Here is a 144,179-nt window from a genome sequence, read left to right as displayed (position 1 = left end):
TAGAGACTTCTTTTATGGGGCAGGAGGTTCAAACAAGAATGACCAGAAAGGAAAGTCGATCCCGCAATTCAACAAGCCGCTTCAGCTAGAGCAGGGACCAAAACCCCGAGAGAAAGTGAAGCACGAAGGATGGAGCTATGAGAGGAAGTTCACTCCATTAGATCAATCACTCGAGACTGTGCTCGAGTACCTGTTGACCAAGGAGATGGTCAAATTGCCCAGGCTGGTCGATCCTTCCGCTCCTATGGGAAAATTCAAAGACCAATTCTGCAAATTTCATCGAACAGTGGGGCACAACACTGAGAATTGATTCGTTCTGAAGAACATTGTTCAGGACCTTATTGATAAAAATCTTCTGGTAGAAGGTGCGGAAGATGAAAATATAGATATTCTAAAAGAGCCATTTCCTCGTCATTCTACAGTAGTCATCACCGAACAGTCATTTCAACCACAGGAGCATATCAGGCCGTGCTCTGAAAATGATATGCAAGCTCAGCATCAAGTCCTGGTATTGCAACAGGCTCAGTCCAAGGCCCAGAAGATGGACCTTATTTCAGCTTTCGGCAAAATGAAAGTAATTGACAAGCCCGCTGGGGTATCTCCCGAGGTAGCCAGAAGTATGCCATGGCTCCCTAAGTATTTCATTAAGTCCGCCCCAAAGAAAAGTGAGACATCCACTCTAAAGCCTATTACAGCATTATCCAATGTCTCAATTTTAGACTTAACCCAAGCTTCCGCTAAACATCAGCAAGTATTAAATAATCTGCTGCAGAAAATCAAGGTGAAACCAAGCATAACTCCGGAAGACATGGCCCACATAGTCAATCAGGCCATGACTAATGCTCCAGTTACTTTCTCCGATAAGGATCTCCCTAAGCCTCATGTGTTCCATAACAACGCCCTGTATGTTGTGGTTCGAACCAGAGGGATGACAGTTCCTCATGTGCTGATCGATGGAGGCAGCAGCCTCAATATATGTCCGGAAATGACCGCCAAAGCTTTGGGCATAAAAGAAGAAGAATACATCCCGGATCCGATCACCATTTATGGATTCGACAATCATGGCCAAACAGCGAAAGGAAAAATATTCCTGGAAATCTTTATTGACTACTCGGTCCATTCAATTCTCTTTCACGTGGTCAATGTGCCGCCCACTTATAATCTACTTCTCGGGAGACCATGGATCCACAACACAAACGCAATACCATCTACTCTGCATCAGTGCATCAAGTGGTCAAAAGGTGGTATGATCACGACAGTCTTGGGCGAGGATCCTGAGCAGAGGCTGGCACAGCCCATGGTTCCCAGACCCTCTTTCACTACTGATATCCCTAGCATTAGGGGTATTGAAGAGGTCAGCTTCGAAAAGGATTCAGGAATAATACAGATGGCAGAGCAACCTGAGCATATAGTGGCTGCGACCCGATGGGGAGGTCCACAGTTCTTCAAGATTGGAGGACGAATTGATTACGGCACACTTAAGGGTCATCCTCTATTCTCCCAATTTATGAAGGCTAAAAAGGGATTTGATTTACTAGTAAAACACGGCTACCAGCCTTTCCAAGGCTTAGGTAAAAATGAAGATGGTCGTCTTGAACCAGTGATTCCTCAGCACTGCCCTAAAAGGGCCGGATTGGGCTTTAATGGCCGAAAATCTCAGAAAGGCACTATTTTCGTCAAGGGAACGCATTAGAAGAATTCATCTTTCTTTTTCTATTCTTTTGTTGGGATGATATCCCATTTCATTCTCATCATTGTCATTTTGATTAATTCTATCTTTCAATAAAGTCGCAAGTTTCCTTTGTCTATCCTGGTGCCATTTGTCTCTTTACTTCTCAATATTAAATCTTCACAAAATTGAAATCATTTTGCTCTTTCATCTTTCCAATCATTTTCAATAAAAGCAATTTATTTCACGATGAGCAATTTCCCTAAATCAATTTATACTCCAATTTTCAGAATGTCTTCCCGATCTATCAAGAAACTCGTCTTTAATCAAAAAGCTTGTTCAAAATCAGCAGTAATTCATCAGGTCAGAATAAGAACAGAATGCAGTCACACTGCAAAACAGTCAGAAGAATCCGCAGAGTTCGATTCAGCTCTTCAAGAACTGCCAGAATTTGCATCAGTTCAGAAGCAAGATGAGCCATCATCCTTAGTTCAAGACCCGACTGAGGATATCAATATCGGATCAGTAGACGATCCTAAAATTCTCAAAATTGGCAGTGGTTTGAGTCCAGGAGAGAAAGAAAGGCTCACTAATTTCCTCAAGCAGCATGAAGAAGTATTCGCATGGACTTATGAGGATATGCCAGGTTTGGATCCAAAATTGGTAGAACATCGCCTCGTTTTAAAGCTTGATGCGAAACCAGTTAAGCAGAAATTAAGAAAAATGGATCCTCGAATCGAGCAATAGGTCAAGGAAGGACTTGAGGATTTGCTTAAAGCAGGATTCATTCGAGCAATTGATTACCCGGATTGGTTGGCGAATATCGTAGCAGTTCCTAAGAAGAACTGTAAAGTTTGAATCTGTATCGACTTTCACGATCTCAATAAAGCCACTCCGAAGGATGACTATCAGCTCCCAAACATTGATCTCCTAGTCGATAGCACAGCCGGGCATGCTATGTTCTCCTTTATGGACGGATACTCTGGATATAATCAAATCAAATTGGCCGCTCGTGACCAATCCAAAACATCCTTTACCACGCCATGGGGTACCTTCTGTTATACGGTTATGCCTTTTGGGCTTAAGAATGCTGGAGCCACTTATTAGCACGCTATGGCCGTTATATTCCATGATCAGATGCACAAGACTATGGATGCATATGTCGATGATATTCTGGTGAAATCCAAAGAAGAGGAAGATCACATCGAAGCTCTTAATCAAGTTTTCAAGCGACTCATTCTTTACAAGCTAAGACTCAATCCACAAAAATGTGTCTTTGGAGTCGAATCAGGCAAGTTGCTAGGCTTCTTGGTCAGCAAGAAGGGGATAGAAATGGATCCCGCTAAGGCCAAAGCTATCATTGGCATGCCGACCCCGACTAATCTCAAAGAATTGCGTAGCCTTCAAGGACGCATGCAATCAATTCGGCGATTCATTTCTAATTTGGCCATGAGATGTGAGCCGTTCAATCATTTGCTCAGAAAAGGAGTGAGGTTCGAATGGGGACCAGAGTGTCAGCAATTGTTCGAACGCATCAAGAAATATCTTCTCAATCCTCCTGTTTTAAAGCCGCCAGAATTAGGGAAACCCCTATTGCTATACATTTCAGTTAATCAAGTTGCTTGCGGTGGATTCTTGGCGCAATACGAAGAAGGCAGTTTGATAGAACACGCCATTTATTATGTGAGCAAGACCTTTATTGATTATGAGAAGAAATATTCTCAGATAGAGAAGACATGTTTAGCTCTGGTATGGATGTGTCAGAAATTGAGACACTATCTGTTGGCATCTGAAGTCAAAATTCTATCTAAATTAAATCCTCTCAAGTACATTCTTGAACAACCATTTCTTAGCGGACAAATCGCCAAATGGCAAGTCCTATTAATGCAATACGACCTGGAATATGTCTCTCATCATCATTTTTCCGCTCCTTATTATCCTCAAGGGAATGGTCAGGCAGAAGCCACCAACAAGATTCTGATTCGAATCCTGGAGCGAACTTTAGAAACGGGCCGTGACTGGCATGAAAAGATTCATGATGCATTATGGGCATACAAAACCACCATTCGAACTCCAACGAATGCTACTCCATCAGAACTTGTCTACGGAACTGAAGTAGTACTGCCTCTACATGTTCAGAAACCTGCTCTGAAATTTGCATCACTTCTAGAATTACCTCTTGATCAGTATCACCAACAACAACTGGTACAACTTGATTTGCTCGATGAAAGAAGGCTCAGAGCAGCAGAGCATGCTCAATCCTATCGCCAGAGGATAGCCCGACAATATGCAAAATCTGTCATTGAGAGAAAATTTCGGGTCAATGATCTAGTGCTCAGATCAACAGCTTATCTCAGGCATCGCCCGGGTGGCAAATGGTCGCCAAACTGGGAAGGTCCTTATGTTGTCAAAGAGGCACTACCTCGCAATTCATATCGGCTCATCAATGCTGATATTATAGAATTACCAAATCCCATCAATGCTCGACATTTGAAAAAATTCTATACTTGAACAATTTCCTATTCTTTGTAATTCTTTCAAATTTTCTTCAATAATGATCAAAATTCTTTTTCCCAGGTACACTGGGGCATTTTAAAATTTTGTTTTTATCTACAAATATCCTGTATGCAGGCAGGATAAACAAATCTCTCATTTCACGCACTTGTGCATTCATGTGCATCAATTTGCATTCATTTGCATTCAATTGCATTAATAACGATCTGGTCAATATTGAGATTTCAACTATCAATCCCATCACAATTCCTAACGATTCAAGATTGAAAGACAATCACCAGAACTGAACCAAAATCCAGTATCCAAACTTGTACATTTTTAAACCGGTATGCATACCGGTGTCCTTTCAAAATCGAGCACTCGTGTTAGAATTCCACTGAATGGTCATGTCAGTCGACCTCTTGAGTTCAATCTTCGTGTTGATCACTCATCCAACTCCCAAATTCCCAATTCCCAATTCCCAATTTCCGAATATCAAATTCCAAATTCCAAAATTCCCAATTCCTAATTTCCAATTTCCAAATTCCAAAACTCCCAATTTCTAATTTCCAATTTCCGAATATATAATTCCAAATTCCAAACTTCCAATTTTTAATTTCAAATATCAAAATTCCAATTTCAAAAATTCAAAATTCCAAATTCCAAATTTCGACCTTTTGGTCACTTAATACCAATTCCAAGAATTTCTCTTGCGAGAGACCCTTTGTATAGGGAGAGTTCGAGGGATCTCGCTCTTTTCGCATGCTATCCAATTCGTTCACTTAGCCTCTTTTCAGGGAGAGTTTGAAGGGACTCGTGTCTTTGTGAACCGTTTGCAAAACAAAATTCCAAATTTCACACAAGGAACCCTTTTTTATAGGGAGAGACTCGACGGAGACTTGCTTTCCTTGTGGCCCAATAATTTCAGACTAGGCCATTTTCATCATAAAGGACCCTCTTTTCAGTGAGAGTGTGATGAACTCGTTCCTTCATGACCAATTTACCAACCTCACCAATTCCGGCCCCCTTTCCATAAGAGAAGCCTAATATTAGGAAGTTTTGACGAAAGCTTAATTTCTCTTCGAAAGTTCATTTTGCAAACACCTCCTCTTCAGGGAAGAGAGGAGTAATTTCTAATTCCAATTTCTGAATCTTCTCCTTTGGGGAAAGGAGAAGAGAATTTCTGTCATGGATGTGTTGCGTTGCGCTTCAAATGCTCGCTTTCACAAAAGGATTTCAAGAAAATTTTGCCAATTTGTCGTCGAATATTTGTTGATTTCAAAAATCTTTATTGCACAAAATTATTACTTCAGAATACCTCCACTATTACTTCCGAAAGGGCAATGCTTTCACGGAAAAGGATTCAAAGTTCAAAATCTTATTATTGGCCAACCAAAAGGATGAAGAATAAATCCGCGATATGGCCAGCAAAGAAAATTCAATGTTGTTGCAAAGCCATGAGTGATTAATATTGATCGCAGTCAATGGCACACTCTTAAAGATCATTCTTAAAAAATGAAGCAGTCGAAATATCCTGGGTAATACAGAAAAATCCACTCAATCTCCATATCTCCTCAATCACCCAAGCTACAATTAAATATCTGCAAAAGGGATCTCTCAATTGTCGTCAAGATGAAGGCGAATTAAGCGAGTCGACCCCCGGGGCCAAAGAAGATTTGGATCATCTCCAAGATGACGGAGTTTGTGACGGATCCTTCCAGGGAAAGTTCAGATCACCGTCAAGATGAAGGCGAGTGTGATGAGCCTACCGATAAACCCTAAAAGATATTTAATTCCAGCTATCATCAAGAGATTTCCTACCAAAGAGCCAATAATCATCATGATAATCCCTGAGAGAAAAGAAGGATCGGAACATCTCTGAGATGAAGGAGTTTGTGACGTACCCTTCCAAAAAAAAAAGAGAGAGACAAGTCAGGACATCTCCAAAATGAAGGATGATGTAATTCCCGAAAAATCCAAGAGAGCTTCAATCTGCTAAAAAAAAAGAGTGCAGAAAGATCATCATGAGAAAAGAATCCCAGGATATCAGACTGCCAAATCTACCAAGAATCTTCTTTAATTTTGTGAAATTCTTTTATCAATATTCTTTCAACAATAGCTCTCGCAATATCAAGAATACTTTCTTTCCCGTCCATATCAAGGAAATTGATAGCTTCCTTGAAAGAAAGTCAATCGCAAGCAATTTGAATTCGAATCTTGATTCTACGGAGTTAAGCTCAGTCGGAGGTAATACTTCAGGTAGAAAAGAGGAAATAGTTTCACATCAATGTACATCATTTTCAATTATTTTGAATCAACAAACAATTTTCAACATTTTGACAATATTTTCTAGCTGTCCTGGCGTGAAGCGAGAGCTTGAGGTTCATCTTTGGCGCATCCTGACATCAGTTGTTATCCCTTTTAGGACTTGATTACGGGAGTTTTCAAGATTCCTTCCCTTCTTTGGTATAATCTGAGCGCACGAGCTCTCAGATTCGCACACTTCCCTGTGTCCCCACTGTCTCACCATAGACAGTCCAATTTCGGCTTGAGGTTAAGCCACCAATTTCAGCAAAAGGCAATTTCAAAAGTTAATTAGTCTCAGCAATGAGACGCCCAAAATCAATCCCTTTTCAAACTTTAGGGACCCCATTTTCCTTCCTTTTGCAAAACCCCTATCGGATTCAGTGTGCGGAAATCCAAAGGTTCCATCACAGTCTCTTCTTTTGAGGATTCTGTCCAATTTCATTGCCCAATCAGGTCAAAGGTATAAACCTGAGCCTCCTTTGATGAGGTATTCCAATTTCATTGCCCAATCAGGTTAAGGGTATAAACCTGAGCCACACATGATGAGGTATTCCATTTTTCAACCCAATCAGGTTAAGGGTACAAACCTGAGCCTCACATGATGAGGTATTTCATTTCCCAATCAAGTTAAAGGTTAAGCCTGAGCTTCGTTCCATACGAGGTATTTCCCGTCCCATCCAGGTTAAGGGCAAAAACTTGAATCTCACTTCTTTCAAAATAAAATTCTCCATTTCATATCTAATATCATCATTTGAATTAATTCTTTCATACCCAGTCAAATTTATCTAACTGGGGTATTTTTATAATCCAAATTTGGTGTGTTTTCTTTGCCACTAAGCTCGGCTTTCAACCGGCTTAGCAGCAAAGAGGGGCATCTGTAAACACCCCAAATTTTCACCCTCATCCAGTACTTACATTTCATGTGTCATTGCATGCATTCGGCATATCATTTCATCGCATTGCATGGCATTACATCTCATTTTCGAGATCTAGCACTCCAGTTTTTAAAACATTCAATCCAGATTTGAATTTTAAAGCTTTTATTTCAAAAATCCATTTCAAAACCTGGGTTTTTATTCAATACTCCATCATTTTCCAACCCCAGGACTTTATATTTCGAAATATTTTCTCAAGAAAACAATCTGGATTCATTTCAAATTCAAATTTTAATCGATTTCAATTCACAGATGAGACCCATTGAGGTGGTGTTGCTTCTGAATTCCTTTATTCATCAAAATTTTCAAATTATTGAAAGTTTCGGTCCGATCAGGACTCTGTCTCAGAGTCCTAATCCGATCAGGAGTCTGTTTTGAAGTCTGTGTTACTTCCATTTTCAGTCTTTTTCGATTATTTTCAAAATTTAGGTCATTTTACAGAGTCCAGTTAGTTCAGGACTCTATTTTAGAGGTCGGTCGAGTTAGGAGTCTACCCCTGGCTGTGTTTTTCTGACTTATTTCATCATTTCTTGATAAAATCTTTCAAAAATTTTTACATTTGAATTCTAAAATTTAAAATCTCAGAGTCCTAAGAGTTCAGGACTCTAACTCGGAGTTCCAGTTCGCTTGAGACCCTATTTTCAAAGATCCTGAATTTCAAATGTCAATTTTAACCCTTTTTCAAAGCCATTTTCAGTGTTTATTTCAAAATTCTTCAAAATTCGATGTGGGCCCACTCAGTTGGCACCATATCCAGAGGAGTTCTAACCTAGTTAGGACCTTATGCCATTTTAAAAATTATAACTTTGAAGTTTGTCTTTGAAAATCCTTTTGAAAACTCCTTCAATTTCAAGTTTTAAAATCGCTTTTTGAAAAAAAACTCAAGTAGGGCCCACTCGGGGTGGTGCCATATTCGAGTCAGTCAGGGCTAGACTAAGGTTAGTTGATGTCTTGGTTAATGTTAGAGGTTTAGAAGAGTCAAAACCATTTTGAAAAAACTCATTTTGAAAGTTAGTTTTTAAAACTAGTGTTTTTAAAGGTGTTTTAAAAAGGCCAAATGTAGAAAATGCCAAGTGGCATTACATTTGGGGATTTTTTAGGAAAGTCTAGGGGTTAATTAGGCATTAGTTTAGATAATTTAGGCTAGGGGTAGTTAGGTCTTTCCACCCAAAAATCGCCCCCGCTTAGAGAGTCCAAAAAAATTTTCAATTTCTTTTAATTTTTAACCTAACTTTTTATTATAAAAGGGAGCATAGGGGGGACGATTTTTACTATTCACTTACCTTCAATTCTTGGAGCTTCTCTCTCCTCTCCAGCCCTTCCTCCATTGCTGCAACTCCAAGGTATGAATTCCTTTGTTTTTTTTTCATATTTTATTTAATGATTTTAATGTTCTAAACCTAGATCTAGGCTTGGATACCCCTTCTTATGGAAAATCAATCATGATTTAACCTCAAGAACCATCAAGAATCAGCAAGAACGATCCAAGAAGGTGATCTAACCCTGTTTTGGGTGATTTACAGGGATTTTAATCCATTAGAATTGATTTTAATATGATTCTTTACATTATTAACCAATAAAATATATGATTTACCCTTTTAATGGGCTAAATCTATGTTTTAAAGGTGATATCAAATTCCAGCCATTGGTTCCCTGTTTTTATTTTATTTTCATGGTTTATTCATGTTTATCTTACGTTCTATAGCATAGAAATAATTTTTATTTACTGTTTTATGGTTTATTTTATTGATTTACATTAGTTAATGAATGGTTTTTCAAGTTTCTTAAATTTCTGTGTGTTTTAGGTTTAAAACAGTAAAGATAATGTTATTTCGGATTGAAGTACTCATTTTTTATTTCTGATTTTTTTATATGTGATGCATGCATTAGTTATTGAGTTACTTTAGAAAAATTAGAGATTTTGGATCTCGGAAACCCTGTCAAAAAAATCAGACATCAAACCGGGTTTTTAAAGCTTTAAAATCGTGGTTAAAATCAAGAAGGTAACTTGCTGTGATGATATTTCTCTCATCTTATATCCGATTTTAGATCTGTAAAGTGATATGGCTTCACATTGAGTAGATATGTCTGCTGTAAAATTTTTGGATTTTTTTATCATTGTTTAGTATTTTTCCTCTTTCAGAGAATCTGTTTCTAAATTTAAACTCGTTAGGGTTTACCAAAACCCTAATCAGACTTGTATTAGTCATAAATCCCAAACCACAGATCCGATTCATGATTTGTAAAAAGTGAGTATTATTATTTTTTTGTCTACTATTCATCACTAAAATTTAAGAGATTTTTGTTTAGGATTACTATTTATGTCTGTATTTGCAATCTGAAGTAGCTGTTTTAATCCCTGTTAAAAGTGATATATTTTAGCTCAGATTGCCGGAAGGGTTTCTCCCTAACCGGAGATGATTTTTCCGATCTGTAAATTGAAAAATCTCTGTTTTTTTTCTTAGTTAGTCTCTGTAAAACTTCATAAATTTTCATGGAGATTTGACCCTTGGTTCAGGTTTTGGACTGAGACTGGTTGGTGAATTAGGTCAAAAATAGCATATTTTTAGGGTTTAATGCAATTTTAGGGTAAATTTAATGTCAAAAAAATATTTTTATAATTCTAATTTGATATTAGGGTTATAACAAGTGCAGGTACCAAATTTGATGAATTTTGGAATCCGATTGATGGCTGAATTAAGCAAGTTGCAAAACAGGGTCCCTCAAAGATCCAAAAACACTGCAAAAATCACATAATTTGTGATATTCTTGGATTTTCGTGCATAAGCATATATTTTTAGGGTTTAATCATATTCATAATCATATTAGGATGTTTTAGGTTTAATTTGATGCTCATTTGATTCCATTTAGTGCATAAAACCTAAGTTTTTACCAAAATTTATTTTAGAAAACCCTGATTTCAAGGCCATAGTCTTGCTATCAGGGGTAATTTGGTCATTTGACCTAAATTTCGAAATCCCTAACCTTAGTTTTCATGTGTTTAAGTATGTCATATCATATTTTAGCCTAGTTTATTTGCATTCAAATTTCAAAACTTGCATTTTATCAAAATATCTTTCTAAAAACCCTAATTTCAAGGCCATAGTCTTGTTATTATGAGTATTTTTGTCATTTTGACCCCAATTTCGAAATTTCATATCTTATCTTCCTTTTTTATTCAATTTTATTTCATACTTTATCATTTTGATTTAATGGAATCATGGCGAAAAGGCTTATATCTAGCAAAATCCAGTAATTTCCTGATATTGCTGGATAAATCTAGAAAAGCCAACATATCATCACTAACAAAGTTTTCTAGTTTTGCAGGTACATTGAAGACTTTATTTTTCATGTATTTAAATTTCAATAGTGATGTAACTTGTAATTAAACTTTGGAATAAGAATTTACATTTCCTGCTTAGCTTAGGTTGCATTGCATATAGTTTATTTTATAATGTTAATGTGTGATGGATGATGATTCATGCATATTCAAACTCACTATGGTCTACACGAATGACACATACACTAGCTTTTATGAAGTTTATAAACTTGGTGGAATTTGTATTTATGGCCATAGTCAGAATATGAATGATACTTAGATTTATGATCTTCACATTAGCCACATTCAGCCTACACTCTTAGGCTAATTTCAAAAATGCACTGCATTTCTCTAAAATACAAAAAGTATTTCTCAATTCCTCAAATCCATATTCATTCATTTCATGCATTTGCCAATTCCAATCTCAATTCAAAGAAGTTCATTTCCTCAAAATCTCCCAAGTCTTATAGAAAAATCGATTTTCCCAAAAGCATTGAATTTCAAAGAATATTTCAAGTGTTTCTCAAGTTCATAAACTCAATTTTCCAAAGTTATGCAGTCAATTTCAAAGTTTGAAGTTAGAATTTTTCTAAGTCTTATTCAAAAGAATATGGATTTGCCAATGATGTTTCAAGTATTTCCCAAGTTCCAAATTCAAAGTTTCTAAGTTAGAATTTCAATTTCAAAGTTTGAATTCAAAAAAACCAAGTTTCTCAGAATTGATTTTCACCAAATGTCAAGGATTCCTCAAAATCGATTTTTATTTCTCTCAGAAGTACATTTCAAATCCCAATTCACGATTTTCCAAGATTAACATTTTCTAAATATTTCAATCATTCAAAGCAAACATCATGTTTTCAAAATGTGCATTTTCTTAAAATTCATGGCACATGCCTGATTCTATGTGCATTTAGAAATTAGACTATGATTTAGACAAGTTGAATAGAGTAGAGCATAAGATTGATCCTTGGTTCAATTACCCCTGGTAAAGGCGCCAGGAACGGTTGAACCTCGTACCGACAGGCGAGTCCCATTCTTCGGAATAATCCCGCATTTTAAAAACGGAGGCGAGTTATTTTCAAAATCTTTTTCAAAGGTCAGTTTGATTTGCAAAAGTAAAATTTTGCGATGATAACAGAGCGTTGATGTTGGATCAAATCTGAATGGTGTGGCTGACTGACTGTTGCTCGTATCAGAGTCGTGTTGATGTGGTAGGTGTTAAATCTGTAGTGCTTGTTGTCGTTGGAATCAGATTTGCTCGTATCAGAGTCGTGTTGATGTGGTAGGCGTTAAATCTGTAGTGCTTGCTGTTGTTGGAATCAGATTTAATCAGATCTGATTAATTTTTGTTGAAGTTCAGATGTGAAATCAATTTTTGTCATCTAAAATTAATTTATATAGTGGTGATCAGATTTATTATCTTGCTGGTGGCGTCTGTGATATATATATATATATATATATATATATATATATATATATATATATATATATATATATATATATATATTGCAAGACAAGGATTTTATTTCAGCTGGAATCTATTTCTTTACTATCAGTTTGCTCGTGATTACTTTCTGGTTATTATTATTATCCGGCTCATTAGCTAGCTACTGTCAGCAGTGAAATACCATGGCTGAAATAAAGTCCAGTGATGGTGAACAAAGGTTTGAAGTGTCTACAGAGTACAAAGCTTTTGCTAATCCCTTCTCTTATGGGTCGTCCGTAAAGCTGGACGACAATAATTATAAAAGGTGGTCGAGGACTTTTATGATGTCTGTGTCAGGACATCGTCGAAAACATATTTTGTTAAAAAAGGAACCAACAAAGAAAACTGGGAAATATGCCACATGGTAGGAAGATAATGACATTGTTATGTCTTGGATTATGAACAGTGTTCAGCCACATATTGCAGATGGCTTAATTTACTATTCTACTGCAAAGGAGATGTGGGATTCATTACGTGACACGTACTCTCAAGACAAAAATGTCAGTAGAATTTTGTAAGTTGAGCAAGAGATATTTCAGTTGCAGCAGGGTGATCAGAATCTTTCCCAATATTATGCATCAGTTAAATCAGCCTATAAAAGGCTCAACTCTGTTCGTCCTCCCTGCTGCACTAATCATAAAACCCATCAGGAGTAGACTATGGTGGCTCATTTTCTATCAGGATTATCTCCAGATTACTCAGTAGCCAAGGTGCAAATGCTTACTAGCTCAGAGATCCCTACTCTAGCTGATGCCTACAACCGGTTAAATCGTCTTGCTGTTACCTTTCCTCCGCCTCATGGAGACTCTCAGACTTCAGCTCTTGTTGTCACTGGTGGAGGAGGGCATGGTTTACCTAGTTCTTCCAGAGGCAAAGGTCGTGGAAGAGGCAGTGGAGGTCATAGCAGGCTTCAGTGTACATATTGTGGCAAGCAAGGGCACCTTAAGGATCGTTGTTGGGATAAGAACCCTAGAAGTCGCCCTCAGAGCTCATTATCGTTCCCCAAAGCAACAACTCCGGTTGTCTCTTCCATCACTGAACCTGTGCCTACTTCTTCAACCAATACGATTACTCTCAGTCGTGCAGAATATGATCAACTTCTTTCTCAGAGTTCTGCATTTGTGTCTGCCTCTATTGTAGTGACTGATGTGGCATGCTCTGCGGGTACTCAGTTGGATGATGGAGGTAAGATATGGATTATTGATTCTGGCGCCTCTCAACACTTTTGTGGAGATTCACATAGTTTCTCTACACTGGTTCATACATCTTTCCCTCGTCATGTTAAATTGGCAGATGGTAGATTATCCCCAATGGTGGGGAAAGGAGATGTGCATTTTACCCCTACATTACGAATTCAATATGTTCTCCATGCTCCACAGTTTCCTAAGAATTTATTATCCGTAAGCCAGCTTATAAAAGAACTAAATTGTCGAGTTATATTTGACCCGGGTTCTTGTGTATTTCAGGATTTGCTGCCTGGGAAGAAGATTGGTGGAGGCCATGAGGAGGGAGGTGTTTATATCTTACACAACCTGTTGGAGTAGCAACTTCGTGTGTGGAATCGAGTTCTAATTCCTACCAATGGCATCTCAGATTGGGTCATCCTTCTCTTTCCAAGCTTCAAAGAGTCATTCCACAGGTCTCTCCTACAGCGTCCTTTCAGTGTGAAGCATGTCAGTTGGGCAAGCATCATCGTAGTTCTTTTTCTTTAAGTCAGAGTTATACTAGTCAAAGTCCTTTTGATCTAATTCATGTTGATGTTTGGGGGCCTAGTCGGGTTCCTAATAGGTTTCAGTCCAAGTATTACCTTGTCATTGTTGATGACTACTCTAGAGTGTCTTGGGTCTTTTTAATAAAGGAGAGATCTGAAGTCTTGTGTATTCTTCAATCTTTTATTCTTGAAATAAATACTCAATTTGGTTCCATTGTTAAAATTGTTCGCATTGATAATGCTCTTGAATTCAAATCTAGCAAACTATTACAAATTTATCGGGATAATGGGATTTGCCCACAATTTTCATGTGCCCATACGTCCCAGCAAAATGGGGTAGCTGAAAGAAAACACCGACACCTTTTGAAAGTAACTCGAACCCTTATGATTCAAACAAACATGCCAGCTTCTTTTTGGGGAGATGCCCTTCTTACTTCTTGTTACCTTATTAACAGAATGCCTTCTACTGCTCTTAATGACCAAATTCCTATCAGACAACTTTATCCTGATTGTTCTTTGTTCAAAGTTTCTCCTAAGGTATTTAGTTGTGTTTGTTTTGTGCAAAAACTTGGACCTACTAGGGACAAACTAGCTGCACAGGCAACTAAGTGTGTCTTCCTTGGGTATCCAAAAAACCAAAAAGGGTACAAATGTCTTGACCCCATTGCTCGTAAAGAGTATATCAGTGCGGATGTCACATTCTTTGAGACCATTCCTTACTTCTCGCCGTGCGCGTCTCGTGTAAATCCTGATATGTCCACATCATTTCCCTTACCCATTCCTCCCATTCCTTTGGAGTCAGTTCCTTTATTGCCTTCATTATGTTCTGATCCCTCTTCAACTCGGTTCCATGATCCTCCACTGGTGTATACTCGTCGTCAAGCCTCCTCTCGTGGCCCTTCATCGTCTTCTTCTCCTGCAGTCAGTGATCCTGATTATGTTGATGATTCTATTGCTTATCCTGATGATCGTAGAGCAGATCTTGAGATTAAAAATGATTTGCCCATAGCCCTGAGGAAAGGCATGCGTCAGTGTACTCTGCACCCAATTTCAAAGTTTGTGTCCACAAACAAGATTGGAAAGAGCATGCAAAACTTTCTATCTGCTTTATCTGCCATCTCCAGTCCTATCAATCATCAACAGGCTTTATTAGATCCTCAATAGAAACAAGCAATGCAAGAAAAAATGGATGCCTTGATTTCTCAAGGGACTTGGGAGCTTGTCGATCCTCCTTCTGATGCAGACATTGTTGGTTGTAAGTGGGTGTACACTATTAAATATCATTTTGATGGCACTCTGGAGAGACACAAAGCTCGTCTAGTCGCCAAAGGCTACACCCAAACATATGGGGTGGACTTCTTTGAGACTTTCTCTCCCGTAGCCAGAATGGGCACTATACGCTTAGTTACTTCTGTGGTTGTTCATCATGGGTGGAGTATGACTCGGCTTGATGTGAAGAATGCTTTTCTGTATGAGAATCTATCTGAGACGGTCTACATGCAACAACCGCCTGGCTTCGAACGACAGGGAGAGTGTGGCAGAGTGTGCAAACTAAAAAAGGCAATATATGGCCTAAAGCAAAGCCCGCGTGCATGGTTTCACAAATTGTTTGAGGTGATGTCTAAATTTGGTTTTCAGAGGTCACCATCAAATCATTCTTTGTTCATAAAGAATAGCTCTAAGGGTTTTGTGACTATGGTTGTTTATGTTGATATAATTTTAACTGGAGATAATGAGCAGGAGATTTCAAGCACCAAGGCATATCTGCAGAAATACTTTATTACAAAGGATCTGGGTCCTCTCAAGTACTTGTTGGGAATCGAATTAGCAAGAAATAGAGAAGGTATGGTTCTTTCTCAGAGTAAATATGTGCTTGATCTTTTACAGGAGACAGGGATGCTCGGTGCAAAACCAGCCACTATTCCCATGAATACTAAACTGTTCTTGTATGACGAGCAATCTGAGGCAGTTGATAGTAAGTCCTATAGGACTCTCATTGGTAAACTTCTCTATGTTACTGTAACTAGGCCTGACATATCATTTGTTGTTGGCAAATTGAGTCAATTCATGGATAAACCAAGAAAAGTTCATTGGGAGGCAGCTATGATGGTTCTTAAATACCGGAAGACATCTCCAGGAAAAGGTCTATTGTTTACAAAAGAGGCAAATCTTGATGTGGTTGCGTATACTAATGCTGATTATGCAGGGTCGGTTGATGATAGGAAGTCTACTACACGGTTCTGTGTTTTTGTTGGTGGCAACTTAGTTTCATGGAGAAGCAAGAAACAAGTTGTAGTAGCAAGATCAAGTGTTGAGTCAGAATATAGGGTCATGGCACAAACTGCTGCTGAAATGATTTGGATAAAATCTATGCTTACCGGATTGAGCATAAAGGTTTCTCTGCCTATTAAGATAATGTGTTTCATGAGAGGACTAAGCATATTGAGATAGATTGTCATTATATTCGGGATATGGTTCAAGTGGGAAATATATCAACTTTTCATGTTTCTTCAGAAGATCAAGTAGCAGATGTTTTTACCAAACCCCTTCCTATCACAGAATTCTCAAAGTGTTGTAACAAGCTGAGCATGATTGATATCTATGCTTCAGCTTGAGGGGGAGTGTTGAGAGTTATTATCGTGAGGGGTTTATTGGGTGGTCTTGTTTATATTTTAACTTTCAATGGTCTCTAGTGTAATTTTCTTTATTGACCCTAATCACTACTTAAGGGTGATTAGGGCTAATCGTGAAGGTACTTTTCTATCTTTTCTCAAACCAAGTTTCAACATATACTTTAATTATATGTAATTTGATTTTTTTATAGTAGATTGGTGGATTTCTTTTGCCATTGGTTGTCTCCAGCTCCAGACCTTTGTTGTTCAAGTCTTAGGTCTCGCATGCATTACATTCAGTTGTGAACGTGATTGAAGTACTTTTGAAGCAGTAAAATATTATTTACTACTAATTACTAAATAATATTTGTCAGTTTGTATATATTTTAACTTTATATATATTTTTATAGATTCATACAAAGAAAAGAAACTGACTTTTGCACAAAAAGTTGAATGGTTTGTTTTTTGTGCAATATAATCATAAATTGAAACGAAGTTATGAGGAGAGAATGAAAAAAAGGAGATCTCGACCCCATTGTCTTAAGAGAAGTCAATGATAATCTTTGAAAATGACACATCACTTACATGAGATCTTATTGATAAGGCATCCAGAGCGTTAAGGCATAGGGTGGGGGTAAAAATACGTGTAACTAATGTCCTAAGAAAGAAAATGTTTGACAAAGGAAAGAAGGTGGTGAGGGTGGAAGAAGAAGAGAAATAAGCTAACTCTGCAAATAAAACTGAAGAAGAAGAGCAATATATCAATGAAGATGATGATAGACTTTCAAGTTCATCTAAGGATTAAATTTAAGTTGTTATTATAAACTTATTGGGTTTTTTTTACTATTTTATACTTAAATACAGTTAAAGTTAATTATGTTATGTGTGTAGATTTGTTAAATGTCTGTATGCTTATATTTTTATTTGGTGATTAATTGGTTATGTTTTAATTTTTTGCATTGGTTATCAGTTGCATGGTTTATTTATTCCATTGTTCTTTGTTTCATTTTTTAACATGGTTATCAGTTACATTATTTTACATTTTTGTAGTGATTAGATTTATTAATTCGTGTTCTAGTAAGTCGATGGAAGGTAGAGGTCTTGGAGGATGCCTCTCAAAGAAACCTGCATTGAAATATTGTACACTATTGACTTAGAGATGCCAAAGAAATAGTGAAGTGTAATTTTTGTGATTTTATAATGCATGAAGGATTGTATAGATTTAAATATCATGTTGTGGGACATATTAACTCCACTGTGAAATTATGTAAACATAGCATTCCTTCTGATATTTGTGTTGAGCTTCTTACTAGTCTTAAAAAAGATGATGAGAGAATGGCACAAGTACCTGCAACATTTGTGGGACAGAAATTGTATGAAGATGATCTGCCATCATCATCTCAAGCCACTAAAAGATGCAATAAATGAAGGAAATCGTTGAAATGAAGTTTGATACTGAAGAATGAAGATGACTTTTATATATAGACATATGTTTCAGAATTCTATGTTTAGTTAAATGTATTGTGTTGTTAAATGTTTTGTGTTGGACAATGTATTGAGCAGGTTATTTAATATAATTATCTTATAGTGTTTGACGACATATTTTGTTTTGTCTATTGCTTATTGTTGATTGATTTTATGTTGTATACATATTTGTTATTAATTTTAGTAGTTTGTTTACATATTTGTATATATTTTTTTTGTTTTTTTATTTGGGGTACTGCCTAGACTGCCTAGGCTTTTTAGGGGCTCACCGCCTAGGCTCCGCCTAGCGCCTATGATGAGAAGAACGTTAAAATTGGGTGATCTAATCAATGGATTGGTCCAACCAGACACTTGCCACTTTATACTAATCTGACTCAACTTGACTCTAAAATTGATTCCCACTGGTATGGATAATCTATGGAATCAATCAGGATTGGTTAGTTGGACCCAATCTGGCCTGATTTGAGCACACCAATCTGGAATAGACACACACCAGAAAAAAAACAAAAGAAAAAGGGTGAAGGAAAAAAGAACAGAGAAGAGTAGGCTTGATAACATGACTACCGACATGACATACAACCTAAGAAGACAACCATTTATGGCATCAGAATTTTTTAATATCAATAGGAGTCCTACCAATGATAAAATGATAATAGAATGTCGAAAGCCAGTACAATGATGGCCATGTGGAAACTGGAAAGTGATGGACGTCTTACTTTTTCTTCATTGCTTGCAGCTTGAAGCTCCAAACTATGCTTTTCCAGAAACTCACCAAAATTTGGGTCCTGGTGAAACAATGAAGCAAACATAACCTTATTAATATTTCAAGCATCCAGAAATAATGTCGTACTGAAAGAAGTATGAAGAGTTGTCTATATCACAAAAGATGCACTTGTTTTCTTTTTATGAGCAAACACAAAAGCAAAAATAAAAAACAAAAAGCACTTCTATTGCTTTAAATATGCTCTTCATACTTAAGAATACAACATTTCAAGGGTCATAACATGAAAATCTTTCTGAGCATTAGCCAGGGCAGTAAACTGGAAATATTCAGTTGAGATCTAGGTCTTAGTGAATCTGACCTATCCGGATCTAGCTTAATCAAATTTAGAGTTGGATGGAAAAGGCAATATTGAACCTGTACTCGGTTAGCTAATCAGATATATTTTATAAGGAATTGGGTTGGATTACCCTTGGATCCAGATTCAAATGAAAATCTAAAAACTGCATCCGAATCTAATTATTAATTAGATTCATTTGCTATACCGATTCAACTAATCAGATTTGTACTTTTCAGATACCTGACTCAAACGTGATCGATTGACATCCCTAGCATTAGTTCATTTTGGGTAAAACTAAGTGCATTACAATGATGAATGTGAGCCATCAATTTTTTTGTCTTCAAAATAGGAGAGAAATTTTTTAAAACAAACCCTACATGTTTATATTAGTTAGACATACCATCATGTTGAGCTTAATATCTATGGTCATTTCAAGGTCTTAATTAAGTACAAGGTCGTTCTTACCTTTTTCTTCAGCCGATCTAACTTACTTTTCTGCTTCACGAGTTCCACCTGAATTGTCTTGTTCTGCTCAGATAGAGCAGTATGATAGCTTTCATCTACAGCAACAGCAATTATATTGAAAAATATCCTCTTGCGATTTTACTAAAACAAAAATTTAGGATATTTCAAACACCAAATTTCACTGTTGTAATTATGTTCCAACCTGAATTATCATCACTTCCATCTTTAACAAGATAAGAACCATTCAAATCCTGAAACCAATATCAGAATTCAGAACTCTTTCATAAATAAATAAGGAATTAGAAAAAGATGAGGCCGGATTTTTAGAAGAGCATGACATTACCTCAGAAAGAAGACCATCACTTTCCGAATCTGAATCTATAACTGAATCATTGTCAACATCATTACCAAAAGTATCTGCAAAAATGTCATCGAGCGACTGATTTACAATACCTTCAGGACAACAATGATGAGCATAACTATATATGAACATAAACACTTGCATTTCAAGTTAAATCGTTAATTAATTGCCTCACCTTAAGACAACTATACAAAATGGAACAAATGTATGCGCACAGATAATTCCATAATACATTGAAAGATATTACGCCCATAATCTAGCTAGAATCTCAGTAAAAAAATTTCGCTACTTTCTGGAAACTGAAAAAAAGCATCACTACCTCCTGAATAATCATGTCATATAAACTTGCAATATATGACTCAGACTATTTGGAAAACTCAATTGCATTTAACAATTAACCAATGGAAACAATGAAGCTCCTGAATAACATACATGAATGAGGAAAGAACTTAGTAAATTGTGAAATGCTTGACAATTAATCAGTGGGCGAAAGTGAAATTGTGTGATGCTCTCCAAAGTCGAGCATCGGTATCTTTACGATCAAGAATAATACCCACTCCACTAGAATCAACACAAAATTTCAACTGATACACTAGAAATTATTCTAAAAAGAATATCGGCATCGATTATGTCATTTAATCAACACCTAGGAAGAAGAAAATGGTTTGAATTACTCATGCAAGCAGGAATTATGTTAACAATGACCTCCTAAGGCTCCTAAGAAGCGCACCCCCAGAATCATTTTATCATTGAACATAATAGACCTTGTGAAAAATTTTAAAAAGGGAAGATAAGGGCAAATTGGCAACACACATTAGTCTTGTACTAGATTCTCTATGCTGATCCTAGTATGCTCTAAAATGCATAATAGCAGCATAGCACTAAATATTTACTCTTACAAGAACATCTCTTCTGGAAACATTGAGCTATAATAGAGACTCGCAATTTTTTGTGTATGCATGTGTGCACATGTATGTGTGTGGGTTTTAACATGAATATATGTTGACATCAATCCGATTGCAACAGTCCCTAACAAGGCCCAAGCAATCATTTTTCTCAAGTAATAAAGAAAATAAGCACAAAAAACAGCATATAGGAATTAAGTGCATAGGATTAATTTAAGACCTCAAAAATAAAAAACAATGTCATCCTACTCTGTGCTGTCTAACTAGGGATTGGCTCTGGGAGGATTAGGGGAACACAAGTAGGGTAGGCAGTACCAGTTGACTAGGTAACCACGTATCACTTTTGACAACATAGTTTGCAACTAAACAAAAGTTAGCAACTATCAATGGTGATTACAAGTATGTAAGGATAAAACTCAAGTAATGCAACTGTTTTTCATAACAACATAAAATTTTATTTTGCAGTAAAAGAAAACTAAGGCAATGGAAGAAGGTATAAGCACAGTCACAAATATCATGATATTTTAAAAAAATATTATGATATCTTTTCATCAGTTCTAACATTTAAAATATCACGATATTTTTCAAAATGTTGTGATAATTTAAAATTAAAATATCATAATTTATGTTTCATAAATGATTTTAAAAAACTTTGACTGATAATCCTATTTTATCATTCACATCTCTCTCAATCTTTTTCTCCTAACTAATTAATGGCAATAAATACTGAATGTAACTTAATCCTAAGCAAGAAAGTATTTATTTCAGCCTCTGGACTCTCCCATCTTTCATTTCTTTTTCATTTTTAAAACAATGGATGAGACATATTTATTGCTTTTGGCATTTGAGTAATTTTTTTACATATTTTTAACTTCAGTTTATAAATTTTTAAAAAATTATTCATTTTGCCAAGATTTTTTCAATAAAAGTGTGGGAGAACACAGATTATCAATATATGCCATTTACCATTTAATGGCAGATTTTATTTTGAAAATATAAACAGAAGGTAATAAATTAATATACCCAAGTTACACAATAGCACAGAGAAAACACAAGAATACAACCGCTACACGACAAAAATGAACAAGAAGCCACAGACAACAGAAGCAAAAGAATAAATGTTATAAAAGTTTTAGTTTGTCTCCTTTCAAAGAGGAGCTTAAGACAATTTTCAAATGTACATAAAATGAGGCTAATTGGATGCTATTGACAACAAACAGAAAAAGCAGCCAACTAGAATCCATCATAAATAGACAGATATATTACATATAAAATGCAGTGGCTGCACCATAGTTGGCAAACCCAGAGAGCTGACTCGAGAATCGCCCGAGTCAACCCGGATCGGATCCCAACTGGGTCACCGATTCAGGACCACCTATCCGCATGCCACTTATGTGTCTTTTGTCATGCATTTCATGGTTTTAGTGCATAATGCTTATAAAAGGATAATTTTTACAAAGAATCATCTATTTTTAAATCATAATATCAACAATTATGTATAGTTGAATACTTATATAGCTTAGTCATTGATGTCATGTAATAAATTTAGTGATTATACAGTTTGGAGTTTGATTTTTTCCATATCTTAACACTAAAAAAATCATGTCCTAACTCGTCCAAATTACCGAGTCAACCTGCTGACTCACAAGTCAAGGGTCAGGCAATCCGGATCCAAGTCACGAGTTTGTCAACTATCGGCTGCACAAGAAAAGGCAAATTGCACAGGTGCCACTTTGATTCTTGGCAAACTTCAATCTTACATCATGTATTAAGCAGTAGAAGTGTACAATTTTATCCTAATATAAAGAAAAGTAACTGCAAAGGCGGAACCAAACAAGAAAAACACAGAAAAACAATCTTACAAGGGATGTAAATTTTGATGGGAATTAACATTCAATATTGGCATGTCTAACAATTTAAAGCAAGTTGATGTCAGAAAAATAATCTAAAGCAAGTGATAGCAAAGAAAATAAATAGTGGCATTTTCTTACTCTTCTACAGGTTGTGCATCTGAGGAGATTGGATGGTTCACATATACAACACCTTTATCTCCTGCAATAACAGAACCAACCATAGAGCTTAAATGTGGTGGCCTAATCAATGCTTGCAAATAAACAAAAAGTCTAGTTAAAAACTATACAAACTTGGAAACATTTTGTTACACAATCCACTCAGTGAACAGAAGCGCAAACACAAACCAAGCAGGGCAACTTAGATGTAGAGATAAGTTCCTAATAAACGATGTCTTATGAAGCAACTGCCTATGAACACTACAAAAAGAAGGCAATAGCGCAGGCAGTTAGATTAGCAAAAATATTGTTGGCCTCATGCAACATGACACTTGCGGAATTATCATTTATTTTCTGGAAAAAATATTTGTAGCTACTAAAATAATAATATAAATGTTTAAACATCTAATGAACTACTAAAGACGTTATATGTAAGCTCATTCAATGTATGGTATCAATCCTCAAGGCACTCTCTGCTTGGCTTCCCATTGAGGGCCTGAGCCAGTCATGAAGACTGAAAAGGAGGTAGAAAGATTACATCAGGGGGGGCATGAAAAAGACACATAAACCTTAATCAAGTTGCTGCTAATCTTCAACTTCAAGCAACCATAACCCGTGGGCTAAAAGGATATCAATGAGGTGTGATATCATCCAGAAAGGGATTTTGTCCAGAATACCTAAAGAGTAGAGACAATGGAGTCACTTTGAGGCAGACTATACTTGTTCATGTCATACACTGTTATCATTGCCCGCATTGATCAATCGGCCAAAAAACTTAACCATTCTTTAGATGGTTTAATATCCAAACGGCCTTTAGATTGCTCCCACTTGAAAATCGCAAACTTTAAAGCATTCAAATTTACAATGCAAAATTAAACACTGGTTTTATGCATAGTAACAAATATCAGCAATATTTTGAAAAGATCATGAGTGATTTGGACCAGAGTTGCTAGTCGAGGAAGCGATTCGAGAAGCAAAAGCGAGAAGCGAGGCATTTTCAAAATTTTAGGAAGCGGGAAAAGCAGGACGACTTAGAAGCGAATCAGGAATCGTCTTGGAAGAAAACTAGGAAGCAAACCGAAAGCGACCTAGGAAGTGAGGGGGAAGCAAAAAAAAAGAAAAATAAAAACACAAAAAAATGAAAAAATAAGGGAAAACGAGCTTCCCCTAAATTGGGAAGCGCGCTTCCCACTCCCTAAATTTTTTTGGCACTTCCCAGCACGTTTCAGAAGCGCCATGTTTCACGCTTACAAAACACGCTTCCCCATGCCCTATGGCACTTCTGATAACTTTGGTTTGGACATACAAGCATGAATTTTTCAATTTTGAAATTTCAATACATTGTGAACCATAAAATTTGAAACCCTTAAAAGATCTACCTATATAATTGATCGGACAATCTAAAACTTGCTTTTGACTGAACAAACCATATGGATCATATCCATAGGGCTTGGTCCACAAAAAAATCAATTAATCCAATAAAGGCATTTTTTAAAAAATTTATGTCTTTCTTTATGTTTTTATATATTTTTATAGTCTTAATTGGTTTTAACTTTTACCATAGTTACAAATATTGGCAATATTTTGTAAACATGGCAGTGTTTACAAAATCTGCTATATTATAAAAAGTCACAATATTTCCAATAATGGTCTTATCATGATATCAACATAATAAATCATTTTTAAATTTTTTATATATATTGCCCATATTTCTAACTTTTTACACATGCTAATATTTCCTAGAGTTTTTCCAAAAAAATAAAAAATTTAATTTATCATGACATTTTTCCTCACCAAGAGTTTCTTGGTACCAAGTTTTTTTATGTTGGCTTTATCCTATGTCACATGGGTGCGGGTGCGGGTGCGGCACTTTCAAAAAACTTGGGTGCGGGGGTGCGGCAAAAAATATATATATATATATATATATATATATATATATATATATATATATATATATATATATATATATATATATATATATATATATATAATTTGTGCAGGGAAGGGGTCGAGCCCCCTCCCTACGCCCTCTTTGTGCAGGGGAGGGGTCGAGCGGATGAGTTGTGGAGCTTGATTCAGAGTTTTTGCCCTTGCAGAAAGGGGGGGCGGGGGCTCCCCCCGGCCAATTTTTTTTTAATAAAAAAATTGGACACATTTTTTTATTTAATAAAAAATTTGGACACAAATGACCCTGGGTGCGGTCAACACACCCAGGGTCGGGTTGACCGCACCCGGTGCCGCACCCGCGTCGAGTCGCGTCGACGCGAGTGCGGCACCCTGCTAGCCGAATCCCTGTGACATAGGCTTTATCCTATTGGTCCAAGGATAAACACCTATGTTTTTACACGCTCCCAGCAAAGCTCAAGGATCTGAAGTTTCTTTGCTCCAAGATGGAAGAGGGAAATGTTCCACTATTTTATCTGAAATTGTTGGCAAATATTCAAACTGGTAACATTTGTTACTTTCAGTCTGCCGTCCAAAATTTAATGAAGCTTTTAACTGCCAGACCTGAGCTACTTGTAAGCAGCTTGACCCACCATATCCCAACTAGCTCAGAGCTTTGCAATAGAAAATTTCTTGTGTTAAACCTATTCAACCATATTAAAGATCCTAATCAAATTTTCTTTCATTAGAAAAGGTATTTACTGATTCAAAAACCTCATAAGATTTCTCTGGTTGATCATGGAATACATGCAGTGAGAAAAGTACTAGATATTGAATAATCAAATGGGTGACTTAGTTCTCTTATTTGGAAGGCAAAATTAAATTGACTGTGTGACTCACCAAAGCTAGTCATGGTTATCTTGTATATCAGTAGTTTTAACATCCATGATGAGAGATGAGAGAAAGTATCCTGAATAAAAACCAAAAGAGCAAATTCATTCAACCTTGAATAGCTTAAAGAAGACATGAAGGGGGGATTTTGGATTTATGAGCCTTACTAAAAGCCCTTCTTGTCCTGAAAGAATTCCTGAAAGCATTCTGTTTCCGCTTTTTCTTCAGCACAGATTGAAGATTCTTACGAGCAAGTTTCCGTGCTTTCTTCCCAAGTTTACCCATTTCCTGGCAAAACAAATGAGAACAATACATCATAACGTCAAGAAGACTCAAAACCAGAGCTAAATCAAATGAAGAACCAAATCTAATGCATTGTAATAACACATCCATGCACTTACAGAAATGAACAAATTAAAAAAGAAAAAAAAACTGAAGCAACTATTGATTCTTAGAAAAACTACTGATGCAATATTTTTATTGAGTGAATATCAAGAAGCAAATATTAACTTTCAGAAAAAATGATGTAATATATTTAACAAGTGAAGCAAGAAACAAAGCATACAGGTCAAAACTGCAAAGGGTCCCTAGTGCACCTGAGAACTCAAACACGAAATGCTTGAGATTCCATGACAAAACACTTGTAATGCATAAAGAAAATGAAGATTCATTCAATAAAAGACAAGATCTATCTCCTTGAATTCACAACCAGATAAGATATTCTTTTTCAATTTTTCTTGGTTGCAACTTTACCTACATAAGAAACAACCTTCCCATAACTACTCTATCAGTGTTCGACATGTGGAATTGAAAGCTAATTCCAAGGAATCAAGAAATTTTCAGGCAAAAATTTCATTATAAATGGAACACATAATCTACAAAATATGAGGTGCAGACATTCTTAGGCATTATTTAAGAGCAACACTATTCTCTTTTTTTGCATACATCCCTACAATGAATTCAAAAAAAAGTTCCAATTGGATCTATTTTGCTTTCAATTGCACAAACAAACTGGTGACCTTAAGGGCATGTTTGGATGCAAAATTCATAAATTCACTTTTCTGGATTTTCTGCTTTTCAATTTTTTAAATATTCTGGAAAAATAGTGTTTGGATGCATTTCATATATATATATATATATATATATATATATATATATATATAGATAGAGAGAGAGAGAGAGAGAGAGAGAGAGAGAGAGAGATGGGAACATGCTAAATGGGCACAATGCTAAATGGGCACAATGCTAAATGAAACATTGCTAAATGAAACATGCAATTGGATTTCCATTGTTTTTTTTCAAAATTCCAACCCCATAGATGTGTTCAGCATGATTGATTTACTAGAAATCCTAATTTGGATCAAGCATTTTGGATGGAAAAAAATGGTATTTGGAGGCTCGAAAAATTATGAAAAATTGTAGGCTATTGATTTTTGAAACCTTATAAAAACCTATTCATGCATCGGAGTCAAATGCTCTAAGAAGTGATTGCTATAAAAACAAGCATATAAATCACATCTGTACAGTCAAAATTTCGAAAAGCACCAAAAATCTAAGAGCATGTTTCATTTAGCACTGTGTCCATTTAGTAGGTTTCCATCTCTCTCTCTCTCTCTCTCTCTCTCTATATATATATATATATCATAGATTTTAAATTTTTCATAGTTAGGTTGTCCCATTTATTAAATCTGACTGATTTCGAATCTTAATGCATAATCAAGAGTCCAAATTTACCTTCAGCCTTATGATTTTATCAATGTTGTGAATAGTGTTGAGGCGTAAGACCCACTCATGAAGCGAGGCGTAAGATTCACAAAAAATATTAAAAATTTGACCAAATAAAAAAACAAAATAAAGCATCATTTATGTACTATTAATATATAATTAGATATTAAGTGGACAATCTAAACTAAATTATAAAACTAATTCAAAGAAATGACTACAATGCAATAATTTAACCGATCCAACAAAGAAGATGTGATTATTTAACCAAGGAACAAGACCAAAAATCACAATAACTAGCAAGAACCACTCTACATATTTGTATAAAGGACAACATAATGCTATACACCACACATAGTTATACTTAGCAAACACAATTATATAATACAAATAGCATGCAGCTAATAAATAAGCAACAAATCAATGAATTACTAAATCAATATATAATTAATTAATTAATTAACAAGAACAAAGTAATTTTCTGATTAACAGGCCCGATTGTTCAAGAAGAACAGAGGAAGGGAAGAAGAAAAACGAGGAGGAAAGAAGGGGGAGAAGAAGAAAAAGAATATAAGAAGAACAATAAGAAGGGGAAAAAAAATAGAAGAAGAAGAAGTTGGGCAGAGGAAGAAGGAGAAGAACGGAAGAAGAAAAGACAGAGACCTAAACAATCGGGCCTCCCTTGTTTTTTTAACCTGAGGAGAAGAAGATCTGCAGAAGGAAGGAGAAGAAGATCAGCATAGGAAGAATAAGAAGGAGGAGGAGGAGAAGAAAAGAAGAAGAAGAAGAAGAAGAAGAAGAGACGAAGGAGAGAGAGGGGTACGTACCGAATGGACCCTCCTTCTTCTTCTTCCTTTCGACAGAGGCGAGAGAGACCTCCGGCTTCCTCCTCCTTCCTTTCGGCAGAGAAAGAGAGAGAGGGCCTTCTTCCTCTTCTTCTTGAAAGAACACGAGAGGGTTCTTCTTCTTCCTTTCGGCAGAGGCGAGAGAGCCCTAAACAATCGGGCCTCTCTCTTCTTTCAAAAATCGAGAGCCTATTGCCTCACAGGCACTTGCGCTTCATTAACGCGCCTCAAGGCAAAAGCGCACCTTTTACGCTATCCATCAAAAACTTCAAATTAGTGTAGTTCTAGGCTGAACACGTTCCATTCGACTAGTGATCCTAAAACAATGACTAAGAGAATAAGCACTCTCCCAAATAACCATACCAACAATGATTCAGACATAGAATCACTATATAAGATGATCACAACAAAATTACTTTTCCCATAGAATAACCATATAAACATCGATCAATTGACACCATCTTCACCGAAACAATGATGTAAACCATGTTGTGAAAAGCGATGGGGCGTAGAGAAGGGTTCCACTAAAATATGAAGAGAGGAGTAAAGCACAAGCCTTAAAAACACATTTTTAAAAACTTTAAAAATATATATATATCTAAAAACACAAATAAATAAAAGAAATAACAATGAGAAATAAAAAAACTCAAATAAATACCGAAAGATATGAGAATAATATGTAAAAACAACATTAATGCAGCACCTTGATCTTTGTAAGTATCTAACAAATAAACTATCTATTTAAGGTTATGTCCACGAACGTGGATACAATATGGGCATGAGGCATGCATACATGGTTTTTATGAAAATTAGGACAGGACGTCTTCTCTTGAAAGCTTAATTTATAAAAACACAATACGCAACAAATTTTTATACATAAACATAATTACTACGAGATTCGATTAATCAAGGAATATAGAACTAAAGTTTAAAACCAAATAATTAAGTAAAACTCAAAGAAGAAGAGGAAGGAGAAGAAGAAGAATAAAGAGAAGAAGAAGATGGAGAACGGAAGAAGAAGAAGAGACAAAGAAGAGAGAGAGTACCTGGGTGGGGGGACAGCCTCCTCTTCCTTCTTCTTTCGGCAGAAAGACAGAGAGAGAAAGAGATTTTGGCGGGGATTCGTAGGGAAACGCGATGCTGGGGTTTAGGGTTCTTTTTATCACAGTTCACAGAGCGTTGTTCATAGGGTGCGAACCAGTGTTGTTAAAATCGGTTTCTCAAGAAAAAAACTCTTAATGAAATCGAATCGGATTGAATCCGTACTTTTCACCACTGGATGACACGTGTTATTAAAATATTTAAAATGTTAAAAATCTATTAAGAATACTAAAACAGAGTTTGAAATGATAGGTAAATCGGCCTCTTTGAATTGAATTGACTGAGAACGGATTCCTTATGAATCAGGCCGAATCTGACATTGGTGCAAACGGGTAGAACTGGGCTTAGATCTTTTAGGATCCGAATCTGAATCCAAATTTAAACAGTAGATTCAAATTCAAATTCAAATTCAAATACGATGAGGTAAAGTTGAATCCAAATCCAAAATACATGTGGTGATACTAGATCCCGAAACATAGAACAAAAAGAAGTTATTTATATGCAAGACATAATCTGGTCAGATTTTGTATTGGATCAATTTGAGATCCGAATGCAAAAGTAAACTGATTGAAAATATCAGAATCCCATTATGAATGTACATTTGAATCTTACTTAAAGGATCCATATATGGAGAAAACATGTCTGACTCATATCGTATATTTAACCCTATCCGATCTTCAACCCTAAATTATTCTGATCTTTATTCAAACATACACCACTAAGATCTGATGTTATGGTGGAGATATGATTCATGTCTATACTTAGGTAAGAACTACAACTGGTTTGCATCCATAGACATGGCCAAACCCATCATGTTGGATCCTGGTTTTGGATCAAGTGTTGCTATAGGGTTGTGATCATCACAAAATTTTTCCTCTCGTAATATTCTCTCTCTCCCTTCTCTTTTCCTTTCTAACCTCTATTTTCCTCCTTTTTGAAGGGAGAAAAATAAAAAAGAGAAAAGAAGAGAGAAGAGAAAAAGAAAGAAGTGAGAAGAGGAACTATTTTGCATGGTCTCACTTGACCTTGATTTTTGAAAAAGATTTTAAAAGATTACTCGCCTCCGTTTTTGAAAATGTGCGGGAAAATGGAGAGACGGGATTCGCTCGTCGGTACGAGGTTCGACCGTTCTGGCGCCTTTACCCGGGGTAATCGAACCAAGGATTGAATCTATGCCTTTTGCTTTGCCTAAATATAATCTAAGAATTTATTCTAACTCTAAATACACAAAGAATCATGCTTGTGCAATGCAAGAATGTATGCTCCTTTTGAAAGATGTTTTGAAAATTTCCCAAGTTTATGAGATGAACTTGAGAAGGGAGTGAAGAAATGTTTGAATCTAACTTTAGAACTTGAGATAGATCAGAAAAGTTCCAAGTTTTCGAAGTAAATCAGAGTTTGGAAGAACAAATCTTTAATTTTGAGAAAGAATGATTTGAAGCTTTGAAAATGAAGTTTCAAAGTCGGAAAATGGATTTTGAATTTGAACTTGAATTTAGGAAAGGAAATGAATACTTGAGATGGATTTGAATTTAGATTTTGAAGTTTGAAATTTAGAATAGATCTGAGGGATCCAGATGATATTAAAAATATAGATGAATTTAAGGAATGATCTGTAGATGGATTTGGATTTGAAATCTGGAGATGAATTGCATTTAAAAAGAAGTTGGACTTGGGAATGAAAATTGGATTTTGGATCTTGGAATGGATTCAGATCTTGAAGTCTGAGATCCAATGTAGAATCGGACTCTGGACCCTAAGATGGAATTTGGATCGGAAGTCTGAGATCCAAAAAGTGGAATTGGATCTGAGATCCAAAAGTAGAATTGGACTCTGGACCCTAAGATGGATTTTGGATCTGAAGTCTGATATCCAGGGTGAAATTGGATTTTGGATCCTAAGGAGGAATTGGATCTGAAGTCTGAGATCCTAAGGAGAAATTGGATTCTGGATCCTACGGAGGAATTGGATCTGAAGTCTGAGATCCAAGGTGGAATTGGATTCTGGATCCTAAGATGGATTTGAAGTTTAAATTCAGAAGATGAATCAAGAATCTCAAAGTTAAATTGAACTTTGATTTTGATTGGAGTATTTGAATATAAATGAATTTGGAATTTCAAAGTCAAATTGAACTTTGAAATCTGATTTTAATTTGAATATAAAATGAATTTGAAATCTCAAAGTTAAATTGAACTTTGAGATTTGAAAAATGAAATTGAATTTTAAAAATGATAAGAATTGAAGATAGATTGAGGAAGGTATTTACATCACTTGGAGTTTTTGAAAAAAAAGAATTTTGAAAATATGATGCAATTCTATCCTAAATGATGAATGAATTTAAATTTTTGAAATTGGATTTTGAAAAGCTATTCCATTCTTTAAATGAATTAAAACAAGATTGAAGATATAATACATTCTTGACTATGGTCATTGAATGTATTATATAATAATCTGTATTTAAATTCAGGTGAAGAATAAAACACATTTGGTGCTTTTATAAAATTTAAAATGAAATTAATTCTCAATATACCCTGACTATGGCCATTGGTATATATTTTGAATTAATTTTAAGTTAAATTCTGATAAAAGAAGAAAATATTTGAGTAAATATGATGAATTTTGAAAACGGATCCAATGTGGATCCAGTGTTATTTCGTAAAAGATAAAAATACTAAATTTTGTCCACACCCTGACTATGGCCATTGATATGGATCATCAACTTAGGATTAATTTACCTCTTACGAAATGGTGCACGTGCCATTGTGAGATTTTGAGAAATAAAGGAAAAATGCATGAAGAACAAATAATTCATGATGTTTACAATGTTCATTCATTCTATCTAAAACAAGAAATGTAAATGTTTCTCATCAGCATCTAGCTATCACAACTTTAAAATTGGGATAATGAAATCTTAATTTAAAGAGGGATTTCAACAAATTTTACATATCTCCTGCAAGGGTCAGGTAAGCACAGGATAAGAGATGTAACTAGAAGGAAGTTCACCAAGTATCATACTGATATGAGGCTTTTACATATATTATGTACTAATGAAGATCATATTTGATAAGAAAAATGCATATATATATATAGGGTTCTAGGCTAATAAAGAGATTTGAAATATACATGCAATACCCTAAGAAAAGAGAAAGAAAAAAAATGTAACAAACTGCTAAAACTATTCATAGCAACCTGCTGGAAATTACCGCCTTTACAGGTTTACAATGATCACTAACTTAGAGACATTCATACAGAGGGACATTGTTAGTGTTGTACTAAATACTGTGAAATCACATAGAAACTCCCAACCGATTGACAATATGTAGGTAACAAAAGGGGTTGGATTGCACAACTACAGCAAGATGAGATGGGATGAATCAAAGAAAATATATATGCAATGAAATGAAGACAGAAGTTGAAAAGAAATGTGAATCACTGTTGTAAATTGAGGATGGGATCAACAACTATATATGCAATGAAATATGGGTTGTTGGTAGTAACATCAGGGTGTAGTCGAGACACCCATGGCAGGTGGTATGGAGGGAAGGACGAAGTGGAAAGGGGAACAATGCATGGCTGGTGGCAGGATTGGAACTGCATAGTGCCTTTTGTAGAAAATTCTGCAAACTGCTGTGGAGGCCCTACATGTTGTGAGGTGCCAATATGATAAAGGGAATCACCATGGGGATTTGAATGGGGCTGAGTGTATATGTACAGTGAGATGATGAAGGTGTAGTATAGGGGATGCATCATTTGCTGTAGAGACTGTGATAGCTCACAGAAATGATGGGTGTGGTAGTTGAAGTAGGCATCACAGCAGGTGTGCCACAGTGGAAACACTTATGCAAGGTTCATGATGAATATGCAACGGGATACCAAGGTGTTGCTGGAGATTTAAAAATTCAATACAGTGGCAGGTGGCTGTGCTGGAGCATATTTGATAAATAGAACATACGCTAGAACAAAAATGTTGAAACTGCTATTATGTACTTGATGAAAAAGAAATTAAGAAAGCATTTAAAAAACAGAAAACAATCACCGTGAAGGGCAGCGATTAATGAGAGCAAGAGGCATTTTAGAATCACTACTTCATAATAAACAAAGACATGGTAAAAAATTCAAATGTAAGAAACAATTAATTGTAAAACAATAATTATGACACCCTACCTAACACCGCCATTGCTAATCATGCCCTAACTTTGTTAATGATATACTGATATATACTGACTGCTAGTGTATATTTGCTACTAATCATAACTTTCATCGATTGCCTTAACCCTAACCCACTGCTGCAGACATCATGCCATGTTGCCTTGATACTACCAAAACCAGCATTCTGTGTTAACACAAGATACACTGACAAAGGCTAACACCTACATTATAATACATACCCATAATCTAACACACTGCCAATATACCTATTCGACAATGTTTAATGTCCAGCTTTCAAATACACTGGATACATTACATCCTATTCATACTGAAGATACAATTTGATTGCTACTCGTATTTACAAAAAAAAGAACTGTCACACCATACCATCGATATATAAGTATTTTACACAAGCCGACTACCTCACACGACGCTAACACATCCTGCTGGAACAACTTCATTAATGCTAACACTTACTAACTATATATTGATTGTCATATTCTGCACTAGCATTTGATAACCAATGCTAACCCACTGTGATCATCGCAAAAATTTTCCTCTCGTACGATTTCTCTCTCTTCCTTCTCTTTTCCTTTCTAACCTCTTATTTTCCTCCTTTTTGAAGGGAGGAAGATAAAAGACAGAAAGAAAGAGAGAAGAGAAAAGAAGAGAAAAAGGAAGAGAGGAATTCTTTTGCGGGTCTCACTTGACCTTAATTTTGAAAAATTTTGAAATAACTCGCCTCCGTTTTTGAAATATTTGCGGGAAAACTGGGAGACGGGATCCGCTCGTCGGTACAAGGTTCGACATTTCCTGGCGCCTTTACCAGGGGTAATCGAACCAAGGGTCGAATTAATGCCTTTTGCTTTGCTAAGAAATTATCTAAGAATTTATCATAAGTCTAATGCACAAAGAATCATGCTTGTGCAAATGCGAAGATGTCTGCTCTTTTTGAAAATATTTTGAAGAATTTCCAAGTGAATCTTGATAAAGTGAAGAAATGATTCCTAACTTAGAACTTAAGATTAAAGTTCTAAGTTTTTAGAATAATCTAGAGCTTGGGAAAATAAATCTGGAATTTGGAAATTGATTTTGAAGTTTTGAGATAAAAAGAGAATGAAGAAAATTTTCAAAGTCATAAATGGACTTTGAATTTAGAAGTTTGAACTTGGATGAATATTTGGAATGAAATTGAATTCCAATTTTGAAGTTCTGAATTTAGGAAGAAATGTGGGAAATCTAAAGGAATTGAGAAATGGGATTTGCAAAAGTTGGAATTTCAAGATGAAATCCGAATCCAAGATCTAAATTCTGAATAGAGTTCAAAGTCGAATTTTGAGTTTAGGATCTGAAATGGGAACTTGACTTGAAATCTGAAATGACATGGAATTGGTTTTAAGAATTGGCACTAAAATGGAATTTGGATTTGGAATTTTTGAATGGAATTGGATTCAAGATTTGGAATCCAATAAGGTATTTAGATCTAAAATCTGAGATCCAGGATAGGGTTGGAAGATGGAGTTGGATCTGAAGTCTGAGATCCAAAGTAGAATTGGATTCTGGATCCTAAGAGTTGGAGTTTGGATCTGAATCTGAGATCCAAAGTAGAATGAGGATCTGGATCTTAAATGGAATTTGGGTCCGTAATTGGAGATCCAAAAGTGGAATAAGGATCTGGATCCTAAATGGAATTTGGATCTGTAATTGGAGATCCGAAGCGGAATAAGGATCTGAATCCTAAATGGAATTTGGATCTGTAATTGGAGATCCAAAGCGGAATGGAGTTTATACTTGGAAATCTGGATCCAAGTTGAGACTAGGATTTGACTTTGGATTTGGGTTTTAAGAAGTCCAAATAGGACTTTTAAAGATGGGTCTGGGTTTTGAAAACCCAGATTTAACTTAGGAAGGTTTGGATTTTGAGATTCAGAGTCAATCTCAACTTTGATTTAAAACTTGAAGAAAAACTTGATTTTGAACCAGAAGCTTCAAAGTTAATTTGAACTTTGAAATTGAATTTCGAATTTGGGTTTTGAATATAAAGTGATTTTGGAGTTTCAAAGTTAAATTGGACTTTGAAGTTGAAATTTTGAATCTTAAAACGAGATAGAATTGGATTTGAATAAGATCTGATAAAGAAAAAGAAACACTTGGGATTTTGAAAAAGAAGTTTTTGAAAATATGATGCAATTCTATCCTATATGATGAATGAATTTGAATAAGTTTGAAATTTGGAATTTGAAAAGCTATTTCATTCTTTAAATGAATTAAAAATAAGATTGAAAATATAATACATCCTTGACTATGGTCATTGAATGTATTATATGATAATCTATATTAAAATTCAAAAGAAGAATAAAATACATTTTTAGTGCTTTTATAGAATTTAAAATGAAATTAACCCTCAGTATACCCTGACTATGGCCATTGGTATATATTTTGAGTTAATCCTAAGTTAAATTCTGATAAAAGAAAGAAAATATGATGAATTTTGAAAATGGATCCAGTGTGGATCCAGTGTTATTTTGTAAGAGATAAAAATGCTAAGTTTTGTCCACACCCTGACTATGGCCATTGATGTGGATCATCAACTTAGTATCGATTACCTCTTACGAAATGGTGCACGTGCCATTCGTGTTTTACCATTGTGAGAATTTGAGAAATAAAGGAAGAAATGCATGAACAACAAGTAATTTAATGATATTTACAATGCTCACCCATTTTACCTAAAGCAGGGAAGGTAAATTCTTATTCCAATCTAACTATTACAATGGATAAAATAAAATGTACAACTTCAAATGACAACTTTGTCCACATATTTTCTGCAAAACAATCGGGTTAGTAATGGAAAGAGAAGAAAAATCACATATATCATGTGGAAATCAAATAGTGAAAAGAGGTTTATATACCTAAGACGTATATGACAAAAGGAATGAAAAAAATGATATATGTATGTATGCATATGTATATATATATGTATACGCACATACCTGTATGTATATGTATATATATATATATATATATATACGTATATAAGTATCACCGATGACACATATGTAATGTAGATAGATGAGAATGATGCTGGCATCTATAGACTAGAGAGAAGTGCTATTGGTATATTGCAGTGTCATTTTACATGCATTTTGAAAAAAAGAACACAGCAGGGTAAAAGCTGTTGTTGAGAGGCCGAATTCCTATCACCCCCTTTCCCACTAGTGGCCATTGTAATGGGACTCAGTGGATTGGCAGTCATTGGCCAGGACCTTTGCATGCGCCAGATAAAGCAAACTCAACGATCTATTTTACTGTTTAAAATATGCAGAAAATGGTGTGGGGGATGGTTGCTTTTGCAACAGACTTATATGAGTGCTAATGAGATGCAAATATATTAAAAGTAATGTATGTGCAACAAATATTGTGTAGATGGAGAAGGGCACAAGCACAGTATTGAATGAAAAAGTGTGTTGCATTGTGAACCGAAAAATGATGCCTAAGTGCAGAGATGAAATACTATAAGTAATGGGTATTATCAGCATGAAAAAAAAAATGGTGGAACAGACCTGATTATTTCTGGTGATGTGTAGGTGAAAACAGTGGTGAAATATGGGCAGGAAGATGTACATAGATATATTATCAAGACACGATGCCAAAATATATGCTGAAAATGAAGCTACTGTGGAAGTGCACTAAGAAAACATATGAATGATATGTCGTATATTGACTATGAATGACATGCTGTATAACCAATACTAGCAAAGACAGGGAGCTGGACATTGGGAACAGGGAAGCATACCACCATATGTTCAGATCTCCTGCAAATGACACTGTAGCGTCATAGAGATAAGTGACAGTGATGACATGATACATGGTGAAGATAAGATGTAATGCTAATTGTTGAAGTAGATATGAAGATGCCAGAAATGCAAATATGGAATATAATGGAATGTATGGAGATGTGCCGTGAACAAACGTGGTATAATAAAAAGAGTGTTGTAGAGGTGGGCTGTAGCTATTGTTGGATATGAAGAGTGAGCAGAAATGGAGTAAGTGAATATCGCTGGAAGAGGGTTGTACATTATAGTAGGAGTTGGAAAATCACAGTAACAGCTATGAGTGTGAGGTACTGTGATAAATGAGGGTGGAAGTAGCTAATGAGGCAGTGACAAGGCTGTGCACAAATGATTGGGTTGCAGGCTTGTGAAGGCAGGTGTTTGCAGCATATGCAGGTGGTGCTGCTATGTAAAACTGGAGTAGATGTATGTTATGCAGAGAGGAAACTTACCCAAAGAACCACTAGTCTATAATGAAACAGTATAACCAAACCCAAAGGAATCATGATACTCCCCAACATCTAGCTATTGCATTTATGTCCGAAAATTCCAGAAAGCAACATACTTATGCAACCCTGCAGAAAAAATTCCATCCGTGCCACATGTAGGATTTTAGAAAAATACAAGCAGAAGATCTATTCCTAAACTGAGCCAAATGAGGATTTTCTCTTTTTTTTTAGCAAGAATCTTAAACATAATTTGTCATAATGGAAAAGATGAAGTCTGCCCATACCATTACCTTCAAACCAGTTGTCCTTTCAGCGAGCTGATGGACTGTCGCATTATTTAGACCAAGATACAGTTATTAAATTTTCAATTCCTGCAACTCAAATTTTGTGCTCCTGAGTAATAAACAGAGAATGCACTTAATGGAAGGTCATGACACCTCCTTATTCTCAAGACTTTTTCGCAATTGGCCTCCCACCAGCAAAGATCTTAATAACCATTCACTGGAAGTATTTGACGATTATCATTACATCACTGATGATTACCAAGTAGCACCCAATCAAGTGATCCACAGGAAACTATTTCATACCTAACTACACATTTACCTTTGATTTGAATGATAATATGATTAACAACAATGTTTTAACTCTCAGCATATTCTTGGTTTGCCAGGCACCACTATTAGCATTTTCACCATGAAGACCCGCCATTGGGCACAAAGGTTCCATGGTCCCATACTGGAGGTATATTTTCCATATTTCTCTATGTACAGGGAATACAACAACTATACTGAAGGTGCTGGAGCTCAACTAAATTCCAGAAACGATGATGTCTCTATCTTTACAAGATTTTTCCTAATGCATATAAGGTAAGAAATATGACTGATCGTGAGATGAGATTAAGTTTTTGGACTTGAGACTCAAATTTATACCTCAGTGACAGGACATTACAAGGACAGACGCTAATGGGGGCTAGAGTAATACATGTGAGACATGATTAGCACACCTGAAACATGAACGATCTGGAAGTAACTGTAGTCAAGTAAAAGAAGAAGAAAAAAAAAATAATGATAAACAAAGCTAATGAATGGTATTGACTAATGAAATAATGGAAATACAACTGTAGATAAGAAATCTTAATGACTGAAATAACACACGGCAGTTTATGAAAATATGCTATAAACAGGAGAAATCCATATTGCTGTATCCTCAAAAAATGCAGACTGCGTAGATGCGTGTTTGACACGAGGATTGATGCAATAGAGGATCAGAATTCGATGGACTAAAAAAAAATGCACCGATTCCTGCCTTCCTAAGAGGATAGAATAGAGATCCCAAAAGAGCCTGTCATTTTCTCTGGATTATCATTTAGACATTACATGGCTTACCAGTGAACAGATGTTCAACATCTAGTTATGCCTTACCTGGATGTCTACTACAGACCAGAAGATTTCATAGAAAATAGATTCAGATAAAACCCAAGAGAAACATTGAGTCTTATGATATGAATTAGAGCAAAACATAATCCAGAAAAAAAAAGGTAACGATGTTAAAGAAATATTGGAATCGAAAGGTTCCATTTCATATTGCACAATTGGGGGAATGGATAATGCTAAACAGCAGTCCGATTTCTCCACAAGTGCGTTAATGAGGCTAAAAAAAAAAGAAAAAAACAATATCAGAGTTTCGAGAGATGGAAGAAATACTTACTGAAGTGCTGTAAAGATTTTGATGAATTAAATCTTTCTTTTCTTAGCGGAAATCCTCTGATAATGAAGAGAGGTTTTACTTGTAGAGATCCTTGCGTCGTGAGTTGGATGGGGGAAATGCAAGTCAAGGAATCTGAAAGATGCCTGAAGGAAAACGGATGATGGATAGTGACGCCTGAGAGTGGGGTTGAGCGTAGAAGATGGGTTAGCCGAGAACTGGATGAAGATGGATTATAATGGACTCTTGTAGAGAAAACTCGATCGATAATGGGTAAAGAGGAGGTGCTCTTGCAGAAAGATCGATCTCCAGAGAAAAAAAAAGTAATGCCTCTTGAAGACAGGGGCTCGCCTCTTCTTAAAGGGGGAATGGAGAATTCGAGAAGAGGAAATCCGTTAAGGATTGATGGTGGAGAAGAAAGCATGCGGTTTGGAGATGGAAGGTAGAAAGAGAAGGGGAAAACGCGCGGGAGGATTCCGTTGTAGATTTTCTCATTTTCCAATAAGAGGACTCCTTTTAAGAAATTTTTGTAAAAAAAATGGTTGAGGAAATGAGGCTTTTAGCAAGATTGTTTTACAAGGTTTGAAATCCTTTGTTTTTCTTGTAACTTTTCCCAATTTTTTTGGTTTTTCATGTTATTTTTCTATTTTTTTGTATTTTTAGAATAAAATCCTAAAGCTTTACAAGAAATCAAAGATTGAAACTAATTTTTTTGATGTTTTTGTAAAATATTTACAAAAGGAGTTTTTCTGAGAATTTTAGAAACTATTTTGAGAAAATTTCTTTAGAAATGCGTTTATGTCCAAATTTTTGAGAAATATTCGAGGTTTGCAACCTCGAATTGAGAAATATAGGGTCGAGGATCCAACAGAGTGCCGGATGAGCCGCCCGAGCCTTTCAAAGTCATTTGTTTTGGTATTTTTGTGCTTTTATTTTTGGAAATCGGACAACGGGGCTCATATTTGGATTTAAAGTATTGAGTTCAGACCCGGAGTTGAATTTGAATATGTCAATGTGGAATCTAATCCAGAAATCTGAAGAAATAACCTGATTTTCTCAGAAAATGGGGTTAGGGGCAAAAGGGTCATTTTAACAAGACTTTGAAAAATTTGGGGTGTTCACAGATGCCCCTCTTTGCTACTAAGCCGGCTGAGAGCCGAGCTTAGTGGCAAAGACGACACTCCAAATTTTAAAAATGCCCCAGTCAATAGGTCTGAACTGGGTGTGGAAGAATTATTTTGAAGATATGATTTTTCAGGCTTGAAACATTATCCTGAATGGTTTTGGGGAGACGAAATCCTCGAAGATGATATGATTGAATAGAAAATGAGGAAATCATGATGGGACTTTAGATGGAAATTCTGAAATGGTGGGAAATAAAAATTTTGATCAGGTCTCATGGGTGAGACAAGATACTCTTTTTGGAATGATTCAGGTTTAGCCCTTAACCTGGATGGGACGAAGATATGAATTTGAAATGAGGAAAGAAACACACAAGGACCTTGATGGGACATTTTGAAAAATGCCTCGTGAGACGAAGCTCGAGTGGAATCCTATCCTTGATGGATATACAAAGCATGGATTTCTTGATGGGAGGAATTATGATGGGATTGGAAGAGAACATCTCATTAGAACGAGGAATCTCGTTGGAACGAGTCTCAGGTTTAACCCAAACCTGCAAGGAAGATACCTCGCGAAGCGAGGTTCTGGGTTAACTTTTAACCTGGATAGGAAATCTACCATACGGGTTTCTCAAAAATGGAGAAAGCACGATGGGACCTTCAGAATTTGGACGAACAAATCCGAGAGGGGTTTTTGCGAAAGGAGGAAATATAGAGTCCCTAAAGCTTTGAAAAGGGGAAGAAATTGGGCGTCTCATTGCTGAGACTGAAATAGCTTTTGAAATTAACGATCTTTCGCAAATGATTCAGGTTTGACCCTTATCCTGAGTGGAGAAAATCTACCATACAGGTTTCTCAAAAAAATGGAGAAAGCACGATGGGACCTTCGGAATTTGGATGAACAAATCCGAGAGGGGTTTTTGCGAAAGAAGGAAATATAGAGTCCCTAAAGCTTTGAAAAGGGGAAGAAATTGGGTGTCTCATTGCTGAGACTGAAATAGCTTTTGAAATTAACGATCTTTCGCAAATGATTCAGGTTTGACCCTTATCCTGAGTGGGGAAAATCTACCATACAGGTTTCTCAAAAAAATGGAGAAAGCACGATGGGACCTTCGGAATTTGGATGAACAAATCCGAGAGGGGTTTTTGCGAAAGGAGGAAATATAGAGTCCCTAAAGCTTTGAAAAGGGGAAGAAATTGGGCGTCTCTTTGCTGAGACTGAAATAGCTTTTGAAATCAAAGAATCTTTCGCAAATGGTTCAGGTTTGACCCTTATCTTGAGTGGGGGAAATCTACCATACAGGTTTCTAAAAAAAATGGAGAAAGCACGATGGGACCTTCGGAATTTGGACGAACAAATCCGAGAGGGGTTTTTGCAAAAGGAGGAAATATAGAGTCCCTAAAGCTTTGAAAAGGGGAAGAAATTGGGCGTCTCTTTGCTGAGACTGAAATAGCTTTTGAAATCAAAGAATCTTTCGCAAATGGTTCAGGTTTGACCCTTATCCTGAGTGGGGGAAATCTACCATACAGGTTTCTCAAAAATGGAGAAAACCATAATGGGACCTTCGAAATTTGGATGAACAAATCCGAGAGGGGTTTTTGCGAAAGGAGGAAATATAGACTCCCTAAAGCTTTAAAAAGGGGAAGAAATTGGGCGTCTCATTGCTGAGACTGAAATAGCTTTTGAAATTAAATGATCTTTCGCAAATGGTTCATGTTTGACCCTTATCCTGAGTGGGGGAAATCTACCATACAGGTTTCTCAAAAATGGAGAAAACTATAATGGGACCTTCGGAATTTGGACGAACAAATCCGAGAGGGGTTTTTGCGAAAGGAGGAAATATAGAGTCCCTAAAGCTTTAAAAAGGGGAAGAAATTGGGCGTCTCATTGCTGAGACTGAAATAGCTTTTGAAATTAAATGATCTTTCGCAAATGGTTCAGGTTTGATCCCTTATCCTGAGTAGGAGAAAATCTACCATACAGGTTTCTCAAAAAAATGGAGAAAGCACGATGGGACCTTCGGAATTTGGATGAACAAATCCGAGAGGGGTTTTTGCGAAAGGAGGAAATATAAAGTCCCTAAAGCTTTGAAAAGGGGAAGAAATTGGGCGTCGCTTTGCTGAGACTGAAATAGCTTTTGAAATCAAAGAATCTTTCGCAAATGGTTCAGGTTTGACCCTTATCCTGAGTGGGGGAAATCTACCATACAGGTTTCTCAAAAATGGAGAAAACCATAATGGGACCTTCGGAATTTGGACGAACAAATCCGAAAGGGGTTTTTGCGAAAGGAGGAAATATAGAGTCCCTAAAGCTTTAAAAAGGGGAAGAAATTGGGCGTCTCATTGCTGAGACTGAAATAGCTTTTGAAATTAAATGATCTTTCGCAAATGGTTCAGGTTTGACCCTTATCTTGAGTGGGGGAAATCTACCATACAGGTTTCTCAAAAATGGAGAAAACCATAATGGGACCTTCGGAATTTGGATGAACAAATCCGAGAGGGGTTTTTGCGAAAGTAGGAAATCTAGAGTCCCTAAAGCTTTAAAAAGGGGAAGAAATTGGGCGTCTCATTGCTGAGACTGAAATAGCTTTTGAAATTAAATGATCTTTCGCAAATGGTTCAGGTTTGACCCTTATCCTGAGTGGGGGAAATCTACCATACAAGTTTCTCAAAAATGGAGAAAACCATAATGGGACCTTCGGAATTTGGACGAACAAATCCGAGAGGGTTTTTTGCGAAAGGAGGAAATATAGAGTCCCTAAAGCTTTGAAAAGGGGAAGAAATGGTGCATCTCATTGCTGAGACTGAAATAGCTTTTGAAATCAAAGAATCTTTCACAGAAAATTTCAGGTTTTGAGCCTTATCCTGAGTGGGTCGTCCATACGGAATTCTTCAATGAGACAAACCGTGATGGGACTGGAAGAGATACTTCCTTCAGAGGCAACTCTTTTGAGAAATCTAAACAACGCTAGGTTGCATCAAAATGAATATTGAATGTTTATTTTATTTTTGGAATAGCTAGAAAATTTTGCCAATAAGATAAAATCATAGTAGATTCAAACGCTTGGAAATGTGCACGTATGTACAAAAGATATTCTCTCTTTTACCTAGAGTATTTCCTCCAATGAGGTTAACTCCTCAGTTCTAAGAGTCAAATTCAAAATTTTAGCACTGATGATTTTCTTCAAGGAAGCTATCCATTTCCCTGATATGAGAATAAAAGAAATATTCTTAATTTCATAAAAGCAGGAAGTGAAGAGATATTGATAAAAGAATTTTGCATGAGAAAAGATGACTTCTGGCAACTTTGGCAGGTTGATATCTGGGTGTTTTCCCACGATGATCTTTTTGCACTCTTTTTGAGTCATTGGGCTTTCTCGGGTTTTTTTTTTTTTTTCTCATCATCCTTCATTTGGATGTCCTGACTTTTTTTCTCTTTTTCAAGGAAAGGTACGTCACAAACTCCTTCATCTTGGAGATGCTCCGATCCTTCTTTCTCTCAAGGATTATATATGATATTGGCTCAAAAGGTCTTTAGATGATAGCTGGAATCAAATATCTTTTAGGGTTTGTCGGTAGGCCCATCACACCTGCCTTCATCTTGACAGTGATCCGAACTTTTCCTGGAAGGATCCGTCATAAACTCCGTCATCTTGGAGATGTTTCAAATCTTCTTTGGCCCCGGGGGTCTACTCGCTTAATTCGCCTTCATCTTGACGACAATTGAGAGATCCCTTTTGCGGATATTTGATTGCAGCTTAGGAAATGAGCAGATATGGATCAAGTGGATTCTTCTTATGGCTCAAGATATTTCCACTGCCTGATTGCCAGAAAGTTATTTAAAACATGCGCCATAGCCAAGATCAATATCAATTCGCTTCTGGCTTTTCAACATCATTGAAGATTTCTTTTATTGATCATATCGAGGGCATTTCTTACATCCTTTTGGTTGATCAATCAGGAAAAGATTTGAATTTTACCTCTCTTCGCAGAAAGTTTTACCTTTTTGGAAAGAAATACTAGAGGTAGTCTGAGGAAATTCTCTTTGTACAATAGGAATATTTAGAATCAACAAATGCTTTTAGCAAATTGGCAAAGTTTTCATGAATTCTTTGTGAAATAATCACTCAATATAGATTTTGATGAGACCTTGAGTCGCAATCTCTTGATTTTGGAAATACATGACCAGCAAAAGCTGGAACCTTTGAAATACATGACCAGCAGAAGCCGGAACGTTTGAAATATATGACCAGCAGAAAGCTGGAATGTTTGAAATACATGACCAGCAAAATCTGGATCTTTTGGAAATACTTGACCAATGAAAGTTGGATCTTTTGGAAATACATGACCAGCGAGATGCTGGATCTTTTGAGAATACATCAGATTTGAGTCAGAACTTGAATTTTGTAAAAAGGAAAGAATTTGATCAGAACACTGAATTTAGAAGGTTACCGATGCGAGGACCGGTTTTTCTAAATGAGCTCAACATATGATTGAAAATTTTGAGAAATAGCCAGTACGAGGACTGGGTTGGGAAGATGAGCTAAGAAAGTGAAATTTTGATGAAAGACTCTGAATTCAATGGACCGTCACATCCTAACTGCGTGGTGGTCTGTTTTCAGGATTTATCTCCTTATCCTGAACTGGGAAGGAAGGAAAGAAATACCTCGTTAGCAGGAGGCATCAGGTTTTATCCCTTAACCTGAAGGGGAAAGGAAATGGATTTCCAATGTGAGGATTGGATTCAAAATGAAGTCCTGGTCAGAACTCAGAACTTCGACTAAAAATAATAGAAGAAAAACCCGAGCTGGAACTCGGATTTTCAAAAGAATAAAGGATTTCCAATGCGAGGATTGGATTCAAAAGGAAGTCCTGGTCGGAACTCAGAACTTTAAACGAAAAATAGAGGAAAAACCCGAGCTGAAACTCGGATTTCTAAAGAAATAATTGATTTCCAATGCGAGGATTAGATTCAGAAGGAAGTCCTGGTCGGAACTCAGAACTTCAAACGAAAAATAGAGGAAGAACCCGAGCTGGAACTCGGATTTCTAAAGAAATAATTGATTTCCAATGCGAGTATTGGATTCAGAAGGAAGTCCTGGTCGGAACTCAGAACTTCGAACGAAAGATAATAGAGGAAAAACCCGAGCTGGAACTCGGATTTCTAAAATGATGGATTTCCAATGCGAGGATTGGATTCAAAGGGAAGACCTGGTCGGAACTCAGAACTTCGACTAAAAATAATAGAAGAAAAACCCGAGCTGGAACTCGGATTTCCAAAAGAATGACGGATTTCCAATGCGAGGATTGGATTCAAAAGGAAGTCCTGGTCGGAACTCAAAACTTCGATTGAAAATAATAGAAGAAAAACCCGAGTTGGAACTCGGATTTCTAAAGGAATGAAGGATTTCCAATGCGAGGATTGGATTCAAAAGGAAGTCCTGGTCGGAACTCAGAACTTCGATTGAAAATAATAGAAGAAAAACCCGAGTTGGAACTCGGAGTTCTAAAGGAATGATGGATTTCCAATGTGAGGATTGGATTCAAAAGGAAGTCCTGGTCGGAACTCAGAACTTCGACTGAAAATAATAGAAGAAAAACCCAAGCTGGAACTCGGATTTCTAAAGGAATGAAGGATTTCCAATGCGAGGATTGGATTAAAAAGGAAGTCCTGGTCGGAACTCAGAACTTTGAATGAAAGAATAGAGGAAGAAGCCCAAGTGGAGACTCAGGTCTTTGACAGAAAGTTTTTAATCAAAAGATTGAGTTTTGAAAATTTGCCAGTGCGAGGACCGGACCTGGGATTGAGAATGATCCTTTAGAGGACTGAATTTATTTGCATGTGATATGATTGCCCCCTTATCTTGACTGGGGAGGAAATAAAATCTGAAAAGAATAAATGAGAAGAGATAGAAATTGATGGGAGATTTGACAAAAGAGAAGAATCAAGGAAATTTTTTGGAAAGAATCTTTGTAAAAGAATTCTCACAGGTAGCATTGTTGCTCCTATGAGGGGTTTCAGGATTATCCCTTATCCTTAATGGGAAAGGAATAAAATTTAGGCAAAAAGTTGGTGAAAAGCTTTAATAAAGAATTGGAAGAATTAAAACTTAATTAAGGAATAAAACTGATAAAATTGAATGAAGAAAAATACTTAGCAGAGATTAATGAAGCTTTAAAAGAAAAAGACATTCAGGACTATCCCTTATCCTGAAGAAAGAAGGACCTCGTAGGGTGAGGTTTCAGGTTTATCCCTTAACCTGAATGGGGAGGAGAAAGAAAGAAAAGAAGGAAAAGAAATACCTCATGGGAAAGAGGCATCAGGTTTTATCCCTTAACCTGAAAGGGAGTCTTTGAAAATAAGAATCATGGAGAATTAATAAAATGGATGAATAATAATAAAAATGAATAAAAATTGATAAAAATGATAAAGATGGATAAACAAAAGGTTGAGAAAAAGATTTTGATCCTGCCTGCATGTGGGATCTTTAAAATGAGAGAAGAAGATGAGAAAATCATTTTTTGGAAAGAAGGATTAACCACGAGAGCTAATCTTTGAAAGGGGATTATTCATGAGAGATCATCATGAGGGTTAATTTTTTGAAGCAATGATTTGTAAACTAATTTGTAGAAAATATGATCAATACGAGGGTTGATATTTGAATGTAATGATTCAAAATCAATTTTTTAGAAAATATGATCAACGCAAGGGTTGATCTTTGAATGCAATGATTTGAAATCAATTTTTAGAAAACATAATCAACACCAGGATTGATCTTTGAATGCAATGATTCGAAATCAATTTTTTTAGGAAATATGATCAACACAAGAGTTGACGTTTGAAATGTAATGAAATCAATTTTTGGAAAATGAGATCAACACAAGGGTTGATCTTTGAAATGCAATGATTCGAAATTGATTTGTAGAAAAATATGATCAACATGAGGGTTGATCTTTGAATGTAATGAAATCAAATTTTTGGAAAATGAGATCAACACAAGGGTTGATTTTTGAATAAAATGAAATCAAATTTTTGGAAAATGAGACCAACACAAGGGATTGATCTTTGAATGCAATGATTCGAAATCAATTTTTTTTAGGAAATATGATCAACACAAGAGTTGACGTTTGAAATGTAATGAAATCAATTTTTGGAAAATGAGATCAACACAAGGGTTGACGTTTGAAATATAATGAAATCAATTTTTGGAAAATGAGATCAACACAAGGGTTGATCTTTGAAATGCAATGATTCAAAATGAATTTGTAGAAAAATATGATCAACACAAGGGTTGATCTTTGAAAAAGGTTGTAATAAAATATTTGAACTGAAATTTTTATGGTTTTTGAGAGACCCTCATAGGTAATAAATATCATTTCTCTCATGAATGATGTCAGGATTTTCTCATTTTTTGAAAAAGAAATTTAATGCCCCAATATAGCAAAAAGGAAGAAAGTATTGAATATATAAAGAAAATCGACTTTTCATTAATAAGCAAAAGTTGATAACAGAACTGAATATTTACAAGTATTTTAACTAAAAAGAGTCACAAAGACTGGGCTGACTTGCCCCTACAAAAATGACTAACAGAAAGGGATGAAAGCGAAAAACTCTTGGCATTCTCAATTCTCTGATTGGTCTGAAAAGGGTCCGACTGAAACTACAGGCTGCTCTTCTCCTTCCTCTGGTACCAGAAGCTCTTTATCAATGTAGTTCTGCATAATGTTTTTGAGGACGAAGCAACGCTCTGTGTCATGCCCCCTCGCTCGATGAAACTTGCAAAAGCGATTCTTCCATTTCCCTTTGGTGACAGAGGGATCATCCTGCTTTGGGAGTTTGATCATTTCTTTCTCGAGCAGGTATTGGAGAACTTCCTCGATCGGCTGACCTAGAGGGGTAAACTGACGATCATAACCCCAATCTTCATGCTTTGCTTTCTTCGGCTTGTTTGGCTTCTGTTGAGCACTGACCCTTGCCTGGTAGCTGGACTGAGCTTGCATGTTTAGGAGATTCGGATGCTTTTCTTCTTCGTTTTTGACAAAGAGATTCTTATCAAGGCAGTCTTGAACTATATTCTTGAAGATGAAGCAATGCTCAGTGTCATGCCCTGTTACTTGATGGTATCTGCAGAACTGGTCTATATATTTTCCCATGACTGTGGAAGGGTTGGCGGATTTTGGGAGCCTGAGTAATCCGTTGGCCATCATGTATTCGAGGATTTTGTCGAGCGGTTCATCTAAAGGAGTGAAATCTCGATCCTTGCTCCAATCTTTACGCTTTGGTTCTTCTTGCTTCTTGCCTTTCTGTTGAGGACTGTATTGAAAAAGTCTATTATGGTTTTCACAATATTTCCCAATTAGGCCTTTATATTCTCCCAAGTAGCTGCCCTGGTTGACTTGATGGCTGCCTCTATTGACTTTAGAGTTTCCTGTACCGATGTGGCTGTGTGCAGTCCTGGGGAAGGTGACAGGTGCCTTTCCTTCTGAGGGAGCTTTTCCGCAACTAGCTTCAGCTTGTTCAGATAATATCTCCACCATCATCTTTTTGAATAATTGATATATCGCGGGATCGATCTCACTTTTGCTGTCCTGAACTCCCTTTCTGACAGATTTTTGAGAATCCATTCCTTACTCTCTCTGCTTGTAATTTGGGACGTTAGAGCAGTGTAATCTTTAAGCTTTGCCTGACTCAACTGATAGCGCTGATACTCTCTGTGGAGCATAAACGGGCCTTTTTAGAAAAGATCTAGGAAGAAATTAAAATGAGGAAATCATAATTTGAATATGAAAACATCCCATTACGAGGGATTGGGTTGTCACCAGAATTTGCGACAACCGCATTGTTTTTCTGAAAAAGGATAGACAAGTAAAATGCGAATAAAGATAAATTTAGAAAAGGACATATCCTGACAAAAAGATGTTTTATTGTAAATGAAGGTAAGAATAAAATATAGAAAGAAGAAAATTTTTGAAGAATTGCAGGCAGGATCAAAAAAAGAATTTAGAAGAAATTAAGAGAAGAAAAAGGAAAATACACCTAGGTTTTAAAATAAAGAGGAAATTTTAAATAATATATACCCAGGGTTTTGAAAGATATAGGGAATATAAAATATCATACAATCATAGATATACAAACAAGGATGCACAAACAGCAATCCCTAGAGGCTGACTCTAAATGCAATATTTCGAAATGACTTGTAGGACCTTAATCCTGACTCTAGGGTTCAGATCATCTGATTCCAATCAAGATACGCTGATATACTCAAGCTGACGCTCGAAGTACGTGGCATAGAAATATTCCTCCGGTTCTAAGGTAATGGCTTCCCAACATCCTTGAGCACCTACCGATATACCTCGGACTATGGCCCTTAGGTACGTGGTAGGGGGGCGCGAACCCAAATAAGTGGTCCAGTTGTGAGGCTCTTTCCCGAACTATGGTTCAGTGAGACAGCCCAGAAACATGAAGACCGGGACAATGTAGGTAAGGAGGTTTTTCAAAATATGTTCAACATGCAAGAAATCAGATGGCTCTAATGCAAGTCCTAAAGAGATAGATTAAAATGAAGAGAAGCATACACTTGCATACATTGTTTGCATTCAATCCCTAAAATTGAGGAGAGTTGTATTTCAGACCTAAGTCTAATGTGAACATGGAATAATCTCCTCAATATGGTCCTACCACACCATACTTAAATCCTATATGCAATGATGTCAGCTTTAGGACAGAATCTAGGCTTCTAAGGTTTGCATGAAAATGAAGCTGACATATGAAGAATAAAGACTTAGATAATATCAAGGCAAAAGAAAAGGCATAATTCGATCGGACGGAGACGGGTCCCATCACGGTCGCCAAAACTGTGATCATCGCAAAAACTTTCCTCTCGTACGATTTCTCTCTCTTCCTTCTCTTTTCCTTTCTAACCTCTTATTTTCCTCCTTTTTGAAGGGAGGAACATAAAAGACAGAAAGAAAGAGAAAAGAGAAAAGAAGAGAAAAAGGAAGAGAGGAATTCTTTTGCGGGTCTCACTTGACCTTAATTTTGAAAATTTTTGAAATAACTCGCCTCCGTTTTTGAAATATTTGCGGGAAAACTGGGAGACGGGATCCGCTCGTCGGTACGAGGTTCGACAGTTCCTGGCGCCTTTACCAGGGGTAATCGAACCAAGGGTCGAATTAATGCCTTTTGCTTTGCTAAGAAATTATCTAAGAATTTATCCTAAGTCTAATGCACAAAGAATCATGCTTGTGCAAATGCGAAGATGTATGCTCTTTTTGAAAATATTTTGAAGAATTTTCAAGTGAATCTTGATAAAGTGAAGAAATGATTCCTAACTTAGAACTTAAGATTAAAGTTCTAAGTTTTTAGAATAATCAAGAGCTTGGGAAAATAAATCTGGAATTTGGAAATTGATTTTGAAGTTTTGAGATAAAAAGAGAATGAAGAAAATTTTCAAACTCATAAATGGACTTTGAATTTAGAAGTTTGAACTTGGATGAATATTTGGAATGGAATTGAATTCCAATTTTGAAGTTCTGAATTTAGGAAGAAATGTGGGAAATCTAAAGGAATTGAGAAATGGGATTTGCAAAAGTTGGAATTTCAAGATGAAATCCGAATCCAAGATCTAAATTCTGAATAGAGTTCAAAGTCGAATTTTGAGTTTAGGATCTGAAATGGGAACTTGACTTGAAATCTGAAATGACATGGAATTGGTTTTAAGAATTGGAACTAAAATGGAATTTGGATTTGGAATTTTTGAATGGAATTGGATTCAAGATTTGGAATCCAATAAGGTATTTAGATCTAAAATCTGAGATCCAAGATAGGGTTGGAAGATGGAGTTGGATCTGAAGTCTGAGATCCAAAGTAGAATTGGATTCTGGATCCTAAGAGTTGGAGTTTGGATCTGAATCTGAGATCCAAAGTAGAATGAGGATCTGGATCTTAAATGAAATTTGGGTCTGTAATTGGAGATCCAAAAGTGGAATAAGGATCTGGATCCTAAATGGAATTTGGATCTGTAATTGGAGATCCGAAGCGGAATAAGGATCTGAATCCTAAATGGAATTTGGATCTGTGATTGGAGATCCAAAGCGGAATGGAGTTTATACTTGAAAATCTGGATCCAAGTTGAGACTAGGATTTGACTTTGGATTTGGGTTTTGAGAAGTCCAAATAGGACTTTTAAAGATGGGTCTGGGTTTTGAAAACCCAGATTTAACTTAGGAAGGTTTGGATTTTGAGATTCAGAGTCAATCTCAACTTTAATTTAAAACTTGAAGAAAAACTTGATTTTGAACCAGAAGATGAATCATAAGCTTCAAAGTTAATTTGAACTTTGAAATTGAATTTCGAATTTGGGTTTTGAATATAAAGTGATTTTGGAGTTTCAAAGTTAAATTGGACTTTGAAGTTGAAATTTTGAATCTTAAAACGAGATAGAATTGGATTTGAATAAGATCTGATAAAGAAAAAGAAACACTTGGGATTTTGAAAAAGAAGTTTTTGAAAATATAATGCAATTCTATCCTATATGATGAATGAATTTGAATAAGTTTGAAATTTGGAATTTGAAAAGCTATTTCATTCTTTAAATGAATTAAAAATAAGATTGAAAATATAATACATCCTTGACTATGGTCATTGAATGTATTATATGATAATCTATATTAAAATTCAAAAGAAGAATAAAATACATTTTTAGTGCTTTTATAGAATTTAAAATGAAATTAACCCTCAGTATACCCTGACTATGGCCATTGGTATATATTTTGAGTTAATCCTAAGTTAAATTCTGATAAAAGAAAGAAAATATGATGAATTTTGAAAATGGATCCATTGTGGATCCAGTGTTATTTTGTAAGAGATAAAAATGCTAAGTTTTGTCCAAACCCTGACTATGGCCATTGATGTGGATCATCAACTTAGTATCGATTACCTCTTATGAAATGGTGCACGTGCCATTCGTGTTTTACCATTGTGAGAATTTGAGAAATAAAGGAAGAAATGCATGAACAACAAGTAATTTAATGATATTTACAATGCTCACCCATTCTACCTAAAGCAGGGAAGGTAAATTCTTATTCCAATCTAACTATTACAATGGATAAAATAAAATGTACAACTTCAAACGACAACTTTGTCCACATATTTTCTGCAAAACAATCCGGTTAGTAATGGAAAGAGAAGAAAAATCACATATATCATGTGGAAATCAAATAGTGAAAAGAGGTTTATATACCTAAGACGTATATGACAAAAGGAATGAAAAAAATGATATATGTATGTATGCATATGTATATATATATGTATACGCACATACCTGTATGTATATATATATATATATGTATATATGTATCACCAATGACACATATGTAATGTAGATAGATGAGAATGATGCTGGCATCTATAGACTAGAGAGAAGTGCTATTGGTATATTGCAGTGTCATTTTACATGCATTTTGAAAAAAAGAACACAGCAGGGTAAAAGCTGTTGTTGAGAGGCCGAATTCCTATCACCCCCTTTCCCACCAGTGGCCATTGTAATGGGACTCAGTGGATTGGCAGTCATTGGCCAGGACCTTTGCATGCGCCAGATAAAGCAAACTCAACGATCTATTTTACTGTTTAAAATATGCAGAAAATGGTGTGGGGGATGGTTGCTTTTGCAACAGACTTATATGAGTGCTAATGAGATGCAAATATATTAAAAGTAATGTATGTGCAACAAATATTGTGTAGATGGAGAAGGGCACAAGCACAGTATTGAATGAAAAAGTGTGTTGCATTGTGAACCGAAAAATGATGCCTAAGTGCAGAGATGAAATACTATAAGTAATGGGTATTATCAGCATGAAAAAAAAATGGTGGAACAAACCTGATTATTTCTGGTGATGTGTAGGTGAAAACAGTGGTGAAATATGGGCAGGAAGATGTACATAGATATATTATCAAGACACGATGCCAAAATATATGCTGAAAATGAAGCTACTATGGAAGTGCACTAAGAAAACATATGAATGATATGTCGTATATTGACTATGAATGACATGCTGTATAACCAATACTAACAAAGACAGGGAGCTGGACATTGGGAACAGGGAAGCATACCACCATATGTTCAGATCTCCTGCAAATGACACTGTAGCGTCATAGAGATAAGTGACAGTGATGACATGATACATGGTGAAGATAAGATGTAATGCTAATTGTTGAAGTAGATATGAAGATGCCAGAAATGCAAATATGGAATATAATGGAATGTATGGAGATGTGCCGTGAACAAACGTGGTATAATAAAAAGAGTGTTGTAGAGGTGGGCTGTAGCTATTGTTGGATATGAAGAGTGAGCAGAAATGGAGTAAGTGAATATCGCTGGAAGAGGGTTGTACGTTATAGTAGGAGTTGGAAAATCACAGTAACAGCTATGAGTGTGAGGTACTGTGATAAATGAGGGTGGAAGTAGCTAATGAGGCAGTGACAAGGCTGTGCACAAATGATTGGGTTGCAGGCTTGTGAAGGCAGGTGTTTGCAGCATATGCAGGTGGTGCTGCTGTGTAAAACTGGAGTAGATGTATGTTATACAGAGAGGAAACTTACCCAAAGAACCAGTAGTCTATAATGAAACAGTATAACCAAACCCAAAGGAATCATGATACTCCCCAACATCTAGCTATTGCATTTATGTCCGAAAATTCAAGAAAGCAACATACTTATGCAACCCTGCAGAAAAAATTCCATCCGTGCCACATGTAGGATTTTAGAAAAATACAAGTGGAAGATCTATTCCTAAACTGAGCCAAATGAGGATTTTCTCTTTTTTTTTAGCAAGAATCTTAAACACAATTTGTCATAATGGAAAAGATGAAGTCTGCCCATACCATTACCTTCAAACCAGTTGTCCTTTCAGCGAGCTGATGGACTGTCGCATTTTTAGACCAAGATACAGTTATTAAATTTTCAATTCCTGCAACTCAAATTTTGTGCTCCTGAGTAATAAACAGAGAATGCACTTAATGGAAGGTCATGACACCTCCTTATTCTCAAGACTTTTTCGCAATTGGCCTCCCACCAGCAAAGATCCTAATAACCATTCACTGGAAGTATTTGACGATTATCATTACATCACTAATGATTACCAAGTAGCACCCAATCAAGTGATCCACAGGAAACTATTTCATACCTAACTACACATTTACCTTTGATTTGAATGATAATATGATTAACAACAGTGTTTTAACTCTCAGCATATTCTTGGTTTGCCAGGCACCACTATTAGCATTTTCACCATGAAGACCCGCCATTGGGCACAAAGGTTCCATGGTCCCATACGGGAGGTATATTTTCCAGATTTCTCTATGTACAGGGAATACAACAACTATACTGAAGGTGCTGGAGCTCAACTAAATTCCAAAAACGATGATGTCTCTATCTTTACAAGATTTTTCCTAATGCATATAAGGTAAGAAATATGACTGATCGTGAGATGAGATTGAGTTTTTGGACTTGAGACTCAAATTTATACCTCAGTGACAGGACATTACAAGGACAGACGCTAATGGGGGCTAGAGTAATACATGTGAGACATGATTAGCACACCTGAAACATGAACGATCTGGAAGTAACTGTAGTCAAGTAAAAGAAGAAGAAAAAAAAAAATGATAAACAAAGCTAATGAATGGTATTGACTAATGAAATAATGGAAATACAACTGTAGATAAGAAATCTTAATGACTGAAATAACACACGGCAGTTTATGAAAATATGCTATAAACAGGAGAAATCCATATTGTTGTATCCTCAAAAAATGCAGACTGCGTAGATGCGTGTTTGACACGAGGATTGATGCAATAGAGGATCAAAATTCGATGGACTAAAAAAAAATGCACCGATTCCTGCCTTCCTAAGAGGATAGAATAGAGATCCCAAAAGAGCCTGTCATTTTCTCTGGATTATCATTTAGACATTACATGGCTTACCAGTGAACAGATGTTCAACATCTAGTTATGCCTTACCTGGATGTCTACTACAGACCAGAAGATTTCATAGAAAATAGATTCAGATAAAACCCAAGAGAAACATTGAGTCTTATGATATGAATCAGAGCAAAACATAATCCAGAAAAAAAAAAGGTAACGATGTTCAAGAAGATGGAATATATAAAAAGGGAGGACCCGAGCCGGAACCTAGATTTTCAAGGTAAAAGATAAAAGAGAAAATTGAGTTTTGAAAACTTAAATTTCTAAAGAACCAATTGTTTTTCAATGCGAGGATTGGATTCAAAAGGAAGTCGAAGTCGGAACTCGGAACTTCAAATGAAATTAATAGACGAAAAACCCGAGCTGGAACTCGGTTTTCTAAAGAAATGATTGATTTTCAATGCGAGGATTGGATTCAAAAGGAAGTCCGAGTCGGAACTCGAAACTTCGGACAAAAAATAATAGAAGAAAAACCCGAGTTGAAACTCGGTTTTCTAAAGAAATGATTGATTTTCCAATGCGAGGATTGGATTCAAAAGGAAGTCCGAGTCGGAACTTGAAACTTCGGACGAAAAATAATAGAAAAAAACCCCCAGTTGAAACTTGGTTTTCTAAAGAAATGATTGATTTTCCAATGCGAGGATTGGATTCAAAAGGAAGCCCGAGTAGGAACTCGGAACTTCGAACGAAAAATAATAGAAGAAAAACCCGAGTTGAAACTCGGTTTTCTAAAGAAATGATTGATTTTCCAATGCGATGATTGGATTCAAAAGGAAGCCCGAGTCGGAACTCGGAACTTCAAACGAAAAATAATAGAAGAAAAACCCGAGTTGAAACACGGTTTTCTAAAGAAATGATTGATTTTCTAATGCGAGGATTGGATTCAAAAGGAAGCCCGAGTCGGAACTCGGAACTTCGAACGAAAGAATAAAAGAAGACTTGAGTCGAAACCCGAATCTTTAAAAGGAAAAGATAAAAGATAAAAGAAAACAATTGGTTCAATCAGAACCAAAGGGAAGCCCGAGTCGGAACTCGAAACTTCAAATGAAAAGATGAAAGGAAGACTCGAGTCAGAACCTGAAAAGATAAAAAGAAAATTAAAAGATGATTCAGGTTTGTCCCTTAACCTGAAAGGGAAAGAAGGAATAAAATTGACAAATTCAACAAAATTTGATAAAAGGTTGATAAAGAATTAAAAGAATTGATAACAAATGAAAAAGAATCAATAAAATTGGTAAAGAATCAGAAATAAAGACAAAGATTGACAAAGATATAAAAGAATGGTGAAGCTTGATAGAAAAATTAAAGATACTTGGAAGAAGATGAAGGACTTCAGGATTATCCCTGATCCTGAAGGAAGAAGGACCTCGCGGGATGAGGTTCAGGTTTACCCCTTAACCTGAGCGGAAAATTGAATAAAATTTATAAAAATGGGGAAGAATTTAAAGGAATTTATTTTGAACAAGAATTCTCACAGGTAGCATTGGTGCTCCTATGAGGGGTCTCAGGATTATCCCTTATCCTGAATGGGAAAAGAAGGAAAAAAAAAGGAATACCTCATGGGAAAGAGTGTAAACACCCCGTTGGCGCCGTATCTAGAGGAGTTCTGACACAGTCAAGACTCTGTACCATTTCAAAACTTTCAATCTCAAAGTCTACTTTTGAATATCTTTTGAAAAACCTCTCATTTTCAAGTTTTAAAATCGTTTTTGAAAATTCAAGTGGGGCCCACTCGGGGTGGCGCCACATTTGAAGAAGTCAAGGTTAGACTAGGGTTAGTTGATGTCTTGGTTAATGTTAGAGGTTTAGAAGAGTCAAAACCATTTTGAAAAACTCATTTTGAAAGTTAGTTTTTAAAACTAGTGTTTTTAAAGGTTTTTAAAGGTTTTTAAAAAACCAAATGTGAAAGATGCCAAGTGGCATCACATTTGGACTTTCTAGGGTTTAATTAGGGGTTAATTAGAGATTAATTAGAGTCCCACCTAGGCTATAATTCTCCAAAAAATCGTTGCCTTTAGTGGATTTATTAAAAAGAGTCCTAAAAAATGAAAAACCTCTTAATTAACCCTAATTAAGTGACTTTTTGAAAAACTATAAAAAGGGACCTAAAGGGGGGCCAAAAGAGGCTCTTTTTCTCTAAAATTTTCGTGGCCTCTCTCTCCTCTCCAGCACCTCTACCTTCCTCCATTGAAGCTGCAGCCCCAAGGTGAGTTTATTTAATATTTTATTATTATTTTTTTATTAGTTTTTATGATTTTTCAATAGATTTCACCATGGAAACTCTTGTATTCATGGATTTAACCATGGATTTCATCCAAGAACCCATGGATTTCATCCAAGAACCCAAAAATCGACCCAAGAAGATGATCTAACTCAGTTTGAGGGTGATTTCAAGGATTCTAATCCATTAGAATTGATGAGAGGTACGTTTTTCATGTTCTTAACCAACGAAACGTGAGATTTACCCGTTAAATGGGTTAAATCCATGATTTCAAAGGTGAAAGCAAATTTTAGCCATGGATTCCCTGTATTTTATTTATTTATTTATTTATTCATGTTTATTTTACGTTCTATAGCATAGAAATAATTTTTATTTACTGTTTTATGGTTTATTTTATTGTTTTTCATTAGTTAATGCATATTTTCTCAAGTTTCTTAGATTTCTGTGTGTTTTTTAGTTTAGAACAGAAAAGAGCATGCTGTTTCGGATTTAAATCCTTGTTTTTTATTTCTGATTTTTTTATATGTGATGCATGCATATGTGATTGAACTACTTTAAAAAAATCAGAGATTTTGGACTTCGGGAACCCTGTCAAAAAAATCAGAAATCAGGTCGGGTTTTTAAAACTTTAAAATCGGTGTTAAAATCAGGAGGGTAACTTGATATGATGATATTTTTCTCATCCAATATCCGATTTTAGATCTGTAAAGTGCTATGGATTCACATTGAGTAGATCTGTCTGCTGTGAAACTTGCGGATTTTTTGATCACTGTTTAGTATTTTTCTCTTTTTAGAGAATCTGTTTTTAAATTTAAAACTCGTTAGGGTTTACCAAAACCCTAATCAGACTTGTGTTAGTCATAAATCCCAAACCATAGATCCAATTTTAGATCTGTAAAAAATGAGTATTATTATTTTTCTGTGTACTGTTCACCACTAAAATTTCAGAGGTTTTTGTTTAGAATTGCTATTTATGTCTGTATTTTTAATCTGGAATAGCTGTTTTAATCACTGTTAAGAGTGATATATTTTAGCTCATATTGCCGGAAGGGTTTCTCCCTAACCGGAGATGATTTTTCCGATCTGTAAATTGGGAAATCTCTGTTTTTCTTTCTAGTTAGTCTCTGTAAAATTTCATGGATTTCCATGGAGATTTGACCCCTGGTTCAGGTCCTGTACTGAGACTAGTTGGTGAATTAGGTCAAAAATAGCATATTTTTAGGGTTTAATGCAATTTTCGGATTAATTTAATGTAAAAAAATTATTTTTATAATTCCAATTAGATATTAGGGTTATAACAAGTACAGGTACCAATTTTTATGGATTTTGAAATCCATTTGATGGCTGAATTGAGCAAATTGCAAAACCGGGTTCCTGAAAGATCCAAAAACACTGCTAAAATCACAGTTTTTATGATATTCCTGGATTTTCGTGCATAGGCATATATTTTTAGGGTTTAATCATGTTCATAATCATATTAGGATGCTTTAGGTTTAATTTTATGCTTATTTGATTTCATTTAGTGCATAAAACCTAAGTTTTTACCAAAATCTATTTCAGAAAACCCTGATTTCAAGGCCATAGTCTTGCTATCAGGGGCAATTTGGTCATTTGACCTAAATTTCGAAATCCCTAACCCTAATTTTCATATTTTTAAGCATGTCACATCATATTTAGCTTAGTTTATTACATTCAAATTTTAAAACTTGCATTTTATCAAAATATCTTTCTGAAAACCCTAATTTCAAGGCCATAGTCTTGTTATTAGGGGTATTTTGGTCATTTTGACCCCAATTTCGAAATTTTATATCTTATCTTCCTTATTTATTCAATTTTGTTTCATACTTTATCATTTTTATTTAAGGGAATCAAGGAAAAGGCTTATATCTAGCAAAATCCAGTAATTTCTAGATATTACTGGATAAATCTAGAAAAGCCAACATATTTTCATTAACCAAGTTTTCTAGTTTTGCAGGTACATTGAAGACTTTATTTTTCATGTATTTAAGTTTCAATAGTGATGTAATTTGTAATTAAACTTTGGAATAAGAATTTACATTTCCTGCTTAGCTTAGGTTGCATTGCATATAGTTTATTTTTATAATTTTAATGTGTGATGGATGATGATTCATGCATATTTTTACAAATTCACCATGGTCTACACGAATGGCACATACACTAGCTTCTATGAAGTTTATAAACTTGGTGGAATTTGTATTTATGGCCATAGTCAGAATACGAATGATACTCAGATTTATAATCTTCACATTAGCCACATTCAGCCTACACTCTTAGGCTAACTTCAAAAATGCACTGCATTTCTCAAAAATACAAAAAGTATTTCTCAATTCCTCAAATCCATATTCATTCATTTCATGCATTTGCCAATTCCAATTCAAATCTCAATTCAAAGAAGTTCATTTCCTCAAAATCTCCCAAGTCTTATAGCAAAATCGATTTTCCCAAAAGCATTGAATTTCAAAGAATATTTCAAGTGTTTCTCAAGTTCATAAACTCAATTTTCCAAAGTTATGCAGTCAATTTCAAAGTTTGAAGTTAGAATTTTTCTAAGTCTTATTCAAAAGAATATGGATTTGCCAATGATATTTGAAGTATTTCCCAAGTTCCAAATTCAAATTTTCTAAGTTAGAATTTCAATTTCCAAGTTTGAATTCAGAGAAACCAAGTCTCTCAGAATCGATTTTCACCAAATGTCAAGGATTCCTCAAAATTGATTTTATTTCTCTCAGAAGTATATTTAAAATCCCAATTCACGATTTTCCATGTGATACCTATTCTAAATATTTCAATCATTCAAAGCAAACATCATGTTTTCAAATGTGCATTTTCTGAAAATTCACAGCACATGCCTGATTCTATGTGCATTTAGAAATTAGAATATGGTTTAGACAAGTTGAATACAGTAGAGCATAAGATTGATCCTTGGTTCGATTACCCCTGTTAAAGGTGGCAGGAACGGTCGAACCTCGTACCGACAGGCGAGTCCCATTCTTCGGAATTATCCCGCATTTTAAAAACGGAGGCGAGTTATTTTCAAAATCTTTTTCAAAGGTCAGTTTGATTTGCAAAAAGTAAAAATTTTGCGATGATAACAGGTTTGGCGACCGAGATGGGACCTGTCTTTGCCTGATCAATCTAAGGCTCTACTTAGTTCTAATTGTCAAAATCGATTTCCATGGAATGTCAGCTTTGCTTTATGATATCATGTGAACCTAGGAGCCTAGATGTAAGACCCGCAATTTTTCAGAAAATATCTGAATAAAATTCATGAGGCATTCACCGGTAAAAATAGCATTTTTTCTCATAATGCAAAACGGAGCAATTCCTGCGAGCCAGTTATACTTAGGATATTCGTTGATTCGCGAATATATGCTCAAACACTCTGGAAGCCATAACTTCCTACCTGAACGAAATCAAAGGATTCCTGCGAGCCAATTGTCTTAGTTACGTCAATACGAAGATAATGGCGTACTCAGAATTTTTCGGAAAAAAATGCCGAAAACCCGAGATTTTTGTGGGACCCACGAAAATATTGGTGGGACCCACAGAAATATTCCTCAGAAAATATCTGGTGGGACCCACAAAAATATCCCATGGAATATCCAAGTGGGCCCCACACCAAGGAACCTCTTGGTATTAAAAAGAAGCCAAGGGCAAATTGGTAAAGGGGAAACTTGGGGCCCAAGTTTTATTTTCTATAAATAAAGGCCCTCCCCTTTTAGAAAAATCGTCCCCCCCCCTTTCTAGCCTCCTTTTTCTCTCTCCTACTTCCTAAAACCTCCCCTACCTAGCCCAGTAGGTCTGAGCCTACCTGACTTGGCCTGAGCCTACCTGATCTGGTCTTAGCCTGCCTGACCTGGTCCTAACCCACCTGACCTAGGTCTGAACCCACTTGACCTAGTCCAAACCTAGTTGACTTGACTTGAACCTAGTTGGGTTTAAAGTCAAAGTCAAAGTCCTTTTTGGTCCAGAATCCGGTTTGGATTTCTGAACCCAGACTTAGCCTACTTGAGCTGAGTTCGAACCTGCTGAACCCAGTTGACTTGGACCGAACCCTGTTTGGTTCAAACCACTTAGGTTGAGTAGCTTGACCTACTCTACCTCTTTCTCAACTAAGTCAGCTTCATCTGACTTAGTCTGACCTCTCGAAGGAAGGCTCGAAGCCAAAGGAGCACCCCGGAGCCGTTTCTTCCACGATTTGAAGTAAGTTCGCTTCGTTGATCCATCTCTCTCAAGTATTTGATTGTTTGTATATAGAATATACTTTCTGAAGTAGTATCTTGCTTTAGTTCTTGATTGAGCCCTTTTTGGATACTTCGGTGTTCACCCGCTCGTCTCGTAACTATCGTCGGATATATCTATGTTCAAACACGCAGTATATGCGTTTTTAAAATGGTATCTCGCCCTAGTTCTTGGTTGAGCCCTTCAGAACACTTCGGTGTTCACCCGCTCGCCTCGTAACTATCGTTGGATACGGATCTAGGTGTATATCTGTTGATTCTGCCGACGCGTCTTATATCGCACAGGCTATGTAATTTACCTTTGCCGTCGCGTCGTATGATGCCAAGGCTCCCTGCTTTCTGCACTTCCGATTAATGCACTTCCGATTATGCATTTACTTACGCCGTCGCGTCGAACGATGCCAAGGCTCCTGCTTTCTGCAATGTCTTTACTTACGCCGTCGTGTTGAATGACACCAAGGCTCCTGTTTTGTTATATATGTAGAATATTTCGTTCAGTTTCACACCCTGAACAATAGTATATGCATTTCCTTTACGCCACCGCTGTATAAAGCACAAGCTTCTGCTTATACTACATATATAGCGCATAAATGAGCGTTCAAATGGAGATCAACTCCAAATCGCCGATGCGATTCCCTGACCGCTCCTCGTTCAAGATTCTGCTTGACGAATGAAGCCCCTATTGGAAAGGCTTCGGTTTTTGGCAAAATGCTCTTTACGTAAAGACTAAATCAATTACGTATGGCCTGGCTATGGCCCAGGGTTCCTGCAACCTTGATGGATGCAAAGTACGCACAACGGTGCGCATCCATTTCCCGAGTTAAGCATAGCGATTTCCCGCCAAAGAGGGGAGATGCCGCTGAAATGGATAAAAGAAACGCACGCTTTCTCCGTAAAAGAGAGGAAGTGCTGCTGAAATTTCTGAAGAAGCTATTGATAGCTCAGAAGGAACGTAGCAGGATACTCTGACATATAGCAGAGTGCTACCCAGTTCATGGATTGCCTTCTACAAACGTAGAAGGGTTCGTCGCACCACTGCCGGTAGAGCAGGGGAGGTGCTGACGAAATGGTTGGCAGAAGAGCTGCCGGAACCAATGGAACGGCATAATGATGTCCGTTGATGGAACAATGCCAGATCGGCTCGTATCCCTGTGCCTGCAAGGGTACCTTGCTCGTAAGGGCCGTCGAGCCGGAGTAGAGGTTGCGCCTTGGCTAGGTTTGGACTCGCTGCATAAAAATATGCCGAGTAGCCGATCTATTTAGATCGAGTCATATGCATGCTCATTGAGAACGGTTACACAACCAGACTCGTAAGGGCTGATGAGCCAGAGTGTGTTGTTTCCACCCAAAGAGGGGTGATGCTCGTGGTGGCCGAAGTGCCAAAGAGCGGTGTTCTGCATGCATATGAATAAGACTTAAGGTCGCACATACCCCGCGGTTGAAAATCGTGTTAGGGGTACCCCCTCAGTAATGACTGTGTTGGGGCGAACTGAATGGGGTCGGGTACATACTCCCGTAGTGCTGAAAGCACGGGCTGCCTAAAATGGCATGCAGATTCTGTCCAAGTAATTGTAAGACTGGCAGACCCCTTAAGGAATTATGCTCACTGTGGAATGGCAGTGATGGTACAGCCTTGAGTGACACGTATTTTACTTTCGACCTGATAGAGTCCACGATGGCCTTAGTCACTCATGGGTTTTGGGGTCGTGGTTATCCTTAAGATCTAAGGATTGAACCCAACTACTGCAAGTAGAGGATGCATCCGAATATGGGCCTAGTAGGAACCTCCCAGTTGAAACACACTGCCCTACTATGGATAGGGTCAACAGGCCTCTGGGGTATCTAAAATACATAGAATAATCAACCCCCAGAACGTCGCGTTGATGCCCGGACAATAGCTCTACTTGCGTACCAAAGGCGGGAGCGGTTAATTATCAAACAATGCATTAGCTTAGGTACAGCGATGCTTTGAATGTATGAGTGGATGACGTGTTGAGTCAGTCCTGCATAACCTTTGTGAATGTGTCATGTTCGGTATACGACTGGACCGACTGGGCAAAGACCCGTGTTGTATCCACACGACTAAGCGAAGCTCGAGGAGTTGTCCTTAGGTGCGTGGGATACGGATGTGCCAAGTATGAAGACTTGAGCTAGACATCACTTTGAGACCCGGAAGAGGTCATGGCTAAGTCATGAAGACTTAAGCGGTTATTCAAATCACAGCCCTGAAAAGGCTTGCTCTAAGTCATGAGGACTCGAGCGGATGTTCAACTCATAGCCCTACGGAGGCTCTTGCGATATACGCTAAGTCTTGGAGGCTTGAGCGTCGTTATTGCGCATTGCGACCCTGAGTGGTCATTATCGTACTTGAGTTGAATGGTTACATGATTGCATGCTTACCAGACCATCAGTGGTTCTGACCCCGTTTAATGGGGATTTCAGGTGTTGGACCTGCGTGGCGATATGCGGAGCAAGGCGGCATCGAGTTCCAGGGTTTCTCTAGACAGAGTTGTACTGCTTCCTTTTTATAGAACCTATACTGCTTTCCAAGCAGTGATGTTGTAATAAACATGTGGTTTTCGATAAAATGGAACACTTCGGTGGTCAATGAGTTGCTTGGCCACATACCTGCAACGTGCTCAGAGTTTTCTAAAACCGACGACTCATTATCGTTTGATTCCGCTGCTAAAAGCTTTTGTAAGTTCCGCTGCAAAGAAAAAAAAAAAGAAATTCATGAAAATTTTAACTTAGCTTTATTTTGGAAATCCGGGGCGTTACAGAATTGGTATCAGAGCATGTGTCTGAGAAACCTGGTTCAAGATCCGTCATGGTCCCGATATCGCACTGTAAGTATATATTTTTATACTTTTGTTCTGATCTGGGTGCATCTTTATATAGATGGCAACTCATGACTCGCGTGGATATTGCTATCGCTGCAAGGTCATGCACGATGAGTGGATATGCCCGTATGAAGTCCAAGACTGCCAATACTGTGGCGAAGATGGGCATTCCGCCAACGAATGCCAAAGGAAATATACCGCCGATATGGGTCGGTGGGCATCAAAGGGTCTCAAGGATGAGACTTCGCGTGTCAGTGGACCGCATCACTCTAGTGTTGGGAGCAACCATACCCCAACATCTTCTGATGAATTACCAAGGCTGAGGGATTTTGATTTGAACTTCCCTGCGGAGGTCTATCACTCGCCAAGCTACCATCCGGCATCACATACGCCGAGCTTAAATGGCAGGAACAAAAGAGGAGATTCTTTCTATTCGCCAATCATTATTCCAGACTCCCAGAGTCTTGATCTTGCTGACTGGGAAAGTGGACTGGAGTCCCTCATATATCCCCAATATTCGCTTGCTAGTGCGGAAGTGCCGCCCAAGCCAAAGCTAGTAGTGCCTGCTCCAAGGTCATGTGGCAATAGATGGACCTTTTGGAGTTCGTCATCATCAAAGAAATCCAAGTCTTAAAGAGACTGGTGATGCTTTGGAGTCAGTAGACTCATGTATATAGTTTCTCAACGCCTAAAGTCTGCCAGTGCGGCATGACGTTTTGTTTAAGGCGATGCTTATGTAAATGTGATGTATATTAAGTAAATAAAGTTTTTACTTCCTCATATACATCGAGAAACTAAAAACAAGTGCTTGTGTGTGCATAGATAAATGGCTCCTACGACGAGGAGAACCATACCAAGCGAGGAGTCCCATACGCAAGGATTCCTGTTGGAGACACTCAACAACCTGGTTACAGCCATCCGTGAAACGAGGCCAGAACCAGTCACACCACGAAACGAGCACTTGGGAGGAGTGACTTATGAGAAGTTCCTCAAGCTTGACCCGCCAGTTTTCATTGGCAGAGCCGATCCGGAGCTCGCAGAGAGTTGGATCGAAGAGACAGAACGTGCCTTCTCGGTATTGAGAGTACCAGAAAAGAAAAAGACCAACTTTGGCACGTATCGGTTGAAAGACAATGCACGGAAGTGGTGGGATACCACTAAACTTATCCAGTTCTCACAAGTCGAAGTCATTCCTTGGACTGACTTTCGGAGGACTTTTATGGATAACTACTTCCCGTTGCATTCCAGAAACAAGAAAAAGATGGAGTTTCTGGAGTTGGAACAGGGCGGTATGAGTCTAATGGACTATACCACCAAATTTCAGAATCTAGAGCGCTACTGCTCTCGATTGTTCGAAACAGACCAAGAAAGGGCCGACAAATATGTAAATGGTCTACGCGAAGGGCTGAGATCAAGGGTGGTAACAAGCATGCCTTCGACTTTTCAGGCTGCGGTAGCAGCAGCTTCAAAAATCCAAGAGGACTGGGCACGATCTAAAGTGATCGTAGCAAAGAAGCCCATAGTGAATGGTGGGAATCGTAAAAGGACGTTCCCAAGTGGCCAGGGTTCACAACAACCCTTTCAAAAGAAGAAGTTCCAAGGAGGGAACAACACTCAGCAAGTCGTGAGGCCAAGACAGAACCCAACTTCGAATGGTCAGCAGTCCAACTTCAGCTGCCCAAGGTGTCGTATGAACCACCCTGGAAAGCCATGTCCTCGTGACATTGGTGGGTGCTTGTATTGTGGCAAGATGGGCCACTTTATAAGGGATTGCGCCAAGAAGGTTGCAGATGAACAGAGGAGTAATGCCGGATCTGCCGGACCCTCTCGACCTGCGCCACAACGTTCTCAGTTTCAACGACCTCCACCTAGGATCGAACAAAGGCCTGCTGCAGGTCGTGTATATGCTGTAACGACTGAACAAGTCGAAAATGGTGACCTGATTGAAGGCACCGTACCTGTTAATGGACATGCAGCTTACGTCTTGTTTGATTGTGGTGCTACTCATACGTTTATCTCCGACGATTTCACCGAACAACTCCACGCCTCGGTGCAACCGGTTGATAAAATGATCGAAGTATATAACCCGTTGGGATCACGCACCAAATGTATCCGGTGTGTGAAAAACTTGGATATTGAGATAGCAGGGCAACACTTGCCTACCGACGCCATCCTGATCGATATGATACAGTACGATGTCATTCTGGGAATGAATTGGTTGGCTCAGAATAATGCCAAGATTCTGTGCCGCGAGGGCAGAGTGATTCTATCTCGACCCGGATTGCCTAAGATGGAATACCGGTTATCCAAACCAGTTCCACAGAAACGACTCATATCAGCGCTTAAGGTACAAAAATACCTTAGGAAGGGTTGTGTGGCCTTCCTATTGAGTCTCTCAGTGGAAAAATCCACCGACAAATCCCTTGAGAGTTTGGAAGTGGTTCGGGAGTTTCCCGAAGTGTTTCCTGAGGAATTGCCAGGACTTCCACCACTTCGTGAGGTTGAATTTGGAATTCAATCCTTACCTGGAACAGCGCCGATATCCAAAGCCTCTTATCGTATGGCACCAGCTGAGCTCAGTGAGTTGAAGTGTCAGTTGGAAGAACTGATGGAACAAGGGTTCATCCGTCCGAGTGTATCACCGTGGGGAGCCCCGGTACTGTTTGTAAAGAAGAAGGATGGATCCCTTCGGTTATGCATCGATTATCGGATGCTTAACCAGGCAACTGTTAAAAATAAGTACCCGTTGCCTCGGATTGAGGACTTGTTCGATCAGCTCAGAACAACGAGAGTCTTCTCCAAGATCGACCTCAGGTCTGGGTATCATCAGCTCAGAGTTAAAGAAGAAGATATACCTAAGACTGCCTTCAGAACGAGATATGGCCATTATGAGTTCGTAGTAATGCCCTTCGGACTCACTAATGCGCCTGCTGCCTTTATGGATCTAATGAACCGGATATTCAGACCATATTTGGATAGCTTTGTCATTGTCTTCATCGATGACATTCTCGTATATTCAGAGAACAAGGAACAACACGTGGAGCACTTAAGAATTGTCTTGAAAACCCTTCAGGACAACCAACTCTATGCCAAGTTTTCAAAATGTGAATTCTGGCTAGATAAAGTGATGTTCCTTGGCCATGTGATCTCAAAAGATGGAATTGCAGTAGATCCTGCGAAGGTGGAAGCTGTGATGGATTGGTAGCAGCCAGAAAATATCACTGAGGTCCGTAGCTTCCTTGGACTTGCCGGATATTATCGGAAGTTCATACAAGACTTCTCCCGAATCGCCGTACCGATGACAAAATTGTTGAAAAAGGGAGTCAAGTTCGAATGGACTGGCCAGTGTAAGGAGTGCTTCGAGGTTCTCAAACAGAGGCTTACCACTGCCCCTGTCCTTACCTTACCTTCTGGTCAGGGAGGCTTCGTGGCATATACCGATGCCTCAGGAACAGGTCTGGGTTGTGTATTGATGCAGCATGGCAAAGTAATCGCCTATGCGTCACGACAGTTGAGAGTCCATGAGAAAAACTATCCAACCCACGATCTTGAGCTTGCCGCGGTGGTGTTCGCACTTAAAATCTGGCGACACTACCTATATGGAGAGAAATTCGAGGTCATGTCGGACCATAAAAGCCTAAAATACCTCTTTTCTCAAAAAGAACTCAATATGCGGCAACGGCGATGGCTGGAATTCCTCAAAGACTATGAATTCACGCTTTCCTATCACCCTGGAAAGGCGAATGTTGTAGCAGATGCCCTTAGTCGCAAGACTGTTTGCACTCTGGCCAGCCTCACCGGACAATGGAAGTTGATGGAGGATTTCGTCAGTTGGAAGCCATTCTTGGCTAATCCAGGAAAGATCCAACTGTCATGTTTGACGATCCATATCGAGATCCTCGATCGCATCGTAGCCGAACAGTTCAAGGATCCCCAGTACTTGGAATTTAAAGCTCGTGCTGAGAAGGACGATACTTTCTTCCATTTAAAAGAAGATGGAGGAATATGGATGGAAGAAAGGATTTGGGTTCCAAATAACCCTGAGCTAAGACAGGAAGTACTCCAGGAAGCTCATAGTAGCAATTACACTATCCACCCTGGAGGTACAAAAATGTTCCGGGACTTGCAGAGAAAGTACTGGTGGAAGGGAATGAAAAGAGACGTGGCTACGTTTGTCTCCAAATGTTTGATCTGTCAGCAAGTAAAAATTGAACATCAGCGCCCTGGTGGAAAGATGCAACGGATCGAGATTCCAGAATGGAAATGGGAAGGCATTACGATGGATTTCATCGTTGGATTGCCTCGATCCAAGAGACAGCATGACTCAATCTGGGTGATTGTGGACAGACTCACCAAGTCTGCTCACTTTCTGCCAATCAACACTCGATACTCAACAGAACGATTGGCGGAGATCTACATTCGGGAAATCGTTAGACTCCATGAAGTGCCGATTTCGATCATATCTGATCGTGACCCGAAGTTCACCTCTCACTTCTGGGAGCAGCTTCAGAGAGCCCTGGGGACGAAACTCAAGTTCAGTACAGCATTCCATCACCAAACAGATGGGCAATCAGAACGAACCATACAGACTCTGGAGGATATACTAAGAGCCTGTATGCTGGAATGGAAAGGTGATTGGGATTCCCACCTAGCGTTGGCTGAATTTGCTTATAATAATAGCTACCACGCTAGCATTGGGATGGCACCGTATGAAGCCTTGTACGGGCGACCCTGTCGATCACCAATCCATTGGGGTGAAGTGGGTGAGCGAACCTTGGACTCGCCCATTGTGTTGCAGCATTATACTGAGCAGGTCCACATGATCAGAAAGAAGCTACTGACTGCTCAGAGTCGACAGAAGAGCTACGCCGATCAGCGGCGTAGGGAACTCGCTTTTGCGGTTGGAGATAAGGTTTTTATCAAGGTCTCTCTAACCAAGAGTGTGTTTCGTTTTGGAAAGAAGGGGAAGCTCAGCCCCAGATTCGTTGGTCCTTTCGAAGTGTTGAGTCGAATCGGAGAGACTGCCTACCGGGTAGCATTGCCACCGCAATACGCGCAAATACATGATGTATTTCAAGTATCGATGCTTCGAAAGTACGTTCATGATCCTTCTCACGTCATTCAACATGAAGACATTGACATCCGAGAAGATATGACGGTAGAAGAAAGGCCAGTAGAAATCATGGACCGACGGGAGCAAGTGCTAAGGAACAAGGTCATTTCACTTGTTAAAGTGAGGTGGCAACATCATGGAATAGATGATTGCACTTGGGAGCCCGAATCAGATATGCGGGATAAGTATCCTGAGCTCTTCACTTTGTAACCTTAACTGGATTTCGCGGACGAAATTCCTTTAAGGGGGTAATGATGTAAGACCCGCAATTTTTCAGAAAATATCTGAATAAAATTCATGAGGCATTCACCGGTAAAAATAGCATTTTTTCTCATAATGCGAAACGGAGCAATTCCTGCGAGCCAGTTATACTTAGGATATTCGTTGATTCGCGAATATATGCTCAAACACTCTGGAAGCCATAACTTCCTACCTGAACGAAATCAAAGGATTCCTGCGAGCCAATTGTCTTAGTTACGTCAATACGAAGATAATGGCGTACTCAGAATTTTTCGGGAAAAAATGCCGAAAACCCGAGATTTTTGCGGGACCCACGAAAATATTGGTGGGACCCACAGAAATATTCCTCAGAAAATATCTGGTGGGACCCACAAAAATATCCCATGGAATATCCAAGTGGGCCCCACACCAAGGAACCTCTTGGTATTAAAAAGAAGCCAAGGGCAAATTGGTAAAGGGGAAACTTGGGGCCCAAGTTTTATTTTCTATAAATAAAGGCCCTCCCCTTTTAGAAAAATCGTCCCCCCCCTTTCTAGCCTCCTTTTTCTCTCTCCTACTTCCTAAAACCTCCCCTACCTAGCCCAGTAGGTCTGAGCCTACCTGACTTGGCCTGAGCCTGCCTGATCTGGTCTTAGCCTGCCTGACCTGGTCCTAACCCACCTGACCTAGGTCTGAACCCACTTGACCTAGTCCAAACCTAGTTGACTTGACTTGAACCTAGTTGGGTTTAAAGTCAAAGTCAAAGTCCTTTTTGGTCCAGAATCCGGTTTGGATTTCTGAACCCAGACTTAGCCTACTTGAGCTGAGTTCGAACCTGCTGAACCCAGTTGACTTGGACCGAACCCTGTTTGGTTCAAACCACTTAGGTTGAGTAGCTTGACCTACTCTACCTCTTTCTCAACTAAGTCAGCTTCATCTGACTTAGTCTGACCTCTCGAAGGAAGGCTCGAAGCCAAAGGAGCACCCCGGAGCCGTTTCTTCCACGATTTGAAGTAAGTTCGCTTCGTTGATCCATCTCTCTCAAGTATTTGATTGTTTGTATATAGAATATACTTTCTGAAGTAGTATCTTGCTTTAGTTCTTGATTGAGCCCTTTTTGGATACTTCGGTGTTCACCCGCTCGTCTCGTAACTATCGTCGGATATATCTATGTTCAAACACGCAGTATATGCGTTTTTAAAATGGTATCTCGCCCTAGTTCTTGGTTGAGCCCTTCAGAACACTTCGGTGTTCACCTGCTCGCCTCGTAACTATCGTTGGATACGGATCTAGGTGTATATCTGCTGATTCTGCCGACGCGTCTTATATCGCACAGGCTATGTAATTTACCTTTGTCGTCGCGTCGTATGATGCCAAGGCTCCCTGCTTTCTGCACTTCCGATTAATGCACTTCCGATTATGCATTTACTTACGCCGTCGCGTCTAACGATGCCAAGGCTCCTGCTTTCTGCAATGTCTTTACTTACGCCGTCGTGTTGAATGACACCAAGGCTCCTGTTTTGTTATATATGTAGAATATTTCGTTCAGTTTCACACCCTGAACAATAGTATATGCATTTCCTTTACGCCGCCGCTGTATAAAGCACAGGCTTCTGCTTATACTACATATATAGCGCATAAATGAGCGTTCAAATGGAGATCAACTCCAAATCGCCGATGCGATTCCCTGACCGCTCCTCGTTCAAGATTCTGCTTGACGAATGAAGCCCCTATTGGAAAGGCTTCGGTTTTTGGCAAAATGCTCTTTACGTAAAGACTAAATCAATTACGTATGGCCTGGCTATGGCCCAGGGTTCCTGCAACCTTGATGGATGCAAAGTACGCACAACGGTGCTCATCCATTTCCCGAGTTAAGCATAGCGATTTCCCGCCAAAGAGGGGAGATGCCGCTGAAATGGATAAAAGAAACGCACGCTTTCTCCGTAAAAGAGAGGAAGTGCTGCTGAAATTTCTGAAGAAGCTATTGATAGCTCAGAAGGAACGTAGCAGGATACTCTGACATATAGCAGAGTGCTACCCAGTTCATGGATTGCCTTCTACAAACGTAGAAGGGTTCGTCGCACCACTGTCGGTAGAGCAGGGGAGGTGCTGACGAAATGGTTGGCAGAAGAGCTGCCGGAACCAATGGAACGGCATAATGATGTCCGTTGATGGAACGATGCCAGATCGGCTCGTATCCCTGTGCCTGCAAGGGTACCTTGCTCGTAAGGGCCGTCGAGCCGGAGTAGAGGTTGCGCCTTGGCTAGGTTTGGACTCGCTGCATAAAAATATGCCGAGTAGCCGATCTATTTAGATCGAGTCATATGCATGCTCATTGAGAACGGTTACACAACCAGACTCGTAAGGGCTGATGAGCCAGAGTGTGTTGTTTCCACCCAAAGAGGGGTGATGCTCGTGGTGGCCGAAGTGCCAAAGAGCGGTGTTCTGCATGCATATGAATAAGACTTAAGGTCGCACATACCCCGCGGTTGAAAATCGTGTTAGGGGTACCCCCTCAGTAATGACTGTGTTGGGGCGAACTGAATGGGGTCGGGTACATACTCCCGTAGTGCTGAAAGCACGGGCTGCCTAAAATGGCATGCAGATTCTGTCCAAGTAATTGTAAGACTGGCAGACCCCTTCAGGAATTATGCTCACTGTGGAATGGCAGTGATGGTACAGCCTTGAGTGACACGTATTTTACTTTGGACCTGATAGAGTCCACGATGGCCTCAGTCACTCATGGGTTTTGGGGTCGTGGTTATCCTTAAGATCTAAGGATTGAACCCAACTACTGCAAGTAGAGGATGCATCCGAATATGGGCCTAGTAGGAACCTCCCAGTTGAAACACACTGCCCTACTATGGATAGGGTCAACAGGCCTCTGGGGTATCTAAAATACATAGAATAATCAACCCCCAGAACGTCGCGTTGATGCCCGGACAATAGCTCTACCTGCGTACCAAAGGCGGGAGCGGTTAATTATTAAACAATGCATTAGCTTAGGTACAGCGATGCTTTGAATGTATGAGTGGATGACGTGTTGAGTCAGTCCTGCATAACCTTTGTGAAGGTGTCATGTTCGGTATACGACTGGACCGACTGGGCAAAGACCCGTGTTGTATCCGCACGACTAAGCGAAGCTCGAGGAGTTGTCCTTAGGTGCGTGGGATACGGATGTGCCAAGTATGAAGACTTGAGCTAGACATTACTTTGAGACCCGGAAGAGGTCATGGCTAAGTCATGAAGACTTAAGCGGTTATTCAAATCACAGCCCTGAAAAGGCTTGCTCTAAGTCATGAGGACTCGAGCGGATGTTCAACTCATAGCCCTACGGAGGCTCTTGCGATATACGCTAAGTCTTGGAGGCTTGAGCATCGTTATTGCGCATTGCGACCCTGAGTGGTCATTATCGTACTTGAGTTGAATGGTTACATGATTGCATGCTTACAAGACCATCAGTGGTTCTGACCCCGTTTAATGGGGATTTCAGGTGTTGGACCTGCGTGGCGATATGCGGAGCAAGGCGGCATCGAGTTCCAGGGTTTCTCTAGACAGAGTTGTACTGCTTCCTTTTTATAGAACCTATACTGCTTTCCAAGCAGTGATGTTGTAATAAACATGTGGTTTTCGATAAAATGGAACACTTCGGTGGTCAATGAGTTGCTTGGCCACATACCTGCAACGTGCTCGGAGTTTTCTAAAACCGACGACTCATTATCGTCTGATTCCGCTGCTAAAAGCTTTTGTAAGTTCCGCTGCAAAGAAAAAAAAAAGAAATTCATGAAAATTTTAACTTAGCTTTGTTTTGAAAATCCGGGGCGTTACACTAGACTTGAACCCAGCTGACATGGAATGCATATAGACTAGGTATGGTTTGGTAGGACCATATTGAGGAGGAAATTATTCATGCTCACATAGACTTAGGTCTAATACAACCCTCCTCAATCTAGGTTTGATTGAAAACAATGTTTGATTCTTCAAATTTTTCAAAATTCTATCTCTTTAGGTTTTAGAGCCTTCTGATTTGATTGCATGTGCTCATATTTTTTAAAAACCACCCCACCTATATTGTCCCGGTCTTCACGTTGCTGGGCTCTTTTCCAGAACCATAGTTCGGGACAGAGCCTCACAACTGGGCCACTTATTTGGGTGAAACCCCCCCTGCCACGTACCAAGGGCCATAGTCCAACGTATATCGGCAGGTGCTCAAGGATGTTGGAAAACTTGAACCTAGAACCGGAGAATTTGATTTTATGCCACGTACATCGAGCCTTGGCTTGAGTATATAGGCATAACTGGATTGGATACAGTTGATCTGAACCTTAGAGTTAGGATTAAGGTCCTACATCTATTTCAAAATTTGTGCATCTAGAGTCAGCTTTTAGGGAATGTTGTATGTGCATACTTGATTGTACAGGATGTGATTGAATGTTAGCTTCTTTTGTTCCATTACATTTTTCACAAGTTTTCCAAAATACTGGACGATTTTCATAAATCTCTAAATTTTTCCATCTGTTTCCATATACTATCTAAAAATTCTTCTTTTATTCAAACCCTGGACGATTTTCATGAAATTTCTCTATTTTCTTCAAAACTCCAGGTGGTTTTTCATTCTTTCGTTCTTCTGGATCTCGAATTTCCTGCCTTATTTTCATCCTGCCTGCATTTTTCTCAAATTTCCTGTATTTTCCCAAATCTTATTCCAATTTCCATGTTTTCCAGTCCGATGGCATCCAGTCAGTTTGATTCAGTCTTTCCCGAGGGTCACATCTCCTACGAGGTGCGACAAAGTCTTCCCGAACATCGAGTCCTTAGCACCGGATCCTTCTTTCCCCGGTGGTACTATTTATGGTTCAAGAATTTCTCTCGTATGTTTCCGGACCACTTGGACGATTGTGGGCTAGAACTGGCGTCCGCGGTGGGAAAGCAGACAGTCAACGGCAATTTGATCCATGCACTAGCAGAACGGTGGAATCCGAGCACTTCTACCTTCTGGTTCCCGTGGGGCGAGATGACAATACTGATAGATGAATTTTCAGAAATTATGGGATTGCCCGAGCCAGCCGGTCAGCCTGGAGATCCATTGGAGAAACAATTTCTGATTAATGTTAAGGGTCTGGACCCTAAGGATGCCTTAGCTCGCATGACAGGACGCAAGTCTTGGTCATTGATAGAGGAGGATGGAAACGAATATGTGGACCTGCTCAAAATCTACAGACAATATGGGACATTTGTGGAAGTCAGTTCGTTGTCTAGGACAACTCGAGAGAGAATTCAGCACGCGATGGTTCTGTGCACGGTGGGGTTAGCTTTCTTTCCCGATGGATGGAATTACATGGATATCAGAATAGTTCAGCTTATGAGGAGATGGGGAAGTCGACAGACCAGCCGCCTCTCAATAGCCATGGCCGCACTCGCCTTTCTATACCGAGGGTTGACTCGTTTCGCATTCGGAGAATCAATTCTAGTCGAAGGATGCACCTATGCCTTGCAGTCTTGGTTCCTCCGGCATGTGCCAGTCCGAGCCAGTTCATTCAGATACAATGGAGAGAAGCTTCTTCCAATTGCGCGATACCGGTTCCTGATCGACAACCTTCAGGAGGAAGAAGTCGTATGGGATTACTTTGATCGTCAGGAATCACCTCCCAGATATACTTACGCTTACGGCAAGCGGTTCAGACTACTTGGCCCGTTCTTCTGCGCATACTATCATCCAGAGCGGTGCGTCAGGCAGTTCTCTCAGAGGCAGAAGCGCGTAGAGATTCGTCCACTATTCGGGGTTCTGCCAGAATTCGACCTCTCATCAGATCAGTGGTCCGGAGCATACCATTCTGCCAGACATGGCTGGGATTCCTTTGTCAGTCTTACTATTTTTCCTGGTCCTCGTGTATCTTCTGATTATCCGGAGTGGTGGAAAATTGTTTGTCCCCCTCCCCTCTGTCAAGTGTATTATTGATAAAATCATGTTTTTCCCCTCAATAAAATTCCTTTATTTTACATTTCACTTTGGTTTGACGACCTCGCCTAGGTAACAAGGCATATTTCCAGTTGTTTATTTTGCAAAGAATAGCAGCACAATTGTCGTAACTCCAGCAACGACTCAATCCCTAGTAATGGGATATTATTTCAATTGTCTACCAAAATTCTCAATAAATATTTTCCTCCAACCAAACTTCCTTCAGAAACCTAACCATCAATCCTACCTTGCAGAGAGCATCAACAATATTCAAAAGAACATTTGTGATACCCGATGGTTCATACAAGGTCTGGAAAGAAAACCCTATCAGTTGAAGGCGTCGCATATTCAGCCGCTTCGGAAGAGGAAATGGACTCCCTTCGATCAACTAAAAATCAGGGACAGCAGGTTGAGGATGGCGTCGATCCCCAAATGTATGTTATGTTCAAAGAAATGATGACCAAAATGCTGGCAGAACAAACTGAAACTAGTATAGAAGAGACTCGTGTTAAGCAGAAGGCAAAAGACCAGGCAGTCAAGAAAGTTCTGAAGCTATCCAAGAAACATATCCAACAGGAAGATACATCGGATGAATCAGGATCGGTAGGTAACACCGATAAAGAGTATGAAGTTCAGCAAGCATTTCAAAGATCCCCTCATAGACAAGGGACAACCTATAAATTGAAAAATCAAGCAATGGATGATCCAATCCAAATACAACTGAAGGAAATGGCAAAGAAAATTAAAGATTTGGAAGCTCGCGACAAGGGCAAGAAGGTCTTCACGAGCAAAGATTTCTACAAGAGCATCACTCCCGTCAGGAATAATCAAGATTCAAAAAAAAAAAAAAAACAAATTCTGTCAAGGCCCACCGCGAGGGGTGCAAGGATAACAAAGGCAATCACACAAGTCAGAAAGAGAAATCTTTAAAGCAGAGTGGAAAATTGAGTCAGCAGAAAGAAAAGATAAAGCGGGACGGTTGGGATTGCAATCGCCAGTTTACTCCTCTCGAGCAGCCTCTCGACGAAATCCTTGAATATATGTTGGCCAAGGAATTGGTAAAACTCCCAAGAGTCGCAAATCCTCCCACAGTCATGGGAAAATTCAGGGATCAATTCTGTAAATTTCATAGGGCAGTAGGACATGATACCGACCATTGTTTCGTCTTCAAGAACATTGTCCAAGATCATATCGATAAGAATTTCTTCGTTGAGAATAAGAAAGAATACCAATCGACTGTCTTATCCAAGTCTCAGCAGAAATCAAACACTCGACAAGAGGTGCAGTGTGATGATCCGAACCAGGATCGCAAGATAGCCCCATTGGATCAAATATTTGATACTTTTCTGAAATACATGCTTACAAAAGATACAGTCGGATCTCTGAAGTCTCATTTCACTCTCTCTGCCAATGATAGCAAAAGCAACAAGAAAGATTATGATCATCCTTCAGAGGGATCCAAGGGCCAAAAAGGAAAGTTCTCCAACAATGATAAGCCTCTCCAATCTAGTCCTTAGCATAAAGGGAAAGATCAAGAAAAGCCAAAGCACAAGGATTGGAATACGGATCGAAAGTTCACCCCTCTAGATCAGACACTAGAGAATGTTCTGAAATGCATGCTCGCAAAAGATATGATCCGTTTACCTAAAGTAGCTGATCCCGCAACAGCCATGGGAAGGTTTAAAGATCAGTTCTGCGAATTTCATCGGGCAGTGGGTCACGATACCGAGCATTGTTTTGTCCTTAAAAATATTGTTCAAGACGGCATTGACAAGAATCTCCTCGTTGGAGATGAAAAGGAGGACCATTCATCTTGATCATGTTTCTCCCCAATCATTCAAAAGTTGATAACACTAGTGCTTTCCCAATTTCTCATCTTGCTTTTATTATTTCAAAGGGATGATGTAATCCCGTCTGTCTTTCCCTTATTTGTTACCTTTCCTTCAATACATCAATAAAGTTTCAATTTTTCTCGCAAGCTCGGTGCCATTTTTTTTATTCTCCTCGGCAAAATGTTCTTTTATGAGGAATAACCTCTTCCGAGTCTCTTCTGAATCAATTAAAAGCCAGTTGCCGTGTCACCTTCGGAGAGCGCTCTTCGAACATCAATCATTTATCCTTTTGTTCAAATTCTTCTTTCCCAGTTACACTGGGGCATTTTTAAATTTTCATTTTATCTTCGAAACTTTCTGTATGCAGGCAGGATCAAACAAATCTCTCATTTTGCACGCATGTGCACCCATTTACATTCATTTGCATTTGCATGCATTCATTCGCATTCATCTGCATCAATTTGCATCTGCATCGATTACCCATTCAGGATAAGGGATAAATCCTGAGACCCCGACAGTTGTCCAAGTCATCGTGAGGGTGAAGACTGAAAATTTTCCATCAAAATCAATTAGTAATTCTTCAGAATCCAGTGTTGTGCTGGTAATTTTTCAAAATCCAGTGTTCGTGCTGGTAAATTTCCAAAACCCAGTGCTCGTACTGGTAACCATTTAAAATCCAGCGCTCATACTGGTAATCTTCCAAAACCCGGTATTCGTACTGGTAATTTTTCAAAACATAATGCTTGTATTGGCACATTTTCAAAATCCGGTATTTGCACTGGTACACTTTAAAATTCAGTGTCCACTAATTTAGTTTTCCTTTGGGATTCGAGTTCCAACTCGAATTTTCTTTCCTTATAATTGATCTAGTTTTCCGTCAGGAATTCGAGTTCCGACTCGAATTTCTTTTTCATTCTAACCGGTTTAGTTTTCCTTTGAGATTCGAGTTCCGACTCGAATTTCCTTTCCTTCCACACCGGTTTAAGTTTGCCTTTGGGATTCGAGTTCCGACTCGAATCTTCTTTCCTTCTGGTTAACCTAGTTTTCCTTCGGAATTCGAGTTCCGACTCGAATTTCCTTTCCTTCCACACCGGTTTAAGTTTTCCTGCGGGATTCGAGTTCCGACTCGAATCCTCTTTCCTTTTGGTTAACCTAGTTTTCCTCCGGAATTCGAGTTCCGACTCGAATTTCCTTTCCTTCCAACCGGTTTAGTTTTCCTTCGAGATTCGAGTTCCGACTCGAATCTTCTTTCCAAATTGATCCACCTTTCCTTCAGGATTCGAGTTCCGACTCGAATTTCTTCTCCTTCCAAATTGATCTACCTTTCCTTCAGGATTCGAGTTCTGACTCGAATTTCTTCTCCTTCCACGATGGATCTAGTTTTCCTTCAAAGATTCGGGTTCCGATCCGAGTTTTCCTTTCCTTCAGAATTGGTCTAGAAGAGTCGAGTTCCGATTCAAATCTTCTTCCAAATCCAATTCAGAATTGGTCTAGAAAATCAGAGTTCCGACTCGAATTTTCTTTCAAATCCAATTCGCCTAGCTTTCCTTTACAAGTTTGAACTTCTACTCAAACTATCCTGCGAGTTGGTATAGAAGATCCGAGTTTCGACTCGAATTGTCTTTCAAAATCCAATTCATCTAGTTTTCCTTGAAGAATTGAATTCCGATTCGAATCTTCCCTCAAAAACCCAGTTTAGCACCTGGTCCATTCAAAGCTCACAAGTTGGAATCATTCCTTCTTAAGCTATGATCCTTAGGTTGAATTCCTATGGAATAGATAGTTCGTAGGTCAAATCCCTACAGAACCCATGTCATTCTCAGTAAACCAATTCGCAATTTTGACTTTTTTAGCCAATCAATTCCCAAATTTCCAATTTCCAAATATCAATTTCCAAATTCCAAAATTCCCAATTTCTAGTTTCCAACTTCCGAATATCAAATTCCAAACTTCCAATTTCTAATTTCAAATAGCAAAATTCCAATTTCAAAAATTCAAAATTCAAAAATCCAAATTTCGACCTTTTGGTCACCCAATACCCAATTCCAAAAAAAATTTCTCTTGCGAGAGACCCTTTTTATAGGGAGAGTTCGAGGGAGCTCGCTCTTTTCGCATGTTATCCAATTCGTTCACTTAGCCCCTTTTCAGGGAGAGTTTGAAGGGACTCGTGTCTTTGTGAACCGTTTGCAGAACAAAATTCCAAATTTTACACAAGGAACCCTTTTTATAGGGAGAGACTCGACGGAGACTTGCTTTCCTTGTGGCCCCATAATTTCAGACTTGGCCATTTCATCATGAAGGACCCTCTTTTCAGGGAGAGTGTGATGAACTCGTTCCTTCGTGACCAATTTACCAACCTCACCAATTCCGGTCCCCTTTCCATAAGAGAAGCCTAATGTTAGGAAGTTTTGACGAAAGCTTAATTTCTCTTAGAAAGTTCGTTTTGCAAACACCTCCTCTTCAGGGAAGAGAGGAGTAATTCCTAATTCCAATTTCTGAATCTTCTCCTTTGGGGAAAGGAGAAGAGAATTGTTGTCATGGATGTGTTGCGTTGTGCTTCAAATGCTCGCTTTCACAAAAGGATTTCAAGAAAATTTTGTCAATTTGTCATTAAATATTTGTTGATTTCAAAAATCTTTATTGCATAAAATTATTACCTCAGAATACCTTCAGTATTACTTCCGAAAGGACAAAGCTCTCGCGAAAAAGGATTCAAAATTCAAAATCTTTCTATTGGCCAACCAAGAGGATGAAGAATAAATCCGCGATATGGCCAGCAAAGAATATTCAATGTCGTTGCAAAGCCATGAGTGATTGATATTGATCGCAGTCAATGGCACATTTTTAAAGACCATTTTTTAAAATAAAGCAGTCGAAATATCCTGGGTGATACAGAAAAATCCACTCAATCTCCATATCTCCTCCAAGCTGCAATTAAATATCTGCAAAAGGGATCTCTCAATTGTCGTCAAGATGAAGGCGAATTAAGCGAGTCGACCCCCGGGGCCAAAGAAGATTTGGATCATCTCCAAGATGACGGAGTTTGTGACGGATCCTTCCAGGGAAAGTTCAGATCACCGTCGAGATGAAGGCGAGTGTGATGAGCCTACCGACAAACCCTAAAAGATATTTGATTCCAGCTATCATCAAGAGATTCCCAACCAATGAGCCAATAACTATCAAGATAATCCCTGAGAGAAAAGAAGGATCGGAACATCTCTGAGATGAAGGAGTTTGTGACGTACCCTTCCAAAAAAAAAGAAAAGAGAGAAAAGTCAGGACATCTCCAAAATGAAGGATGATGTAATTCCCGAAAAATCCAAGAGAGCTCCAATCTGCTAAAAGGAGAGTGCAGAAAGATCATCATGAGAAAAGAATCTCAGGATATCAGACTTCCAAATCTATCAAGAATCTTCTTTAATTTTGTGAAATTCTTTTATCAATATTCTTTCACCAATAGCTCTCGCAATATCAAGAATATTTTCTTTTTCGTCCATATCAAGGAAATGGATAGCTTCCTTGAAAGAAAGTCAATCGCAAGCAATTTGAATTCGAATCTTGATTCTACGGAGTTAAGCTCAGTCAGAGGTAATACTTCAGGTAGAAAAGAGGGAATACTTTCAAAACAATGTGCATCATTTTCAATTATTTTGAATCAACAACAATTTTCAACATTTTGACAATATTTTCTAGCTATCCTGGCATGAAACGAGAGCTTGAGGTTCATCTTTGGTGCATCCTGACATCAGTTGTTATCCCTTTTTAGGACTTGATAACGGGAGTTTTCAAGATTCCTTCCCTTCTTTGGTATAATCTGAGCGCACGGGCTCTCAGATTCGCACACTTCCCTGTGTCCCCACTGTCCCACCATAGACAGTCCAATTTCGGCTTGAGGTTAAGCCACCAATTCCAGCAAAAGGCAATTTCAAAAGTTAATTAGTCTCAGCAATGAGGCACACAAAATCAATCCCTTTTCAAACTTTAGGGACCCCAATTTCCTTCCTTTTGCAAAACCCCTATCGGATTCATTGTGCGGAAATCCGAAGGTTCCATCACGGTCTCTTCTTTCGAGGATTCCGTCCATTTTTCTGCCCAATCAGGTTAAGGGTATAAACCTGAGCCTCCTTTGATGAGGTATTCCATTTTATGCCCAATTAGGTTAAGGGTATAAAACTGAGCCTCCTTTGATGAGGTATTCCATTTTATGCCCAATCAGGTTAAGGGTATAAACCTGAGCCTCCTTTGATGAGGTATTCCATTTTATGCCCGATCAGGTTAAGGGTATAAACCTGAACCTCCTTTGATGAGGTATTCCATTTTCAACCCGGTCAAGTTAAGGGTTAAACCTGAGCTTCGTTCCACACGAGGTATTTCCCGTCCCATCCAGGTTAAGGGCAAAACCTGAATCTCACTTCTTTTTGAAGTAAAATTTTCTTCTTATTTTCCATTTCATATCTATCATCATCACTTGGATTAATTCCTTCATAACCAGTCAGATTCATCTAACTGGGGCATTTTTATAATCCAAATTTGGTGTGTTTTCTTTGCCACTAAGCTCGGCTTTCAACCGGCTTAGTAGCAAAGAGGGGCATCTGTAAACACCCCGTTGGCGCCGTATCTAGAGGAGTTCTGACTCAATCAAGACTCTGTACCATTTCAAAACTTTCAATCTCAAAGTCTACTTTTGAATATCTTTTGAAAAACCTCTCATTTTCAAGTTTTAAAATCGTTTTTGAAAATTCAAGTGGGGCCCACTCGGGGTGGCGCCACATTTGAAGAAGTCAAGGTTAGACTAGGGTTAGTTGATGTCTTGGTTAATGTTAGAGGTTTAGAAGAGTCAAAACCATTTTGAAAAACTCATTTTGAAAGTTAGTTTTTAAAACTAGTGTTTTTAAAGGTTTTAAAAAAACCAAATGTGGAAGATGCCAAGTGGCATCACATTTGGACTTTCTAGGGTTTAATTAGGGATTAATTAGAGTCCCACCTAGGCTATAATTCTCCAAAAAATCGTGGCCTTTAGTGGATTTATTAAAAAGAGTCCTAAAAAATGAAAAACCTCTTAATTAACCCTAATTAAGTGACTTTTTGAAAAACTATAAAAAGGGACCTAAAGGGGGGCCAAAAGAGGCTCTTTTTCTCTAAAATTTTCGTGGCCTCTCTCTCCTCTCCAGCACCTCTACCTTCCTCCATTGAATCTGCAGCCCCAAGGTGAGTTTATTTAATATTTTATTATTATTTTTTTATTAGTTTTTATGATTTTTCAATAGATTTCACCATGGAAACTCTTGTATTCATGGATTTAACCATGGATTTCATCCAAGAACCCAAAAATCGACCCAAGAAGATGATCTAACTTAGTTTGAGGGTGATTTCAAGGATTCTAATCCATTAGAATTGATGAGAGGTACGTTTTTCATGTTCTTAACCAACGAAACGTGAGATTTACCCGTTAAATGGGTTAAATCCATGATTTCAAAGGTGAAAGCAAATTTTAGCCATGGATTCCCTGTATTTTATTTATTTATTTATTTATTCATGTTTATTTTACGTTCTATAGCATAGAAATAATTTTTATTTACTGTTTTATGGTTTATTTTATTGTTTTTCATTAGTTAATGCATATTTTCTCAAGTTTCTTAGATTTCTGTGTGTTTTTTAGTTTAGAACAGAAAAGAGCATGCTGTTTCGGATTAAATCCTTGTTGTTTATTTCTGATTTTTTTATATGTGATGCATGCATATGTGATTGAACTACTGTAAAAAAATCAGAGATTTTGGACTTCGGGAACCCTGTCAAAAAAATCAGAAATCAGGTCAGGTTTTTAAAACTTTAAAATCGGTGTTAAAATCAGGAGGGTGACTTGATATGATGATATTTTTCTCATCCAATATTCGATTTTAGATCTGTAAAGTGCTATGGATTAACATTGAGTAGATCTGTCTTATATGAAATTTTCGGATTTTTTGATCACTGTTTAGTATTTTTCCCCTTTTAGAGAATCTGTTTTTAAATTTAAAACTCGTTAGGGTTTACCAAAACCCTAACCCTAATCAGACTTGTGTTAGTCATAAATCCCAAACCATAGATCCGATTTTAGATCTGTAAAAAGTGAGTATTCTTATTTTTCTGTCTGCTGTTCACCACTAAAATTTCAGAGGTTTTTGTTTAGAATTGCTATTTATGTCTGTATTTGTAATCTGGAATAGCTGTTTTAATCCCTGTTAAGAGTGATATTTTAGCTCAGATTGCCGGAAGGGTTTCTCCCTAACCGGAGATGATTTTTCCGATCTGTAAATTGGAAAATCTCGGTTTTTCTTTCTAGTTAGTCTCTGTAAAATTTCATGGATTTCCATAGAGATTTGACCCCTGGTTCAGGTCCTGTACTGAGACTGGTTGGTGAATTAGGTCAAAAATAGCATATTTTTAGGGTTTAATGCAATTTTCGGATTAATTTAATGTAAAAAAATTATTTTTATAATTCCAATTAGATATTAGGGTTATAAAAAGTACAGGTACCAATTTTTATGGATTTTGAAATCCATTTGATGGCTGAATTGAGCAAATTGCAAAACCGGGTTCCTGAAAGATCCAAAAACACTGCTAAAATCACAGTTTTTATGATATTCCTGGATTTTCGTGCATAGGCATATATTTTTAGGGTTTAATCATGTTCACAATCATATTAGGATGCTTTAGGTTTAATTTTATGCTTATTTGATTTCATTTAGTGCATAAAACCTAAGTTTTTACCAAAATCTATTTCAGAAAACCCTGATTTCAAGGCCATAGTCTTGCTATCGGGGGCAATTTGGTCATTTGACCTAAATTTCGAAATCCCTAACCCTAATTTTCATATTTTTAAGCATGTCACATCATATTTAGCTTAGTTTATTATATTCAAATTTTAAAACTTGCATTTTATCAAAATATCTTTCTGAAAACCCTAATTTCAAGGCCATAGTCTTGTTATTAGGGGTATTTTGGTCATTTTGACCCCAATTTCGAAATTTTATATCTTATCTTCCTTATTTATTCAATTTTGTTTCATACTTTATCATTTTTATTTAAGGGAATCAAGGAAAAGGCTTATATCTAGCAAAATCCAGTAATTTCTAGATATTACTGGATAAATCTAGAAAAGCCAACATATTTTCATTAACCAAGTTTTCTAGTTTTGCAGGTACATTGAAGACTTTATTTTTCATGTATTTAAGTTTCAATAGTGATGTAATTTGTAATTAAACTTTGGAATAAGAATTTACATTTCCTGCTTAGCTTAGGTTGCATTGCATATAGTTTATTTTTATAATTTTAATGTGTGATGGATGATGATTCATGCATATTTTTACAAATTCACCATGGTCTACACGAATGGCACATACACTAGCTTCTATGAAGTTTATAAACTTGGTGGAATTTGTATTTATGGCCATAGTCAGAATACGAATGATACTCAGATTTATAATCTTCACATTAGCCACATTCAGCCTACACTCTTAGGCTAACTTCAAAAATGCACTGCATTTCTCAAAAATACAAAAAGTATTTCTCAATTCCTCAAATCCATATTCATTCATTTCATGCATTTGCCAATTCCAATTCAAATCTCCATTCAAAGAAGTTCATTTCCTCAAAATCTCCCAAGTCTTATAGCAAAATCGATTTTCCCAAAAGCATTGAATTTCAAAGAATATTTCAAGTGTTTCTCAAGTTCATAAACTCAATTTTCCAAAGTTATGCAGTCAATTTCAAAGTTTGAAGTTAGAATTTTTCTAAGTCTTATTCAAAAGAATATGGATTTGCCAATGATATTTGAAGTATTTCCCAAGTTCCAAATTCAAATTTTCTAAGTTAGAATTTCAATTTCCAAGTTTGAATTCAGAGAAACCAAGTCTCTCAGAATCGATTTTCACCAAATGTCAAGGATTCCTCAAAATCGATTTTATTTCTCTCAGAAGTATATTTAAAATCCCAATTCACGATTTTCCATGTGATACCTATTCTAAATATTTCAATCATTCAAAGCAAACATCATGTTTTCAAATGTGCATTTTCTGAAAATTCATAGCACATGCCTGATTCTATGTGCATTTAGAAATTAGAATATGGTTTAGACAAGTTGAATACAGTAGAGCATAAGATTGATCCTTGGTTCGATTACCCCTGTTAAAGGTGGCAGGAACGGTCGAACCTTGTACCGACAGGCGAGTCCCATTCTTCGGAATTATCCTGCATTTTAAAAACGGAGGCGAGTTATTTTCAAAATCTTTTTCAAAGGTCACTTTGATTTGCAAAAAGTAAAAATTTTGCGATGATAACAAAGAGGCATCAGGTTTATCCCTTAAACTGAAAGGGTAATTTTTGAAAATAAGAATTTGACGAGAAAATTTTAACAAAATCAATGAAGGATCAATAAAATTGACAAAATTAATAAAAAATTGATAAGACTGATAAAATCGCCAAACAAATAATAAAAAGAAAGAGTTGATTGAGAAAAAAAGAATTTTGTTTGATCCTGCTTGCATGTGGGATCTTTTAAGTAGGAGAAGAATACGAGGAAATCATCTTTGAAAAGATGATTAACTGCGAGAGCTAATCTTTGAAAGGGGATCGTTCATGAGAGATCATCATGAGGGTTTAATTTTTTTGAAGCAATGATTTGAAAATCAATTTTTAGAAAATATGACCAACGCGAGGGTTGATCTTTGAATGTAATGATTCGAAACCAATTTTTAGAAAATATGATCAACACGAGGGTTGATCTCTAAATGCAATGTTTCGAACCAATCTTTGAAGATAAAACCAACACAAGGGTTGACCTTTGAATGATTTGAAACCTATTTTGGAAGATAAGACCAACACAAGGGTTGATCTTTGGATATAAATGTTTCAGAATTAATCTTGGGAGATAAAACCAACACAAGGGTTGACATTTTAATGCGATGGTTCGAAAACTTATTTTTTTGAAAACACGATCAACTCGAGGGTTGATTTTTCAATGCAACGGTTTGAAAACCTATTTTTGTTAATATGATCAACACGAGGGTTGATTTTTCAATACAACGGTTCGAAAACCTATTTTTGTTAATATGATCAACACGAGGGTTGATTTTGACAAAGGTTGGACCAAAGAGTATTTGAACTCTTTGGTCATCATAATGAAGACTTTCAAAATTTCATGATTTTTGGAAAAAAACCCTCATAGGTAATATCATTTCTCTCATGAATGATGTCAGGATTTTGCCCCGCATTATGAAAAAGAACATGAATTTAATGACAAGAGAATATTTTGAAGTGTAAATGTAATTTTTAACAAAAGATGCCCCAATATGACAAAGGTATGAAGGAAATTGACATTTCATTTATAAGTAACTACTGAAAACAAGAACTTGACTATTTACAAGCATGTGACCAAAAATATCGCAAAAGACTAGGGCTGACTTGCCCCTACAAGACGACGGGAAAAAGCAAAAGGAAAAAAACAAGAAAAGTTTTGATATCATCAGTTCTTTGAGTGATCTGGGAAAGGCTTTGTTAGGACGGCGGGCTACTCTTCTTCTTCGTCCTCTATCAGAAGATTTTTATCAATGCAATCCTGGATGATGTTCTTTAGGACGAAGCAGTGCTCGGTGTCGTGCCCCACTGCCCGGTGGAACTTGCAGAACTTGTCCTTCCATTTTCCCAGGGAGACCAGAGGATCAACAACTCTCGAGAGTTTAATCATATCTTTGCTCAGCATATACTCCAAAACTTGTTCGAGGGACTGTTCCAGAGCAGTGAATTGGCGGTCATAACCCCAACCTTCACGTTTTATCTTTTCCTTCTGCTTGGCGGGAACTGGCTTGTCATTCTGCTTGAAGGGTTCCTTTTGCAGACCCATCTGCTTGGTCTTGTTATCTTTGCTGCCACTGCCCCCAGAGTTAGCTGAAAATGTATAATTCACCTTCTTTTTGAGGTCTTGGCCGCCCTTGACGAGAGTGATGCCCTCATAATTCCCATTGTCCATCCCCATCTCGAGCCACTCAGCTCGTTCGATAAGCTCTATGAATGATTTAGAGGGGTAAGTGGAAATGAGGCTTCTAAGAGGCTGAGAAAAATTATTCAGGATAACTTGAAGTGCGTGCTCCTTTGAAATGGGGGTTCTCATTTTGTTGCAGGTATCTCTCCACCTCCGAATGAAGTCTACAGCTTTTTCCTTATCTCCTTGTTTCAGGTTATACAGGTGATTGAGGGTCGGAAGTGCCTCAGTGTTGAACATGAATCTTTCCACAAACAGATTAACAACTTTGTCAAAATTTTGCAGCTCGACGGGGTTGATGTGCTCCGCATACCATTTCGCGGCTATGCCTTCTAAGTTGCGAGGAAAGCACAAGAAGAGGGCTTGATTGTCTTCACTGAATCTGGCACATTCGACGAAGAACATCGCGAGATGGGCTTTTGGATTGCCGGACCCATCGAACTTAATAAATTTTCGGGGGAGATCTTCCAAGCTGCTGTCCCCATCTAAACCAAGGTAGAAGTCCTGTCTGGTATATACCCTCTTTCCCTTATCTCGGATCTGTAGGTCTTTGACCATCTTTGTCAATATTTGAACTGAGTCTTCCGCTGTGACTCCATCTTTAGGCTTGTTGATTGATTCAGGTTCCTCTGCCACCTTCTTGACTTGTCGTAGGTGTTTTGGAACAAATACAAAATGTTCTTCCTCGGAATCCTCCTCTCCTGACTCCGTACCTTCAGAGGTGGTGTCTTGTTGAACCTTCTTCTTGCTGATCCTGACATGCTTCTTCACTGGCTTTCTTTTGACCTTGGTTTTAGAGGATGTTTTCTTTGAATTTGCCCCAGCTTGCTCGGACATCATTTTTGCCATCATCTTTTGAAAGATTTTATACATTGCTAGGTCGACATCATCCTCATCTGAATCATGTTTTCGGGACAACCTGGGAGAGTTCATCTCTTCCACTTCGCTTTTATCGTGCTGCTGAGCTGCCCTTCTCCTTGCTCTCATTTGAACCATGATTGGAATGTTGGTATTTTCTCTGGAGAATAAATGAAGGTTTCAGATCAAAGAAATTTTGAAAGGAAAAGAGATAATGAAAGAGAATTTTTAAAGAGATCTCTCGATAAAAAGGATTTTATATGGAGAAGATGGAATATACGAGGAAGAGTATTTTTGAAGATGACAAGACCTTGAAATATTTTTTAAAAATTGCGTGCAGGATCAAAAGAATTTAAATAAATCAGAAGAAGAATAATACGCCTGGACTTTTGAAAGATAGGGGAAAGAATTTAAAAGAATGTCCAGGGTTTAAGAAATTTATGAGAGAATAAAGAAATAAGAAATATACCATCCTGGATTTTGAGAAAATAAAAGAATTTTTATGAAATAAATATTCAGGGTTTTGAAAGATAAGAATTTTCAAGATAATATCTACAAAAGAATCAATTTATACAAGCAATGATGCACAGAATAGCACTCCCTAGAAGCTGACTCTAAATGCAAATTTTGAACAAGGCTCGTAGGACCTTAATCCTAACTCTAAGGATTTAGATCATCTGATTACAATCAAGATACGCCGATATACCCAAGCCGAAGCTCGAATCACGTGGCATAAGAATTATTTCTCCGGTTCTAAGGTAATGGCTTCCCAACATCCTTGAGCACCTACCGATATACCTCGGACTATGGCCCTTAGGTACGTGGTAGGGGGGCGCGAACCCAAATAAGTGGTCCAGTTGTGAGGCTCTCTCCCGAACTATGGTTCAGTGAGACAGCCAGCAACGTGAAGACCGGGACAATATAGGTAAGGAGGTTTTCAAAATATGTTCAACATGCAAGAAATCAGATGGCTCTAATGCAAGTCCTAAAGAGATAGATTAAAATGAAAAGAAGCATACACTTGCATACATTGTTTTTGCATTCAATCCTTAAAATCGAGGAGAGTTGTATTTAAGACCTAAGTCTAATGTGAGCATGAAATAATCTCCTCAATATAGTCCTACCAAACCATACCTAAATCCTATATGCAATGATGTCAGCTTAGGATAAAATCTAGGCTCCAAAGGTTTACATGGAAATATAGCTGACATATATAGAATAAAGACTTAGATAATGTCAAAGCAAAAGAAAATGCATTAAATTCGACCGGACGAAGATGGGTCCCATCACAGTCGCCAAAACTGTGATCATCGCAAAATTTTTCCTCTCGTAATATTCTCTCTCTCCCTTCTCTTTTCCTTTCTAACCTCTATTTTCCTCCTTTTTGAAGGGAGAAAAATAAAAGAGAGAAAAGAAGAGAGAAAAGAAAAAAAAAGAAGTGAGAAGATGAACTATTTTGCGCGGTCTCACTTGACCTTAATTTTTGAAAAAGATTTTAAAAGATTACTCGCCTCCGCTTTTGAAAATGTGCTGGAAAATGGAGAGACGGGATTCGCTCGTCGGTACGAGGTTCGACCGTTCCTGGCGCCTTTACCAGGGGTAATCGAACCAAGGATCGAATCTATGCCTTTTGCTTTGCCTAAATATAATCTAATAATTTATTCTAACTCTAAATGCACAAAGAATCATGCTTGTGCAATGCAAGAATGTATGCTCATTTTGAAAGATGTTTTGAAAATTTCCCAAGTTTATGAGATGAACTTGATAAGGGAGTGAAGAAATGTTTGAATCTAACTTTAGAACTTGAGATAGATCAGAGAAGTTCCAAGTTTTCGAAGTAAATTAGAGTTTGGAAGAATAAATCTTTAATTTTGAGAAAGAATGATTTGAAGCTTTGAAAATGAAGTTTCAAAGTCGGAAAATGGATTTTGAATTTGAACTTGAATTTAGGAAAGGAAATGAATACTTGAGATGGATTTGAATTTATATTTTTAAGTTTGAAATTTAGAATAGATCTGAGGGATCCAGATGATATTAAAAATAGAGATGAATTTAAGGAATGATCTGTAGATGGATTTGGATTTGAAATCTGGAGATGAATTGGATTTGAAAAGAAGTTGGACTTGGGAATGAAAATTGGATTTTGGATATTGGAATGGATTCAGATCTTGAAGTCTGAGATCCAATGTAGAATCGGACTCTTGACCCTAAGATGGAATTTGGATCAGAAGTCTGAGATCCAAAAAGTGGAATTGGATCTGAGATCCAAAAGTAGAATTAGACTCTGGACCCTAAGATGGATTTTGGATCTGAAGTCTGATATCCAAGGTGAAATTGGATTCTGGATCCTAAGGAGGAATTGGATCTGAAGTCTGAGATCCTAAGGAGGAATTGGATTCTGGATCCTACGGAGGAATTGGATCTGAAGTCTGAGATCCAAGGTGGAATTGGATTTTGGATCCTAAGATGGATTTGGAGTTTAAATTCAGAAGATGAATCAAGAATCTCAAAGTTAAATTGAACTTTGATTTTGATTGGAGTATTTGAATATAAATGAATTTGGAATTTCAAAGTCAAATTGAACTTCGAAATCTGATTTTAATTTGAATATAAAATGAATTTGAAATCTCAAAGTTAAATTGAACTTTGAGATTTGAAAAATGAAATTGAATTTTAAAAATGATAAGAATTGAAGATAGATTGAGGAAGGTATTTACATCACTTGGAGTTTTTGAAAAAAAAGAATTTTGAAAATATGATGCAATTCTATCCTAAATGATGAATGAATTTAAATTTTTGAAATTGGATTTTGAAAAGCTATTCCATTCTTTAAATGAATTAAAACAAGATTGAAGATATAATACATTCTTGACTATGGTCATTGAATGTACTATATAATAATCTATATTTAAATTCAGGTGAAGAATAAAACACATTTGGTGCTTTTATAGAATTTAAAATGAAATTAATTCTCAATATACCCTGACTATGGCCATTGGTATATATTTTGAATTAATTTTAAGTTAAATTCTGATAAAAGAAGAAAATATTTGAGTAAATATGATGAATTTTGAAAATGGATCCAATGTGGATCCAGTGTTATTTCGTAAAAGATAAAAATACTAAATTTTGTCCACACCCTGACTATGGCCATTGATATGGATCATCAACTTAGGATTAATTTACCTCTTACGAAATGGTGCGCGTGCCATTGTGAGATTTTGAGAAATAAAGGAAAAATGCATGAAGAACAAATAATTCATGATGTTTACAATGTTCATTCATTCTATCTAAAACAAGAAATGTAAATGTTTCTCATCAGCATCTAGCTATCACAACTTTAAAATTGGGATAATGAAATCTTAATTTAAAGAGGGATTTCAACAAATTTTACATATCTCCTGCAAGGGTCAGGTTAGCACAGGATAAGAGATGTAACTAGAAGGAAGTTCACCAAGTATCATACTGATATGAGGCTTTTACATATATTATGTACTAATGAAGATCATATTTGATAAGAAAAATGCATATATATATAGGGTTCTAGGCTAATAAAGAGATTTGAAATATACATGCAATACCCTAAGAAAAGAGAAAGAAAAAAAATGTAACAAACTACTAAAACTATTCATAGCAACCTGCTGGAAATTACCGCCTTTACAGGTTTACAATGATCACTAACTTAGAGACATTCATACAGAGGGACATTGTTAGTGTTGTACTAAATACTGTGAAATCACATAGAAACTGCCAACCGATTGACAATATGTAGGTAACAAAAGGGGTTGGATTGCACAACTACAGCAAGATGAGATGGGATGAATCAAAGAAAATATATATGCAATGAAATGAAGACAGAAGTTGAAAAGAAATGTGAATCACTGTTGTAAATTGAGGATGGGATCAACAACTATATATGCAATGAAATATGGGTTGTTGGTAGTAACATCAGGGTGTAGTCGAGACACCCATGGCAGGTGGTATTGAGGGAAGGACGAAGTGGAAAGGGGAACAATGCATGGCTGGTGGCAGGATTGGAACTGCATAGTGCCTTTTGTAGAAAATTCTGCAAACTGCTGTGGAGGCCCTACATGTTGTGAGGTGCCAATATGATAAGGGGAATCACCATGGGGATTTGAATGGGGCTGAGTGTATATGTATAGTGAGATGATGAAGGTGTAGTATAGGGGATGCATCATTTGCTGTAGAGACTGTGATAGCTCACAGAAATGATGGGTGTGGTAGTTGAAGTAGGCATCACAGCAGGTGTGCCACAGTGGAAACACTTATGCAAGGTTCATGATGAATATGCAACGGGATACCAAGGTGTTGCTGGAGATTTAAAAATTCAATACAGTGGCAGGTGGCTGTGCTGGAGCATATTTGATAAATAGAACATACGCTAGAACAAAAATGTTGAAACTGCTATTATGTACTTGATGAAAAAGAAATTAAGAAAGCGTTTAAAAAACAGAAAACAATCACCGTGAAGGGCAGCGATTAATGAGAGCAAGAGGCATTTTAGAATCACTACTTCATAATAAACAAAGACATGGTAAAAAATTCAAATGTAAGAAACAATTAATTGTAAAACAATAATTATGACACCCTACCTAACACCGCCATTGCTAATCATGCCCTAACTTTGTTAATGATATACTGATATATACTGACTGCTAGTGTATATTTGCTGCTAATCATAACTTTCATCGATTGCCTTAACCCTAACCCACTGCTACAGACATCATGCCATGTTGCCTTGATACTACCAAAACCAGCATTCTGTGTTAACACAAGATACACTGACAAAGGCTAACACCTACATTATAATACATACCCATAATCTAACACACTGCCAATATACCTATTCGACAATGTTTAATGTCCAGCTTTCAAATACACTGGATACATTACATCCTATTCATACTGAAGATACAATTTGATTGCTACTCGTATTTACAAAAAAAAGAACTGTCACACCATACCATTGATATATAAGTATTTTACACAAGCCGACTACCTCACACGACGCTAACACATCCTACTGGAACAACTTCATTAATGCTAACACTTACTAACTATATACTGATTGTCATATTCTGCACTAGCATTTGATAACCAATGCTAACCCACTTTATGTTCTTCTATAGTAACCAAATTCCACCTCCAGGCTTGGAGATGACATGATAGAACTCATATGTAACCATGTCCAATGATAACTGGTTGTGAAGCGACTAGTATGTATGCAGTGGTGATGGGGGATAGGTGGCTACAGCAGGGGATGATAGGGAAGTTAATGGCAGAGGATGATAACGTAATGTTGTACCGAACTAGCAGAAATGGGAATGACTAGTGTTGGTTAAAATGTGTATTTGCAGCAGAAACTGTAATGAAATATGTACAGGGACCAATATGCCTTGGGGGCATCACATAGATGGTTTAATCATTGTAAGTCCACCGAGTACTCTAATTACTAAGTAAATTTATCATCTAAACAATGGGATCAACTGATAACAAAAGAACTAATTAAATTTCATTATGAAATAACTAAGTACTTCAACTACGAAATAGCTAACAACCAGCTAATTACTTAACTATCTAGCTAACAACTTACTTAATTAATGGTTAACAGTTTACTTAATTAACAACTAACAATATCTAATTAACTAATCAGTAAAAGTTACATTGAAACTCAATAGAAATCATAATGCAAATCAGTTTAATAATCAGTAAAAAGAAAATCCTGTTAAACTCAGAAATAACAACAAGCCTAGTTAATGAAACTTAGTTAGCGATGCTCAACAACAGCTAAAGAACCTACCTGACGAGTTGGTCCCTACTTAATCTCAAATGACTGGTTGCAGGGGTTGTGAAATCAACTAAACTTTCAGATGCAAGCAGTGCTGGAGCCACTTGCTATGAATCAAGTGGGATTTGTTCTAGTCAATGATGAAGCTTGTTGGGCTCGACCATCTGAATTATGTCCAAGCTCTGCTTCACTGCGGTGTGAAGGGAGGGAAGGTGGTGTTTATGCATAGGCAGCGAGCCGTTGACAGTATGATATGTGATGGGCGCGGTAATCAAATTCACAAATCTTGATACATACAATTCATGAAAAGCATCAAATGTTGGGCAAGTGAATGGATACAGATGCAACGTGGGTGTGCTTATGTACAGATGATGAACAGTATAAATTGCAGGAAAGTATTCTAACAATCAAATACATGATGTGGGCTAAATGACAGGAGGATGATTATTGATAAAGTATATATCAACTTTTTGCAATTCATAAAACAAATAAATAAGACATTTTCTGAGTTTAAAGGAACGAAACCAGGACACTGTTACAGAAGAGCAGATGGCCAATGTTTGCTTGAGATGGAAAATACTCGCGAGAATGCAGGAATCCAATTCTCAAGGTCGAAATTGAATATGCTCCAGACTGACGCTGTACATTTTGGGATCACTCTTATTCAAGAGAACGAACTCATAGTGACCAAACCCAGTAGTTTGAAAAATTCAGATATCTTGCCCACATCTGATGGTTTAGATGATCCGTTCTAAATCTCCATCCATAGTTATTAACCAATGCTGAACCAACTTTGAGTCCATCTCAAATTGATATACCGACACTTAGGTAGAGAGTAACTTCAACAGCTTCAAGCACGGATCACCCAGCAGCCATAGTTTAGACATTCATCCAGCATAACCAAACCATGAATATCAATCGACAAGTGAAAAGCAGAGCACTCAATAGACAGAAGAATATCACTTCCTAAAACAATGCCTTCATCAATCTTGGTTTTCTCAGAAACCCATTTTGCGAACCATCTATTATAAAATAATGTAAAATATTCAAGCCATCAACAGAAAATGTAAGCCCCAGATCACAAACCAAGCTTAGAAAGGAACCAGAAGAGATCATAGGTATCACTCAGTCTCTTAAGAAGTAGTAGATTATGCTGAAAATATGTTGTATGTGACATTGCAAGTTAATTACCTATTCCCAAACATGTGGCGAGCTGGTAGGCAGAGGAAGTTGGAAGCTCATCAGCTACGCACGATACCTTCTGCAAAGTGCCTTCCCTAATGACAACTGACTGGCCTTGATAGCAGTGGATCAATGGATTTTAGTATAGGATTCTTGGTGAGTTACTAATATCATAACTGTCAACTAGCAGGATCATTATTATCATCACCATATTCTTCTCTTCGTTTCTTTCCAAGCAGTAACAACATCTTAACTTTGAATTAATATTGGAACAAACGAATAGCAACAGGAGATAACAAAAAAGAAATAAAACAGACCACCTAAAGAAGAGATGCAGGGGAACAATGAATGCTATCCAAACAAAAACTTATGATGATCGGATATCAACAAAGATGCCTATAACGTAACTTATGATGATCGGATGTATCCGATATATATACACGATGTGTCTAAAGATATCCAAACGAAAGGGAAATCTAGCAAAAACGATATCATGCTATATTGAACTACATAATAAGCACATAAGAGGTAAAAAAAAAAGGTGAACTAATGATGTTTAAAAAGAAAGAATGGACAGGATGCCAAATACACCCATAATGAAGACATCGGCTAAACTACTCAGCTAAAAAAAAAAAATGCAACCATGAATGGAAGTGATCACAACGAACCCATACACCCACGCCATGTTACAAAAATTAAAGAGGGGAATAATAAAAAAAAGGAAGCAATAAAATGAGAAAAACAGAAAAGAAAGAGAAAAAAAAAAAAGAACAGAAAATGCAAACAGAAAGTCGTGAGAATAAAGCAGGAAAATCAAGTTTGGAACAGATATTTCATCGAAAAACTGAGGAAACTTGATAAACACAGAAAGAATTTATTGGAATAAACATTCCATTGATTGTAGCAAATGGAGGATTCGACCCTGCTGTATGCAGGATCATCCTGTCATTAGTGCTCTTATAAGAAAATGGAAAAAAAGAAATGAAGAAGAACAACGGAAATCAAGACGAAGGAACACTGAAAATAAAGGGGAAACGATGTTTTTAAAAAAAAAGGTGGAAAAGAGAGAAAAATGGTTACTTACCTGTAATGGGTTATGAGATTGAACAATTGTTTTTTAGCCGTTGTTTCACAGAAATCAGGTAATCGAAGAAGAGGAGGTGATGTCTTTTGATCAATGCTTGCTAGACGATGGATTTTCAGTCGATCAAAGGGAAAAACACAAGGAAAAAGAGGAAACAGGGGAAAGAGGAGGAAGGAAAGGAGCGGGGAAAACTTCAAGGGAGAAGCGTCGAGGATTTAACATGGAGGGGTGAAGCGTGGATGGGTTGAGGAGAGACCCGCGTGATCTTTTTTAAAGGGGAAAAGGGGAAGATTCGAGAGGCTGGTCGGTTAGAGATCGACAGGAGAGGTAGGAGAAGGCGGGTGGTTCCGCGATGGGTGGTTCGGAGGGGTGCGATGGGGAAGAGGGTTTCAGTGGATGGCTAGTGAAGGGAAGCCGAGAGGGGAAAAGAGAAAGAAAAGGGTTTGGAAGAGGGTTTTTCCAGAGAGGTTTTGTGAAGGCTGAGAGAGAGCGACCCTATCAAAAGAAAAAAACCGAATTAGGGTTTTTATTTTCAAGCATGTCTTTCTACTTTATAAAATTTCCAAAACGAGGTTCTTTTTATAAGATTTTTTTCAAAAAAAAAGATAGACTTAAATAAAAGATGATTTTCAAAAGGTGGTTCTAAAAGCTTATTATTATATATATATTTTTTTGTATTTTCTTTGTGTTTTTTCTGATTTTTGTATTTTTGACAAAAAGACTTTAAAACTAGGGAAAATGAGAGATTAAAGACTATTTTTGGAATTTTTTTTTTTTAATATTTATAAAAGAGGGGTTTTCTGAGAATTTTAACGTTGTTCTTTTGAAAATTCTTCAGAAAATGGGTTAGAAATGAAAGATTGGGTCTGGTTTCCAACAAATCTGAGAAATGAATGGAAATTTTATCAAAAATTTGACCTGATTATTTAAAAGATGGACCCAGGGGCAAAGAAGGAATTTTTGGATTTTTGAAAAATTTGGGGTGTTCACAAGGGTCTTATTATAAAACATGATTATATAGCTTTATGAGTTTCATTTAACCAAAAATTGGTTATGTAGGGGGGATTACTGGAATTTATGGGGGCACTATCTCTAATTAGTGGTGAATTAAATTTAATCTTATGGAACACCTATAAATGAAGACCATGGTTATGGCAGCTCATATGATAGAGCATTTTGTGCTCAGTAAGAGGATTGTGGAGAGCCCCACGGTTAGAGATTGACTTAAATAGCTCAATTGAGAGAACATGTGTCACTACAAGAAAATATGTTATTAGCGACGGAAATTAGTGACGGAATTATTTCGTCGCTAGTTAGCGACGGTTTACCGAGCAAAACACATCCGTCGCTATAATCGCTGAAATTTACAAAAATAGTGATGAACTATATCCCGTCGCAAAATCCGTCGCTAATTAGCGGCGGATTTTGCGACGGAATACTTGGTCGTAACGGACGCAGCGTTTGGCGACGGTGTTTGCGACAGACAATTTACCGTCGCGACGTAGCGACGGACTTGGCGACGGAATATATTCCGTCGCCATTTACTTGTTTTTGATTTACGGCGGCTTAGCGACAGAATTTCTCCGTCGCTAAGTGTTGCATAACCCTATCCCAACCCTCTTTTCCTTTTCTTCTTTTGCTGCTGTCTCTCCCGCCAGCCGTTCGTCGTTCCTGGTTCGCCGTCCCCCGCCAGACGTCGTTTGTCGATCGTTGTTTGTCGATCGCTGCCGCTCGAAGACAGGTTCGCCAGCCGTCTTCGTCGTTCGTCGTTTCCGGCAGTGGGTTTAACCCCCTGCCTTTTCGGCAGGGGGTTTAACCCCCTGTCGTGCCGGAAACGCAGGGGTTTAACCCCCTGCCTTTCCGGCAGGGGGTTAACCCCATGCCGGAATAGGCAGAGGGTTAACCCCTTGCGTTTCCGGCAGGGGGTCGACCCCTCCTGCCTTTCCGACAGGTCGACCCCGGTAGGGGGTTAACCCCATGCCGGAACAGGCAAGGGGTTAACCCCTTGCGTTTCCGGCAGGGGGTCGACCCCCCATGCCGAAAAGGCAGGGGTTAAACCCCTGCATTTCCGGCATGGGGTGTAACGCCCCAAAATCGTGGACTTGAAACCTTTTATGAAAAAGGTTGAAAGCTTTGAAATCAATCATTTATCAGAGTTTAAAACAGAAGTTCAGCGGAAGATCAGGTTCAAAAAACAAGTCCCTAGACCTTGGGCGCATTACAACCAAAAGCAGATTTCCCCTTACAAACCGATTTGCAATTCAAATATATATTTTATTAAAATGAAAAGAAGAACCACATTTTTGGTAATACAGTTTTAGAAATCCAGAGTTCTAATAAAAAGAGATGCTTTCAAAGAAACCTTATACCACAGCTATCAAAAGAGTCCCCAAGAGCGCAACGTCAGGAAATGGCATTGCCTTGAATGCATCGTGTCATCATGCCATCGCAAGCTGTATCAACCTGTTCACCACCTGCCCAGAAAATGGGTCAGTCTCATAACAGACTAATAGGGGTGCAAGGGACAAGAAAGAACAAAAGCTACAATAAGCAAGATAATCGCTAGATCAAGCAGGAAAAGCACAACCTGTTCACCACCTTGCCCCTCGATTTGCCTTTGCATTAGCATGTGCATGGGTTTGTCCCTTGTTAGCCTGCACTCTCTGAGTGCAGCTTTGAGTGCATAGTGTATATCGTTTCACTTGTCTTACAAGCCACAACACACACTTATGCACATAGTTATGCTTTTCCTGCTTGATCTAGCGATTGCAGCACCCCGAACGGAAGCAGGGGTTGACCCCCTGCCGGAAAGGCAGGGGGTTAAACCCCTTGCCAGAAACAACGAACGGCGGGGACGGCTGGCGAACCTGTCTTTGGGCGGCGGCGATCGACAAACGACGATCAGCAAACGACGTTTGGCGGGGGACGGCGAACCAGGAACGACGAACGACTGGCGAGAGCGACAGCAGCAAAAGAAGAAAAGGAAAAGTGGGTTGGGATAGGGTTATGCGACACTTAGCGACGGAGTAATTCCTTCGCTAAGCCGCCGTAAATCAAAAACAAGTAAATGGCGACGGAATATATTCTGTCGCCAAGTCCGTCGCTACGTCGCGACGGTAAATTGTCTGTCGCAAACACCGTCGCCAAACGCTGCGTCCGTTACGACCAAATATTCCGTCGCAAAATCCACCACTAATTAGCGACGGATTTTGCGACGGGATATAGTTCATCACTATTTTCGTAAATTTCAGCGATTATAGCGACGGATGTGTTTCGCTCGGTAAACCGTCGCTAACTAGCGACGAAATAATTATGTCGCTAATTTCCGTCGCTAATAACCTCTTTTCTTGTAGTGACACATGTTCTCTCAATTGAGCTATTTAAGTCAATCTCTAACCGTGGGGCTCTCCACAATCCTCTTACTGAGCACAAAATGCTCTATCATATGAGCTGCCATAACCATGATCTTCATTTATAGGTGTTCCATAAGATTAAATTTAATTCACCACTAATTAGAGATAGTGCCCCCATAAATTCCAGTAATCCCTCCTACATAACCAATTTTTGGTTACATGAAACTCATAAAGCTATATAATCATGTTTTATAATAAGACCCTATAGCAACACTTGATCCAAAACCAGGATCCAACATGATGGGTTTGGCCATGTCTATGGATGCAAACCAGTTGTAGTTCTTACCTAAGTATAGACATGAATCAGATCTCCACTATAACATCAGATCTTAGTGGTGTATGTTTGAATAAAGATCAAAATAATTTAGGGTTGAAGATCGGATAGGGTCAAATATACGATATGAGTCAGACATGTTTTCTCCATATATGGATCCTTTAAGTAAGATTCAAATGTATATTCATAATGGGATTCTGATATTTTCAATCAGTTTACTTTTGCATTCGGATCTCAAATTGATCCAATGCAAAATCTGACCAGATTATGTCTTGCATATAAATAACTTCTTTTTGTTCTATGTTTCGGGATCTAGTATCACCACATGTATTTTGGATTTGGATTCAACTTTACCTCATCGTATCTGAATTTGAATTTGAATTTGAATCTACTGTTTAAATTTGGATTCAGATTCAGATCCTAAAAGATCTAAGCCCAGTTCTACCCGTTTGCACCAATGTCAGATTCGGCCTGATTCATATGGAATCCGTTCTCAGTCAATTCAATTCAAAGAGGCCGATTTACCTATCATTTCAAACTCTGTTTTAGTATTCTTAATAGATTTTTAACATTTTAAATATTTTAATTACACGTGTCATCCAGTGGTGAAAAGTACGGATTCAATCCGATTTGATTTCATTAAGAGTTTTTTTCTTGAGAAACCGATTTTAACAACACTGGTTCGCACCCTATGAACAACGATCTGTGAACTGTGATAAAAAGAACCCTAAACCCCAGCATCGCGTTTCCCTACGAATCCCAGCCAAAATCTCTTTCTCTGTCTCTGTCTTTCTGCCGAAAGAAGAAGGAAGAGGAGGGTGTCCCCCCACCCAGGTACTCTCTCTCTTCTTTGTCTCTTCTTCTTCTTCCGTTCTCCATCTTCTTCTTCTTCTTCTTCTTCTCTTCGTTCTTCTTCTTCTCATTCCTCTTCTTCTTTGAGTTTTACTTAATTATTTGGTTTTAAACTTTAGTTGTATATTCCTTGATTAATCGAATCTCGTAGTAATTATGTTTATGTATAAAAATTTGTTGCGTATTGTGTTTTTATAAATTAAGCTTTCAAGAGAAGACGTCTTGTCCTAATTTTCATAAAAACCATGTATGCATGCCTCATGCCCATATTGTATCCACGTTCGTGGACATAACCTTAAATAGATAGTTTATTTGTTAGATACTTACAAAGATCAAGGTGCTACATTAATGTTGTTTTTACATATTATTCTCATATCTTTCAGTATTTATTTGAGTTTTTTTATTTCTCATTGTTATTTCTTTTATTTATTTGTGTTTTTAGATATATTTTTTTTTTAAGTTTTTAAAAATGTGTTTTTAAGGCTTGTGCTTTACTCCTCTCTTCATATTTTAGTGGAACCCTTCTCTACGCCCCATCGCTTTTCACAACATGGTTTACATCATTGTTTCGGTGAAGATGGTGTCAATTGATCGATGTTTATATGGTTATTCTGTGGGAAAAGTAATTTTGTTGTGATCATCTTATATAGTGTTTTATGTCTGAATCATTGTTGGTATGGTTATTTGGGAGAGTGCTTATTCTCTTAGTCATTGTTTTAGGATCACTAGTCGAATGGAACGTGTTCAGCTTTCAGGTAGACTAATTTGAAGTTTTTGATGGATAGCGTAAAAGGTGCGCTTTTGCCTTGAGGCGCGTTAATGAAGCTCAAGTGCCTGTGAGGCAATAGGCTCTCGATTTTTGAAAGAAGAGAGAGGCCCGATTTTTTAGGGCTCTCTCGCCTCTGCCGAAAGGAAGAAGAAGAACCCTCTCGTGTTCTTTCAAGAAGAAGAGGAAGAAGGCCCTCTCTCTCTCTCTCTCTGCCGAAAGGAAGGAGGAGGAAGGAGGGTCCATTCGGTACGCACCCCTCTCTCTCCTTCGTCTCTTCTTCTTCTTCTTCTTCTTTTCTTCTCCTCCTCCTTCTTATTCTTCCTATGCTGATCTTCTTCTCCTTCCTTCTGCAGATATTCTTCTCCTCAGGTTAAAAAAACAAGGAAGGCCCGATTGCTTAGGTCTCTCTCTTTTCTTCTTCCGTTCTTCTCCTTCTTCCTCTGCCCAACTTCTTCTTCTTTTGTTTTTCTTCCCCTTCTTATTGTTCTTCTGATATTCTTTTTCTTCTTCCCTCCTACTTCCTTTTCTTCTTCTCCCCCTTCTTTCCTCCTCGTTTTTCTTCTTCCCTTCCTCTGTTCTTCTTGAACAATCGGGCCTGTTAATCAGAAAATTACTTTGTTCTTGTTAATTAATTAATTAATTATATATTGATTTAGTAATTCATTGATTTGTTGCTTTTTTATTAGCTGCATGCTATTTGTATTATATAATTGTGTTTGCTAAGTATAACTATGTGTGGTGTATATCATTATGTTGTCCTTTATACAAATATGTAGAGTGGTTCTTGCTAGTTATTGTGATTTTTGGTCTTGTTCCTTGGTTAAATAATCACATCTTCTTTGTTGGATCAGTTAAATTATTGCATTGTAGTCATTTCTTTGAATTAGTTTTATAATTTAGTTTAGATTGTCCACTTAATATCTAATTATATATTAATAGTACATAAATGATGCTTTATTTTGTTTTTTTATTTGGTCAAATTTTTAATATTTTTTGTGAATATTACACCAGTAGCTTTTTATCCCTTTTGTCACAAGCCTCCAAAGTGGTTGAGAAACTTCTAATTCAGAGTTAAACTTGAACCAACTCTATTGACACCACTAGAACTCGCCATTATATCTGAAAAGTGAAAAGTGAATAGAAAATATGTAAATAAAGTTAATAAACACTTCAAAAAAATAGTAACAAGAGCTCCACCCCTCTAACTGTGTGCCTGATAGAAAATAACAAAGGCAGGGGTTGAGGCAGGGGGAGAGCCCCCTATCAGAAAACAGATCTGAGGCGGGCTCCGCCCCCTGCCGAAAACCTGCGACTGAGGTAGGGGTTGGAGCCCCCTACCGGAAAACAAATATGAGGCAGGGGGCAGCCCCCTGCCGGAAAATAAACTGAGACAGGGGCCTCCACCCCCTGTTGGAAAACACGAACGAGGTAGGGGGCTCTGCCCCCTGCCAAAAAATAAACTGAGGCAGGGGGCGAAGTCCCGTAACGGAAAACAGATCCGACGCAGGGGGCAGCCCCCTGCCGAAAAATAGATCTGAGGCAGGGGCGGAGCCCCCTACCGGAAAACAGATCTGACGCAGGGGGCAGCCCCCTGTCGAGAAACAAATATGAGGCACGGGAGCTCCCTGCTGAAAAATAAACTCAAGCAGGGGCCTCCATCCCCTGCCGGAAAACACGAACGAGGCAGGGGGATCCGCCCCCTACCGGACGAAGGGGAAGAAGAACGAAAGAGGGAGGAGTGCATACCTGAGAGAACCGGTGGCTGGGGTCGCCGATGGCTGGCTGCGGCTACGATCGTCAGGGTCTGGGTCGTCGGTGAGACTGAAGGGGACGAAGAGCGAGGGACGGCTGGGGGAGAGGGAAAGATCAGTGGGGAGGGGTCTGTCGTAAGCCCCTCCCCTTGCGTAGCCTCTTTAGGGTTCGGCCCCGACCCTGATAAACATTTTGGATCCGGATCGGACCCGACCTGAGTCCAAAATAAATTTTAAATATGGACAACAATAGGCTCAGTCAAAGTTGACCGAGTCTATAAAGTGGACGGACTCGGCCCCGATGCATTGACCGAGTCCAACACTTGTTGACCGAGTCTGCCCCGTGTCTGAAGCCGCACTCGTGTCGGGGCGTGTCGACACGGGTGCATCGATCTCCTAACCGAGTCCATGTGACATCGGTTATATCCAATTATGCCTACATTGAAACCACATCCAACCCAGTTACATCCCTAGATGTGTCTAACATCTATCTAGCTATATCTTGATCATGTGGCTTGATCAAATTGCAAATTCTGCAGTCCAATCTACAGAATTGGAAGTGTCAATGACTCTTAAGGAAATGAGAAGGTTTGTTTGTTACATACATAATGTTCATAATTTCGCAAGGTTGAGGTTCAATCGACTACACTGTACAAGTATTATAAATTGTGCTTTTGTTCTTTCAGAATTTTTTTTTTCTTTTTTTGGATATTAAGTATTATTAGGAGTTTCCCATTATCAAAGAAGGCACCAAGGAAGGGCCTAGCAAGTTTCACAGAGAGAGAAAGTGAAGGAGTGGGGGGAGATTGTTTACTAGATATGAGGAATTTTCTTTATATTGTAACATCATATTTCATATATATAGGTTCTACATAAATATTTCCTCTTGAAAGACTAAGCTTTTTGATATACTATAACCAAAAAGGGTACCAAAACATCCAATAATGCATAATATTACAATATTCAATAACCTAAAATCTTAGACTTTTTAATATATTCAATAACTGCAATATTCTACATTATGCATAGATGGACAAGCAGGAACAATTAGACACGATAACTAGCAAACTAATTTGGCTTTTAAAATTGTGATATGCATGAGCTGAAAAACTGACCTCCGTCTTGGTTTTGAGGGCATGCTGCAAAACCTTGGAAAGGTGCTGTATAAGGATGGATGCCTTCTGGTAAGACTTAGCAATATCTAGTGAGTACTACTCCACAACAGAATCAGCAAGAAACTGGATATGTTTTATGTTTTCCGGTTCAACAAATTTGGAGTGTGCCAAAAATGTTCTGTACATGTTCGTTAGGAAGGAATCATAGCAATCTGAATTTAACTGCAGAACCATGCTTCGGATGAGTAAGAATGCTGCCAAAGAGACTCTCCCTCCTCCAGTTGCCCAAAGGTGGATGGCAATCTGCAATCACCTCACATATGAGATAATAAAAATCCATTAAGTGATAAGTTATTAGACATTCATCACAAGAATGCCCTTGCAATAGCCGAGTGTAACAGCAACGGTTCAAATCAATCTCATGTATAATGATAATAAGTTAACTATAGGGGTTCCAATCTATGTGACCTCCGGGCAGATTAAGTACACCTCTTCCCATGTGATGGACAAGCACTTTGAGACAAACAAGGAAAAAACCTTTCTCAAAATATGAATTATTATGAAATAATAGATGCAAACACCTAAAAAGGGTTTTCCATCTGCAATAAATGAATTTTGTGAAATAACCACATTTGCTCATTAAAAAATTTAGCATTGAAACCCCTTGTTCCCTACGTCTTTCCTCATAAAGAAAACTTTTCTCCCAAAGAAATACCAAATATATCCTTTCTGCTGTACCAGCAGGATCATGCAATATAGATCCTAGAAACTTCATTGCATTTAAAAGAAGTCTCACAATTTTGCCGTAGAAATGGCCTAATGTAATGAACAAAGCATAAAACTAAAAAACAAACATGTTTTTTGGAAAAACACAGACATGACAACGTCAGCACACAAATACAAGCATGCACATGGATAGCATGGGGCACATCCGTGCATGTTTACGCATACATATGCATATCTTTTGCTTCTCAATAGATTCTAGCTTGTTCAACAACAGTTACCTTGCTAAGCCTTTGTAGCAAAACCGAAAATGCAACTAAAAATATAACTGAATCTCTGAGCCGAGAAAGGACGAAGACAATTATCTGTGTATCTGTAGCCTGAGTCAGAAGATACAATGTACTTTTGATGTAAGACTTAACCAGTGGTTTCACTGAGGCCCATTTTGAAGTATTTTGCAAGCTCAGTACAGTGTCCTTGCAACCAGAGCTTGACATTCCCAATAATCTTCGGAATATACTGTCTGCTTCATGAAGCACAATTAACAAAACCTTGCAGAAAGCTGCTCTTGTCTGAATCTTGTATAATAGAGCATCAGAGTTATCACTTCCATAATGGCATGCAACCCAGAATCCATTTAACAGATTAGGAAGCACAGAGATGTTTTGTTGATTCATGATCTGTTGGCACCATGAATCAATAGAGAAACTTGTGAGGATTGTATGTTCACATAAACTTGAATTTTCCCCGGTTTTGTTGCTGCTGCTCTCATTTGGTTCACCTTCATCATCTGAAAGTTGTCATGTGAAGGCTAACAAAGTAAGCAACACATAAAAGTTGAGAATAAGTGAACACAGGAAAGAAAGAATCAAGAAATAGCCCAAATAATGGCATCAAACAGAATAAACAATATTTTAGAAATTTTTATATCACAGTAGTATAAAATATAAATCAATGATCAACAAGCAATAAAATAGGTAGACATGCATTATATAAATATAAAAAATATATATTATCATAGTCACAAATATCGATCTCGAACATATCTTAGCAAGGCAATTTCTCTAGGTTTGGTTGATAAATATAAACTTGGTGCTTAAAAAATTTTTAAAAACAGTAGCAATAAGTGAGAAAAGCAACACATAATACAAAAAATAAGTAAAAAAACAAAAGAAAGAAGAAAAACATAGTTAAGATATAATAAAAAGTAAAAGGCAACTTATAATATCATGATATTATCACGATAATATCATGACATATATAAATTTATGATATTTTTAAAATATTGTGATATTTTGCCTTTAATATCGTTTTATGAATTTACAGCTATATTCTCGCTTCTTATGTTAAATCACATATGAGACTTATGTATCATATGTGTATTACATTTAGTGTGGTACCCCCTCTTTGTATTTATGTGTACATTTCATTTTTTCAGGGGTACTTATGGATTTTAGCATTAGTTAGTGGTAAGCTTAGTTGTCAAAGGTGGTGCCTAGGCATAAGCCTAGGTCGGTATTTTTTTTCCGTTGACTGTTATCAACATGTATAAAAGGGGGAAAAGGGTCATTTTTCCCCTTTTTTCGCTCCACTCTCTCTCGCTCCGTTCTCTCTCCTTTCTCTAGCTAGGGCAGAGCCGAAGAAGGTCAACCTTCTCCTCCCTCTACAGGTACCGCTACCTCTCTCTCTCTCTCTCTCTCTCTCTCTTAAAAGTTATACTCTCCATATGAACCTTATAAACAAAGGTAAGTGAAGAAAAAGAATTAAAGTATTCTAATAATGTGTTCAGTGTTTCAAGCTGTTGGTGCCACGGTTTTCTTCATCATATTTTGGGACATTATTTGGTAGCATTTTGTTTAACATTTCACATTTTTTTTAACATTTTTAAACTGTCCTTTTGAGTTCACACTTCACAGTTTGGGCTGGCTCCGTGGTGTGATTCCAATGATGTGAGTGTGATATATTTGATCAGAATATAAATCTAGAAAGATCAAATGCTCAGTGATGGCTTGCCTATAAAAAAAAAGAGTGATGAAGCAAACTGTTGGGTGTCATATTTGTACTAAATAGACATTATCGGTTTATTAGGATCACTTTATACCAAGGTTGCCAGACTAGGAAATGGAAGCGGGAAACGATACAGAAAGCGGAAGCGAGAAGCAATGAATTTTAAAATATATAGGAAGCGGGAAGCGAACAATAAATAAAAGAAATATATGAATTGAATGAAAATCAAAATAAAACACAAATAAAAACTAAAATAAAAGTGACGAATATTAAATTTCATGTTTTTTTAGTGTAAGAGTTAAATGTATAACAAAATCTAAAAATGATGACTACCAATTTAGAGAAAGCACATGGAAGTGAGTGAGAAAAGTGAGAGAAAACACATAAAAAACAAGAAAAGTTGAGTAAGAGAACATATAAGAAGAATAGATGAGGCGTGTGGAAAGCATAGGAGAAGCATGGGGGAATCGAGGTTCTCATCAAGTTTCGGAAGCGAGGAGTATCACGCTTCTGAAGCGAGTTTCCAGGAAGCGAGCTTCCCACCTATCTAAGAAGCTTCCGGTAGCTCTGCTTTATACACCAGTGTAAAGAGTATCTCCATGAAATTGGGATCAATGCTGCCATGAATAATATTTTCATTTATGTTGTGGCAGTTATGTTTTTCTCTTTTTTTTCCTCTTATAAACCAAACATTTTCGCTTGTTGGCTTTTGTAAATTTCCTTTTGACTTTTTCTCTAAATTACTGATTCTATGAAAGAAAAACAATCATTTTTTGAAAATCCCCTACAGATTCCCGTGCGGACAAGTTAGAAATTCTTCTAAAAAGATTTATTGTGATCCGAACAAATCTCAGCCACACTCCAATTTTTGTTACTGGCTATTTCCAATGTTGCATGTGTGGGCACATATATACATTTGTTAGGGTATAAGTGCACAGATAAACATTTGTTTGGGTATAAGTTCACAGATCTCATCTTGGGCAGTCAATGGGCCGGATCCATGTCTGGTATCTGACTGAGCCCAAACCCAAACATCAGGATAGGCATAAAATAATGACCAGAACCCAACTCAAATTAGGTTTAACTATGTTTTTTGGGGGACATTTTAAAAAAAACACCTAAATTTTGGTCGATTATTAAAAACACATCTAAGTTTTCAATATTGTTAAAAACACACCTAAACTTTTTTATAGTTAATAAAAAACCTAGGGTTTGCTCCTGTTAAAGTTGTCATTAAATGTGTGCTGCAATTACAAAAAAAAACTTAAGGGTTTTTTTATTATGAATTCATATTTTGCTGATATGTTATTTGTTGCTTACTCCTTTTTATTTAGCAAATTTAGATGTTGCCTTTTTTTAGATTCTTATCATTTTTTAGAACAATAGAAGGGGGCTTCATCTGCAAGTGCTAGTGGGTCCACATTTTCAAATTTGGAACATATTCAGAACTTTAAGAGAAAATCAGGTGATCCAGCATGAGAGTGGGCCTATATTAAGGATAAACAAGATCTGAATTCTGTGACATTGTAATATCAAAAAAAAAAAAAAAAAATTGGTTTGGGCCGGATCTGGATCCGACCTGGGCCACCGCCCCTCACTGTCATTAAAAGACAGCGAGGCAGGTGGGAGGAGGGTTACGAAACCCCCCTCACCGCCACTTGCACTCTGTCTCTCTGTTTCCCTCTCTCGCTCGTCCATGGTCACCGACGCCGGCAACCCCCGACAGCCGCCGCCACCGACATCGGCGACCCCCCTTCCTTTCGGCGAGCTCCTCTTCAGCGAGCTTCCTCCGAAAACCCCCTGGTACGCCATCGCTTCCTCTTTCTCCCTCTTTTCCCTCTCCGTCTCTTCTCTCTCTCTCCCTCACTTCTCTGTGTGCCCACGGGAGGGGTCAAACCCCCTCCCTGTGCCCCTTTTTTTGTAGGGGAGGGGCCCGACACCCCTCCCTGCTCTCCGTTATGGTAGGGGAGAGGGCTGAGCCCCCCTCCTTGCTTCCGTTACGGTAGGGGAGGGGCCGAGCCCCTCCTCCCTGTTCTTGGCTATGGCAGGGGAGGGGTCGAGCCCCTCCTCCCTGTCCCTTTTAGTTGCGCCAGCAGGGGCCATTGGCCCCTGCCTTTCCGTGTGCCAGCAGGGGCCGATGGGCCGCTGCCTTCCTTTTTGCGAGCCAGCAGGGGCTTATGGCCCCTGCCTTTCTTGTTGCCAGCAGGGGCCGATGGGCCCCTACCTCTCTTTTTGCTAGCCAGCAGGGGCTTATGGCCCCTGCTTTTATGTTTGCCAGCAGGGGCCATCGGCCCCTGCCTTCTTGCCAGCAGGGGCCGATGGGCCCCTGTCTTTCTTTTGCCAGCAGGGGCCATCGGCCCCTGCCTTTCTTTTGTTGCCAGCTGGGGCCGATGGGCCCCTGTCTTTCTTTTTTGCCAGCAGGGGCCATCGGCCCCTGCCTTTCTTTTTTGCCAGCAGGGGCCGATGGCCCCCTGCCCTTTGTGCGCGAGCCTATACCCTTGGCCGACAGGCCCGAGAAATCTTTGGAAGCTACATCGTGATGGGGACAGATCATTACAATTGTTGGTCTCCAACGAGGAATTCCTAGTAGTGTGAGTCATCTGCTCGCATGGGCTACATCCCTCTTTTGGCAGCTAGAGTCTTTTGATCCTGCCCCATCTTCTTTTCGAGTCAATTGGGACGGTTGGCCCCAACCTTATGTATCGGCAAAGTTGAGTCTTTGCCTTGCTTTTGCTTTTGTCAGAGTTTGCTTGTTAATATCGCATATTTGCAGCTACGACAGATCCCACTCGTGCTCCGCGACCCGAGCCGTCAATCGTGTACGTCCGTAGACATCAGCAAGCCCGTAACCCTCCAAGGTAGGGCAAAATTGCACAGAAGACTTGGATAATTGAATTAAGTTCAATTGAACTAAAAGCGACCATTAAATGAATATATATATATATATATATATATACAAATATATATATATATACAAATATATATATATATATATAGATATATATATATATTTATACGAGTATCCACTTCACTCAAGGATGCGGTTTCGCAATCCTTGCCCTTTACCTTGCCGTCGCGCTCTGCGCCTAGGCTCTTGCTTTTGCATTTGTGTTGGTATTGCCTTGCTATTGCAGATGACGTGCAGGTTCTTACTCTTTGCGGATGCCTTAAGGGCATCCTCGTGGAGGATGCAAGAAGCATTTACCACTCTCCCTCTTGCGACAAGAGTTTAGTCGGGAGCGAGCGAACTTCTTAGCGGGTGTTCTGTTGAGAAACCCGTATCCCATCTATCGAGGCCGGTATCGAGTCATGCGAGACATGTAGATACCCCGATAGCGGATGTGATTCGAGATAATCACATGCATCATGTTGGCACAAGGTACTGCAGTTTCAAAAGATAGAGTAAAGTTGATAAACTTTACATCTTTGTGAAACACTCCTGTTGAGGAGCTATACCCCCTTTGTCCTAGAGTACTTGTAGTCGTGCACGACACGCCTAGTACTGCGATGATCGGATAAGACGGTCGTGCGACCTCGAACAATGCTAAATGCAAACTGTTGTAATCACATAATCGGCCTCACATTCGCCTTCACAGGCAAGATGCTCGAGTGGTTTAAAGACCCCAGCATAGAATGGGTCGTTAGTTAAGCAACCCCTAACGCACCCGTTCTCTTCTGGTTGTCTGTCAAGGGAGAGGACAGATCAATACAAAAACTCCAATGGACAAGTTGTTAACAACCACCCCACGGGCAATGATCCGGCCTCCCCAGTCATTGGAGTTAGGGGAAAGGGGCTACAATAGTTGGCTCAACACTTCTGTAGAAGTTGGATGCATCTGTGGCACTGCTTTTCAGCCTCTGGGGAATCCTCTCTCGGCTAAAGCCGTCCCCTTTGGAGCGGACTCAACTAGCTATTCGGGTTATTGAAAATACACAGAATAATAGACGCCCTAACTAGTCTCAGTTGTTTCTATGTTTTACCTGCGCATACCCGCAGGCCAGTAATATCGGAACATAAAGTCTGTTCACATTGGTTGCTGAGCCGTGAGACTCGCCTGCACTACCGACTCGCTTGGACCACCGACTCGCTTGCACTACTGCTTCCTTGCACTACTGATTCGTTGCACTACTGATTCGCTGCACTACTGATTCGTTGCACTACTGATTTGCTGCACTACTGATTCGCTGCACTACTGATTCGCTGCACTACTGATTCGTTGCACTTTTGATTCACTTGCACTACTTATTCACTTGCACTACTTATTCGCTTGCACTACTTACGCGTTTGCACTAGTTATCTGCATGCATTGCTTACCTGTTTAACTGCATATTTGCTTTAAACTGCGTAATCTACTGAATTAAATTACATAATTCAGTTCCTTGTAGTCTCTCATGTGCACCTACTAGTTTTTCGCGAAACTAACCCATTCTATGGGTACAGGTGATGATTAGGTACACCACAGGCGATGGCAAGATGGCTCCAAGACGTTCTTCTTCTTGCTCTTAGCTCGCGTCCTGTTGTTTGAGGTTTTGTAACGGATTTTCCTTGGAATATCTGAATTTTGTACTATTTGGAGAACTTCTTAAATGAAAGTGGCTTTTCCAAGTGTTTGCATGTAGCATGTGTTGTGCGTTTTGGTTCTTTTAGCTAACGCGCTCAAAGTTGTCAGCTTGCCTTTTTGAAATTAATAAAAGTATAGTCTTCTGTTGATTTCGTAAACCATCTCTGAGATGAAGAGATTCCTTTTTAGTCTCTTGTCTGTTTTTTTTTGAAAGGTTTGCAAGCTTGAAATTTTGGGGTGTTACAACTTGGTATCAGAGCTAAGGGAAGCAAGGATTCTTGACCATTGAGCATCCGCATCGCACTGTGAGTATACTTTTCCTCTTGCTTAGTAGGTGCACAAGGCATTGTTAAGTTAAGTGGCTTGACATGTTTTGTGTATGTACCAGCATTGCTGGGGTTACATAAACTACTCATGTTAAACATGAATAGTACTTATGTTTTTGCTTGTTTTGAGCTTCCTAAAATTTCTAATTATGGGTATTCCTTGTTTACTCCAAGGATGGCATGGAACTCGAACGAAGGGTCTGCTGGCGAATGGTCAGATCAGCGGGGATTCGTGATGGATTCCCTAGGTTCCCTGGCAGCGGCTATGCGAGACCAAATTCGTTCCCAAAGGGAACCAGCGCCTGTTCCTGAGCCGATCCCGCATACCGCAGTGACGTATGAGAAATTTCTGAAGCTTGATCCCCAGACCTTCGACGGCAAGCCCGACCCAGACATAGCCGATAGCTGGGTGAAGGAGGTGGAACGAGTGTTCGAGGTCTTGTCAGTGCCCGATGACAAGAAGACGCTATTCGGGACCTTCAGGCTGAAGGGGAATGCCCGCAGTTGGTGGGACATGACGCGGGGTGTGCAGTTTTTGGGGATTTCGCCCATAGAAAGGCTTTCTTGGAGAACTACTTCCCGCCTCACGCAAGGGAGAAGAAGAAGGTGGAGTTCTTAGAGCTCTGTCAGGGCAATTCGAGTTTGACGGATTACATCGCCAAATTCCAGAGTTTGGAACCCTACTGCCCTAACCTGTTCGCGGATGATCGCGAGCGAGCAGGAAAGTTTGTTCGGGGGCTGAAGGAGAGACTCATGCATCGGGTGCTAACGAGCATGCCCTCGACCTTCTCTGCGGCAGTTGCTGCCGCCACCGTTCTGAGTGAAGCATGGGAGCGCACTAAGAGTGCTCAGGGTAGGAGGCCACTCGCTACGGGTGGTGAGCCGAAGACACCTTCCGGCGACCCAGGCAAACGACCGCTCCTTCCTGTAAAGAGCGAAGGAGGAAGGAAACGATATCCTCCTTCAAAGCGTCAGCGGCCATAGGGCAACCCTCCAGCCAGGCAACAGGCTGGCAGCGTATGCCCCAGATGCCAGCGATCTCACTTTGGGTAGGCGTGCCCGCTCGACACAGGCGAATGCCTATATTGTGTCAAGATGGGCCACTACGTCCGTGATTGCCGCAAAAAGGCGGCTGATGATTCCAGGCAGACCAGCGGAGCACCTTTGCTCCCTCGGCCACCACTGCCGCAACAACAGTATTAGTCGCCACCATCACAGACGAGCGGTCAAAGGAGGGCGCCGGGACGCGTCTACTCAGCCAAGGCTGAGCAGTTGACCAAGGGCGACCTAGTGCAAGGTACCCTTTTTGTCGCTAACCAAGCGACTTTTGTGCTTTTTTATTGTGGTGCCACACACTCTTTTATTTCGGTAAATTTTGCCGAGTGTTTGCACATACCTGTAAAACCCTTGCATAATACACTTGAAGTGTATAACCCGATTGGGAAAAATACCATTTGTGCGGCCTACGTACCAGAGTTGGACGTAGTCTTAGCAGATCGGCATTTACCGGCTTGTGCTATCCTGCTAGTGATGACAGAATTTGACGTCATCCTAGGCATGGATTGGCTACACAAGTATCATGCCAAGATTTTTTGCCGAGATAGCAGGATTGTTTTATCTCCACCAGGAATGCCCAAGATGGAATTCAAGATCGTGAAACCCGTTCGGGCGAGCAAGTTGATTTCGTCGTTGAAGGCGCAGAGCTACCTGAGGAAGGGATGCACTGCCTTTTTGGTCAGTGTCATCCAGTCCGGACCGACGCGAGTCCCGATGGGAGACTTGGAGATTGTTCGAGATTTTCCAGACGTCTTCCCGGAGGAACTACCAGGCCTTCCTCCACCTCGCGAGGTGCAGTTCAGCATCGAGTTGCTACCGGGTACTGCGCCAATTTCTAAGGCTCCATATCGAATGGCGCCAGTCGAGCTCGCAGAGCTCAAGAAGCAGTTGCAGGAGTTGATGGATCAGGGATTCATTCACCCCAGTGTCTCGCCGTGGGGAGCTCTCGTCTTGTTCGTGAAAAAGGACGGATCATTGCGGTTGTGCATCGATTATCGGATCCTTAACCAGGCGGCAATAAAGAATAAGTACCCGTTGCCATGCATCGAGGATCTGTTCGATCAGTTGCAGAGGGCCAGGATCTTCTCAAAGATCGACCTTAGATCTGGGTACCATCAACTCAGAATTAAGGGAGATGATATCTCTAAGACGGCCTTCCGGACCAGGTATGGGCATTACGAATTTACGGTCATGCCCTTTGGACTCACTAACGCTCCTGCATCGTTCATGGATCTCATGAATAGGGTGCTCAACCCCTTTTTGGACACCTTCATGATCATGTTCATCGACGACATCTTGGTGTATTCAGATAGCTGGGAGCAACATCGTGAGCACTTGAGAGTTATTCTCGAAACCTTGCGAAAGGAGCGGTTGTTCGCTAAGTACTCTAAGTGCGAGTTTTGGCTCGAGGAGATCATGTTTTTGGGACATATCATCTCCAAGGAAGGTGTGTCCATGGATCCAGCGAAAGTCGAGGCTGTACTCAGTTGGCAGCAACCGAGGAATGTTCATGACATTCAGAGTTTTCTTGGATTAGCTGGGTATTACCGAAGATTTATCCAGGACTTTTCTAAGATCTCTCTACCCTTGACGCAGCTCCTGAAGAAAGAAGCTAAGTTCGTGTGGGATGACATGTGTGAGAGCAGTTTTCAGATGTTGAAGGAACGTCTTACCACTGCTTCTATTTTGGCCTTACCTTCGGGTCAAGGCGGCTTCGTGATTTACACAGACGCTTTCGGGACAGGTTTGGGTTGCGTCTTAATACAGAACGATAGAGTGATCGCCTATGCATCGCGCCAACTTAAAATACATGAGAAGAATTACCCGACTCATGACTTGGAGTTAGCAGCGGTGGTCTTCGCATTGAAGATATGGCGGCACTATTTGTATGGGGAGCGGTTCGAGGCTTTTACAGATCATAAGAGCCTAAAATATTTGTTCTCGCAGAAGGAGCTGAATATGAGGCAGCGACATTGGCTGGAATTCCTCAAGGATTACGACTTTACCTTGTCCTACCACCCAGGAAAAGCGAACGTTATGGCCGACGCTCTGAGCCGCAAGTCTCCCAGCGTTTCCGTAAACTTGTTATTTGCGGGGTGGAAGCTGATCGAGGATCTGATATCGTGGGAACCGTTTGCGGTCACTCCAGTTTCGATCAGTCTTTCCAGCATGGTAGCTCAGCCTGAGCTATTGTCAAATATCTTTGTCAGTCAGAAGATCGATGCGCAGTACGAAAAGCTGAAGGCTGTAGCGCAGCGGGCCGATACCCCCTTCCGACTGAGTGACGAAGGAGGTGTATGGCGTAAGGATCGTCTCTGGGTGCCAGAAGATCCTTTTTTGAGAGATGAGATTCTCGCTGAGGCCCACAAGTCCAAGTACACGATCCACCCAGGCGGCACAAAGATGTTCAAAGATTTGCAGCGCAGATATTGGTGGAATGGAATAAAGCGGGACGTAGCCGAGTACGTTTTGAAGTGTTTGACTTGCCAACAGGTTAAGATCGAGCACCAACGACCAGACGGAGTGATGCAGCAAATGGAGATTCCACAATGGAAGTGGGAGGACATCACGATGGACTTCATCGTCGGTTTGCCGAGGACGCGGAGGAAACACGATGCGATTTGGGTGATCGTGGATCGACTCACTAAATCGGCGCATTTCCTCCCTATACGGCTCAGTCAGTCACTGGACAGTTTGGCAGACCTCTATGTCAGGGAGATTGTGAGATTGCACGATATTCCTGTGTCAATCATCTCCGATCGTGACCCGAGGTTCACCTTCAGGTTTTGGGGGCAGCTGCAGTTGGCCTTGGGCACAAAGCTAAAATTCAGCACCGCCTTCCACCCTCAGACTGATGGACAATCTGAACGCACGATTCAGACTTTGGAGGATATGCTGCGAGCGTGCATGTTAGACTGGAGGGGAGAATGGGACTCTCATACTGGGTTGGCAGAATTCGCGTACAATAATAGTTACCATGCCAGTATCGGTATGGCCCCTTACGAAGCCTTGTACGGGAAGCCTTGTCGATCACCCGTTTACTGGGATGAGGTTGGTGAACGAATGCTAGATTCACCTATAGTGCTACAACACTATACTCAGCAAGTGCAGATGATCAGGGAACGTCTGCGTACCGCGCAAAGTCGGCAGAAGTGTTACGCCGATCGTCGACGTAGAGAGCTCGTGTTCTCAACAGGAGATATGGTTTTTGTTAAGGTATCTCCTACCAAGAGCGTCTTCAGGTTCGGGAAAAAGGGAAAGCTGAGTCCGCGATTCGTCAGACCTTTTGAGATCCTGGAACGGATCGGCGAAGCGGCTTACCGCGTTGCGCTGCCTCCTCAGTACGCTCAGATTCACAACGTCTTTCACGTATCCATGCTGAGAAGATATGTTCATGACCCATCGCACATCATTCATTATGATGATGTGGATATCCAAAAGGACTTGACGTTCGAGGAAAGACCAGTGGCAATCGTTGATCGTCGAGACCAAGTGCTTTGGTCGAAGATGATTTCTCTTGTAAAAGTACGTTGGCAACACCATGGAATTAGTGAATGTACATGGGAGCTTGAGTCAGATATCAGGGATAAATACCCTGACTTGTATTTTGACCAATTTATGCTATAGAAATTTCGCGGACGAAATTATTTTAAGGAGGGTAGGATGTAATATCAAAAAAAAAATTTTGGTTTGGGCCGGATCCGGACCCGACCCGAGCCACCGCCCCTCGCTGTCATTAAAAGACAGCGAGGCAGGCGGGAGGAGGGTTACGAAACCCCCCTCACCGCCACTTGCTCTCTGTCTCTCTGATTCCCTCTCTCGCTCGTCCACGGTCACCGACGCCGGCGACCCCCGACAGTCGCCGCCACCGACATCGGCGACCCCCCTTCCTTCCGGCGAGCTTCCTCCGAAAACCCCCTGGTACGCCATCGCTTCCTCTTTCTCCCTCTTTTCCCTCTCCGTCTCTTCTCTCTCTCCCTCACTTCTCTGTGTGCCCACGGGAGGGGTCAAACCCCCTCCCTGTGCCCCCTTTTTTGTAGGGGAGGGGCCCGACACCCCTCCGTGCTCTCCGTTATGGTAGGGGAGAGGGTTGAGCCCCCCTCCTTGCTTCCATTACGGTAGGGGAGGGGCCGAGCCCCTCCTCCCTGTTCTTGGCTATGGCAGGGGAGGGGTCGAGCCCCTCCTCCCTGTCCCTTTTAGTTGCGCCAGCAGGGGCCATTGGCCCCTGCCTTTCCGTGTGCCAGCAGGGGCCAATGGGCCCCTGCCTTCCTTTTTGCGAGCCAGCTGGGGCTTATGGCCCCTGCCTTTCTTGTTGCCAGCAGGGGCCATCGGCCCCTGCCTTGTTGCCAGCAAGGGCCGATGGGCCCCTGCCTCTCTTTTTGCTAGCCAGCAGGGGCTTATGGCCCCTGCTTTTCTGTTTGCCAGCAGGGGCCATCGGCCCCTGCCTTCTTGCCAGCAGGGGCCGATGGGCCCCTGTCTTTCTTTTGCCAGCAGGGGCCATCGGCCCCTGCCTTTCTTTTGTTGCCAGCTGGGGCCGATGGGCCCCTGTCTTTCTTTTTTGCCAGCAAGGGCCATCGGCCCCTGCCTTTCTTTTTTGCCAGTAGGGGCCGATGGCCCCCTGCCCTTTGTGCGCGAGCCTATACCCTTGGCTGACAGGCCCGGGAAATCTTTGGAAGCTACATCGTGATGGGGACAGATCATTACAATTGTTGGTCTCCAATGAGGAATTCCTAGTAGCATGAGTCATCTGCTCGCATGGGCTACATCCCTCTTTTGGCAGCTAGAGTCTTTTGATCCCGCCCCATCTTCTTTTCGAGTCAATTGGGACGGTTGGCCCCAACCTTATGTATCGGCAAAGTCGAGTCTTTGCCTTGCTTTTGCTTTTGTCAGAGTTTGCTTGTTAATATCGCATATTTGCAGCTACGACAGATCCCACTCGCGCTCCGCGACCCGAGCTGTCAATCGTGTACGTCCGCAGACGTCAGCAAGCTCGTAACCCTCCAAGGTAGGGGAAAAATTGCACAGAAGACTTGGATAATTGAATTAAGTTCAATTGAACTAAAAGCGACCATTGAATGAATATATATATATATATATTTATACGAGTATCCACTTCACTCAAGGATGCGGTTTCGCAATCCTTGCCCTTTACCTTGCCGTCGCGCTCTGCGCCTAGGCTCTTGCTTTTGCATTTGTGTTGGTATTGCCTTGCTATTGTAGATGACGTGCAAGTTCTTACTCTTTGCGGATGCCTTAAGGGCATCCTCGTGGAGGATGCAAGAAGCATTTACCACTCTCCCTCTTGCGACAAGAGTTTAGTCGGGAGCGAGCGAACTTCTTAGCGGGTGTTCTGTTGAGAAACCCGTATCCCGTCTATCGAGGCTGGTATCGAGTCATACGAGACATGTAGATACCCCGATAGCGGATGTGATTCGAGATAATCACATGCATCATGTTAGCACAAGGTACTGCAGTTTCAAAAGATAGAGTAAAGTTGATAAACTTTACATCTTTGTGAAACACTCCTGTTGAGGCTTCTATTGAGGAGCTATACCCCCTTTATCCTAGAGTACTTGTAGTCGTGCACGACACGTCTAGTACTGCGATGATCGGATAAGACGGTCGTGCGACCTCGAACAACGCTAAATGCAAACTATTGTAATCACATAAATGGCCTCACATTCGCCTTCACAGGCAAGATGCTCGAGTGATTTAAAGACCACAGCATAGAATGGGTCGTTAGTTAAGCAACCCCTAATGCACCCATTCGCTTCTGGTTGTCTGTCAAGGGAGAGGACAGATCGGTACAAAAACTCAAATGGACAGGTTGTTAACAACCACCCCACGGGCAATGATCCGGCCTCCCCAGTCATTGGAGTTAGGGGAAAGGGGCTACAATAGTTGGCTCAACACTTCTGCAAAAGTTGGATGCATCCGTGGCACTGCTTTTCAGCCTCTGGGGAATCCTCTCTCGGCTAAAGCCGTCCCCTTTGGAGCGGACTCAACTAGCTATTCGGGTTATTGAAAATACATAGAATAATAGACGCCCGAACTAGTCTCAGTTGTTTCTATGTTTTGCCTGCACGTACCCACAGGCCAGTAATATCGGAACATAAAGTCTGTTCACATTGGTTGCTGAGCCGTGAGACTCGCCTGCACTACCGACTCGCTTGCACCACCGACTCGCTTGCACTACTGATTCCTTGCACTACTGATTCGCTGCACTACTGATTCGCTGCACTACTGATTCGTTGCACTACTGATTCGTTGCACTACTTATTCACTTGCACTACTTATTCGCTTGCACTACTTACGCGTTTGCACTAGTTATCTGCATGCATTGCTTACCTATTTAACTGCATATTTGCTTTAAACTGCGTAATCTACTGAATTAAATTGCATAATTCAGTTCCTTGTAGTCTCTCATGTGCACCTACTAGTTTTTCGTGAAACTAACCCATTCTATAGGTACAGGTGATGATTAGGTACACCACAGGCGATGGCGCGATGGCAAGATGGCTCCAAGACGTTCTTCTTCCTGCTCTTAGCTCGCGTCCTGTTGTTTGGGGTTTTGTAACGGATTTTCCTTGGAATATCCGAATTTTGTACTATTTGGAGAACTTCTTAAATGAAAGTGGCTTTTCCAAGTGTTTGCAAGTAGCATGTGTTGTGCGTTTTGGTTCTTTTAGCTAACGCGCTCAAAGTTGTCAGCTTGCCTTTTTGAAATTAATAAAAGTATAGTCTTCTGTTGATTTCGTAAACCATCTCTGAGATGAAGAGATTCCTTTTTAGTCTCTTGTCTGTTTTTTTTTTGAAAGGTTTGCAAGCTTGAAATTTTGGGGTGTTACAGACATACCTTAAATGTTGAACTTATAAAGGATGTATATATAAAATAAAACGGCATCTACTTGGGATTGCAAGAAAAGTGAAGGCTTATGATAAAACAATTGCAGAAATCAAGCAAGTACTTTCTAAGTACATGGAGGAATCAAAGAAGAATAGAGATGAAAAAAATAAGAGAGAGACGGTTAATATATACGAAAGAAATGAAAGTTTATTCTCAGCTTCCGATTAAGGCGAAGGATGTGAATGCAGTTTCATAGATGGAGGGGAGTAGTACATTTGGCTTTAGACCAAAAGGGCTATGGATCTATACTTTCAAAGTGATTCAACAGAGAAAGGAAGGCAAGCAAACAAACAAACTATGTTTGAAAATTGCTTCAAAAAGAAAAAAAGAGAAACAGTGTATGAGTACATTAATAGGTGATTTTATGACGGTGGAGTACCTTTTAATACAGCAAAGTTACCTTCATTTTACAGTATGATTGAAGCTATAGGCCAATTTGAACCAGTGATGAAGCCTCCATCATATCACGAGTTGCGAGAACTACTTTTGAATAAAGAAATGAAGAAAATGAAGGAGTTCTTGGACCAATACAAAGTGCATTGGTCCAAACATGGATACAAAAGGGTGTACACTCATTAATTTTTTTGTTAATTGCGTTTTGGGAACAATGTTTTTGAAATCAGTTGATGCATCAAATGAAGTAAAAGATGCAAATTTGCTTTTTGCATTGTTGAATGATATTGTTGAAGTTTGGGAGGAGAATATGGTTCAAGTTGTTATTGATAATACCTTAAACTATGTGAAAGCAGGTAAATTATTTATGGATAAGAGAAAGCATTTAGTTTGGACTCTTTGTGCTGCACATTGTATAGATATGATGTTGGAATATATAGGATAATTGAAAGAGTTGAAGAACATTTCCGGAAAAGCAAGGCAATTGGTGGTATTCATTACAAACATTCTCAAGTGTTGAGTATGATGAGAGCACACACACAAAAGGACTTACATAGGCCTGCAGTGACAAAATTTGCCATTTTTTTACTCTAGAAAGCATATATAATTGGAAAAAATGCCTAAAGTTCATATTTCTTAGAGATGATTGGGAAAAAAATAGTTTTTCAAAAACGTCAGTTGGTAAAAGATGTGAAAGCATGATTTTGAGTTCAAAATTTTAGAAGAGAGTGAGTTGTGCTCTGAAAACAATGGCCCCCTTGTTTGACATGCTTCGATTGGTTGATAGCGATGAAAAGCCTGCTATGGGTTACATCTACAAGAAAATGGATCGTGGAAAGGAAAAAATAAAAGTATAATTATAAATTAATTTTTTTGTATTCTACTAATTGTAAATTATATTTTATCTTAGCTTCTATAATGGTTACTTTCAATTCTTTTACTTAGTAGGTAAATGTGTGTGATGATAAACAAATATACGGCTGGGTTTGGGAGATAATCGATAAAAGGTGGAGCAATCAATTGCACAAACCTTTGCATGCAACAAACCTATATTTGAATCCAGCCATATATTATAAGTATAAAAATATCGAGTCCAATGAGGAGATAAAGAATGACTTATATGATTGTGCCAATCGTCTTGTTCAAAGCGAAGAGGATCGAGACACACTACTAGACCAACTCATAAGATATAGAACTGCTATTTGGCCTTTTGGAATGGAGTTAGCAAAGAGGAAGAAGAAAGTGTAAACCAGAGTTACCGAAAGCGCCTAGGTAAAAGGGGAAGCGCGCTTTCCCGAAGCGCGCTTCGGAAGCACGAAACGTCGCACTTCCGAAATGTGTGGGGAAGCATCCCCCTTTTTTGGAAAGCGCGCTTCCCCCACGCTTCCCCATTTTTCATTTTTTTTGCTTCCCCCTCGCTTCCGGTTCGCTTCCTAGGTCGCTTCCGGTTCGCTTCCTTGGTCGCTTCCGAGACAGTTCGTAATTTTCTTCTTAGTGGTCCCACGCTTCCCCGCTTCCTAAATTTTTGAAAGTGTCTCGCTTCCCGCTACCGCTTCTCGTATCGTTTCCCGCTCCCGCTTCCTTGACTGGTAACTCTGGTGTAAACCCTAGGTAAGATGATTAAATTTCATATAACCCCTTTTGCATTATTTTTATAACTTATATACAGTTGAGAGTTATTATCAAGAAGGGTTTATTGGAAATCAGAAAAGTTATCAGTTGGTCTTGTTTATATTTTAACTTTTAATGGTCTCTTTTGTAATTTTCTTTATTGACCCTAATCACTACTTAAGGGTGATTAGGGCTAATCGTGAAGGTACTTTTCTATCTTTTCTCAAACCAAGTTTCAACATGGTATCAAAGCCTCTCGTTCTTGGGAGAATCTAACTCCTAGGTTGAATTTCTTTCTTCCCTCTTTATCATAGTTTTTTTCTTTCTTCTTCTCTCCTCCTAGCCTATATCTAGTTTATTCGATCTTCCTTCTGATCGAACCCTAGGTTCTTTCCTCAGTCTCACGACCTGGGATCTGACTAGTTCTACACAATATGCAGATCTGATCAGACACCCTAGATCGTGTGTTCCTCTTTTGCTCCTTGTTGATGACGCCTCAGTAATATTGATGGATCGTGGTGCATCAGATCTACCATCATGTGGAGATTGCGTGGAGCAGATCTGACATCATGATCGTGTTGCATCAGATCAGCAATCATTTTGTGATTGGGTGGAGCAGATCTGAGATCGTGCAGTAATTGGATGTCGTGTAGCGTTGATGTTGGATCAGATCTGAATGGTGTGGCTGACTGACTGTTGCTCATATCAGAGTCGTGTTGATGTGGTAGGTGTTAAATCTGTAGTGCTTGCTGTCGTTGGAATCAGATTTGCTCGTATCAGAGTCGTGTTGATGTGGTAGGCGTTAAATCTGTAGTGCTTGCTATTGTTGGAATCAGATTTAATCAGATCTGATTAATTTTTGTTGAAGTTCAGATGTGAAATCAATTTTTGTCATCTAAAATTAATTTTTATAGTGGTGATCAGATTTATTATCTTGCTGGTGGCGTCTGTGATATATATATATATATATATATATATATATATATATATATATATATATATATATATATATATATATTGCAAGACAAGGATTTTATTTCAGCTGGAATCTATTTCTTTACTATCAGTTTGCTCATGATTACTTTCTGGTTATTATTATTATCCGGCTCATTCGCTAGCTATTGTCAGCAGTGAAATACCATGGCTGAAATAAAGTCCAGTGATGGTGAACAAAGGTTTGAAGTGTCTGCATAGTACAAAGCTTTTGCTAATCCCTTCTCTTATGGGTCGTCCGTAAAGCTGGACGACAATAATCATAAAAGGTGGTCGAGGACTTTTATGATGTCTGTGTCAGGACATCGTCGAAAACATATTTTGTTAAAAAAGGAACCAACAGAGAAAACTGGGAAATTTGCCACATGGCAGGAAGATAATGACATTGTTATGTCTTGGATTATGAACAGTGTTCAGCCACATATTGCAGACGGCTTAATTTACTATTCTACTGCAAAGGAGATGTGGGATTCATTACGTGACACGTACTCTCAAGACAAAAATGTCAGTAGAATTTTGTAAGTTGAGCAAAAGATATTTCAGTTGCAGCAGGGTGATCAGAATCTTTCCCAATATTATGCATCAGTTAAATCAACCTATAAAAGGCTCAACTCTGTTCGTCCTCCCTGCCGCACTAATCATAAAACCCATCAGGAGTAGACTATGGTGGCTCGTTTTCTATCAGGATTATCTCCAAATTACTCAGTAGCCAAGGTGCAAATGCTTACTAGCTCAGAGATCCTTACTCTAGCTGATGCCTACAACCAGTTAAGTCGTCTTGCTGTTACCCTTCCTCCGCCTCATGGAGACTCTCAGACTTCAGCTCTTGTTGTCACAGGTGGAGGAGGGCATGGTTTACCTAGTTCTTCCAGAGGCAGAGGTCGTGAAAGAGGCAGTGGAGGTCGTAGCAGGCTTCAGTGTACATATTGTGGCAAGCAAGGGCACCTTGAGGATCGTTGTTGGGATAAGAACCCTAGAAGTCGCCCTCAGAGCTCATTATCGTTCCCCAAAGCAACAACTCTGGTTGTCTCTTCCATCACTGAACCTGTGCCTACTTCTTCAACCAATACGATTACTCTCAGTCGTGCAGAATATGATCAGCTTCTTTCTCAGAGTTTTGCATTTGTGTTTGCCTTTATTGTAGTGACTGATGTGGCATGCTCTGCGGGTACTCAGTTGGATGATGGACGTAAGATATGGATTATTGATTCTGGCGCCTCTCAACACTTTTGTGAAGATTCACATAGTTTCTCTACACTGGTTCATACATCTTTCCCTCGTCATGTTAAATTGGCAGATGGTAGATTATCCCCAATGGTGGGGCAAGGAGATGTGCATTTTACCCCTACATTACGGATTCAATATGTTCTCCATGCTCCACAGTTTCCTAAGAATTTATTATCCGTAAGCCAGCTTACAAAAGAACTAAATTGTCGAGTTATATTTGACCCGGGTTCTTGTGTATTTCAGGATTTGCTGTCTGGGAAGAAGATTGGTGGAGGCCATGAGGAGGGAGGTGTTTATATCTTACACAACCTGTTGGAGTAGCAACTTCGTGTGTGGAATCGAGTTCTAATTCCTACCAATGGCATCTCAGATTGGGTCATCATTCTCTTTCCAAGCTTCAAAGAGTCATTCCACAGGTCTCTCCTACAGCATCCTTTCAGTGTGAAGCATGTCAGTTGGGCAAGCATCATCGTAGTTCTTTTTCTTTAAGTCAGAGTTATACTAGTCAAAGTCCTTTTGATCTAATTCATGTTGATGTTTGTGGGCCTAGTCGGGTTCCTAATAGGTTTCAGTCCAAGTATTACCTTGTCATTGTTGATGACTACTCTAGAGTGTCTTGGGTCTTTTTAATAAAGGAGAGATCTGAAGTCTTGTGTATTCTCCAATCTTTTATTCTTGAAATAAATACTCAATTTGGTTCCATTGTTAAAATTGTTCGCATTGATAATGCTCTTGAATTCAAATCTAGCAAACTATTACAAATTTATCGGGATAATGGGATTTGCCCTCAATTTTCATGTGCCCATACGTCCCAGCAAAATGGGGTAGCTGAAAGAAAACACCGACACCTTTTGAAAGTAACTCGAACCCTTATGATTCAAACAAACATGCCAACTTCTTTTTGGGGAGATGCCCTTCTTACTTCTTGTTACCTTATTAACAGAATGCCTTCTACTGCTCTTAATGACCAAATTCCTATCAGACAACTTTATCCTGATTGTTCTTTGTTCAAAGTTTCTCCTAAGGTATTTAGTTGTGTTTGTTTTGTGCAAAAACTTGGACCTACTAGGGACAAACTAGCTGCACAGGCAACTAAGTGTGTCTTCCTTGGGTATCCAAAAAACCAAAAAGGGTACAAATGTCTTGACCCCATTGCTCGTAAAGAGTATATCAGTGCGGATGTCACATTCTTTGAGACCATTCCTTACTTCTCGCCGTGCGCATCTCGTGTGAATCCTGATATGTCCACATCATTTCCCTTACCCATTCCTCCCATTCCTTTGGAGTCAGTTCCTTTATTGCCTTCATTATGTTCTGATTCCTCTTCAACTCGGTTCCATGATCCTCCACTGGTGTATACTCGTCGTCAAGCCTCCTCTTGTGGCCCTTCATTGTCTTCTTCTCCTGCAGTCAGTGATCCTGATTATGTTGATGATTCTATTGCTTATCCTGATAATCGTAGAGCAGATCCTGAGATTAAAAATGATTTGCCCATAGCCCTGAGGAAAGGCATGCGTCAGTGTACTCTGCACCCAATTTCAAAGTTTGTGTCCACAGACAAGATTGGAAAGAGCATGCAAAACTTTCTATCTGCTTTATCTGCCATCTCCAGTCCTATCAATCATCAACAGGCTTTATTAGATCCTCAATGGAAACAAGCAATGCAAGAAAAAATGGACGCCTTGATTTCTCAAGGGACTTGGGAGCTTGTCGATCCTCCTTCTGATGCAGACATTGTTGGCTGTAAGTGGGTGTACACTATTAAATATCATTTTGATGGCACTCTGGAGAGACACAAAGCTCGTCTAGTCGCCAAAGGCTACACCCAAACATATGGGGTGGACTTCTTTGAGACTTTCTCTCCCGTAGCCAGAATGGGCACTATACGCTTAGTTAGTTCTGTGGTTGTTCATCATGGGTGGAGTATGACTCGGCTTGATGTGAAGAATGCTTTTCTGTATGGGGATCTATCTGAGACGGTCTACATGCAACAACCGCCTGGCTTCGAACGACAGGGAGAGTGTGGCAAAGTGTGCAAACTAAAAAAGGCAATATATGGCCTAAAGCAAAGCCCGCGTGCATGGTTTCACAAATTGTTTGAGGTGATGTCTAAATTTGGTTTTCAGAGGTTACCATCAAATCATTCTTTGTTCATAAAGAATAGCTCTAAGGGTTTTGTGACTATGGTTGTTTATGTTGATATAATTTTAACTGGAGATAATGAGCAGGAGATTTCAAGCACCAAGGCATATCTGCAGAAATACTTTATTACAAAGGATCTGGGTCCTCTCAAGTACTTGTTGGGAATCGAAGTAGCAAGAAATAGAGAAGGTATGGTTCTTTCTCAGAGTAAATATGTGCTTGATCTTTTACAGGAGACAGGGATGCTTGGTGCAAAACCAGCCACTATTCCCATGAATCCTAAACTGTTCTTGTATGACGAGCAATCTGAGGCAGTTGATAGTAAGTCCTATAGGACTCTCATTGGTAAACTTCTCTATGTTACTGTAACTAGGCCTGACATATCATTTGTTGTTAGCAAATTGAGTCAATTCATGGATAAACCAAGAAAAGTTCATTGGGAGGCAGCTATGATGGTTCTTAAATACCTGAAGACAGCTCCAGGAAAAGGTCTATTGTTTACAAAAGAGGCAAATCTTGATGTGGTTGCGTATACTAATGCTGATTATGCAGGGTCGGTTGATGATAGGAAGTCTACTACAGGGTTCTGTGTTTTTGTTGGTGGCAACTTAGTTTCATGGAGAAGCAAGAAACAAGCTGTAATAGCAAGATCAAGTGTTGAGTCAGAGTATAGGGTCATGGCACAAACTGCTGCTGAAATGATTTGGATAAAATCTATGCTTACCGGATTGAGCATAAAGGTTTCTTTGCCTATTAAGATGATGTGTTTCATGAGAGGACTAAGCATATTGAGATAGATTGTCATTATATTCGGGATATGGTTCAAGTGGGAAATATATCAACTTTTCATGTTTCTTCAGAAGATCAAGTAGCAGATGTTTTTACCAAACCCCTTCCTATCACAAAATTCTCAAAGTGTTGTAACAAGCTGAGCATGATTGATATCTATGCTCCAGCTTGAGGGGGAGTGTTGAGAGTTATTATCGTGAGGGGTTTATTGGGTGGTCTTGTTTATATTTTAACTTTTAATGGTCTCTAGTGTAATTTTCTTTATTGACCCTAATCACTACTTAAGGGTGATTAGGGCTAATCGTGAAGGTACTTTTCTATCTTTTCTCAAAACAAGTTTCAACATATACTTTAATTATATGTAATTTGATTTTTTTATAGTAGATTGGTGGATTTCTTTTGCCATTGGTTGTCTCCAGCTCCAGACCTTTGTTGTTCAAGTCTTAGGTCTCGCATGCATTACATTCAGTTGTGAACGTGATTGAAGTACTTTTGAAGCAGTAAAATATTATTTACTACTAATTACTAAATAATATTTGTCAGTTTGTATATATTTTAACTTTATATATATTTTTATAGATTCATACAAAGAAAAGAAACTGACTTTTGCACAAAAAATTGAATGGTTTGTTTTTTGTGCAATATAATCATAAATTGAAACGAAGGTATGAGGAGAGAATAAAAAAAAGGAGATCTCGACCCCATTGTCTTAAGAGAAGTCAATGTTAATCTTTGAAAATGACACATCACTTACATGAGATCTTGTTGATAAGGCATCCAGAGCGTTAAGGCATAGGGTGGGGGTAAAAATACGTGTAACTAATGTCCTAAGAAAGAAAATGTTTGACAAAGGAAAGAAGGTGGTGAGGGTGGAAGAAGAAGAGGAATAAGCTAACTCTGCAAATAAAACTGAAGAAGAAGAGCAATATATCAATGAAGATGATGATAGACTTTCAAGTTCATCTAAGGATTAAATTTAAGTTGTTATTATAAACTTATTGGTTTTTTTTTACTATTTTATACTTAAATACAGTTAAAGTTAATTATGTTATGTGTGTAGATTTGTTAAATGTCTGTATGCTTATATTTTTATTTGGTGATTAATTGGTTATGTTTTAATTTTTTGCATTGGTTATCAGTTGCATGGTTTATTTATTCCATTGTTCTTTGTTTCATTTTTTAACATGGTTATCAGTTACATTATTTTACATCTTTGTAGTGATTAGATTTATTAATTCGTGTTCTAGTAAGTCGATGGAGGGTAGAGGTCTTGGAGGATGCCTCTCAAAGAAACCTGCATTGAAATATTGTACACTATTGACTTAGAGATGCCAAAGAAATAGTGAAGTGTAATTTTTGTGATTTTATAATGCATGAAGGATTGTATAGATTTAAATATCATGTTGTGGGACATATTAACCCCACTGTGAAATTATGTAAACATAGCATTCCTTCTGATATTTGTGTTGAGCTTCTTACTAGTCTTAAAAAAGATGATGAGAGAAAGGCACAAGTACCTGCAACATTTGTGGGACAGAAATTGTATGAAGATGATGTGCACATAAATATTTTCTAAACTTGATGTTTAGTGGATTTATACTTTATTCTTTACTATTGGATAATATAATATTTTGTATGAGAACTGTGAGTTCTCAAACTTAATCGAGTAGGTGATGATGCGACTAGTTTTGCTAGAGATGGCAAAATTTATTATGGTTGCTGGATTCTATATGTTATGGGATTGATTTAAACTTTATGAACTTAAAGTTAAAGTTTATTAATTTTTAATTTTGGTTTGAACTATTTCATTTTAAATTATGGTTTAAAATGGATGATTGGTGTGATGGGATGTGAATCTGTGATGTACCCTAGATTCGTGGGATGTTTTTAGTATTAAAAAAAAAGTTGTATTTCGTTTTCATCTTGACAAAGGGATCTTGTCTTTGGTGTCTCTTTTGCGAACTTAGTTCTAATGGGCTATAAATGCTAGTGCTTGCGTAGAAGTTGACCTCTTAGAGCTTAGTTTGGTTGAAGCAGGACCATAGATCAGTTATAGCATCATTCACTTTCTTTAAAAAAAATCATATATTTTCGGAGGTGAATTTGAGGTCGTTACATAGTTGATATCAAAGCAGGTTTAGAAACAACATCATGATTTATAAATTCGTGATCTAGAAAATAGTCTATGCATCACCGATAACAGAAATGTAAATCTACTAATCAGAGTTCAAATAGGAAACACTGAAAAACTGAGATCTCTTGACTACTTCCAAATACAACTCCACGATGCTCCAATTATGCGTTACCTGAAAAATTTTAATGTAGAAGGGTCAGACTCCCCTGTCTGCGTAAGAAGCATTATATCTATATGTGGTGCTCAGTGTCCTGTGTACAAATATGTGCAACAACTGCAGATATAACTAGCATGGAAATTTATATCATTCTAAGAAAATGATTATGCTTTCAATTCATGATACAGTGCAAAAGAGGATTGAACTAAAGATACATTTATCCACATTAGCACAAGTTGTAGATTCTACAAGTTTTACGAAAGTCATATCAACAGTACATAATTCTTCAGGAATAAGTTTTCAGTCAACTTAAATTATTTAATGTTTATCTTACTCTCACCCTGTGGGTAAGCACAGGCATAGACATTGTAGTGAACTGAGACCATACGGTGAGATGCCTAACTCTCACGAAAACACGAACATCCATGAAGCTCATACCACCTACCCTCTCCAAGGTAGATCATGGGTCCGGTAACATACACCATCTTTCAGGTGTACCCAGAGCCTGGAGAAGCCGGTAACATATACTGTCTTTCAGGTATACCCAGAGTCTCAAAGGTTTTATATTTCATTTTACATTTTCTTTGTAACCAAGTGCAAGCTATCGCACTACGAGGGGTCTGGTAACATATACCTTCTTTCAGGTATACCCAGAGCCTCAGAAATCTCATATTTGATTTCTCAATTATTTTCCTGTGCGAGTCATCGCACCAAAGATGATTCTCAAAATCCCGAACCCGCCTTGGGGTTCACACACATTGTATGGACTTAATTTTTTTTTTTTGTCAGGGTGCCATGAGCACCATCAAGATAGCATTTCTCGGAACATGGCTCGACTCGGAGCTCACAGTCATCATTTTTTTTTTTGAAGTTATGAGCTAGGGTTTAAACAATAGCATGTGCTTGAATCCACAGAAAAGCAATTGACAAATAATTGAAGGTAATGGTGCCCTTTTTGTTCCACAACCCATAGAAGCAGAAAATCAATTAAAATAAGGCACAACAAGTATAATGTTAAGTTAATTATTTCAAAACAAACAAAGCAGTAACAGTGCCTAAACAATTACTTTAATAATTGTTGCATCAACCAATTCACCAAATTGGCTCATGTGTTGCCTTAAACCTTCATCATCTACCTCCCAAGGAACACCCAAGACCTGAGAAGTTTTATACAAAACAGGATAAATATATTCCCATAAGTAAATGTATAAGGAGTAGGTTTCATAAATAAGCATACCACCAGCCTTGTGCTTCCTGTAGACATTGTTCTCCCACTCTACTCCTTACAAATGACCTTCAACACAACGAAGTAGGGGAAAATATGCTTAATCATTCATGAACTGGCAACATTCAGAAAAATACCACAAATGAAAGCGACCAACATAGTCTATATTACAGCTTCATAATACATTAATGGCTGGCATGATTCTTAGCAGTTCGCATAAATGCATCAGCCTTAATTTCATGTTTTTGCACAATTTCATTCGGTGGAGTTGTAAAACCTGCTCCCTTGGTAAGGGACATTACTAATCTCTTTGTTCAAGTCAAGCGAAAAAAGGAGAGAAAGAGAGACAGATCTTATATTAGCATAACAGCTATATCTTCAGTTGTTTAACATATCAAAATCCATATCTGAAAAGCAATAGCAGACACACCAATAGTATGTTACAAACCAATCATGCACGTGCACACATGCACACACAATACACAATATCAGTCACACTCAAGAATGTTGGGGTAGTTTAAGACATCATCATGCTCTTATGCATAATGCATGCACATACACATAATTTTGCATATAAATAGAATCACATATGAATTCACCATTACAACACAAACAAAGAAATAAGTGTTTCATCTTATCGTATATGAATTCACCAACAGATGAGAAATTCACAAAACAACCATAATGCAGCAATATACTGTAACTAACACATATCTCCAAACACAAGTTCCATTCTTCTTCAATTCACCAACCGGAGCTCAACAGAGCCTGTCGGTGCCCACTTTCACGTTTGGGGAACTGAACTTGGGTCGGTCCAGCTGACCCGCACTCAACCTAGCCAAGCTGAGTTGAGCACGAGTTTGACCTCGATGTCACCAAAAGCCATCACCTCCTTCAGCGAGGTCATTTCGCCAACCTTGACCCTACCGCTTGTGGTCGTCACCTTCGCCACAACCTTGGTCTTCACTACCATCATCGGTCTGGAAACCGAGGTTAGCATACGTGTCCTCGCTCATAGTTGGATCGTCAATAAAATACGATCAATGTCCTGCTAATCGAGGAGAATTCTCGAGGGCCTTTTTGAAATTTCTTTATTTCTCGTGAGACCACATGCATTACAAGGTAGGTTTATAATAACTTTAACATATATGTGTAGTTTTAGGTTTTTTGAAATGCTTGGGGTTTTCATAATTACATAGTTTATATATATATATATATATATATATATATATATATATATATATATATATATATATATATTCAAAAATTGTTTGTGTTGCATGCCTTTTGAGAAAATATATATTTAAGTAATATTTGTTTTTCATAAACAAGAATGTGCATATGTTAAAAAAGTATCAAAATTTTCCATATGTGAGTATTTTGAACATGTTTTCAATAAAAGACACGTATATGTTCAGGTTTTACAAACATATTCTAACATATGTATTTTGGATTTTATGAATAGTTAAATACGAGTGTATTTCAAGATTTTATGAATAAATATATGTATATGGCTCATGTTTTTTGAATATGCATGTTTCTGAAATTATTACGTAGTTTTAAGCCTGTGTAAATGCTTATGATGAATGATAAAATGCATATCAAAGATGCTGCATAGTATCTATGATTAAAAGCATGTTATTCAATTGTTATTTTATGTGAGGCAAAACAGGGTGGTTCAACAAAGAGAGGAGGTTGTTCAGCAGGAGCGGCTGAGAGCAGTCACCAGGAGTCAGTGAAGGTGGCACTGGTGGGTGCCATCGGTGGCTGCCCAGTTGATGGGAAGGAGAGAATCGGGTGGCAATGGTATGGTGCAAGACGAAAATCAGGAGAGAGATGGGCAGTGGTGGTGGTGGTGGTGGTGGTGGACTGGTGGTGGTGGTGCTGGGTTTACACGAGAGAGGGGAGAGTGAAGGGTGAAGGGGAGCATGAGTGAAGTTTTTGATACAGATGAGAGGGAATGTAATGGGCAGAGGGGGCATGAGTAGAGTATTTATAGGAAGAAAAAAAGGAAAAAATCCAATTAGAAAGGGGGAAAACCTTTTTGATTTGAAAAAAAGTAGGGGGAAAAAACATTTTCAAACGCGAGTGTAGAAAGAAAAACTTGAAATTAGAATTTGGTTTTGAATTTCTTTTTAGTTTTAAGTAGGAGAACAAGTGGGCTTGGATTTGGATTTTGGTGAGACCTATTTGGATCTCATTAAATCCAAATCCAACCTACTAATATATATATATATATATATATATATATATAATTAAATTCATTTGGGTCATAAGTGGACTTAAATCCTATTTATTTAAATGAGATTCATTTGGGTCTTAGGTGGATCCAAACAAATTTATTATACTTTAATAGGATCCATTTGAGTCACAAATGGATCTAAAATTTTATTTACTTGATGAGATCGAATTGGGTCTCCAAGTGGATCCAAAAGTCCTTTTCTTAGTGAGATCCATTTGGGTCATCTAAATATATCCAAATCTTATTTTACTTAGTAGAATTCATTTGGGTCTCTAAATAAATCCAAGACACTTTCTACTTTAAAGAAAGATCCAATTGCGTCTCAAATGGATCTAAATTTCTTCTATGCCTGATTTAAGCCCCGATATAAATCAAAACCCTACCCAAATCTATTTCGGTTGACTGAAATCATTTGGAGATCCAATCCTAAATAACTTGAGATCGAGTGGATCTTATATGTTCATTCAAATAGTTCAAACTTGCGTTTGAGTTGGTTGATCCTCTTAGATCTATATTGAGGTCGAGATCCAAATACTTCATACAAAACCTCATAACTGCCCAATTAAATATCAAATAACTTCAATAAATGCCAAAATATTATCCATAAATAACTGCTAATTAATCAATCAATATTAGCTAAGTAATTTGCTAAAAAATGATATTTAATCAAAGTTAAATACCAAAATAATTCACAAAAAAAAATCTTTTATTTATTTAAAAATTTTGAGAAATTTATAAACTTTACATTATTGCTCAATGAATATTATTTAAATAAAGAGCAATTGGCAATCATTGATGTTAAGTCAATTTAGTTGTTTGAGCAACTGTGTAACAAAAGACTTAATGATATAGAACGATTTCAATGGCTATCAATATAGTCAAAAGATCGAGAAGTTGTTATCGACAAAAGGTTTAATAATCTTTAGCACTATCATAATTTTTTAAAGATCATGTGATAAGAAATAACTATAAAATAAAATTTATGAAAAACTGCAATAACAGAGTAACTGTAGTATGCATGAGAAATAACTTGCGGACTATGGTTTATTCCACTTGGAGGATCCATTGAACAAAGGTGCAGAAAACATCATTCTTTCAAGTGAAGAAGTATCAAAGTGAGCATACATGTGGTGGATCATTGGACAACGTAGTAGTGAAAAAAATATCTTTCAAGTGGATTTCAAGTGTTATTCTTGAACACTTAGACGATAACCCAAAGTTAACTCTAAAAGAAATCTTAAATGACATTAGTCGCAAGGAAAGTATGAAGGTTACGTACAAACAAGCATGACATTAATGAGAAATGACTAAGGTGATCCTATATGGTTTATTCGAAGAGTTTTTCAAGATGCTTTTTGCCTATTGTCATTATTTGATGACGACTAACCGATGATCGACAATGTGCATTGAAACTGATAGACGACATAGATTTATGTACATGTTCGTATCTTTTCGTGCATGCATTGATCAGTTTTTTAAAGAAAGCCCTCCACTTCTTATGGTAGATGACACATTCCTAAAAGAAAAATACATAAATATTGTTGTCAGCCCATGGTATTGATCCTTGTGATCAAATATTTTCGGTTGCATTTACTGTTATAGATAACGAGTCGAATGAATCATGGGTGTAGTTTTTTTATGCATGTGAATGCACAATTGAGACACTAATACAATGACATAGCCAAAGTTAAAGTACAATTAACAGCTATCTCAAATAAGCACACAAAGCTACACAATATGTTCTCCCATACATGGTTAATTGTCAGGTTGAATTTTACACAAAACACTACGAAAAACTTTTAACATAAATTTGGAATATCACTAGGTCAACTTTGGTAAAGCACAACCAAAGCACTCACGAGACAAAAGTATAATTATTTTCTTAAAAAGATTCAGAAGCAAAGGGAAGATGCATACAAGTATGCAACTAAGGTCATAAAAGAAAAACATTAGGCTAACATATACTTTTCAACTAGAATGTACAAGCGCTTAACCTCTAATATAGTAAAGAGATTTAATGCGAGGATTCTCACAATACATGGCTAAATTGTCAGGTTGGATTTTACACAAAACACTACGAAAAACTTTTAACATAAATTTGGAATATCACTAGGTCAACTTTGGTAAAGCACAACCAAAGCACTCACGAGACAAAAGTATAATTATTTTCTTAAAAAGATTCAGGAGCAAAGGGAAGATGCATACAAGTATGCAACTAAGGTCATAAAAGAAAAACATTAGGCTAACATATACTTTTCAACTAGAATGTACAAGCGCTTAACCTCTAATATAGTAAAGAGATTTAATGCGAGGATTCTCACAATACATGACAAGTCACTAAATCCTCTTATTGAAAAACTTTATCTCATGATGATGAAACTTTTTGAAAACCAAAAGAATAATACCCATAACATGTGTGGTGCCTAAAGTAAAAAAAAGTTGGACGATGGTAAGAAAGAAGCACGAAATCTATGTGTTCAAGTAGTGCATTGCCTTCATCGTCGATACAAAGCCTACAATCACTCTCACAATTGCAATGTTTATCTTAAAAAACAAACATGCTCTTGTAGAGAGTAACAGGTTAGCGAGATTTTGTGCAAACATATAATCACGTGCATTTTGTACGAAGACAAGTTATCAGAAGATTACTACGATAAGTTCTACACTATTAAATCGTATCAAGCTGCATATAATACTTATTCATTTTTTCTAATGACGGATAATATCTCACATCACTCCTCCAAACCTTATTCCAGTCTTACCACCTAAACCGCATCCTAAAACAAGATACCTTAAGAAGAAACAAAAAACAGAACACAAAAATGTTGGGTAATACAAGTGCAATCATTTTTTATGAAATTGGCCACAATCGGCGAAAGCACAAATAACATTATATTAGAGTACAGATGGTTTACAAAATCTATATTTATTAGAAGTTGTTTTATGAATTCTTTCTTTGTATTTACAATCTTTTTTAATTAATTATTCCAATGTCTTATATCTTTTATGTATATAAGGAGTTCACAATGAATAATTATAAACCAAAAAAAAACATGGTAGTAGAAAGCAGTTCAAACCCCGTCACCAACCCCAAACAAGGAAGCAGTTGTGTTAATTATACAACACATTGACCAGAATTATAAAGTGAAAATTGCCCAACTTCTGATAATTATTTGGTGCAATGAACTTTACACAATTTGGCTTTGAGGATACAACTGAGCTTGGCCTGCTCATGGAGTCTAATCTACAACGTGTTGTCCAACTAAACTGCCTGGCACAAATCACTTAAGATAGCACCTTTAATAAAATGAAAGGGACTCACACTAGGTTAAAAATGATAGAGAGAGAGAGAGATGGATAACAGGAATAAAAGATAGGCTTCAGTTATTATAGACTGGATCCCAACAGCCAATAATTGAGTCAAACGGCATCTACGGCCTAAAAAAGAAATTAAATGGTCTAAACAATACTAAAAAACCTAAAAACATCTACAGAGGAGGTGACTAGTCAAACGATCAAATGAGAGGAAACAACTAGGCCAATCAATCTTGCATGAACTACATATCCTTATGTTAAAATCGATGTGAATCTGCTGATATGAATTGAATCTCCTAATTGGAAACAGCAACACTTAAAGTCACTTGCTCATGCACAGATATCTTGATAAATTAGATCAGTCAATATCAAGCATGCACTAAACCTTTCAATGAATTGCCGTTTATCCGGATCTCCAGTGGAATTATTTCATCATATAAGCCCTCAAAAACTTCGTCAGCATGTACAGAATTTAGATGACTAAAACTAAATAAAACTAATCCAGTTATTATCATTCAATATTAAACAATAATGAAAAACACGACGGTTAAAAAGGTATACGGAATGCACACTCATGTTCTATGTTTCTTCTTCTTACTCGGAGAATTTAAATTCAAGTTTCTTTTCCCTTTGCCTGACCTTTTCATTCCACTTACAAGCTCTGTAACTTCAATAGAATTTGAAGCCGGCTCTTCCAAAATGCTGCAATACCAAGTTGACAACCACCAGATTAAGATGAATTTATTCAGCAAAAATTCTAGTTGGCAGACAGAGAATTGCCTTTTTTATATTTTTTGAGAGGAAACCCCAATTCAGGTGGTGGGGCCCGGTAGAGATTGATGCTCTGCCGTATGGCCCACTCCCAAGCACATAAAATCCCTCCAGGGAGCTTGATGCTTGGGCTTAAAACAAGGGATGCACACCCTGGGTATCACAGTTACAAATCTCATTCTCAGGTTAAAAAAGTGAGTTTTCCTCAGGAAAATCTCTGTAAGTTGAAAATTTATACATTCATTACTAATATAGAACAATCCTAGGGTGCTCCCGGAGCACCTACTAGAAATCATATTTGTAGGTTGCATCTTCTCAATCAGATCTTATAGATGTACTTAAAACAATGTATTTGATAGTAATCATGTTTTGGATCATGTTCAAAATAGGCTTTTTTAGTCATAAAATTTTGGTACCTTGTGAGCTATTGATTTTTGAAGATCTTAAAAAAAAACTACATGTATGACATAATCACATGATCCAAACATTTTTTTCCACTAAATAAAAACTGTAGATCATATCTATAGGGTCTGATCAACGAAAAAAGCACTCAGATTTTGAAAATTTGAAGCTTCTACTAGGTGGCAGTAGGTGATCGGGGAACACCCTATCATTATTAATATAGAGTAATGCTCCGGGAACACCTACTCCCTCCTACTAGAAAGCAAAGTTGTAGATCATATCTATAGGGTCTGATCAACGAAAAAATCACTCAGATTCTGAAAATTTGAAGCTTCTATTAGGTGAGAGTAGGTGCTCTGGGAGCACCTTATATATATATAAATATATATATAGAGAGAGAGATTTTGAAAATGAGGTAAGGGGCGTTTACAAAAATACTATACAACATAGGTTACTTTGAGAAATGGGGTGAAAGGCATTTACAAAATACCATATAATATAAGGTAGTTTCAACAATGGGGTGAAGGAAGTTTAAATGATACGCAACATATAACACAGTTTCCCTTTAAAAAAATATGCATAAGTTGTTTAGAGTCTAATCGGCTACTTGAATAGTACCATACCAAATGTGTAGGGGAGGGAAGGCCCTCTCAGCTGCTATATAAAACGAGGGTGCCTCCCCTTCATTTAGTGAAAAGCCATTGCCATCGGTAGTCAGCATTCAATGCTGCCTGACATGCGCCATTCAATGCCAGCTCAGCTCAACATTGAATGATTGCTGACAAAAAAAAAGTTCACACAATCAAAAGAAGCGGCATGATTTTTTTGTATATTTCAAAATCTTACAAAAAATCGTGAGGGTTTTGGCAGTATTTTTAAAATATCGCATTTTTTTCGGGTATATATATCGTTTTGTGATTATATTGAAGCCTTTGTGAGCCAAGCAGAGAATTAATTAATTATTGGAGATTTCTAACAAAAATCCATCTATTACCTTGATTTCTTCTCAGCTTTTTTAGAAAGAGATCCCTCAACAATCCTTGCATGATACTTATGGAAAGGAGCACTCCCTTTTCTCTTTTCATCCTAGAGATATTAGAACAGTTGGTGAGAGAAGATGGCTAGTAAACACAAAAAAAAAAGAGAAACACTAGCACACCTGGAGAAAAGATTCAAGTGATGCTTGGTCATTTGAAGAAAAAGCAATCTCATCCCTTTTTTTCTGTACAAATTCTATGTTCTGCTCAACCTATATCATAGGAAAAAGAAAAAGGTGAGAGAATTGCCAAATTAATTTGATACTTGAATGCTGAAGAGCGCAGAAGATGGCAAGTCTTTAATTACAAGAAAAGCTCATTTTCATACTCTCCCGTAATTTAAGCTTGAATGAAAAAGAAAAAAGCAGACATCATCTCTTTTCATGAATATTTGATGTCAGATTATGATATCCAGAAACTTCAAGAGCATGATATTAATACAAAAAAAAATATGTGAAGATGATATGTCCATCACGAAATCAACTACTAGTGCATCCTGCTTACAAAGTTTGCATCTGTAGAATACCATTATATACTACAATATGAAACAGTCCTAAAATATTCACTGATGTCAACTAAAAACCAAGACTATGTTTTAGTTTAATTTTCTTTTCCTTATTTCATTAATTAGTTTAACATTGGTCACAAAGAGCACAACAGAGGATGTTTCAAAAATCATCCTGCTACTTTCATTTGGACATTATTTTGGGTGTTGCATGGAATCTGGTCCAGTCTAGGAAATGTCGCAGATAGCTGAAGTGTAAGTGCATATCACAAACACCAAAAGGGATTTGTTTTAATTTTATCAGCAACAAATACTTAAAATGATTTTGGGTAAGATGCTGGGAGCTGGCCCTGCAACAGAGTGTGCATTTGGCCAGCGGAGTGGGATTGAGGAGTGATGCTAATCCCACATCTCAAGATCAAAACCAGTCATGTGCCTGTGTGCAAGCTGATGCAAGCGGTTGTAATGAAGTATGTGGAATTACAAAAGCAAAGTGCAAAAGCACATAAGTGGACAATTACAAAGAAGATAGACAAGCACAAAAGTGCATAGACAAAAGTCCACTAAAGGACAATACAAAGAGTCAATTAAAAATAAAATATTATTGAAAATGTGCTTTGGGAAGCCATGAAAAAATATAGGGGGAACACTCCCCTATTTATATACAAATACAAGAGGGAGACCATTGGGAGCTCCCTTTCATAGAGACGTTGGGGAGCTCCCTCGGTCATATTTTTTTACTGTTGGGGCCCCTATCGACTCTATAGAGCGGGGCCCAATGACATGATAAAATAGAAATAAAAAAAGAAAATGAAGACAAAAATAAGAAAATGAAAAAATAGTTGTTTCTAATAAACAACTATAATTACATACAAAAAGACAAAAATGCCCTTATTGGGCAAACTGTTTATATATATATATATACACTCCCCTTCAAACTTTACGAGAAAATGATCGAAAGTTTGCTGAGAAAGAGAAATCGAGGAGCAGAAAGAGCTTTGATGAAGAAATTTGTCAACTGGTACGGCAACGTAATAGTTCCTCTTAGATATTCATCACAAACATAGTGACAATCCATCTTAATATGTTTGATTCGCTCATGGAAGGTATGGTAGCTCGCAATGTAGATTACACTCTTATTGTCATAACTCTTCGAAGGTGTTGAGATGATGATTTCCATATCACTGAGAAGACTTTTAAGCTACACAAGCTCCATTGTTGTCATAGTCATTACCTGATATTCGGCTTCAGCTGAAGATAAAGATATTTTTTGTCGTTTCTTACACCTCCAATAGATCAACAAATCTCTTTAAAAAATACAAAAACCTATCATTTAGGTTACGACCCCAGATAATTAGATCTAAAGATGATGAAGAGGACAAAAAAAACGCTCTTTTGAAACGGTGTTTTTAATGTATCACACAATCCTCATAATTGCTGCCATGTGCAATGTGGTAGGGGCATGTTAAAACTGACTTGCTGCATGAACACATGAGTGATATTAGGTTGGGTGATAGAGAGATAAGTGAGAGATCCAATCAATTGATAATATGAAATATAATCTTCAAGCAATACACTATCTTCAAGTCTTAATTTTGTATTTATGACTTTTGAGGTTTCCACCTTTTTATCGAAAACTTTTGACCTAGCACATATGTTAGCAGCTAATTTTATTTGAGAGAGAATATATCCTCTGAGAGAATAGGCAACCTCAATTCCTAAAAAGTATCTCAAAAATATGACCGTTGGGGCCCCAACGACAAGATGAGTGGGGCCCCTTGTGGTCTTAAAAAAGCAAAAGAAAAAAAGAAAAAGTAAAAAAGGGAGAGAAAAGGAAAAGGGGAGAGTTTACATGGGGATTTACCAAAATACCCCTATTGGGTATTTGGAGAAATAAGAAAACAAAAAAAGAAATATGTATATATATATATATATATGTATATATATACGTATGTATATATATATATATATATATATATATTTATATACATAATTTAATAGAGACCCCCAATGCAATGCATTTAATGCATTTTACAATCAAAAAAAGAAAAATAAAAAATAAGAAAAGAGAAAAGAAAAAGGAAATAAAAGAAAAGTAAAAAGACTGAAATGCCCCTAATGGGCAGAATTACAGAAATACCCTTTATCGGGTATATATATATATATATATATATAAACAGCAGTACTGTTCATGAGGCAGGGTAGCTGTACAAGATTTTTTCCTGGATAGACAACCAGGTCTGGGCCAAGTCTCCAGACTGGGCCAGGTTTTCCCCGTCTAATAAAAAAGAGATGTTGGGAACTGCTTCTTCATTAGTATAAAATAATGTTTATAACCATAATCCAAATGGATAGGATTAAGCCTATCACCATGATATTGATTCATTGAACAAGATTGTGTCACTTGGCGCCAAGTGGATAACTCAGTCCCGGCTGGTTGTTTTGTTAATCCAAATTGGTGGGTCTTGGATTTTCCAAGTCCATCTAACTCTAGGCACAAACCTGGAGAAGTTTGGCTACACTTCCTGCATCCTAAGATGGGTTCTGAGCTTGCTAGGTTTTGAAACACCGGCATTGGTCATCAATTTTTTTTCTTGTCTCGAACCAACAAATCTTTCATTAGAACTACAGGCTTCCAAGCTTAGACCATTCAATTTAAGGTTGTTCAGGTGGCAGCGGCATGAAGTGGACAGGGCTGGTTCCACATAATCAAATGTAGGTACAAAATCCTCATATGATCTTGAATTGTGGCAAGGGTAGATGTAGAATTGAAGCAAAGTGCCCTTGCCCCAAGTTCAGAGCCCCTTCACCTTATGCACTTGGATTGTGGTCAGGGGTAGGTGCAACCTTGTGACATAGATTCTGTCAGCCCAAGTTAGTTGTACTAAGGATTCCCTGAGCAATGTTTCACATTGTTGGTCAAAAGAAAATCAATTTACAGATAAAAAACACAACTCTGAGCACGTGCTATCGCAAAGTCAAACATGTAAGCTTATTCAAAAATATTTACCTGATCCATGAATGGCTTTACAAGACGTCTGAGGCTCTCACTGGTTGTCTTTTTGCAAAACTTTCTAAAGCTGACGAGTGGAACAAAAGCCAAATCAGGGAAAGATACATGATAACTCCATTGAAAAAAGTGCTCTGAAAGTGTTTCAACTGCAGAGCGTACACATTGCTCATGGTATGCTTTCAGTTTCAGTAGCTGTTTTGGCACCTGTCAGACAAGTAACCAACTAATAAGTAAAGCAGAGAGCCGAGACAGTGAAGATCCTGAAAACTGATGAGGTAGTCTCTCCACTTGAACCAACCTTCAACATACTTTAAAAATTAAAATCTTTTGGAGCACTATTATCAGATTTGCCACCTTCCCCAAATTCTAGAAAGCTTAGAGATAAAGAAGCCACAGGAATGAAGACGCCACTAGAATGTGAAAGCTTATTCAACAAATGGATGCATTTTAGCCTCAAAGGAAAGAAACGAGGTCCAGGCAACATATGGGCAAGTCCATTTATCATCTGAATTGCCAAGTATTGCAAACTCTGAAGATCATGTTCCTTGATGTTAGCACATACAAACTTAACCCAAAGTTCAAGGCAGTTTACATACTGCCAATCTTGTATTTTCCTTAGTCCATCCTGAAAAATATGTAAAATATTAGAAAGAAGATAGAGAAATATGGATCTCGTGTACAAACAGAATTGCAACCACAATTATGAACAGATAAGCAGAAAATTGTGGGGAATAGGCAAAACACTCACTATATTTGGGAAACAACAATATCACAGTGAATTTCTCAAGAAGGGTAAGAACCGTTCTAGGTTCAATGACTTTATTCCATAAGAACATGAATGAGAGCAGGGCAGAGGAAACTAGAGAAGTTGTCGGTTTTCCAATTAACATCAAACCATGCTGCAATAGTTCCAATAATTAACATAATATAGATCCCAGCAGTGTTGGCCGATGAAATTGTGAAATCGCCCATAGCTGATCTATATCAAATCAGATAGTGGTCTGAAACATAGTGAAACACACTTGAGAATGCAAAATAATGCTCACGCACATGGAATTCATCCTATAAAAACTTCAGACTTCTTTTAGTGGCAAATTAACAAGTGTAGCATCATTATCTTCACTGTGGTAAACTTTCTCACTTGCAACTTTCACATACATGAAATAATAATTAATTTCTGTAAGCTTGGTGTCACCCACAGTTTGCCCACAATAAACCCTTTATATATGCAATTTCTGTCATGATGAGCAGAACCACACCCTCTATAACCTTCATGACACAATACTTGGGTTTGTGCTAAAGGAAAACATCATAAAAAATACATGAAAGAGCAATGAGGCCACGCCATGAAGGTCCAAGACCTTATGACTTGTGATTGGAGGTGATAAACTTGCATGTGAGATAAATCCATCCATACAGTAACATGTATTTCTTTTACTTCTGAGAAGCCTCCAAATAGTCATTACCCACCATTTCCAAATCTACACCAATGTCTTCTCAGTGGCACAAGAAAGTAATTGATCATCCAATCTATGCAACATTATCCATTGGCCATGCACAACAGCACAAGAACAAAGG

Source organism: Nuphar pumila, chromosome 13, assembly GCF_984573655.1.
Source record: "Nuphar pumila chromosome 13, dmNupPumi1.hap1.1, whole genome shotgun sequence".
NCBI classification, from domain to species: Eukaryota; Viridiplantae; Streptophyta; class Magnoliopsida; order Nymphaeales; family Nymphaeaceae; genus Nuphar; species Nuphar pumila.
The sequence above is the reverse complement of the archived record's forward strand: the minus strand, read 5'-3'. Positions refer to the sequence as shown.